Source organism: Bubalus kerabau, chromosome 14, assembly GCF_029407905.1.
Source record: "Bubalus kerabau isolate K-KA32 ecotype Philippines breed swamp buffalo chromosome 14, PCC_UOA_SB_1v2, whole genome shotgun sequence".
NCBI classification, from domain to species: domain Eukaryota; kingdom Metazoa; phylum Chordata; class Mammalia; order Artiodactyla; family Bovidae; genus Bubalus; species Bubalus kerabau.
Genome location: NC_073637.1, coordinates 3,785,523 through 3,910,586, shown reverse-complemented (window position 1 = coordinate 3,910,586; position 125,064 = coordinate 3,785,523). Strand labels below are relative to the sequence as shown.

The window sequence follows — 125,064 nt, the reverse complement described above, 5'->3', positions numbered from 1 at the left end:
ACTCAGCCTTCCCCCAGGGTGACTGGGACCAGCTCACCAGGCACCCCCATGGCCCTGAGGCCTCCCCGAGAAGCTCAGCCCCAGTGGTGGCCCTCATCCCGCGGGCTCTGGGCAAGGCGGACAGCGCCAAGCAACAGAGCCAGAGAGGGCCGAAAATAGGACTGAAAACTTTCTAGTAATCTCACAAAAAAATAAAGAGATTGATTCATTTTAATTACATTTTATTTAACTCAATATATCCAAAATACTCGATGTGGGGTGTATTCCAGCGTCCAGGCAGGTGCGATTGGGACCACCCCCTGTCAGTGTGCAGAGCTGTGGGGGGACATGGCTGAGGGTGGATAGGGAGGCACTGCCCTGCCCTGGGGCCCTGGGACGAGACCCCGGCCACTGCCTGGCTCTGCAATCTTCCTCCCAACCCCGCCAGCCCTGAGGCCTGCAGCCCCTCCCCATCACCTGCCCGCTGGCCCAGGGTGCGGGGCGCAGGGAGGCAGGCCGCCCCCACCGCCGGCTCCCCTCTCCCACCCACGCAGCATCGGGACTCCAGGCACGAGCTCCCAGGTGGGGGGAGGCTGCATGACAGGTGGGGCTGCTGTCAGCGCTGCAGGCCTCCCCCCACCCCCGCCAAGCCGGTGCCTCCCGCCTCGCCATCCTGGCTGGGAGCCCCTCCCCCTCACTTCCCTGGCATCCAGAGTCAGCCTGGAGGGCTTCGGCAATTTGACAAAGTTCCCGCCCCGCCCCCACCCCCAGGGCTGCCATGGGACGCCAGGAGGGAGGAGGGGAGCCAAGGGGCCCCGGGGCACAGGTCCTGAGTGCGTCCATGAGGAACCAGGCCAGCGTCCCAGCACTGGGCACTGAACCTGACCGTGACCATGGCCTGCAGCTGCAGTCACCTCATGTACTGCAGGGAACACAGGGCCAGGACCATCGCAAAGCCAGGAAAGGGAAAGGGCTGAATCAGCCAGCACCACCCACCCCAAGGCCCAAGGTGAGGTGTGCGGGGAGGGACCTCTGCAAGGGCGTGGGCGCAGGGCGAGGGCTGCCGTGGCCTTCCCAGACAGTGAGGGCCAGGCTGACGTCACCCGGGACCAGGGCAGTGACATCCAGAAGGGGATTGCGGGGAAAGGGAGAGTGGCAGCGACAGCGGGGTGCCCTTGGTGGGGACACTGGAAAAGTCAGAAGGTGGTTTCTAATAACCCCTCCCCGTCCCTGGACTTCCCATCCTGATCTTGAAATCCCAGGGGCCTCTCTCAAGCCTCACCCACCATATCTCACACACACACACACAGGTGCCCCTGAAACCCATCCATCAAGGATGCTGTGGGTACCACAGCCTGGTTCCCATAGCAACACATAGATGGTGAGGGAGGGGAGAGAGTGGCAATGCAGAGAAACACTCGATCAAGAACAACAACTTACAAAAATGAGCATTCAGGGAGAAATAACCTTGAAGGGCAGCCCAGCCCTGGGCTGAAGACACTGCTGCCCATCCCTCACACAAATGCACTGGCCAGTGCTGGCCGCAGAATGGCTCTGCCAGCAGAGGACAGGCCCACGCAGCATCCCTGAGTCTGTCATGAGGGTGGCCAGGCCCGGTGTGTGGGAGGAGTGTCCTGGGGGAGGGGAATTCTGCTGTCCAGCGGAGGGCCAGGACTGGAACAGGGCTGAGGTGTGGGTGGCTCGTCTGGGGTGACTTGAGCTCTAGCACCCCTGGATGGGAGTGAGGATTGGGAGGAGGCTGCCCAGGAGGCAGCCTGCAGAGGAGGGAGGATCGGGTCTGCGGGGAGCAGCTGTAAGAGGTGGTGGCCAGGCGGAGGGCGAGGCAGCATGTCAGCCTCCAGTGTGGGCTGCAGGGGTCGGGGGTGTGGAGGGGCACCCAAAGGGCCTTGAAGACCTGCCAAGGGAGCCAAGGAGGGTGCCAGGGGCGCCAGACAACCTCAGGAGTCAGATCAGGGGGTCATGAACTGGAGTCCCAGGTGCGTCCGGGCCCCAGAGCCCTGGAGGAGTGTCCCCAGCCTCCCCCACACCTACCCGACTAAGAAGCCTCCTTCTGAGACATCTACCTCAAGCCCGAGGAAGGACGTGGACTCCCGGTCCAGCCTGCAGTGCAGGCACCCACGGCCCATCTGTTCTTGGTGGGGAAGCCCACACGGCAAGGGGTTTTCCTGCATGAGCAGAAAGGAGCAAACCCCGGGCAGGGTCCCGGCAGGAACACGGGTTTCCTTCTCACCAGGGACGGGACTCCAGGAGGCATAGCTTGCTCCACCAGGGGTCAGAGGATAGCAGTGTTCATGCCCCCGCAAGGCCAGGCGGGGATCCTTGCCGGGTCCAGTGCCCCTCCCTCCCCGGGCTGTTTCTGAGGCCGAGGATGGACCGGGGTCTCATAGTCTGGGATGCCTGGTCCCCTTTACTGGGAGGCGTCAAGACTTCCGGTCAGGCCCCCCTAGCCAACACCTCCCACAGTGGACAGAACGATGTGGCAGAGGGTCTCTGACCACCCGGCCAACGCCCTCCCCAAAGGCAGGTGCTCTCGTCCCCGTTTCTCCTGAGTGCAGAGACACAGACTAACATTTTCCAGCAGAAATGTACTGAGCACCAGGGCAAAACAGAGACAAGATAATTACGGGGATAACAGAGACTAAAAATAGCCTCCTTCACAGCCCAGACTCCCGGCACTGGAGAAGCCAGACGAGCCAGCACAGGAGCCAGACCAGGGCTGCCAAGGCGGTGGACCCCTGGCATGCCCGCAGGCGAGGAGCGGTTGCAGGGCGGCGTGGGGACCTCCGTGCTCAGGCAACGACTGCCAGGGCCAGGAGGGATGGGGAGGAGCCGAGCTGATACCAAGGTGTGGGGGCGGGGGTCTCTGCAAGAGGACGATGAGAGCAGGGCTCTGGAGGGTGAATAAGAGTTTGGCAGAAAGTGACAGCTCCCTGCAGAAGGGATGGAGGTGGGGGCACCGTGGGCTGCCTCACGGCTCCCAGTGGAACGGTCGGAAAGGCGGGCAAGCATGGTGTCAGAGGGGCCTCCAAGGCCATGGGTTGGAGCCGTTTGGTGACCCTCGGGGTGGGGGCTCACTTCCTCCCCAGGAAGCTTCTGCGTTTGGGGAACAGCCTCTAAGCCAGACTCCAGGCCCGTGGGCACTCTGAGCCCGGGCCTGGTGTGCTCCGTGTGGGGTTCCTGTGGGCGCTCCGAGCTGGGCCTGGCATGTTTTTTGTAGAGTTCCCGTGGGCACCCCGAACCTGAGCCGGTGTGCTCCACATGCACCCTTTCCAGCTGAGCCCCAGCTGCCCCCATGCTCCTTCCTCAGGTCAGGGCCAAGCCTGGGGCTCAGCCAGGACATGGGGAAGGCCTCAGTGAAGGGCACCATGCAGCCCTGACCCTCTCTGGGGCTGAGCTGAGGAGGCTGTGCTTGGAGGTGCCTGAGGCACGGCCGAGCCCAAGGTCCCAGGCTCCTGCAAGGACAGCGGGTCAGCGGGAGGATGCACCCTGCTGCAGAGCCAGGTGGGAGGAAACAGCTAATGAGAGCCGGGCGGCAGGCGGGGGCCTCGGGGAGGGAAGGTGGAGGAGGTCCGCTTCTCAGGGATTCTGGAAGGACCGAGCCCAGCAGGGTGGGGAGGGGCCAGAGGGCTGGAGGGAGCGCAGCAGAGGCTGAGGGGCGGGCAGAGAGGAGTGGACACGGAGGTTGGGAGCATCTGTGAAAACGGGGCTGGGAAGTGGGCGTCACCTTCCACTGCGGGGCCCTGGAGGCTGGCCTGGAATAGGGGCTTCACCCAGAAGCTGCGGAGACGCTTAGAGATCAGGGCTCAGGGCCTTCCCGGTAGTGATTTTATTCTTTCCAGACCATTTTACTCAGGGAGGGGGTTCCAGAACAAAGCAAACCAAATGCAAACACAGGCCCCAGCGTCTCATACAGCAGCACCCCCGGGGGAAAGCATGTATGTGGTGATGGTAATCGGAATGAGAGAAGCTATTTGAAATTCCAGGAAGAAGCAAAACAAGTAGGAGGAGGAAAATTAGCCTTCTAGCCTGGAGGACGCCTGGTCAGGCTAACTGAGCGTGCAACACGAAGTTAGCGGGGAAGGCACGCTGGCCTCCCGGGGAGTGGTGGGGGCTGCCGCTCAGGGACGGGTCATCCAGGACGCCGGAAGCCGGCGGGACGACTCGTTCTCTATGGAGGAGACATGGAGCCCCAGCCAGCTTGCCCAGGAGAGCTGCCGTGGGTGGGCAGGGCCCGGTGTGGTCCAGGCCTCTCCTGGGGTCCCCGCGGAGACAGGGTGGTGCAAGGCCCAGGCTGGGGACAGAGACTCAGCTCCAGGTGGACACGTGGGTGCAGAGAGAAGAGCAAGACTGGCCAGCCAGGGTTGGGGGCTGGGAGAGGGCACCCCTGCCCTGCCCACGGCTTCCCACTTTCAGAAATCCCGCCCTGCCGGCTACTGCACAGCCCTGGGGTCTGGCTCCACCTAGCCCACATTGCTCTCCTGGGGCCCCTGAGGTGGCCTGGGGGCAGCCCTGGGGCTCTGGGATCCTCTGCAGGGGTCCGGAGTGGCGAAGACAGGATGGCTAGTGGACGGACAGTGTGATGCCGGTTCAGGGTGACAGAGCAGGGGGACCCAGCGGAGGGGCCCAGAGCAGCAGGATCAGGGCTGCCTGATCCGGGCTGGCAGAGATGCAGAGGAGGCCGTAGGGAGAAACTGCCAACCCCCGCTTCTACTGGGCCTCAGTTTCCCCACCTGTGGAGAGGCCGTCCCAGAGAGGAGTGGGGGTGGAAGGCCAGAGAGGCCCCCGCAGCTGCTGCCCCCTGGCGCGGAGGGCTGGGTGCTGGGCTGCCCGGCCTCCTTCCTGGAGGAAACAAGCGGATGTATTCCTCCCGTCCCAGCTGCTGTGGAAGGGACGCCAGCTGGGTGCTCGGCAGGCAGCGTGGGAGAGCCCCTAGGCCGTCTGGCAGGTCTGAGGGGGCCCCTTGCAGGGGGGAAACCAGAAAAGGGGAAGAGGCATGAGAGGAGTCTCATAATTTGGGCCAGTGGGCAGCCAGGGCCGGGGGGCGATGACTGGTCAGAAGCAGGGGTCATGAGTGGCCAAGGCGAGGGGACAGGGGGGCCAGAAAGCACACTGTCCTCCGTGGACAGTCCTCTGACCCCCAGCAGGAAGAGGAGCAGGCTTATAGCAGCAGCCCCAGTGGCCGAACCAGCTTGGATCTCGAGCTCAGAAGCATCCCTTCAAGAAAGTCATGACTTTGAGCATCTTCCAGGAGGTAGGCCTGGAAGACAGGAAGTCCAGGGTGGGTCCCTGCACCCCCGAGCCTCGGATCAGGGCAGGCCTGGAGCGCACTTCACGCCTTGGACCCAGAGTCACTGTCCCCCCGCCCCCTGCAGTTAGGTGTCCCTCTGGAGTTCTCAGGTGGATGAGCTACTGGCTGTGCACCCCCCACCTCAGGGCATGGAGAGTCTGTGACACCCCTGGGCAGCCAGTGAAGTCACAGGCAACAAGACCTATCCTGCCGGCCCATGAAAGCCCACTGGGGGCACAGGCTTGGCTGGGCCTGGGGGCAGCCGCACCCAACGTGCTGAGCCTACCCTGGCCGGCACCCTGCCCTCACATCCTCACATCAGTTCTGCAGGTAGACTTGATTTTATAGAAAGAGAGGCCCTGGGACTTGAGCCCCAGCCCACCCGGCTCAGAAGCCCCCCACCAAGCTGGGTGTGCAGGGTGGGCCCCTGGGGCAGCCCCGCCCCCGGTCCCATCTCTGCCCTCCCAGCTCCAGCTTCCCTGCCAGGGAGGGAGGAGATGAGACCAGGGCCTGAGGGGTCTGGATGGGCAGGACAGCGGGGGTGGGGGCAGGGAGCACCCTGTCCGGGGAGCCTGGGCTGGGGGATTCTCCAGGGTGGCTGGGGGTCCGGCTCCCCCGCCAGGGCCAGCCCACTCCACTCCGCCCTCCCGCCTCTTTTCTTGGGACACAAAGACACAGAGCTGCCTCTCAGATTACTGCGAGTGTTCAGCTTGCCTGTTCTACAATCATCCAATTACAGACAGGAAATTCATATTAAAAGGAAAAAGCGCCCAGAACACCCAGCTTCTGATGAGAGCAGGAGTAGGTCTCCAAGAGAAATGACTGACTCTCAGGCATCACCATGGTGCCCAGCCCCCTGTTCCTGCCGATTTCCTTCCCCATTCTTGTCAGCACTCTGAGCGTTTGAAAGGAATAAAGGAGGAGAACAGGGAAGAGGCGGACTTCACCGAGGGCGTCACACCGGGCGCCCGCTGGGTTCTGCGTGCACGGTGACGGTGTTCCTGGCAGCGGGTGGTTCTCGCTGCTCCCGTGTGCTTCCGGCCTTCCCGGGTGGCCCCTGCGTCCCCGTGGGCGCCGTCCTCTCAGCAGGGGCGGCCGCGCCCGGCCTCCCATCCCACCCAGCAGAGCAGCCCCTTCTGAGGGCAGGGCCGGCCCCGGCAGGCCACAAGGGCCCGCCGATGACCACGGCAGCTGGGAGGCTGGGAGGGGGCTTTTACCACCAGCCTGGCTGGGGTGTACCTGTACACCTGTACCTGAACGCCTGTCCCAGGCGGTCCGTCAGACCCTCACCCCCGAGAGGTCCTGAGGGTCTGCTATGAGTGCGACAGACATTCCGTATCAGACGACTGGAACTAAAGATCAAGGGAGATTATCTGGGTGGGCCGGGGTCTATCAGTTGAAAGACCTGAAGAGCAGAGCTGAGCCTTCACCAGAGGAGACGTCCCATGCCCAAGGAGCCCCCTGCCCTGCAGACTCGGGGCTGGCCCTGCCGTCCCACCAGCTGGTGAGCTGATTCCTCGACACAGACCCCTTCGTGTCCACCTCCCCAGGCCTGCTTCTCATCCCACACTGCCTGGTGGAGGGGTTCGAGCCGCCCCACCCACAGGCCACCTGCCCATCTCCTGTAAGGACCTGGCATCCTCCAAGAAGGCAGGTGTGTTACGGCTTATGTGCACAGTGTGGACCGTCTAAGGTCCACACTGTCTAAGGTCTCAAGCCCATAATGGTTTTAGTGATGGCTTCTCTGTCTGCAGACCAGGAATGTGAGGCTCTTCACTTTCCAGTATTCACTGGAAAGACTGATGCTGAAGCTGAATCTCCAATCCTTTGCCCACCTGATGCGAAGAGCTGACTCATAGGAAAAGATCCTGACACTGGGAAAGATTGAGGGCAGGAGGAGGAGGCGGCAGAGGATGAGATGGCTAGAGAGCATCACCACCTTGGGAGATAGCGAAAGATGGGGGAGACAGGCGTGCTGCAGTCCACAGGGTCGCAGAGTCGGACACACCTGAGTGAGCAACCTGAGGCTCAGAAAGATCAAGCTTAAGACCCTGCAGCCAGGACTCACCAGGGTCTTCTCGCAGCAGGGACCTCTCCCAATTCTCATGGGTCCAGACCCTGAGAATCCCCTCTGGCCCCACAGGCCTCTGGGCAGGCATAGTCCTGGCAGCAGATGCGTGTCTGGCACCCCCGCCAGCCCCCTCCCCCAGCACATCCCACACCTTGTCGTCCACTCAGCATGAACGGCAGTGGCTCTGGTGTTCTAAGATGGTCAGCCGTACCCCTGGGTTCCAGGGTCCTGCCACCCTGAGCGGCCTCCCTCTGCAGGTGCCCTCCGGCCGGCAGAGACACAGCAGCACACACACGCTAGTAAGTTTCAGTGTTTTATTAACAAAGTCTTAGAAAAAGCGTCTGTCTTCAGGTGAGGTGGCAAGGTGGACATGGCCTGGCCTGACATTCGAGGCTTGATCCACGGCGGGCGGGGACTTGACCACACCCCCCTGAGAACCTTGGGGCCTCCCCGTAGCCTGCGCCAGGAGAGCAGGTTATGGCTTATATGCAAAAATAAAATCTGGGGCGGGAGGCGGCGCTGGCAGGACGCAGGACGGAGGGGCTGGCAGAGTTTCCTGCGGGAGCTGGTCTCCTGAGTCTGGGAGCCCCCAACCAGGCCTGCTTGGGCTGCAGACACAGGTGGCCGGCCAGCACCAGGGTGTTGGTGGCTGGGGCAGTGGGGGTCCGGGCCAGGCCGCAGCAGGGCCTGGCAGGGAGCCTGAGTGAGCCCCAGGGGCAAAGGCTTCCGGGCCTCCTGGGGCTGGGCCTGGGGCCACCGGGCAGGGGTGGCCGTGGCGGAAGCTCTGGCGGCAGAGGATGGCCGCGCAACGGGCAGGGGCTCCGGGGTGGGAGCCAGGCCAGGCCCGGGAAGGCGGCGGCCCTGGGGGCAGGCGGGCAGTGGGCAGCCAGCGGGGCGGGCATAGCGGCAGGCCCTGGCCCTCACGCTGGCCCCTCTTCACCACCAGCTCTCTGCTGGGCCCCCTCCTCTGGTCTCAGGCTTCTCCTCTCATGCAGGCAGCTTGTAGGGGGAGAGGAGAAGGGACAGTGCCGGGCACAGCAGCAAAGGCTCCACTGTGTGGGGCCTGGAGACCTGAAAGGAAGGAAGACACAGGTGGTCAGGGACTCAGGGACCACCAGGGCGGGGCGGGGCAGGGCTGACCTCTCAGAGAGCAAGCCCTTGGGCTCCTGGGGGGCTGTTTCTCAGCTAGGCCAGAGGACTGGGGGCCTGGGGCCAGGGGCTGGGGGGAGCTGGGGGCCCCTTGGTGAGGACAGCCAGGGGCGGGGTCCCCTGCGTACCTGTCGTCACTCTCCTGGCTCCGGAGGCCGGCTGCTGCCTCAGCCGGCTGGAGGACTCAGGCCCCAGGGGACCTGCCGCCTGCCATGGGTGAGTCATCGCACGGGGCTCTGTCCCTCTCCAGGCTGGCGTGAATCACTGGTGCTGCGGGGAGAGAAAACACAGGGCCCTGTGAGAGCTGGGTCAGCAACCTCCCCCAGCCCTGCTCCCCACTCCAGCCCCCTCCCTCCCCTCCGCACCACCCCAACCCCATCCCAGCAGCTGATTTATGGGGATGCCAGGGGCTCTGAGCCTCCGTGGGCTCGCCTGGGGTGGGGTGGGCTTCGCCCAGAGCCCTCCCAACCCTATGGTGCCCCCTGCTGGTGGTGCCAAGCGGCAAGGGCTCACCTGAGGGGCCAGGAGGCACCAGATCGCCAGGTCTGCTGCTGCCACTGCGGCGGCGGCTGCTGCTGCTGTGTCTTGAGCTTGGGCTCTCCTCCAGGGGGAGGGAGCCACACTGCCCAAGGCTGGCCAGCTGCCCCGGGAGGCAGCAGGGGTGCCAGCCGGTCACGGCGACTGCCAGAAGTAGCTTCTCTGAAGCCCAGGCTCCGGGGGCACCGGTGGCCCCTGAGCTTCTGCTCTGGGGTGTTCCTTGAGCTGGGTGCGCGCCAGCCCGTGCCATCTGGACACTGGGTTTCTGAGTGCCCAGAGGGCCCAGGCATTGAGCAGGATGAGGAAACTGTCATGGCCTGAGAGTATGGAGGGCGGGGTTGCTGACTCAGGCCAGTCCACCACCGGGGAAGACAGACGCAGGGAGGGTGAGGGCTGGGTCTGCGAGGAAGGGAAGCCCCTTGGCTGTGTGGGGGACACTGCCCGCATCTGGGTCACGCGTGTCTGTTGGAGTCGGGCTAGGAGGCTGAGGTGAGTGTCCGGCTGCACGAGGAGACTAAGGGCTCCCCTGCAGGGGCGGGCCACTCTAAAGTCCCGGCAGGCGAGGGCCACGGGCGGGCAGGCGGGGCCCGGCACCCTCTACTCGGGCTGAGTCCGGTCGCTGGCTACGGACTCGTTGGTGAGGGCGGGCGTGAGGGCCTCGGCCTCTTCCTCAGCGGGCGGGTGGGGGCCAGTGGGCTCGGCCGCCCGCTCCAGGCCATCCTGCACCTCCATGCCCTTCTGGATGAGCTGCTCCAGGGTCTTGGGCAGCGGGGGCCTTAGGAAACGCTTGAGCTTGGGCTGCAGAGTGCCCACCACGTACTGGATGATCTCCTCCTCCTCAGCGTCCACATACAGCGTCTGGTACAGGTCCCGCTTGCGCCACAGGAACTGGTCCAGCGGCTCGCCCTGCTTCTGCGGCAGGTCCAGCTCCCGCTGGATGGCCTCCCGGGACAGCGTGCCCTCGCTGTACTGCAGGAACTCCTTCTTGAACTCCACCCAGTTCTTCACCGAGCCCTGCTTGAACTCCCACCACTTCTTGGCCGGCCCGTTCATGTGGTTCTGGATCTGAGACAGCCAGTACTCCTCGGAGCCACCCACCTGGCGCAGGTAGTCCTCCAGGTGGCTGAGGAACTCCCGCGGGTCCTCGAAGACCTGTGTGTCCACGCCGGGGCTCAGCTGCCCGTCCTCCCCCGGCCCCCAGGGCGGGTACTGCTGGGCTTCCACTTCCTCCTGCCCGGGCAGCTGGCCGGCGGCCGGTGGAGGGGTAATGGCATAGGGGCTGACAGTGTAGTCGTAGTTGTCTGCCTCCTGGCTGTAGCTCTCGGGACCCCCGACGCCCACGGAGACGGTGTGGCGCGCTGGGTCGCTGCCCACCGGGTACTTGCCGCCCCCGGACTCCAGGCGGTCAGCCCACCTCTCCAGCCGGTAGAAGACCTCCCGCCACACGTGCATCTCCCGCTTGACCCAGCGCTCCAGGTTGGCGATGGTCTCCTGGCAGCGGCTCAGGCAGGCCTTGATGGACTTCTTCCAGCGCTGCGAGTCGCTGGTGGGCACGTACCCATCCAGGTTGCTCTCCAGCTTGCCCACGGACCGGTGCAGCCCCTTCAGCTCCCGCTCCACCTGCTTGGACACTTCAGCGAGCAGGTGCCGGTGGGTCCTCCGCACGTGCTCCAGCATCTCCGCCCGGCACTTACCGATCTGCAAGATCACGTTGGGCTTGGCGGCAGGACCGCTGCGGGGCCCGGGGTAGGCGTGGAGGCCGCCGGTCGTCCTGTGGTCCAACTCCATCGGCTCGCAGGTTGCGACGGGGCTCGCTCGGACAGGCGGGAGAGGGAGGCTGCAAAATCCTCTTGGGGACGACGAGGGGCTGCTGGGGGCCGGCTGCGCGGAGCTGCGAGGCGCGGCGGGCGGGTCCCGCGGAGGAGCGGCCGGTCCCGGTTGGTCGCGGCGGCGGCGGTGGCAGCGGCGGAGCGGGAGGACTCAGCGCCCGAGCTCTGCGCTGGGGCTCGGCCGCCGGCTCTTTATGCCGCCAGCGTGGCCCGTGGGCGGCCCCGTCGCCGAGCCTCGGCTCCGATTGGCCCGGGCGCCGGCTCCCCGCCCGCGCCCCCAGCTTGCCGGCCCGCCTTCCCGCGCCCACGCGCGCTCCCGGTGGAGGGAGGACCCACCCCCTGCACACCCGGCGGCCCGGGGTGACTAATGCGCTCGCTCGCGCCGCCCCCTCCCCGACCCATTCAGCCTGCGGGGACCCAGGGATGGAGCTGGGCACGGACCGCGACGCCCCCTCAGCCAGCGCGGGGGCCGGAGGCCAGGTGAGCGCCCCGGGGCCCCCACCCGGAGCTAAGGAGGAAGCCCCTCTCCCGGGCCCCTCCCGGCTGGCTCCTCCTGTGACTGCCACCTCCTGCCTGCGGGGGGCTAGGGGGTGGGGGTGGGAGGAAGTCCTGGGCCACCGGCACAGGCCCTGACCTTGCCCAGCCCGGGTCTGCAAGACATTCAGCCACAGGTGAGACCCAGCCGCCACCACGGCACTCGGACCCTCTTCCCTGATCTGAAGACCTTGAGGCATGTTCGTGCACACACACACTCACAGGTGTCAGGTGTGAGTCCCGACGTGGCCTGATCCCTCTGTCCCTGCCCTGGAGCCCCTGAATCCAGGCCTGGGGCTGGCCCTGCGCCCTGTGTGAGGGGCACACACCCAGGGCTTGGCTCCCCCGGCTCCCCTGGCCATGGAGTGGGTGTGTGTGTGCCTGGCTGGCAGTAGCTGGGCATGACCGCCTGTCACCCCACTCCCAGGTCTTTGCTGAGGCCAGGACTTCTTCACTTGCTGCCTCCAGGGACACCTGGAGGCTGCTTTCAGGGGGCAGGAGGTGGGGGAGACGGAGGGGTCCTGCCTCCCACTGCAGGGTGTGGCCCCTGAACCCTCAGGGCACAACCAGAACTGGTCAGAAGCTCCAAGACTTCTAGGAGGATGGAGGTGGGGGGTTGGGGGAGGGGGGAGGGCGCTGGCAGCCTGATGCGGTTGGAGGCTGAGAAGCAAAGCACCATATAAGGAACGGGGCTCCGGAAGCTGAGATTCCCTCCAGAGGGAGGTCCCTTCTGCCTCCCTGGCAACAGTGTGGGGAAGGGACGTCCCCCTGGATGCCCGAGACAGATGGCTGTGGTCCCAGGTCCTCTGCAGTTCTGCGGGCACAGGTGGCACACACTGCCTGCAGCCACGCACCACTGCCTGTCCAGACGCCTTCCCTGTGGCCAGCGCCCTCACACACACACACTGCACACTCACCCCTCCCCCACATAGACACTCATACCTCCCACCCGCCCATCCTCCCCCCATCCAGTCATCCCTGTCCACACCTACCCCCTCATGCCAGGCTCACCCGCCCCCAGCGTCTTGCTCACACGCGCGAGGGCACACGGGCGCCCACGCTGCAATCCCCCCTCTGGGCCCCCCCGGAGGCCCCTGCTGTCCTGGGAGCACCCCTCAGAGCCAAGCTGCCACCTCCTTTCCCACTCTAAGCTTTCTCCCTTAGCCAGGAGGAATGTCTCCCTGGCAGAAACTCCCCCTGAATCGTGCTCCTGGCATTTCTAATTAAAGGCAAGTGGGTGAGCAGAGAGGGAGCAGGGTGGGGAGTGGGCCAGCCACTGCCAGAACAGGAATCCCGGGGCCGGAGGCAGTAGGATGTCTGTGTGCGTGAGCGGGCCTGGTCACCGCCGCCGGAGTGGGGCCATGAGCACGCGACCACGTCTGAGGGTCCTGGTCAGGAGAAGCCTGCGGCAAGCCAGCCAGGCAGGGACTGCATGTGTGCACCTGTGTGCTCACGTGTGTGTGTGTGTACACCTGCGTGTGGCGGGGGTGCCAGAGCCAGCACCAGCGTGACCAGTGGGGGATGGCTGGTCAGCCTCAGTCTACAGAGGCCCTGTGGCCCCCAAGCCGTGGGGCGGCTGGGGCAGGAGGCTGGAGGTGGGCATCCCCTCTGTGGGCAGGAGAGCGGGTCTCAGGGCAGCCTGGCAGGTGAGCTGGCCTCGACCCCAGCCCTCGGTGGCCCCTCTGCCTGGCCTGCCGTGGGCGCGGGGGGCGTTGCACAGAGGCTGCGCTCACAAGGCCGCTGTGACAGGTGACGGGCCGCAGCCGCTGCTCCAGGAACACTTAATCGCTGCCCAATTATCGCCCCAGAAGCCCTCAGCACACCCCCGCGCTGCAGCCTCAGGCTCCATTCTCCCGCCGCCTCCGGAGAGGAGGCCTGGCCAGCTCTGTGCTTGGGGGGGCTGCCCCGGCATCCCCCGTCCTCCAGGCTGAAGGCCTCCAGCTCCAGCCCACCCAGAGCAGGCCGGCTCAGGCTGAGGAGGGGCGGGTGCAGCGGGCAGTGGGGGTGTGCAAGGACGGAGTGGGGCCCAGCCCCCCACCCCCAGCTCTCAGAGCCCGGCTGGGCGGCTGCTCCTCAGGCCTGGCAGCTCCTGAGGCCTCGCCTGCTCCGGACGGAGGTGGGTGAGCGGGGGAGGCTGGGTCTGCCCAGTGCGAGGGTCCGGGCAGCCCCCATTCCAGCCCCTGCGGGTTCTAACACCCCACCCCCAGGGCTCAGGGCTCCCAGCCCCCAGGGGCTGCTCTCCTGATGCCGAGACCCTTGTTTCAGCCCCGGGTCTCCTCACCCTCTCCAGCCAGCCACCCCCACCTCCCTGAAGCACCTGCCTTTCCAGGACTGCTCCATGATCAGGTTGACCAGGTTCCGTCCCCAGGGTGCACACCTACCTCTGCAGACCCCTCAGAGCTGGGCCCAGGCCCCACAGGCACAGGGGCACTCCTCGGTGGGGCGGGGTGGGACAGGCTGTTGGGCCCGGGCCTCCCTCCTTGCCCCTCTTCCGGGGTCTGGGGTGCGTTCCGGGAGCCAGGCTTGGCCTGCCTCTCCAGCAGGGCCTCAGCCGCCGCCCTGCAGACTCGCAGCCTCTCATCAGCCCGCAGTGTGGGCACAAGCATCTGCAGGCAGAGCTCTCACTGTCATGGACCCCCTGGGCCCAGGTCACTGCCTCCTGCGGCGGGGAGGGGGGCTGTGGAGGGAAAGCCGCGGCGTCCCCGGAGCAGCCGTCAGCCACCCACTCTCACCTGGCCCTTCCTGCCCGGCTTTGGCCTGGAGTCCAGGTGCCCGCCCTCCACGTGTGCCCGCCACCCGTCCTGCCAGCCAGTGGGGCCTCCTCCTGCCTCCTGCGCCTGCCTGCCCGTTCGTTTGGCATTCCCGGCCCAGCTGTCCCGGTGCCCACCCTGGCCAGCGCTGCTGCCGGCCCCTCGCCCTAAACCAGGTCCAAACCCAGGTCTCCCACAGTTGCTGCTTCCCTCTTGCTCAGCTGGGCACTCAGAACCGAGAGCCAGGTGTGACGGGGGCCCCAGAACACTGTCCACACCCTCACAGCTGAGCCACGGAGCCCGAAGCCAGCCTGGCACAGAGCGTGTGTGTGCAATGAGTCGTGGAGCGGGCGAGATAGTGGGCCCTTCTCCCTCCCTTTCTGGTTGGGAGACAGTTGGCGGTTGCCCACGTGAACCTCGACTGTCCGTCTGTAAAGTGGGCTGATGGTGCCAGGGCCTGGGGTCCAGCGAGGCCGAGTGCTGGTCCTCTTGCCTGACCTGGTCCCCACCCGAGGACGCCCCCCTCGAGCCTCCGTTGGAGCGTCACTTCCGGGATCTGGGAGGTGGGAGGTGGCTGGAACCCCTCCCTGTGGCCCCTGGGGGGAGCGCCCATGTCCCCGGGGCAGTGGTGGGGCCAGAACACCTGCCCGGGCTCCAGCAATGAGGCCGAGCAGAGGCCCTGGGGACAGCCGGCTGCACGGCCTGGGGCTCGAGCTCAGGCAGCCAGGAGGGCACAGCTGGTCCAGCCACGGTACCGAGCCCAGCTGCGGGGGGCCGGGCCGCGGAGAGGCCGGGACAGCGGGTGGGGGCCGTGGACACGGGGGCAAAGCTGAGCCCTGGAGGAGCACGTCCACTGGGAAACGGAGGTGCAGAAAAGGGAGAGCCGCTGGGGCTGGTGGTCTCCTGCCTGGGGAGACGATCTCCCTCATCTCATGGAGGCCCTGAGCCGGAAGGCGAACGAACGGCTGGAGTCCCTCTGCTCTGCGTGCCTGCGGGGGCCTGCTGCAGCAGAGCCTCTGGGAGGGCCCAGGAGGCCAGGGCGGGAGCTCCGGGGGCTTGGGCATGGGCTGACCTGAGACAGGACTGACCCTGAGCAGGGGGCTGGGCCCAGCCTGCGGGCCGGGGTAGGCAGCCGCGCTGGACCACGTGGAGACAGGGGAAGGGGGCTGAGCTCCCCGAGCTGTGGGAGCATTTTCTTTCCTGTCCCGCCCCTCCTCCAGGGCTTCCTGTCCTCTCCCAGTTGGCAGGGTGTGTGCTACGTCCTGTCCCCGGAACAGGCAGCCTCACACACCAGACCCTCCTCCCTCCTCGCCAAGGAAAGTTCTGCATTTTCCTGACGATCCCGGCCTGACAGGGCCTCCCTGCATCCTCCAGGCCAGGGCCCGAGCAGGGGCCATGGGCAGGGCGGGGCAGGGCCCGTCCTTAAGGGACACTCTTTCCTTGCCACCCCCAGCCGTTGCACAAGGGAAGGCAAAGCCCCCAGCGAGAGGGTCCAGGGCTGCTCCAGGCCCCTCCGCAGGGAAGCTAGAGCCGGGACAGGCTGGTGAGAGGGCGTGGGGATGGTCTGCTGGCTCCCCAAGGCGCTAGGAACACGGTATGCGTCCTGCATGACCGGGGGTGGGCCCCCTCAGCACCCGCCTCCCGGGCTGAGTTTCCTCACCCACAGAGTGGGTCCAGTCATCGCTGCCCTGCTTGGCTGAGGTGAGTCAGTCAATCAAGTGGCACTTCAGTAGCATGGCTTGGCCGGCACCGAGCAATGTGGGGTGGTGGGGAGGTGCAGGTCACCCATGAAATAGGGCCACTGCCGTGACCCCCGACACAGTCCCCAGAGGACACCGGGCTGGGTGTGGCCTGAGGCATGCTGCCCATGGGGCCACTGCCCTTGGCACTGGGCCGCCAGCTGGCGGCACCTCCGCTCAGAGGGTTAGGCCCTTCAAGGAGCAGCTCTGGCGTCCAGGGTGCCTGGCGGGGAGTCGGACAGGTGGGGCCTGGGGAGCAAGGCTGTGTGGCTTTGCTGTTGGGGGCTGGAGAAGGGGGCCAGGAGGCAGAGGTGTGGGGCAGAAACACCGGCCAGGGCCGAGGACACCCCTGTGCCTGCTGCTCACTGGCCAACCCCCCACACGGCAGCTGGAGCCAAGTGTCCCCTCCGCTGGGCAGGCGCCCTGGCCGGGAGCTGGGCACCCCCTTTCCGCACCCCACCCCCACTACTCCTCAAGGCGTCTCAGGGTGGCGTCCTGCGGATCCCTTGACCCCATTGACCCCGCCATCCTTGGCGCCCTGAGGGGTGGACAGCCGTGGCAGGTGGGGAGGAGAAGGGCACTGGGCTGCTGGGCACGCTGGTCCGCACAAGGCCCCGGCCAGCCAGCTGCCCACCACACCACCTTGTTCAGGTGACGGAGGTCTGCCCAGTGTCAGAAGCTAAGCACGGAAGCTCAGCCAGGCTCACGGGGCGTCTACGTCCCAGCCCGGAGTCACCACCTCCAGGAAGGCTCCCCGGGTTCCCGGTGCATGAGCCTCGTCCACCCCGGGCCCCTGTTGGAGCCCCTGAGCGCAGCATCCTCCCACCTGTGCAGTTTGTAGGTGTGTGTGAGTGAGCGTTAGGGTGTGAGAGTGTGTCAGTGTGTCAGTGCGTGTGCTTCCTGATCTCTTTGGACGAGGCGTGCTCCTGCTGGCCGACGGCCAGGCCCTGAGCTTGCTCTGGACACATGGAGTGGACAAAACGCCCTGCTCGCTGCCCGAAGAGACTCTGCCTGCTCAGCGGTGTGCCCACACCCCAAGCGTGCTGGGGCCAGTAGCCCAGCGGGGTCCTGCGGGGCGGGGACGCCAGAGAGTGAGCAGGGCGACGGGTGCGGGGGAGGTGGGAGGGCCGCTCTGAGAGCTCATTTAGAGGGTCAGGATGAGAGCAGAGCCGGCTCCCAGGCGGGGGGCTGGGGGATTGGAATCGTGCAGCCGCCCCCTCCTCTCTGCCCACTGCGGCACAGCCGGGCTGCACACGGCCCCCACCGCCTCCCTGGACCCCCAGGGGCCCAGCAGAAACCCCGAAGGTGGCTGGGCCCTCAGCCAGGATGCGGGGTGTGCTGCCAACCGGCCCAGGGAGACGTCCCCAGAGCCGGGTGCTTCAGACGCCCGTGCCAGGGAGGGGGTGGTGGCCGCTGCTCTGCCGTGCTCTGCGTTCCCATTTACATCTCTGAGCCAGCGCAGTGCGCCAGCCTCCACCACTCAGTTCCGGGGCCATAAAAGGAGCGGGGCTGAGAATAGCTCGCTGTGACGCGGGGAGCTTCCCCACACAGGTGCAGGCGGCCGCCTGCGGGCGGAAGGCAGGCTCTGTCCCAGCTCCGCCCCCGTGCGCGGGAAACGGTGGCGGCCAGCCCGGCAGAGACCCAGGGTCCTGCCTCCATTCTCCCTGTTGCCTCTCTTTCCCTGCCCCTGGGGCTGGGGCCTGAGCCCCCTGCCCTTGAAGCCACCCGCACCACGCGCGCGACTCGTGCACGCCCCCGGTCCGGCCGAGGCCTCTCCTGAGCTCCTGATCCACAGCGGCACGCCTGGTGCAGCTGCAGGCCCCTTGCCCGACGAGGCTGGCATCGCCCCACTCCCCGCCCTGGGGTGTGGTGCCTCCCTGTCTGCTGCCGGCCTCTCAGATGCCAGTCACGGCCACAATGACCTCTGGCCCCGATCTCCACCCGGCCCATCCACGGCTCAGCCGCGCCTCCCTGGGCCTCTGTCTCCGGGGCACCATCTGTGCCCTCTGGCCCTGTGCCCGGCGTCACTGCCAGGCAGCTCTTACCAATTCTGAATAAAGGGTCTGTGCTTCTGTTCTGCCGCGGACCCCACCCGCTGCACAGCGGTCCACCTGCCAGGGCCCCCATCCTGGTTCGGGGGTCTCTCTGGAAAGAGGGTCAACATGGAAGGCGTTTGGGAGACAGGGCCTCAGTGCGTGCCGAGCATCTCCCTGCGCCTTGGAACACAGCTGGGTGCTCACTGTCACCCATTTTACAGACGGGGAGCTTGAGGTGCAGGGAGGGTAGGGGATGAGCTTGGGGAACCAGCTGGTGAGCACATGACTGAGTCTCCTGGCCCCAAGGCCGATCCCCATCCTGCCATCTGCCACCACTGGCCAGATGCAGGGTCAGGCTACCCGGTCACCCTCTGAGCCTCAGTTTCTTCAGCTGATGGGCAGGTGGCCCCTTGGAGGTTCAGGGTAAGGGGCTGATTGGCAGGACAGCCGATGCACGGCCCGTGTTCCGCGTTCTTGGTCCTGAGTTCTGTGTGCGGATCTGAAGGTGCTCCCCAGGGTGTGGGGACCACAGCAGCGGGAGGCGGGGCACTCGGGAGAGGGGCTGGTGATCCCCGTGACCTGCACACAGCATGCCTGCCTCCTGGCCTGGGGATACCGGTCCAACCCCCACAGGCCAGGGTAGATCCTGGACCCCTCGGCTCTCCCTGCCGCCCTGGCACAGCGCCCCCTCCCCGCTCCCTCCCTCCCTTTCCCGGCTGAGCTCCAGTGGGAGGGTCAGAAATAAACCAACATGGTCGAGGAGTGCACAGCCCAGACCATCACGGGCACCCCCACCCTCCCCCCACTGCATGGGTTCTCCTCAACACACACTTGCCCCTCCCTGGCCACACAGCCTGGGGGTCAGGGCCCTGCTGGGGTTGGGCAGCACGTCAGAGGACGGGCCCCTGAGAGAGGGGCTGGGCCCGGGGCCAGGGCCTGAGGGCGCAGGCCAGGCTGGGCCAGCTGTCCCGGGCTGGGTGCCGCCCGCCCACCGGCTCTGGGAGCAAGCCTGTCCCCACCCACCCGAGTGCTGGCCCCGGCCCATGACCGCCCTGTGGACAGGGTGCTCCCTGAGGGGAGGGAGCCCTAGGACCCCTCAGGTCTCGGGTGGAGGCTCTCCCTGCCCTGCTGGGGCCGCCGCACCTCCCCCCACCCCCGCCTCTGTGTGGCACCCACTGGCCCCAGCCCCCCAGTCCTCCTGCAGACAGTGGTCATTGTTGGCGCATCCTTGTCCACCTCGAAGGAGGCCAGCCCTCCTGGGGGCGCCTGGGCTGGGGCTGGGGAAGAACCCTGGGGGTGCTGGAGAGGAGGGGAGCAGGAGGGCCCAGGTATGGCCTCTGGGGGCAGTTGTCCATTCCCCAACCCAAGGTGAGGATAGGGTCCAGCGCCCTGGGTTGCCCCCACCCTCTCCAGCCTCAGTGCCCCATGTCCACAGATACAGACCATCTGAGCTGAGAAGCGGGGCCTTTCCACAGACCCCCGGCCCCCGCGGCAGGCCTGAGGGCCACTCCTCTAAGGGCCCTGAACAGACCACCTCCTGGCGGGGGTCTGCACCAGCTCCCCACCCTCGGCCCTGACAGTGCCGCCCACCCCAGAACCAGGCTGTCCTGGGGCCCCATGTGCCCCCACAGGGGTGCCTCAGGGGCTTGGCTCCCTCAGGGTTGGGGTAGAGCCTGGGGATCTGGGGAGCCAGACGGCGGCCCCACCCCTGCAGGGTCAGGACCCCCAAGTGTGGCCCTCCTTCCCAGGCCCTGCTCCCCACCCAGCTCAGCCTGGGACCTATCTGAGCCAGCCCATCACCAGAGCGGACTCGTCCGCCCAGGAGCTTAGCACCCACTGCCCGTGTCCACAGGCAGGAGCAGCGTGGGGAGCCGTCCATCTCCAGCCACCCCAGCCCCTGCCAGGGGAGCTGGGTGGAAGCAGGCCCTCCATCTACCATCTAAGCACCGTCTGAGGAGCTGTGCCCCCTGGACTGGGCAGGCAGACTTTCCTAGATAAACATAAAATGCCATGTCAGGAGCCCGCAGCATCTCAGTGTCTCCCCTGGCAATATGAGAGGGAGCCTGGGGAGGCAGGAGGTGGCTTCCTGGAGAGCCATCCCAGACAGGCCTGCAGGCTTACCCACCACGTGTGGTCCCTGGTGCCACCCTCAGCAGGAGGCATTCATTTAAGATGCATGGCCCAGGCTGTCTTTGCTTCTTGTCCCTTGACGTTGCAGTCGCGCGCCCTGCTTGTCACTATGCCCTGCAAAATTGAGGAAATCAAGGACTTCCTGCTCATGGCCTGACGCAAGGACGCCAGGTCTGTCAAGATCAAGAAAAATAAGGATAATGTGAAGCTGAAATTTTGATGCAGCAGATACCTTTACACCTTGGGTCATCACAAACAAAGAGAAGGCAGAGAAGCTGAAGTAGTCCCTGCTCCCAGGTTTGGCAGTGAAGGAGCTGAAATGAACCACGTATGCTGCTTTGAACTGTATTAAAAATTTTTAAATTCTCAAAAAAAAAAAAAAAGATCCACAGCCCACAGTCCAGGCTCTGAATTCCAAGTGTCCCACTTGTAAGTTGTGTACTCACTGTCACTCCACTCTCTCCATGGCCAGCACCACCACCAGCAGCACCATCACCACCACCAGCACCATCATCACCACCATCACTGTCATCACCATCTCTACCACCACCACCACCATCATCATCACCGTCACCACCACCACCATCAGCACCGTCACCACCATCATCACCACCACCACCACTACCATCAGCACCACCACCACCATCACCGTCACCACCACCACCACCATCATCACCGTCACCACCACCACCAGCACCATCACCGTCACCACCACCACCATCATCACCGTCACCACCACCACCACCATCATCACCGTCACCACCACCACCACCATCATCACCGTCACCACCACCACCACCATCATCACCGTCACCACCACCACCATCACCGTCACCACCACCACCAGCACCATCACCGTCACCACCACCACCATCATCACCGTCACCACCACCACCACCATCATCACCGTCACCACCACCACCACCATCATCACCGTCACCACCACCACCACCATCAGCACCGTCACCACCATCACCACCACCATCACCACCACCATCACCACCACCACCACCACCAGTACTATCACCATCACCACCATCACCCTCACCATTCCCAGTGGGAGTCAGTTCAGGTCCCTGTAACAAAACACCACTGACTGGGCAGCTTAAACAACATTTCTTTCTTTCTCGCAGCTCTGGAGGCTGGCAAGTCCAAGATCAGGGTGTCAGTCCATCAGGTTTCTAGTGAGAATTCTCTTGGCTGGTAGATGGCTATCTTCTTGAAGTGTTCTCACAAGGCCCTTTCTTGGTTTGTGAGAAAGGGGAATTGAGAGCCATCATCCTCTTCTGATATAGGCATTAGTCCTATTGGAAAAGGGCCCCACTCTTATGACATTATCTAACTTCAATTACCTCCTGAAAGCCCTATCTCTGAACACTGTCATGCTGGGGGCTTCATCATACGAATGGGGGAGGGACACAGATCAGTTCACATCACCTGCCATCCTCAACATCGCCACCACCGATACAACCACCATCTCGCCAACCACCACACCATTGACACCGTGCATTCCTCGTTGCCCCATGCCCACCACCTTCATCCCCGCCTTCTTCCATCCAGGTGCTCTAACTGCACCACAAACAGGGTGGCTTGCAAGCTGCAGAAATTAATTCCTCACCATTGTGGAAGCTGGAAATCCCAGATCAGGGTGCCGGAGTGGCTGGGTTCTGGTGAAAGCCCTCCTGGCTGAGGACGGCAGACCTTGCTGCATCCTCACATGACCCAAGAGGCGAGGGGCCCTCTGGGGTCTCTCTTTTAAGGGCGTTAATCCAATTCAAGGCTCCACCTGATCACCTCTCAAAGCCCCCGCCTCCCAACACCATCAGCTGGGGGGTTAGAATTTCAGTTAAATTGGGGTGGGGGGGGCGTATGCAAACATCCAGACCACAGCAACCCCATCACCAGCGTCTTCATCCAGCACCACAACCGGTCGTCTCTGCCACAACCACCACTAACCACCATCCTCACCAGCATCACCGTGTCCGGAGCCTCACTGCCAAGTGGCACCACACCTCCTGGCCAGGCCCCCTTCCTGGACGGCGGGGCAGGTCAGACACCTGAGGCCAGTGGACAGCAGCCAGCCAAGGCCTCGTGCCGTCCACTGAGGAGCCTCCCAAGGACAGCTGGACTCCATTTTCCTAATTAGGGAATGTCGGCCAGTGGAGCGGCGGGCTCACTGAGCGCGCCAGTGACATCACTACTCTGCTTTATTAATAAAAGGGGGAGACGGACGCCCACTCACTGGAGACTGCAGCTGAGCCTCCTCTGAGGAGAACCATCGGGCCCACGCTGTTTCCTGAGCTAACAGATGCCTCCTTAGACCCTCTGGCTGCCCCTGGCCCTTTCGCTGCAGGGGGGTGCCTCAGCTCTTGACGAGCTGCTGGCCCGGCTGCAGGGCTGCTGCTCGGAATGGGGGGAGGTGGAGAGTGTGCCTGGGGGCCCGGGGCCAGAACCTGCACCCAGACTCCCTTGCATGTGCTCCAGAGGTCCTGATCTGGAGATAGGGAGCAGGGCCTCCTCCAAGGCTTACTGGGAAGCCACAGAGATGTGGGCAAGTCAACACAGGCTTCCACCCTGCCAGGTTCAGACATAGAACACAGCGTCTCCAACACAGGGAGCCCTGCCTGCCCTCAGTGGTGGCCAGTGTCTCGGCACCTGGAGGCCTGAGCTCACGCTGCAGCCTTGGGGGACAAGGGCACAAAGCCTGCCCTTCGCCTGCTCCCCTGCCCCTTGTTCCTCATGCCTGTCCTCTGGGCCCCACCCTCAAAGTCACGGTACCAGAGCCTGCAGAGGGACCCCCATGGGTGAGTCCCATGCTGCCCTGGGCACCATGGTCCCCCTCCTCCAGGACGCCAGCCTTTTGCTCTCCAGGTCCCTTCTGTCCTCCCAGCGCCCCACTCTGGGAAGCTCCCCCAGGCCCTGGGCTGCAGGCTGTCTGGACAGGGCTGGCTGGCTGCAGGCCCCGGAGCGAGCACAGGGTCAGGTTGGACAGGGAAGTCTCCGGTCTTGAAGGATGCCTCCAGCAGGCTCTCTGGGCTCCTCCCACTCCAGGACCTACAGCCTCCTGACTCCTGCAGCCAGAGATGACTGGCCTCAGCTGGACTGGGAAGAGCCCAGGACCCCAGCAAGGGATGGGCAGAGGCAGGACAGGCCGCTGCCGGAGGACGGGGCTGCTCTGGAGGGGCCCTGACCCTGGCTCGGGTGTGTGCCTGCCAATGCGGGACACAGAGGGGCCTGGCACAGCCCTGAGGCGCCCCCAGGAGCTGCCTGAATGCACGGGGGTCTGCCCTGGGGGAAGCCCAGCTCTGACATTCACACCTCTCCCACCTGCCATGAGTCAGCCACACAGTCACTCTCCACCCCCGGGACCACTGTCAGCAGGGCCTGGAGCCAGGGCAGAGGCGGGGGTGAGGGGGTGGGGGTGGGGGCGTGTGTGGTCACAGAGAGTGCCATGTCACACGTTGGGGAGGAGGGGCGAGGTCACAAAGCTCTCACCTTCCCCCTGGGCACGAGTGAGTCCCACACATGGTTCCAGGCTCCCTGGTCTTGCCCTCCTTGGAAGCTGAGAGAGCACACGAGCCAGAGTGGGGGCTCAGCCTGCAACCAGGGTCAGGACGCAGGAGTGGGGCCAAGGACTGGGGCTCAGTGAGGGACCAGTGTCAGGGTTCACCCAGGCCATGCACAGCAAACCCCTGGCTGCTCAGGAACCCTCCAGCTCCTTCAAGGTTCTAGGCTGGGGCTGCCTGCACTCCCTCGAGTTCCCCAGAAGGTGCTACACAGCCCCCAGGGACAGACAAAGCAAGCTCCTTGTCTGAAAGGGTCTGTGGGGCTGTTACAACTCCTGGCGGCTTCCACATCCACACACGCCCTGTCCCCAGGCCAGGAGACCATCCCTCAAGAGGGTGTGGCAGAGGGGTGACCACACGTCACAGCCTGGCCTGTGGGAGGGGAGGGGCAGCCAGTGATGCCCAGACTCCAGCCACCACCCGGGGCCCTCTGCTGGGCCTCTGGCCTCTCCTCACTCTGTCCTGCAGGCCAGTTCCAGGTCCAGGCCTTATTGCTGGGCTTGTGCGCCTGCTAACACTGCCAGAACGATGTGGCCACCCTCCACCGAGCCTGGCGTCTCCAGCCCTCCCTCCCGGCACTGCCCAAGGAGGCCCTCCTGCCCCAGGCCCACAGAGGTGGGCACACCGACTGGTAAGCCCGTGGTCGGCAGCGGGCCTCAGGACGCCTCTGTGAAATGGGGCCGTCATTAGGACCGTCCACCCGCCTGGACTGGCCTTCTCCACCCTCAAGGGCTGTGCGCCCAGCAAGCCTGGGTGGGTGGGTGGGAGGCGGCAGGCACTCCAGCCGAGATGGAGGCCCAGGCTGCTGCCCCAGCCAGTCTCCAGGTCCGGGTGGTGAGTGAGACCATCCCACACTGCTCTGAGACCACCCGGGCCCCCAGGCTCACTCTCTACCTCCCCCCATCCCGAGCAGCAGGCCTGCAGCTGGGCCAGCAGCTCCTCAAGAGCCGAGGCCCCTCCTGCAGCGCAAGGGCCTGTTCTTTGGATGGCATCATCTCTCAAGCACTATCAAGATCACGCTTTCTCCCACGAGTTCACATCTACTGCTGGGCCCTCTGGCCAATCTGTCATGTTACAGTACCTTTCAATGCCAGGATTTCCACGTTTTTAAAAACAGCTTTTTATTTATCATCTTTTTACTGATTTTCTCTACTTACTATTTTCCTTTCCCCCATTTCCTTCTTCAATCGTGGTTTCCTCTAGTTCTCTGACTGCATCTGTAATGATCAATTTGAAGTCTTTTGCTGTTAAAGCCCCCCTCTCCGTCACCTGCGTTTTAGGAGCATGGTATGTGGCCGTGTTTCCCTGCTTCTCTGTATGTTCGTAACGTTAGATTGGAAACTGGTCCTTTTAGGTAATGTGTCATACCAGCTCTGGGTACTGGTCACCCCAGACTGGGACTTGCCTTCTCTGCTTTGTGTCTTGCTGGCTGGCTCTTCTTAGGGGCTTCCCGTCCCTGACAGAGGCTCTGATGCTCCTTCCCAGGGGCACGGCCTCAGGAAGGCCCATGATCCCACCCACCCCACTCCATGGCAGTGATTTTGGCAAAGCTCTGGCTGTGTGGTCCCTGCCTGCACCCAGCAGTTAAACTCCACTCACAGCTGGCCAACTGCTGTTTTCAACAATGCCCTGGGCAGAAGCTGCTTCTCAGACCAATCCCATTGCACCTGGCCCCTCTGAAGCAGATACTGAGGTCAGTGCTGGGGATTCCCCTGACCCCAGGGGGCCTGCGGTCCAGTCTCTCTCCATGACGTCCGTCTCTTGCGAGCACGCTGGGGTGGGCCCCGCCGCGCTCTGCAGGAAACACGGTCAGCTCCAGCAGCAGTAGCGGCGCTCCTGCAGGACCAGCCCGCTTCTCCCCGGCGAAGACCTCTGAGCACGCTCGCTGCTGGCGGTGAGTGACGGCTGAGTGCTGCGAGGAGGGGGCAGCGGTCCAGGCCTCCGGGGCCAGCCCCCCAGCGTGGAACCGCCACACGGCTCACCCCGGGCACCTCAGCAGTCTGCCTGCGTCTTTGTGGAGACAGCAGTGGAGAATGTGACTCATGGACAGCGCGGCCCCCCAGAAGCCCTTCTTGGGAGACCTGTGCTCCATGGAAGCAGGTCAGGAGCTGTCTGACCACCCTTGGGCCTCCAGATGAGCTCGATGCCCAGCACACAGCAGGTACTCAGGAACGCTACGCCCTGTGCTGGAAGCACACTTATGCACCAAGGAAACCCACTGCAGCTGGTGTCTGTGCAGCTGCTGGGCAGGCCCTCGGGGGTGGGTCCTGCTTGCCCTGTGCCATGGCCTCCCAGGAACAGAAGCAGCGCGAGTCCCTTCCTCCAACCCCCCTCCTTCCAGAAATATCTGGCTACTATGGCCTCGAGCTGCCTCCAAGGGGCTCTGGCTCCACCCCAGGGAAGCCTGGCTGACAGGTCCAAGCAGGAGCTGCAACCAGCTGCCTTTCTGTCCTGCACCCACCCACCCATCAACCCCCCTGCCCCCATCACCCCGGCCATCAGAGCTGTGGGTGCGCAGGGCAGGGCCTCCTGCTTCCCACCGCCAGCAGGAAATGCAGGTGAGGTGGGCGGTTCACCTCGACCCTGCAGGCCAGATCAGCCTTCTCCATCTGCACAGCCTCCAGGGCCTCCCACACTGAAGGTCTAACCAGACCCCCGAGGCCCAGTGCAACAGGGGAGCAGTGGTTCGAGAAGGAGCACCAAGGACAAGCTCCCTCGGCCAGTGGTGACGGCTGCTTACTGACCGGCCATGACACAGTGGGGACGGGAGCAGGCTGTGTGGGCAGGATGAGAATCCGGCCCGGGGGCTACGTCTGGTGGGGACCAAGCACCCACAGGGGCCTAGGAAGCTGGCCCACCCCCAGAACCGTCCTGCGGCTCCAGGCCGCTGGACTGGGGCTGGCCGTGGGGAGGGAGGGTCTCCGTGTGTCCATCCCTCACGTCCAGGCTGCCGCCCTGACATCTGACCCTGCTACACGCCCACAGCACAGGGGACACCCGAGTCCAGAAGGGGTGCGAGTGCACGCCGCACAGCTGTTGCCCCCACACGTGCGGGAGACCGACGTGACGGCTCAGCAGGAGGCGGTCTGGCCCAAAGAATCGGCAACGCCACTTTGAAAATGACCTCTGCTTGTTTCACAATCTTCACACACGCGCTTTCAGCAGGAAGCACGGCTCACAGAGCGGTGGCAGGCCAGCCGTGACTGTCACCTCAGTGTTTGGAAGGATGCAAGGACCAGAGAAACAACCACAAACCAAACCCTCGCCTCCCCTCGGCTCTTGCAGGAACAAGGGTGTCTCAGTGCGATAAATAACAGGAATGAAAACTGTGTGCTCAATCAGCTGCCCAAGAAGCGGTGAACAGAAGGCAAATGCTGAAGAGCCCAGAAAAGGATGCCCACTTCCGGTTCATTCAAAGAGGGCGGCCAGGCTGCCCAGGGGTGCTCCATCCGGTCATGAGTGACCAGGGGCTCTCTGTCTGGTGATAAGGGACCAGGCTGGCCAGGGGCGCTCTGTCTGGTGACGAGCGATGCAGAACGGAGGCATCAGAAGCGATGCAGGGAGCACAGCGAGTCTCCTGGTACGGGTCTTTACAAGAGCGGCCCCCACAGTCAGCTTTCCCCACATGAATCACTATGGGGCCAATAGCTCAAAATGAGAGTTCCGACGCTGCTAGGCATCTGAGCGGCTCCTTTTACTGTTCTTGTCACATCACCTAAGACTAACTTCTGAACGTCTGGTCCAGGTTTACTAATGCAGAGGCTGTAAATGGGAAGTTCTAGGGACTGAGGGACTGTGGACCACATACAGGACTTGGAGCCAAGATGCTCAAAACACTGGCAGTGACCTGGGGCCCCACACTACGGCAATGGGCTCCCCAGTGGCCCACTCCTGCTGGCTCTAACAACTCTACCATTGCATCCTGGGGCCCGAGGCCCAGGGCAACATGGAAGTGAGGCTCGCTCTGCCAGGACAGCTGACGACTGACGTGGGGACAGGGCCTGCAATGCCACAGGCAGGGGCCACCCGGACTCTCATTCACAATCAAGTCCCACCCTTGGTGACCTGCCTGACCCAGGGCTGGCCCCCAGACCTGCAGACAGCCCCAGGGCGCGAGCAGGGGGCCCTCGGGAAGTGTCAGCCCCATCAAGCAGCAGTGGGGACCGCAGTCAGTTGGCTTCCCTGCTTGGACAGACAGACGTCCCTACCCTTGCACACTGCAAGGCTCAGGCAGCGAATACAAGCTGGGTGGTGGCCCCTGGAGGTTCTGGGACATTTCGGGTCTGGGTGGGCCCTTCAGGAAGACCTCCTCGCACTCAGGTGGCAGGACAGAGCACACGGCAAAACCTCGACGGGGCAGGCTGTTCCAAGAAACGTGACCCTGAGACCACAGGTCAGGCCTCACTGCCTCAGGCCTCGCCGGCCGTGGACGAGCCGGGCAGTGGGGAGCAAGGCTGGGTGCCGCGAGGCCCAGGGCGCTCCCAGGGCGCCTCGAGCTTGACCGTGGCTGCGGGGGCCCTGCGCCGCTGCGCCTGCCACTGCCTGCTGAACACGGAGCGCAGTGCGCGCAGCTGGCCCAGCTCCTGCGCCGAGAAGCAGGGCTGTGCCTCTGCGAAGCGCACCACGGCATCGAAGGACACCGCCGCCTGCTCCCAGGCCACCCTGTCCACCCCCCTAGCCTCTGCTGGCTCCAGGCTCCCCGAGGCCGCACTCCCGAGGCGGGCCGGGGCGCCTGCTGTGAGCCCGGGGGTTTGCGTGAAGGCCTGGTCAGGGGGCTTAGTCCTGAGCCGCTCAGGCTCCTCCTCGGAGGATGAGCCCTCCGTGAGTGCAGCCTCAGGCCACAGCTTCCTCCAGGCCCGGCTGAGGACGGCGCCTGGCACCGCGTCCCAGGCGCAGGCCACGTCGAGCACGGCGTCGTGCACACTGCAGCGGGGGGCCAAGGCCTGCAGCCTGCCGCGGGGCGTGACGAAGTTCCTCATGAAGTCCCTCCGAATGCCCTGGTCCATGGGCTGGAGCAGGGCGGTGACGCTGGCGGGCAGGAAGATGGTGAACACGTTCTCCGAGGCCAACTCAGCCTCGCGCGGGTGCGCCCGGGACCCGTCCAGGAGGAGGATGGCCTTGCTGTCCTCTGGCAGGGCCATAGCTCGGAAGTGCTCCTTCACTGCGGGCACGAAGATGTGATGGAACCAGTCAGCAAAAATCTCCTTGTCCACCCAGGCGCTGCCTTGGGCCTTGTACACAACGGGCAGGTGCTGGAGGCCCTGCACAGCCTTGGGGCTGCCCCATTTCCCGACCACCAAGGGTTTGATCCTGTGGGAGCCCGTGGCATTGGCGCACATGAGGACGGTCAGCCGGTCCTTGCTCTGTGTGGGGCCAGGCGCCGGCCCGCCCTCCGGGCTGGGGCTGGGGGAGCAGCGCCAGAAGAGGCCGGTCTCGTCGGCGTTGTAGACCTGCTCCGGGGACAGGCCGTGCTCGGCGGTTAAGCTCCGGAAGAACCCGCAGAACTGCTCTGCTGCCTGCTGGTCAGCCGCCTGCTTCTCACTGGACGCATCCAGCTTCTTGATGCCGTGTCTGGCCTTAAAGCGCCAGAGCCAGCCGCCAGAAAACACGCAGGGCTCGGTCAGCTGCATCTGCTCGTAGAAGTCCTTGGCCTTTTCGATGAGCATGGGGCCCGAGACGGGCACGCCCTCGGACCGCTTCACCAGGAACCACTCGTACAGCACGCGGTCCAGGTGCTCGAGCTTGGGCGTGTGCAGGGTGCGGCGCTGCGCCAGCGCCTTGTCCGAGTCAGAGCTGGCGAAGAAGCGGAGCAGCTGGGCCTTGTGGGCCCTGATGTCGTACAAGGTGGACATGCCCACGTTGTACTCCTGCATCAGCGCCCGCCTGCTCTCACCCTTCTCCAGGCGCCGGCAGATGTCCATCTTCTCCTTCAGGGTCAGCACCACCCTCTTGCGCTTCTCCCCAGGGCTCCGCCCGGCAGCCGGCTTGGAGGCCATGAGGAGGGGGCTCGTCCCAGCCGAGGGGTCGCGCCTGGGCAGGGGCTGGTGGCCTTCCTGCCTCTTCCTCCCCCACCCTCGCCTGCTGGCGCTGACGAGGGCCAGCACAAGTCAGGGCCCCTTCTTGGCTCCTCTCTCCAGCTCCAGCAGCTTCCCAACCCTCTCTGCAGGGGGACCAGCGTCAGCCACCCTGGGTGTTCCCACGGCTGGACCTCCGGCCTTCTCTGCAGGGATGGTGGCAGCGACTCCCCTCAAACATGGACCGGAGAGTAGAGGGCCCTTGGGAGCTGGTTTCCAGCTAATCGAGGTCTCGCCGCCTGAGCCATGGGGGTCTCTCTCTCGCACATGGTGCTTTATCAGCTGGAAAGCAAAAGGGGGAAGAAAGAGAAACATTACAGGGCACGTGCCTCGGCCTCGCAAGCACGGCCTCGGCACTTTACCTGCGCTGAAGCAGCCACTGGCGGGGTCGGGGGGACAATGAAGAGTGCTGCTGGCGGTGACGCAAGAAGAGGCCAGCTCAGGGGCTACCGGGCTCACTGGCTCTTCTCAGCTTCCACAGTGACCTTGGAGTCGCTCGCTACAGCTCCAAACTAAAAGTGGCTGTCGGGTGCAATCTGATCTCCCAGGAAAACGTGACGGGTGAGGCTACTGAACGAAGCTGGGATATCACCAAGCGCTGGGACCCGAGGGCCACGTCCCACATCCAGACTCAACTTTCCCACCACAATTGCTCACCAGGCCACCTGACATGAGCGCCTTCATAAAACCCTCGTTCCTTCAAGAGCGGCTGAGGCAGGGGCAAAGGAGCTGCAGTGGGCAGGGATTCCTCTAGGAGTCTGGGGCTGCGGAGCCTGCAAGCCTCTTCAGAAACAAGTCCCTCAAGCCCTCTCTTCAAGAGCAGGCCACAAACTCCTTCTAGAAAGATAAGCTCAGTGGGCCTCAGGCTCCTCCCAGAGGCAGGAGGGGCTGCCAGTCTCTCAACTACTGGTCCCCACAGCCTCGGACACCTCTGGTCACACGGTCACATACGAGCGTGCAAACAGCACTCACACCCACTCTGACCTGGGAGTGACTGCCAGCACGTCCCACCGCAGAGAGGCAGGCAGCGCTCACAGCCGCTCTTCCAGCCAGGACCCCCACCTCACCTCCCTCCCAAACCCTCACGTGTGGCCCCACCAACTTCATGCTGTGGGTGAAGCCACAGGACTACTCACATGTTGAATGTACAAAAGCAGCCCTCTGAGACCACAGCTCAACACAAGTGAAGTGTTTTCAGATGTAGCAAGACTCCCAAAGACAAACACTAGGCCTGTCAGCAGCCAGCCCCAGATTCATCCTTTGAGCCCTCTGAGTCAGTCTCCTGGGCTGCAAAGCGGGGGTGCTGGTCCTTCTGGGACCTGTTTTCATCCTAATGGCTGTGTGACAGTGTGACTGTGCATTGCCTGGCCCCATGAGGAGCAGAGGGGATGAAAGGCCAAAATCCATCCTCAAGAACACGTGTAGTGCAAAACCACTGTAAAAACCAGGAGGAAACAGGGGGCCCCAGTCACATCGTTGGGACTGACTCTAAGCACAACAGGAAGGAGGAGGAAGGACCAGAGAAGGGGACTCAGTGCCAGAAACTGCTCACTGGGTGCCTGACACGAGGCATGTGCAGCAGGAGCTAGAACACACCGGTCCTGCTGGCGAGGCAAAAACTTCCATTAAAAGTGACATGCAGGTATATTACTTCTGAAGCAACTTACGCTAAAAGGTACCATAACACGGCAAGAACAATGAAGACCGTTTGCGGCGTCGCTGTGGACATCCTCCTGTGCCATAGGAGAGGGTAGGAGGGGGCAGGGGGCAGAGTGTGGGCAAGAGAGAGAGCAGCGAGGCACCACCTGCATGCGGCCCCTTCCTGCGAGCCGGGAGTGGCTCGTCCTCAGAGAAGGCCTGCGGAATTCAGGGGGAGCATGTGAGAAAGCACCTTTCTTGGGGAGCAGCCAACAGCCTGAGGTCGGGGCAGGGGTGGGGGGTTGACTATCGGGAGAAGTGCTCAAGACACAAGTTCTGGCACGAGGAAGGGCTGGATGGAGTCCTGGGAGGGAAGAGGGGCTGAGCAAGGGTCCGCGCTCAGGCGTGGACGTCGGCACACCCTGCAGGGAAGCGAGGCCGTCGTGGGCGCAGTTGTGGGGCCCAGGCCTGGGGCAGCCTAGGGCAGGGGACCGGCTCGGTTAAGAGACGAGGCCTGTTCTGAGAACGCTCCTATTCTGGGGACCACGTCTGGAGCAGAAGGGCAAAAGCCAAACAGAGAAGAAAGAGGCCAGGGCTCAGGCCGGTTCCTTCCGGGGGAAGGGAACTCGGACGCCGGTCCTGCCTCGGGCCGGAACGCCAGCCCGGCTCGGAGGGAGGCTGCGGAGGGACCAAATCGGTTCCGGGGGACCCAGGGGCGCTCCGCACCAGCAGCCAGGCCCCGAGTTCCGGCGCCCGCCTCACCCGCCACACCGGCCCAGAGCTCGCTCACCTGCGGACGCCTGGCCGCCGCCGCCGGCCGGAAGTGCCCCGCCCCCCGCCGGCTCGCGGCACCCCCCCCCCGCCACTTCCGGGGCGGTCTAGGCGTCTCGGAGGACTCGGCATCTCTGTGGTCTCGCGGGCGGCCGGAGCCTGCGGCTGGCTGCCCAGGCCGGGCGGTGACCGTACCTGTGGGTTCGGTGATGGGTGCATCGCTGGGCGAGGGTGGCAGGAGGCTGCGGATGGGGGAAAGCAGTGCTTGAGCCCCTCCCTTTGCGAAGCCCAAAGGCCAAGGCTGTTTTTCTCCTCCCCAGCCTCCACTAGAGCCTCCCGTGTGTTAGTAGCTCAGTTGTGTCTGACTCTTTGCGACCCCATGGACTGTAGCCCACCAGGTTCCTCTGTCCGTGGGGTTCTCCAGGCAAGGGTACTGGAGTGGGTTGCCATGTCCTTCTCCAGGGGATCTTCCCAACCCAGGGATCAAACCCATGTCTGCGAGCTAGAGCCTCATCCTCCCCTAATTGAGACGATTTGGATGATAAGACTTGAAGCCTTGACGCTGTAATGAGTTGAGATTTGGGGACCTTGGGATGGGGCGAATGTATTTTGCATGAGGGGCAGAGGACGTCCGAGCCCGAATGCCCAGAGCCCTGTGTCACTGGGTCACCTCACTTGTTATAAGTGACTGTGGATGCTACTGAGTTACGATTCTTGAGGTGGGAGATTATTCTGGTTATCCCATGGGCCGGGTGTCATCAGTCACAGGCTCCTCATGAGGAGGAGGAAGGAGGCACAGGGTTGGAGAACCATGGGACCATGGGAGCTGAGCCAGAAAAGGAGATGTGAGGCCAGACTCAGGAGGAAGGGGCCGCGAGTCAAGGAATGCAGAACTTCTAGGACTCAGAAAACAAAAGGAGGCATTCTCACCGGAGCCTGCAGAAGAACCAGCTCTGTGAACACCTTGAGTTCAGCTCTAAGACTCATGTCAGACTTCTGACCTCCAGAACTGCAAGATGATAAATATGTGTTGTTTGAAGCCAAGTTTACAGTCACTTGTTATGTTAGCAGCGGGGAACTTAGATGGATTTTCATAGCTTCTTGCCTTGGCTCACAGGATGCTCCCACCCCTGGTCCTCCTTCCTCACCCTCTCCTGCTGATTGCCACCTGGCCAACTTCACCTCTGGCTTTCTCCTCTCTGTCCACACCCACTCCCGGGGATCTCCTCCTGCCTCACGCTGTGCCTATCAGCAAAGGCAGGCGGCGAAATGTACGCCTCCTGCCAGGACCTCGCCCACAAGCTCTAGCCGCGTGTGCCCTACCCAGCGCCCAGCGTCCCCTCATAGCCTTCTAACGAGCTGTGAACCAGCCATCTCTAAACCCGGGTGCACACCCCTCCCGCCCCGCGAGCTTCAGCTTCACATTCCCCACCGGAGTGAGTGGCAGCTCCACGTCTCCATCGCTCCAGCCAAAAACCCAGCCATCCCCGCCCTCTGCCTCTCACCCCCTTCCCCCAACACGCGCACTCTGGCCTCCACATCCAGGCAGCATCTGGCCTCTGCCAGCCCCTCTCTCTGGTCCGGCCACTCTGTCCCCGGGGGGCACTCTGCTGCCACCTTGTGGGCACAGGATCACTTGCGCCTCCGCGAACCTGCATGGAGCTCCCTTGAAAGCTCCCACCGGCTCACTGGGACCTCAGACCTTGTCTCCAGGACTGAGTCCACTCTGGCAGAGAGGAAGGGGTCTGGAAGAGACAGGAGGAGGAAGACCATCCCCCGGTGCCACATGAAGCCTGACGCGGAGGGCCCCTCCCCTAAGTATCCCCCCAGTGCACAGGGTCTGGCCCCCAACCATGCCAGATGGTCCCCAGCCCGGAAGTCTTGGAAAGGATCTGGCTGAGTGGACGTCCCTGCATCCCGTGCACCCCAGAAAGGTCCTCCTGGGCCACCAGGCCTGGCTGGGTCCAGCTGTCACTGAGAGAGTCAGTTCCTAGGCAGTTTGATAAGTCCAGCGTCCCCAGGGAGGAGATAGGGGTCTGAGGTTCTCGAGAAGGAAAGAACAAACCTTTTTTTTTTTTTCTTTAAGCCCAGAACTGATGATTACACAACAAACAACTCAGTTTGTACTACGGATTATATAAAAACAATGTATCCTGCAGGAGGACACTTTCTCCTTTCTGAAAACCTTCTGACTAATCCTGATATTTTAGAATGTATATTAGGGAATGGGTCTGGTAGGATCTTTCTATTGTTAAATTCTAATCCTGTCATCCTAAAATGTAAGTTGTGGGAGTGGGTCTGGTAAAATTTTTACAACCTTGAGACATTCTTTTGATCTATTGTAATAACTAATTTAAAAAGTATACAGCTCCACTCTCCGTCCCCCTTCCGATGTCTGTGTCAGAAGCTTTGTCTGTCCCTTATTCACTTTAATAAAACTCTGCTACACAAAAGCTCTTGAGTGATCAAACCTGGTCCCTGGTCCCGAAGCTAAATCTTCTTCTTCGGAGATCACAAATCGAACACCGTTCATCCTAAGTGTCAACTACAAATTGGCACTTACCAAGAGCATTGCCAATGACTGAACAACAAAGGCATTTGCCATCTGCCTCTACAGAGATTGAACCCCATGCCCCTATAGCTGCTGACCTTCAACACCCCCCGAGGGAGTTCAGGGTGGAGGGAGACACTCTGTGCTCCAGGGAATCTGGTGGGACGGGTCTTTACTTAGTTTTTAGGAACAGATTTTGTAATCTCAATCCTTGTATCTCCTCTTATCTAGAGAAGCACTAAATCCCTTCCTGGTGACATCAGATCCTCATGACTAACAAAAACCCTTTTGTAAAATGAGTGCTTCATGGTATTGAACCCCCCCTTCCCCAAAACCTTATATATTGACCTTCCCCACTGCCGCTTTGGAGCAGTCTCTCAGAGCTGTCTGAGATGCCGCCCGGGCTGCAGTCCTCATTTTGGCCCAAATAAAACTTACCTCACAGCTCTCAAGTTGTGCATCTGTTTTTAGTTGACAGTTATGGCGACCGATGAAGCAACCCAGAGTGGACTTCCTTCCTGCGACTGGACTCCACGAGGAACCAGAGCCGTTGTTGTACCAGCAGCGGCCTCTCGCACCCATCCGCTTCCTCGGGGAGTGCAGACGGATTTGGGTAAGTCTCTCCTGGTTCTTGAATCTCCTGTATTGGTTGAGAGTCTGAGTTTTATTTGGCGGTGGAGGCGGTTACCTGCCCCCTCCCACCAGGAAAGACACTGGGGTGGGGGGCCCGGGTGAAACATCTGGGGCATACTGCGTGGGGCTCAGTTGAAAGATACCGAGGAATTCCCACCCAGTCAAAAGATGCTGGGTGGGGGGCTGGCTGAAACACGCCAGGAGAATTGCCCACCCACTGGAAAGGTACTGGGTAGGGGGGCTCGATTGGGAAAAAAATCAAGGAATACCCAGGGCTCAGCTGAAAGATGCTGAGGTCGTTCCGTTGTAGGGGACTGAATGGTGTTGGCTGAGTGGTTAAGTAAGAGGCTGATCTGACACTAAATTTGACTGCCATTATAGAATTTGTCAGGGAAAAAGTGAGGAAAATACACGAGAGCTTTGCTCTGAAGAAAAGGGACAAGACTCCTCCGGGCTGGTTTCAGTTTTCTCAGATGACTGAGAAATCTACAGGAGTGGTGGAGGCCTAGTCCTCATATCGTGCAGTGGTCCCATAGGGAAACCCACTCATTAACTAAAATACTTATTCATCTGGGGGCCGCACATAAGAACTGCCATTCAGCGACCTGAGCAGCCACGGTGGTCTTAGATTGCCGGAAGCAGAATCTGAGACACGTAAGATGAGCTAAAGTGACTCTGGGGTAACTCCTGGAGGAGTTATGCTCACAAGCAGCACGTGGGCCCACTACACAAGTTCACTAGTGACTTTTATCCCTGACAAATTCAGCTTAAAATGGGATACAGAATCTCTCAAAAATAGGAGCAAAGGGATGTCAGAAAGCCAGCCTCTGACTAACACTCATGTACAATACACACAGAGCTCATACTCACAAGTACCTAGTTAATTGGAGAAATTATACTAAAAGAGATCTTAACCTAAAATGGCCAAATTGGGGTTCTTTGATATTCTAAAAGTTTTTGCGTGTACAATTAGAAAAGGCCGGCTGTGCTTTGACTGGTATCTAAAAGCTTCTAAAGCAGGAAATGATAGAGTAACTTCTTTGCAGCAAATCAACAAGAAATTGCTTGAAACTATCGGAACTAAAAAGGCTGCTGGCACTCACTTTGCCAGGTCACAGGTCTAGTGGAACTGGGAAGTGACATTTGGCATTTATGCCATTTGACTTTTGATTTGGGGGCATCACTTTATCATCTTTGGGGGGCACTCTTGCCACTTGGCTTTTGATTTCTGGGCATCCCTTTGCCTTTTGTTTCATTTGGATTGTGACTCCTGGCTGGTGAAGTTCTGGTTTGGTTTGTTTTTTTGGTTTGGTTTGAGTGCACAGACATCTGGTACAAACTGTTCGAGGTAATATGTGAATTTCTCACTCTTAAGTTTCCACACCCCACCCGGGAACCCCTTGGGAAAATTTTTTAAATGACTGGCTAATCTATAGTTATGATCCAATGACAAGAAAAGTGGCCTAAAAATATTAGATCTTTATTGACATAGGATAGGAAAATGAACTGAAGTTCCCTTATGTCCAGGACGTCCTCCTGTAATCAACAGCCTGGGGCTGATCAAACGAAGACACCTACTTCCCCAGAGGGACAATCCTTGCTGGGGCCAATCTGCCCTTGTTATCAGGGCCAAGTTGAGTACTAAATTTTGGTCTAGTTAGTCTAAATTTTGGCTATAAAACCATGGTCACCAAAAAAATTACAATTTTTGACAATGTGGTCACAATATTCTTTAGACTCCAGAGGAAACTTGAAGAAAAATTTATCTCTTTAAGAATTCTTGCCCTGAGGACATAACTCCTCATTTAACTTCTATGCAGAGTACATCATGAGAAACGCTGGACTGGAAGAAACACAAGCTGGAATCCAGATTGCCGGGAGAAATATCAATAACCTCAGATATGCAGATGACACCACCCTTATGGCAGAAAGTGAAGAGGAACGCAAAAGCCTCTTGATGAAAGTGAAAGTGGAGAGTGAAAAAGTTGGCTTAAAGCTCAACATTCAGAAAACGAAGATCATGGCATCCGGTCCCACCACTTCATGGGAAATAGATGGGGAAACAGTGGAAACAGTGTCAGACTTTATTTTTTGAGGCTCCAAAATCACTGCAGATGGTGACTGCAGCCATGAAATTAAAAGACGCTTACTCCTTGGAAGGAAAGTTATGTCCAACCTAGATAGCATGTTCAAAAGCAGAGACATTATTTTGCCAACAAAGGTCCGTCTAGTCAAGGCTATGGTTTTTCCTGTGGTCATGTATGGATGTGAGAGTTGGACTGTGAAGAAGGCTGAGCGCTGAAGAATGGATGCTTTTGAACTGTGGTGTTGGAGAAGACTCTTGAGAGTCCCTTGGACTGCAAGGAGATGCAACCAGTCCATTCTGAAGGAGATCAGCCCTGGGATTTCTTTGGAAGGAATGATGCTAAAGCTGAAACTCCAGTACTTTGGCCACCTCATGTGAAGAGTTGACTTTGGAAAAGACTCTGATGCTGGGAGGGATTGGGGGCAGGAGGAGAAGGGGACGACAGAGGATGAGATGGCTGGATGGCATCACGGACTCGATAGATGTGAGTCTGAGTGAACTCCGGGAGTTGGTGATGGACAGGGAGGCCTGGTGTTCCGCAATTCATGGGGTTGCAAAGAGTCGGACACGACTGAGCGACTGAACTGAACTGATAATATTTTCTTGATTCCTTGGACCTATGCCTATCAGCCACATGTTTTCTATCATGGACATCTTCGCATCCATTAAAAGGAAAACTCCCACAGTTATGGGGAAGATCTACATGGTTAACACCAGGCTATGGTCATTTAGGTTTAAAGGCTCCTCTATGTTGGAACGGTTAAATCATACTAAAAATGATCGACCTGCTAATTATGAGACATAGCTGGGTGCTTTATGAACTATGCCTATTATTACCCATCGAGAGAGTGATTGGTATGGAACTCAGGGGATTTGTGGCACTAATTTATGGACTTCACATCTACAGGGATGGATACGAAGGTGTAGCCTGGGATTCCCATGAATTTAAGCTCATACATGTTAACAAATTAGAGGTAACCCTAACCAATCTTACATTGGTATGATCCCAGTGCGTCAAAGATCTGTATTCTACTGGTATGACCACTTAGCAGCTTGTGTGTATGTGTGTGTGTGCCTTCAATGGTGTTGGAGGATGTAATCGACCATATCTAAGCCTTAACAACTTCCATAAGCTTGAAATGGTAGTAACTGGGCTATTAGCCTATTGAATTCTGTCTCTATGATGAGAAAGGCAGTGCTAGGCAACTGCAAGGCCCTTGACACCTTACAGCATCTCAGGGAGATATCTGTGCTATAATTCAAATCGAATACTATATTTTCGTACCTGATAAATCCTTTAATGTAACACATTTGAACCACGTGAAAAATCAGATTTCTGCTCTAAGTAATTCATTCCCTAGTCTTGGTGATCTTTAAAAAAAACTGGTGTGGGAGCCTCATGGCTAAAATATTTACTTTTAATTCCACTAACGTTATTAATATGCTATTTGTATTTTACTTGTTTCACAAGATTATTATTTCTTGTATTACCAAGTATATGACTGAGCCTCCAGTGGAAATGATGACTAGACTTGAAGCAGTTGATCAAATGAATAGCTCGATATATGATCAATGACTGTAGTGTAACTCTAGGTATGAAAAGATGCAACAAAGGAAGTACTTTCCTGGACCATAACTAGAAGACAGGTGTCCAGAGATCTTTGACTGTTAAAACCTAGTCCAGTAATAGCACATTGAGTGTTTTAGGACAAAAACCTTCAGAACTGGGAACGAGCCTTCCCAGCAACGCGGGACAAAATGGTCATGAAATGCAACCCCCCCAAGTATGGTCGAATGTATGACCACAAGGGGGCGGTGTCAACTACAAATTGGCACCTACCAAGAGCATTGCCAACGACTGAACAACAAAGGCATTTGCCATCTGCCTCTACAGAGATTGAACCCCATGCCACTATAGCTGCTGATCTTCAACACCCCCGAGGGAGTTCAGGGTGGAGGGAGGCACTCTATGCTCCAGGGAATCTGGTGGGATGGGTCTTTACCTAGTTGGATGTTTTTAGGAACAGATTTTGTAATCTCAATCCTTGTTTCTCCTCTTATCTAGAGAGGCACTAAATCCCTTCCTGGTGACATCAGATCCTCATGACTAACAAAAACCCTTTTGTAAGATGAGTGCTTCATGGTATTGAACCTCCCCCTTCCCCAAAACCTTATATATTGACCTTCCCCACTGCCGCTTTGGAGCAGTCTCTCAGAGCTGTCTGAGATGCCGCCCGGGCTGCAGTCTTCATTTTGGCCCAAATAAAACTTACCTCACAGCTCTCAAGTTGTGCATCTGTTTTTAGTCGACATAAGCTATCATCACCATCCTCCGAGTCCATGGGACTCCTGAGTGCTGGGATCCTTGGTCCTCGGCCGGGGCTACACTGGGCACAGTGGAGCCGCTTCCCCAGGTTCTGGACCCTCGAGTGAGGAGACCAGAGCCAGGGCAAGGGTCTTTCACGGCAGAGGGGACTTTACCTGGGGGGTGGGGGTGCGGCTGCGGCTCCTGGGCTCCCCGGCTTCACTCTGCAGGGATGTGCCGGGGAGCACCTCCTCTGCCACCAGGACCCTTCGGGACAGAGACCCCCAAACCCAGGATGGACATGTCCAGGTGCTGGCCAGGTGGATAGGGTCTCAGTGCCCCCCACACACACTCACTCCACACGACCCACACACACTGCTCACACAGGCACAGACGTTCACAGACTCAGAGCTACAAGACACAGCCTTAGTTTTGAGAAGCTACAGTGGGAGCCTGCTCCGTGGCCCCTCTCCCCAGTCGGTCAGTGATGTGGCAATGAATGAATTACCCTCCTGCTTATACGTGCATTTTTCTAAGGAAAATGTCTACAAAGGTGGAAGAGAACTTAGATGTGGTTTTGCAATAATATCCCATCTTTAATTCTGCTAAAGTAATGAATTAATCCGAAAACGGTATCCATTAATGCGGAGGGCCATGTGGCAGCCCCAGGAGGGGGCGGTGGTCTGTTGGCAAGGGCCCTTGTGAGGTGGGGTCTGCCCCGCAGCCGGTCCTGCCAGCCCCCGTGTCACCCTGGGAAGACCCGGGAGACCTTTGAGCCATGTGAACAGGCAGGATCTCCAGGGAACTGGGTTGGCCCATGGGCGGGTAGGTGGAGGGCCAACAAACAACAGGAAAATCTAGAGTCCCAGGAGGAGGCTACAGAGGAGAGGGGGCTCAGGGGACATCACAGCGAAGGCGCTCACTGACCCTCTCCACCCCAGGAGGGGCTGCATGAAGCTGGGCAGGCCTCCCAGGAAGTTGGACCACCAAAGGGTCCAGGTTCAGTGGACGCCTGAGTGGCAGCGTCAGAGCTCAGATTTTGACCCCAGTGAGAGCTCAGTTTAGGGTCAAGATCAGAGCTCAAACTGTGATCAAGGAGTGGAGTTTAATAACGGTCTTCAGGGCGTCAGGGCCAAGGTCTTCACAATCGGAGCTGCGGCTGTTAGTCATCTATCTCAGTCAGCTATGCTAAGTCGCTTCAGTTGTGTCCGACTCTGTGCGACCCCAAAGACGGCAGCCCACCAGGCTCCCCCATCCCTGGGATTCTCCAGGCAAGAACACTGGAGTGGGCTGCCATTTCCTTCTCCAATGCATGAAAGTGAAAAGTGAAAGTGAAGTCGCTCAGTCGTGTCCGACTCTTAGCGACCCCATGGATTGCAGCCTAACAGGCTCCTCCGTCCATGGGATTTTCCAGGCAAGAGTACTGGAGTGGGGTGCCATTGCCTTCTCCGTCAGTCAGCTACGGCCGCCATAAAGAATGCCACAGGCTGGGTGGCAGAAACAAGGCAATCTACTGCTGTCCAGTCCCAGAGGCCGGCAGTCTGAGGTCAGCGCTCCTCGCAGGCAGGTGCTAGTGGGGCCTCTTCCTGGTGTGCAGGCGGCCCCCTTGCCCTGTACCCTCACTTGGTAGAGACAGGGCGGGTGCCCAACCTCCTGACGCATCCAGCCCTCGTCTCTGAGAACCATCATGTCATGGCTTAGGGCTTCAGCATATGAATTTGGGGAGGACACTGTCCAGCCCCTGGCCCCTCAAAATTCACATCCTTCTCACATGCACGGTGCACTCACGTGATCCCGACAGCCTCAGAAGCCCTAACTCATCACAGCGCCAACGCGAACGCCTAGAGCCCAAAGTCTCCTGTGATCTCTCATCGCACGTGGCCGAGTCCGGGTAGGATTCATCCTGGCAGATTCCTCTCCAGCTACGAATCTGTGAAGCCAGACGAGTTAATATAGCAGTGGGATAGATTGAGAACAGACATTCCCACTGCAAAGGGGGAAACTGGAAGGAAGGGCGGCGGGTTCCAACCCCAGCAAAGCCGGTCCTGCCCGGTGTCAGCCGACGACTCTGCTGTGACTGCAGGCGTCAGGCAGCGCTCTTGACCTGCGCCCCTGGACACCAGGAGACCCCCATTAGGGCAACCGAGAATGTCTCCAGGCCCTGCCAAAGGTCCCCTGGGCCGCAGAAATAACGCCCCCATCTGAGAACCACTGCCTCACAATGACCACTTTGTATCAAATCACATCAACAAACACAGAGGCAATGGTCAATGTTTGAAAAATGAGTTTTCCAGGCTGGTGCTCGGTGCTGGGTGCCTTGAACACAAAGACAGATAAGAAAGGTCCCAGCCCAAGGCACCCTGGCCCTGGTGAAATGGAGTGAGGGTGGGGTGCACACAGGTGGCCCCAGTGGGGACAGCAAAGGAACAAGCATTTTGCTTTCCATGTGAGGCAGTTGAGCCAGGGGGGTGAAGGCCTGGGGGGTGATGGCCTAGCGGGGGCAATGGCCTGGGGATTGGCAGGGGGGCATGGGGTTCAGAAAGTTCCAGGTAGGCAGCCCGGGCAGGAAGGTGTGCCATCTGGTGCCACACTCACCCCACTCAAGGTCAGGTTCCTCCCTGTCTCCGGGCCCCAGGCTCGTTTGGACAGAGCCCAGCCTGTGGAAGCCGGGGGCTGGGGGGTGGGGGAGACCCAGGGGTGCTGAGCCACGGGAAGGCCGGGTCTCAGGTCACTCCTGCCATCTGGGACTGCCCCCTAATGAGGCACCCACCTAGCTCTCAGCCTCCCCACAGCCCAGGGAGCCCCTCCAGTGCTCACCCTCCAGCAGTGTCCTCTCCACCCGTGACATGCCCTGGCCCTTTTCCAGGGTAAATCAAGCAGGGGAGTAAGATCTGCTCCCTGAGGCCATCTGGGGGTCAGGAAGATTTGAGGAAACGAAAGGCACTCTCCCCCGCAGGGAGGGGCTTGCTGCCCCCAGACTCACGCCGGGGCCAGCAGGCACTTGGTGCGGCCTGGGCCGTCAGCCCCTGCCGACACTCCAAGGGGTCCCGGGAAGACTGCTCACAAAGGTCAGATAAAGGACAGCAGGGATCACTCCTGGCCCCCAGGTCAACAGTGGTCAGGAGCCACCGTTCCCACCCTCCACCGCTGGGTTTGGAGGAATGCGGGAAGGGCCACATTAGGGAAATTAAAATGGAAGAAGTCTTGTTCAGGCTTCAGAAGCAGGAGATCAGACCTCTGGCCTGCTTCTGCCCTGCCTGGTCACTGCGTGGATTCTGTGCCTGCCCACACGCACAGAGTCAGGTGACACTTTAGATCAGAAAAGGAGTGGATCTTGGAATTCTTGAGCCCCTGAAGGGGTTGGTCTGGCCAACCTCCCAGGTCTAACTCACAACGTGAAGCAATCAGCATTGTAAAACTTTTAAAAAACAGAGCTGCATTTTTGCTGATGATGGTATCAGTTTGCAGCCTGGGCTTATAAGCAGGAGCCCCCAAAATTGCAATCTGAACTCTCACCCATGGGGTGGACGCACCGCTGGGGACCCTTTCCCAATTAGGACTCCAGATTGCTGGAGGGTCTTCCCAGAGCTTTTAAGTCTGGATAAGTAGTTGGCCCAAGCTGGTGATGTTTAATAAGCTGTTAACTTCTCTCTGTTCTATTTCTTTCTTTGCTTTTTTTTTTAATGACTGTATATTAGAATTAAGTCAAACAGTCCTCTGTTAAATATTGAAATTGTTTATTTGTGTGTAAGAAGTGGTTTCTTTCGTTAACAAATCCGTCAAACCTAAAACAATTTTCAGCAATACAGGTGGGTTCCCAGAGGCTGGCCGGAGCCGCTGATGGGAGAAGGCTGGGAAAGGGGCACAGTCACTGCCACTGTGGCCCTGGCATCCCAGTGTGGCCAAAGAGCTGGCCTGCTGATGAATCTCCCACCCCCAGGTCTTAACTGGTGGAAGCCTTTCTAGGCTCTTTATGGAACTGCCCTCTCTGAGTAGGTGGAGAAGCTGCCTGCGGGCCTCCTCCTGGGGTGGCTGAGAAATGGGCCCCTGTCCCCGGCAGGCTCTGCCTTCTGGAAACATAGAGAAGGCCAGGGAGGGTGCAGCCTGTCAGGCACTGCGGATCTGCCCCGCCCTGGGGCCCAGACCATCAATGTTGACTGTGGGCAGCTGCCCCCACCCTGCCAGCAGAGCTCTTAAAGCCGCCCAGGCTCTGCTCACCTGAGCCTGCCACCATGAAGGCTCTCCTCCTCCCCCTGCTCGCTGCTAACTTGGCCTTGCAGCCGGGTGAGGCTTGGGTGGGCCCAGGGCAGAGCTGGGGGAGCAGGGCCATGGGGGTGGGATGATGAGGGAGGCAAGAGGGGCCGAGAGGGAGGAGGTGGCTGGGAGGAGGCAAGCAGGAGAAGAGCTTGAGGCGCCGGTGGAGCCTGCGTGCAGGCGGGCTGGGAGGAGGCAGGCAGGAGAAGGGGCTCTAGGCGCTGGTGGAGCCTGCGTGCAGGCGGGCTGCTGGCGGCCTGTTGGCGCTTCACTGTGTGGACCTCAGCTTCGACCTGTCCCGCCGGAGGAGACGAATCACCAGGAGCTGGAGCCTCGCCACAGGGACAGAGCTGGCCTGGCCAGGGATGCACCCACCGCTCGTCGCTCCGGGGACGGGGCCACTGAGAGGCACCTTGCCTGGTGATGCAGGCCATTTGGGAAGGGTCCGGTCCACCCTGCCCTCCCCTGCCTGGTGCCCCTCCCTCTCAGGAGCGTGGCATCCTGACAGGGCCTTCGGGAGGTTGGGCAGGGGCCCCCTGCCCCTAGTCTGTGGCTCTTGTGCACCGGACGGTGCCCCCCACTCCATGCAGGAGAGGAGGAAACAAGGTTCCTGTCCCCCAGCACTGAAGAGAGGGGCAACCCATCACCCCACCCCTCATTCCCCCACAGGCACCGCCCTCCATTGTTACTCCTGCCAGGACCAGGGCAACAACGAGGGCTGCCAGCGTGTGCAGAACTGCAGAACCAGTGCTGGACCGAGCGTGTCAGTGAATGGCCGATGTATCCCTGGCCTCTCTGCGTCCTGCCCTGCCCCCCGCGCTGTCCCCTGGACGCCACCCCCCAGCCCCGCACCCTCCCCCAGATGCCCCCCCCGACCCCGCCCCGCGCCCTCCCCCGGACGCCCCGCCCCCCGCATCATCCCCCGGACTCCTGCAGGCGCTCCAAGGGCCCGTGATTGGGTCTCCGCACTGGACTGTTCATCCTTTGGACCACCCGCCCACCGGCCCCCTTGTTCTCCCGTCCTGGCACAGATATGGACGCTCCGTTTCCCATCTGTCCACCCTCGCCCTACCCCTTATCCACCCATCCGTCTGTCCCCTCACCCATAACCCGTCCCTTTCACCGCTCACCCTCCACGCACCCGTTGGCCCTCTTCCCTCCACCCTGCATCCACTCATTCACTGAGCATCTCCAGTGCCGGCAGAGGGTCTGGATGCCCGGGCATGTGGACATGGATGAGACCAGGCCCCTGCCCTCACAGGGCTTGTCGTCTTGGGGTCGACCCAAGCTCTGGAGTTTCAGTCAAGAGTCAGGACAGGAGGCAGGCCGCAGGAGCTGGGCCAGGGCAGGTGGATGACTGCCCAAGGCCCAGCCCTGCCCAGCATCTCCACCTCCCCTCCCCCCACAGAAGGCATCGGTATGACCGTCATCAGCAAAGGCTGCAGCTTGCACTGTGTGGAGGACTCAGGGAATTCCTTCGGGAGCAAGAAAAACGTCGCGTGCTGCTCCACCGACCTGTGCAACGCCAGCGGGGCCCAGGCCCTGCAGCCGGCCGGCGTCACCCGGGTGCTGCTCGGTGCTCCTAGCCGTCTGCTGCTCTGGGGCTGGGCCCAGCTGTAGGATCCAGGAGGACCCTGCTGTGCCCCGTGCCAGGCAGTGGTGTCCAGGGCCCGGGCCACTCCTGACACACCTGGCCCTCCGAGACCCTCACTCAGGTTGGGCGATGCCCCCCGCCCTTCCCAGAGCTCTGTGGCTCCCTCGAGGACTCCTGCCCAGCTCCCACCGCCCAGCAAGCTGGGCTTCATGATGTGAAACAGCCGGCAGACAGCCCACCAGACCCCTGCTCAATATTCCGACCCACCCTTATCCCTTGCTCAAGCACGTCTTCCTCCAGGAAGCCTTCCCTGCCTGCCCCTCCACGAGCTGAGCCAGGTTCTGCGTGCAGCATCCTCCACACCCAGCACGGAGCAGGCTCTCGGGAGGGCCCTGCAAAGGCTGAGAGGAAGTGTTCCGAGTAGGCCTGGAGTCAGCAGTGTGAGGTCCTGAGAGCCCCAAGAGAGAAAGCTCAGAGGGGCGGGCTTGTTCATGGGGGACGGGGGGCAGCAACGCCATACACACAGTAGGCCCTTAACAAAGGCCTGTGGGCTTGGCGGCAGAAAGCCTCTGTCCTTCTTGCCCCCAGGCGGAGGTCAGGGTCAGGGTATGGGGCTGTGTGGGTATAAACATGGAAACGTGGAGCACGTTTAGAGCTCATAGAAAGAAAAAAAGCAAAGGACAAGGATCCCCAGCGCTGGCGCCCGGAAGGCCTCTGCAGGACCCAAGGTCCAGAGGGAAGGACTGTGGTGCTGAAAGCAGCCACGTCCACTGAGCAGGGCTCCAGGCCACGGTGCTCGCATGTCAGCCCCTCCCTGTGGGGGGTGCTCCGCCCTGGGCCGAGGCTCAGGAGGGGAGGTGTTCCAGGCCCCCACACCCCACTCTGGACTCCACGGGCGAGCATGAGAGGGGAGAGGCGGCTGGCCCCCGGAGGTGGGAGCCCTGGCTGTGCCCTCCATGCCCTGTGACCCAGGTCCTGCCCCACCTCCTGCCGTCCCTGAGGCCTCGCAGCCTTAAGCCTCCACAACAGCTCGGCTCCCGGCCCAGCTCCCCGGGCAGAGGTCTCCCCTCCTGCGGGGTGTGTGGATGTGTGCATATGTATGTGTGTGTGTACATGTGTGTGGGCTCACGTGTGTGCGCCCGCATGTCGTGTGTGCATGTGCATATGTGTGTGAGCATGTGTATGCACGTGTGTGTGTACATGTGTGTGCTGGGTGATGTGCACAGCAGAAGCTCAGAAGGACCCAGGAGCGGGGGCTGTGAGGAGGGCGGGGCTGCCTGAGCCTCGCCCACCAAGCTGCACTGTGGTCTCTAGAACTAGCTCTCTAGCTACAGGGTCCTCCCCTGGGGGGATGGGACAAGGTGGGTGACAAGGCGGCTGCGTTCTGAGGGGCAGCCAAGGGGGCCTCGAAGGGCATGGCATTCCATTGGCCCTGAGAAGCTAGCCCACCCCTGGACAGATGGCTCAGAGCCCAGCCAGGGCAGGGACAGCGTTACAGCAACAAGTGTGAGCATGTGTGGAAGGGTCTTCTTACTGCCAGGGTTTCCTACGGCGGGTGGACCTGCCCTGACAGGAAATGAGCCCCCTGTTCCTGGAAGTATCCAAGCAGATCCAGGGACCCAGCACAACGCTGGCCCTACTCCGCCCAGCTGCTGGTCCCAGAAGCAAAGCCAGAAAAGCAAACCACTCAGCCTCTGCCCGACACTGACCCCAGCAAGGAGGCCACCTAGCACCCAGCTCCATGGACTGTGGACCACGCCTGCCCCAGGAGCTCCTTCTTCCCGGCCTGTAAGAACCCTGCAGCCCAAGCCCGCTGGGTGTGGACTGGATGGACAGGCAGCTTCCTCAGTCCAGCTGCTGCCAGATGTCTTCTCAGAGCCACTGGACCGCAGCAATCACTCAGCAAACCCACCGTCCCGGGACTCTAATACGGACCTGAACAGGCGGCCTCGGGGGTCATTGGCAGATGTGGTCGTTGGAGAGGCCTGGAGGTTGGTCAGGCGAACTGGCCTGCCTTCTCTGGGCCTTCGCGCCAAGCCCTGCAGAGAAAAGGGACAGGACAGCGACTCAGTGCAGCAGCGCGTCAGGCCAGGCGTCCAGGTGCCTAGTTCAAGTTACCGTTGAATCCACTGCTGAGTCATTTCAGTTACTAACTCCTCCCTCTCTACCCTGATGTTCTTTGCTCCCGTTTCTAAAAAGGGTAAAGGGTAGGAATGGTTGGAAATGAGGTTGCGGTTGTCAGGATCTTGCGGGGCAGAGGTGAGTGCGGCGGGGTTAATGAGGTCACAGGCTGAGACTGAACAGGTGTACTGGGGCCAGACTGAGACACTCCTTGAATCCGCCCGCACGTGGGGCTGTCGTCCTGCGAAAGCGGGGAGCCCCTGGAGGTTTGGGAGCAGAGGAGGATCGGTTTCCAGTCGTCTCCAAGTAACGCCGCTGGGGACCGGGCTATTTTCCGTTTCTCCCGCAAAATTCCACAGCCTAGGCCAGGGAAGTGCTGGAGGCTCTCCCAAATTAGAGGTGGAATCTCCGGGGTCAGTCCGAGTCTTCAAGCGCCAGGGAAGGCGCGAGGGGCTCGCGCTCCCAGAGGGGGCGGGGGCGACACTGCGGGAGACCCGGGGGCGCTCCTGCGTCCGTAGCACCGGGAGTGACCGCCAGGTGCCGCTGCGATCCCTGGGCTCGCCGCCCTGTGCCCCGCCCGCCGCGGAGAAAGCGAAAGCCGCACGCGCCCCGGAGTGGGACGAACCATTGAGAGCGTGGAGGGGGGGGACCGCGGCGAGAGGCGGTACTTCGGCCCGCGGAGCCAGGCGCGTCGCCCCCTCAGCCGGCCTCGCGAGATGGTTCGCTCCGCCCGCGCAAAGATTAATGGTTCCCAGGCGGGCCGGCCGAGCCGTGAAACCAGCGCCGCCGGCTGCAACGCTGCGCGCGGAACCGGCACCCGCGCTGACGGCTCTCCCGCGCCCGGAGCCCGCTACGGCCGCCGCCACGATGCTGGAACTGCTCGTAGCGCTGCTTGCCCTGGCCCTCGCCTACTTCGCATTGCTGGACGGCTGGTATCTCGTTCGCGTGCCGTGCGCTGTTCTGCGCGCGCGCCTGCTGCAGCCGCGCGTCCGCGACCTGCTGGCTGAGCAGAGCTATGCGGGCCGCGTCCTGCCCTCGGACTTGGACCTGCTGCTGCACATGAACAACGCGCGCTACCTGCGCGAGGCCGACGTGGCACGCATCGCGCACCTGACCCGCTGTGGTGTGCTCGAGGCGCTGCGCGCGCTCGGGGCGCGCGCAGTGCTGGCCGCTTCTTGCGCGCGCTATCGCCGCTCTCTGCGTCTGTTCGAGCCGTTCGAGGTGCGCACGCGCCTACTGGGCTGGGACGACCGAGCCTTCTACGTGGAGGCGCGCTTCATCAGCCTGCGCGACGGCTTCGTGTGCGCGCTGCTGCGCTCCCGCCAGCACGTGCTGGGCACCTCGCCAGAGCGAGTTGTTCAGCATCTGTGCAAGCGCAGGGTGAGCGTCCCCCGTCCCCCGCACGTCTCCCCTGGCCCCTGAGGAGCCCTGGCCTCCTGGCCCCACACTGCCGCTTCCCGTCTGCGGGATGCTCTCCTCCTGCCCGGTACCGCTCCCGCCCTTCCCTTTGGTCCCAGGCCAGGGCCTTCTTCACTGATGCCTTTCTTCGTGGGACCCCTCAGGGTTCCCTGATCATCTCTTTGTAGCAGGACTCAGCATGCCCCCCTCCCGCCGCTTCTTAGGAACCTAGCTCCTCAAGGCTCCCGGCCGCACCTTCCACATTTTCCAGAACAGGGAAGACCCCTCTCCTCAGTCCAAGTGTGGCTGAGAGTGCTGAGCCCGTCTCACGGGTCCTCGGATCTGGACGAAGGATGGCGTTGGGGTGGGGGTGGTGTCGGTGACAGGAGATTAGTGGGCGTTCTCAAGGTCCTGAGACCCCCTTCACCCAGATTAGAGCTGAGGGGCTGGGTCACCATCCCCTGGGTTCGGGTGAGAATTGAGCTCTCTAGAGCTGCAGGACCTGTGTCATTTCCAGATGGAGAAAGGAGGGCCGCAGCACCTGCCTGGGGCTCAAGGCCCCTCCCCCAGGCCTGCTCTTCCCGGCACAGTCGGGCCTGCAGCTGCGGCATGGCAACGGGGCCCTGGGGACGTTGCTGCGGTGCTGGTTGCCAGGGCAGGCTCCTGCTGCAGACAGGTGCCTAATGCTTGGGCACCTGCATGCCAAAGCCAGGGCCTGCTGGACAGCTTGGTGCCCTCAGGCAGGGCGCTGCCCTCTCTGGCCCTGGACAGGCTCAGAAGAGGTAGACAGCCTCACCTTGGTCATGGTGAGGGCATGCATGATATATTTCTATTATATCAGAGGTGGGGAAACAGGCTCAGAGAGGCGATGCAAACTGCTTTAGGCTACACAGCAGGCCAGAGGCCCAGCCTTCTGCTTTTCTGTCTCTTTGAGTCAGGGACACCCCCAGAGACCCTGGATCCCACCCACCTCACAGCCACAGAGATGCTGTGTGTGTCCCTGCATTGTCAGGAGACCGGGAGGGGAGAGCCATCGAGGCTTTAAATCCGTGGACTCAGCTGCGACCAAAGTTTGGAGGAGAGGGAGCCAAGGGCACTTTCCTGCAGGGGAGGGTGCCATGAGGTCAGGCGTGGGCTGAAGGGTGATGCCCATGCTGAGTGAGGCGGCCCTCACCCAGCCTGGCAGGGATACCCCGTGGACGTCCGGTCCCAGTTGGGGCGGAGGGCCCTGGGTCCAGTGTCAGGTTTACCGTGGGGCAGGCTGAGCCCAGTGCCCGGGATCTGCCTGCTGAAAGGCTGGTGTGGGGCGGCCCGGCCTCATGGGGAGGGCTGGGCTCCAGGCAAGTCTGGATCTGGTCTCACTCCCCCCTCCCTCTGCAGGTGGAGCCCCCGGAGCTGCCGGCCGACCTGCAGCACTGGATCGCCTACAATGAGGCCAGCAGCCAGCTGCTCCGGGCCGAGAGTGGGCTCCACGACATTCTCAAGGAGCAGTGACCGCCACGGCCTGCCCACCCTGCCCACCAGCCTTGACCTGGAGGCAGCATGGGCCGGCTGGAGTGGCCTTGTGACCCACCCAGCCCCCTCACATGCTCAAGGCCCTCCCCCACCCCCAATTGATGCCCCTCCGTACCCCATCCCACACCGAGCACGGGGTGGGGATGACGCAGGCACCCAGGCCAGCTCTGCCCTCGGGGTGATGACGATGGGCAAACTGGGAGGCCCAGGGCCCTTGGCATGCAGGCAGCAGGGGGTCGGGGTGGGCCGCCTTACAGGTGAAGCCAGGCTTCCGTGCTCTGAGTGGGCAGGGTGCCTGAGGCAGGGAACGGGCTGGGGTTGCGCTGAGCGCCAGAGCTTGGAGTCTGAGGCTGCCATTGAGGGTGGGGCCAGAGCAGTCCTGGAGGTAGGGCCGGGGGCAGGGCAGGGAGCTGGCCAAGGCCTGGGCCCTGATGTGGGCCCCGAGGAGCTGGAAGGATCAGAGCAGCATTTCAAGGCAGATCCCTCTGCTGCACGTGAGGGCGGGGCAGAGTGTGGCCGGCCAGGGGCCAGGCCGACCGGCCCAGGGTACTCAGGAGAGAGGCCTGGTCACCGGGCGCTGGGGCGGCGGCAGGGCCTGCAGCAGGGGCTTGGGGCTTTGGAGGGTACGGTGGGCCCAGCACAGCTCAGATGTGCAGAGACTCCGGTGGAGGCGGTGAGCTGCCATAGCTGGGGGTGGGGGTGGAGAGTCCTAGTCGGAACCTGCTGCTGAGGAGGGATTGGGGAGAGGCCTGGGGTCCTGCCTGGGTGCCCTCCCGCTGGGGCTGTCCTTGCCTGACTTGACGTCCTGCCCGGCTGTTGATCTGTTAGTTTCTTCCTGCACTGAGAGCTGCTTGCGCAGTGGGCTGGGGCCACACAGGGTCTTCCTGGCTTTGCTCGAGCAGCTCTGTCCTGGCATTACCAGCCTGCTGAGGTGCCGGCTGGGGCCTGCCTGCTCTCCTGCCTTGCAGCTGGGGCGATGGCCGCCTGGGGAGAAGCAGGCACTGGCCCGGGGCCTCAGAGAGTGCGAGGGCAGTGCAGATGGGCCTCGTCCCTGGCTGGGACAGTCAGGGATCTGGGGGTGGGTTCTGCCCTGGGCAGGGTGCCCAGTCACCTGTGCCCCTGCAGTGGCCCCCGGGGCAGCCCAGAGGGGCCCAGGACTGCTCCTTGGCCACCCTGTCCACCCCCCGCCAGCAGAGTCAGGAGCACGGCCACAGCCCTTTTCCTCCCCTGCCCCCACGGCGTTGTCTGCCTCAGCCACTGGAAACATCGCGGTGTTTCTGTTTTATCTAAGGAAAGCCCAAGAGTAAAGGGCCTTCAATGTGAGCGTGCTGGGGAGTCTTCATTTCCGAAGCCCTTTCTGATGGGGCGGGGGTCGCTGTTGGGATTGTTGGGTGAGCTTGGGGTCCACGCTGGCAGGACAGGACCTGTGCCCGTTCTGCGGATCACGGGGTCGCGGCCTGAAAGGAGCTGCCCCAAGTCCCTCACAGACAGCCCTTTCCTTCTCTGTGGTTGTCCACAGAGGCTTGGGAGGTCCCACCCCAGACTCTGGGTCTGGGCCCCCAGGCTCCTGGGCTCACTGGGCAGGGTGAGGGCTGGCAGGTGGGGCAGAGGTCAGTGGGCTTTACTGGGTGTGGTGGGTGGGGGCAGGGTGAGCAGAAGGACCATTGTACAGGCCCTCCCAGGAGGGCAGGGATGGGACCCCTGGGACAGAAGGCAGGTGAGTGGTGGTGGGGGGGTGGTGTCCGTGCTCTGACCACCTGCCCCAGGAGGGAGGGGCCAGCACTGTGGCCTGGGAGAGAAAGGCCGTTGGAAGTGGCTGGGTGTGCAGCAGGCATTCAGCGATGGGGTGGTGGGGCTGGAGAGGCTTGGAGCAGGGCGGTGCTGTGCTGCCAGGGAGGCTGGCTGGAGCCGCAGCCCTCTTTACCTTCCACCTTCCCCGAGGGCCCTGGGGCCTGCCAGGCGGGGCCTCATGCCTGTCCTGAGCCAATGGCCACGTGAGGGTCACATGGGCTCCCTCCCAGAAGGTCTGTTTCTCTTCACATGACACATGTTTGCATAGGTCCTGTAGGGAGGGGCGGTGGGGTTTGGGGGATCGTGGCTGGTGACTGAGCTGACCGTTGCCAGACAGGACAAGTTCCTGGTGGGACCACAGACAGGAAACAGTGCACTCAGCCAGTGGCCCCTAGTGACTGGCTGGGAGCATGTGGGACCAGTGGCTGGGGAGATGGCATGGAGGTGCCTAGGCATGGTCTGCCTCGCTTGGCACGGTGGGGGTGGGGTTCAGGATGGTCATGGGCATCTAGGCTGCATGTGGCTGCCCCAGGGGCATGGGGACTTCTGTGTCCACTTCAGGGAGATGCAGCCCAGCTGGGTGGGGGGTAGGAGAGGCTCTGGGTCCGCACATGGGGGACAGGCCCACAGCAGACGGGAGAAGGGTACCTGCTGACTAAGGGGCCTGGCTTCAGGACTGGGCCATTGGGAGTGTATCTGCAGCCTAGTTCTCGCAAGACCCACTGATCCCATGCAGTGGCCACTTATGTTGAGAAGTTCAAGTGACTGTCAGCCCGTATGTGGCCTGGGCACTGGTTCTTCCTAGACCATGCTCCCCCTCCCACAAGCCAGTGGGTACAGGACCGATCACCCCAGGCTTCCGCCCCCTGTGGTCCGTGCGGCGTCTGGCTCCCCAGGTGACCGCTCCCCCCCACCCCCGCCACCTGCCTGCGGGACGTCCGGGAGGCAGAGCTCCTGGGGGCAGTGGTGGCGTTCCTCGTCATCTCTCATGATGGAAGAGGGGCCCTTCTTTCTCTGGCCAGTGAGTGGGGAGGGGGGAGCATTGAGCATCTCCGCACCGCAGCTCTTTGTGACCCACCCGCTTCCCTGTGATGGGACGTGGGAGTGTGCGATCAGCACCCACTTGCCTCAAGGCCCCACACCCCCGCAGACGGTGTGGGCAGCTGCCGTCCACCCTGCAGCCACCTGCTGGCCACTCTTGAGGCCCCCAGCCATGGCCTCCCCAGCTCCCAAAGGGGTGCAGACCAGCGGGCGTGCCCAGGGCCAGGGCTGGGGCTTGGCGGGCCCCCGTGAGCTCAGGCCACCCTCCATGGCTCCCGGTGGAGGTGCAGCCAGGGAGGACCGGTGACCCTGGCGCCAGGCGAGGAGCCCGAGGGGCGCACGCCCTCTGCTGGCCACGTGAAGGCCCCACAGGTGCCTGCCACCTGCCTTCCGTGGGAGTGGTCAGCTGCCATGCCTCTCCCAGCTGCACACCTGCTCTGCACCCCTGAAGCGCCCAAAGGTGCCCCCCTGTTGCTCTGCTGGCGAAGCTGAAGGGGGCAGTGATGTGCCTTCACTGTGCCCCAAGGTGAGTGGTGGCCCTGGCCTCCAAGTGCAGGGTCACATCAGGGGTGGTCTGGAAGTCTGGCTGTGATGCAGAATGTGGAGAATCTCCAGCCCAGAGGCCCGACAGCAAGGTGACGCTGATAGGCGGGGGTCAGTCCAGCTCCTGCTTCCCACTCCCTGCAGTGGGCTTGAGCAAGGGACCGCCAGGGGTGCCAGGGACAGCTGGCAGGGTTTCCTGGAGCCGAAGGATCCTGGGCTCCAGAGGAGTGGTCAGCCCCCAAGGACACTCTGCAGCCCATCCTTGAGCAGACAGGCTAGACCACACGGGGGGTGGCCCTGAGCCAGCCCTGGGGGTCCAGGGCAAGCCGACACAGCCTTCGTGTCTTGTACACACACCCTCTAATCTCAGCTGTCCCTGGGGCCCAGGGTATAGTAGGCCTGTTGTTGCAGGAGGTGACTGGGGCCTGGGGAGTTGTGTGGGTGCCCGCAGACCCAGGTACACCCTACCCCACACCCTTCGGAAGACCCAGCCTGGGGGGGCAGGCCATCCCCACACGCCCTCTTCCCCAGGTCCCTCCTTGCTGCCGCGGCAGACCTGGGCCCCACAGACCCACCCATGCACGGAGAACACTGGATTCCAGCCTGTTTCCTCCCCATCCTGGGGAGGGGGCATGGGGTGGGGGGGATGCCTCCAGAACCCCAGGAAATATTCTGGAAGCAGGGTCAGATTTTCCTTGGGCTGAGCAACGAGTCCTGGTCAGACTGCAGGAAGGCATTTGTTCCCTGAAGCCTCTGCCGGCCTGTCTGAAGCTGCTCAGAATGGCCATGGTGGGCACAAGGCTCGCGTGCCAGAATGCACCTGGTCCCACCCAGCTCCCCGAAGGCGGCCCCGTGGGCTCTCTGTGTCCAGAAGGAAGAGATGGTCTCCAGCCTCGGTCTATTTATGTATTCCATAGGTTTGGGGGAGGAGGGCAGAGCGCACCCCGAAACGATTCTCCCCTGGGGTCCCACGAGTAGCCTGGTGCCTGCTGAGCTTGGGCCGTGGGCACGTGCCAACAGAGTGGCCAGCTGGCAGCGTCAGGCGCCTCAGGGAAGGAGGTGGCTGAGGACCACGGCCCCCAGGGGGGCCAGGGCCCCAGCACTGAGCCTGGCAACGCCCACGGAGTTGCAGAGGTCGTGGAAGCAGCAGAAGATGGGGTGGGCAGCCCCGATGCTGTCTGGGTCGGTGGCCTCGCAGGAGCTGGCACAGGTGCTGGTCACCACGGGGCTCTCGTTGAAGGGGAACTCTGGAGGGAGGGCAGGTGTCAGAGCGCAGTCACCCCCCCGCCCCCACCAGCCTTCCCTGGCCATCCCAGTCTGTGCCCTTCACCTTGCGCTTTCTGCCTCCTCCCAGGACACCCTAACTGACCGATGGCATGGAAGTCACCCGGGCCCCTGCTGGGGTCTGCAGTATGGCCCTGAGGTGGGAGCTGGGAACCCCAGGCCCCCTCCTCACCTGCCTCCACTGTCACCAGCGTGGTCTTGCAGGCTATTTCATTCGGCTTGCAGTAGGTAATGTTCTTGCACAGAGGAAGGGCCGTGGGCTGCTCACAGGTGATGCAACTTAAGGCCTCACCTGGGGGAGGGGCGGGGGCAGGCCCTCATCACCCGGCCCTGAGACCCACCCTGGGGGTCACAGGAAGGGCAGGAGAAGAGGCTAGGGGTGGTCCAGCCCCGGGCCCTTCCCCACAGGTCCGCCTGGAACGTGTGTCGGAGTCCCTCCCTGGAGGACCGCCTTGCCCTGCTGAGCCCCTTCAGGCCCAGCCTCCCGGCTTAGACGTGATCCCTGCACCACCCACCCCTCCCACCCGAGCCTCGGTCTCCCTGCCTGGAGAGCAGGCCGTGACTCCTGCCCCGGGTGGAGCCGGGCTCAGGACCAGAGGGTCAGGGCGACCAGCCAAATTGGTGACCTCCCCCCCCCAACCCAGCCTCGGAGGTGGGCTGGGCGAGGACCAGCGCCAGGCACCCCGCTGGCCAGCCGCACCGCCCCTCTCACCCAGGTGCACGACCGAGGCTGCGGTGAGCAGCAGGGCCAGCAGGGCCCTGGGGACAGCCATCCCTCTAGTTGAGCCGAGCGGCCACGGTCTCCGCCGGCCGCCCATGGGGATTTATACCCAGCCCTTGGGTCCCCACTCTGGGTGGCGGCAGGAGCCGCCAGTGAGTCAGCAGGGTGGAAGCTGGGCAGGCAGCTGGCAGAGGACGCTTAGGTGCTGGCCCTCGGGGCGGGAGCCCCAGATGCTGGAGCTGGCCAGGCCGGCCCCTCCCCTGGCCACCACACGGGAGCCACGGGCCCCTTTCCACTGCTGAGTGTGATGCCCCAGGCCCACATCTCCAATGGTGCCCTCATCACCACCAACCCCTTCCTCACAAATGGCCTTTAGACCAGGCCTGAGCTTCCTGTTCCCGGCCCCAGGCAGCAGGGCTCCCTGACCCGCCATGCGGCCCACCTCCCACTGCACACTGCCCCATGTCCACCCCTGTGCTCTGCCACTCACTAACCCCGTCCGTCTCCCCTGTGCCAGAGGCCTGGGTCCCGTCTGCTGTCCCAGCCTCTGATTTCTCTGTCCTCTGAGGGCGCAGTGGGTGAATAGGTGGGTGTATGGATGGACAGGCGGATGGATGATGGATGGTTGAAAAGACAGATGGCTGGGTGATGCTTGAGTGAGTGGCTGGGTGGAGGGAGGAATGAATGGATGGACGCTGCATGGGTGGCGGGCGGGCTGGCTGGAAAGGGAGGGGGCACATTCCGGCACTTGAGCCTCGTGCCCACTTCTTCTTTCACCACTTATAAAAGAGTAAGAGAGGTGGTGGATGAAGGGGTATGTGCTGCGTGGAGGGTGGGGGTGGGCCCTGCCGTGGGGCAGGGAGTTACACCCCAGTCTCAGGGCCGGGTGACGTGCTGGGAGGAGCTTAGGGCTGGCGCTCAGGAGGCCTGGGTTTGAGCCTTGGCTGTGCTGCCGTCTCCGTGTGTGACCTTGGGGTGACTCTCCTTCCTCCAGACTGGATTTCTGTTTCGGTGATGAAACTAGGGACCCAGGGCAGTTGGAGAGCAGAAGTGACCTGGCCTCGTGGATGGGGAGGTGGTTGCAAGGAAACAAAGGGAATTGTTTGCCAAGGGAGGACCGTGGTTAATGCAGGTCAAACGATGCAGTCACACACGGTGGGCGTGGCCTAGCACACAGCGGACGGCCCTTCCCTGGGGCCTGGGCCGCCAAGCCACGAGGGCTGTGCAAGTGGAGCCAGGCAGGGTCTGGTCTGAGCCTCAGAGATGGCGGGTCCTGGCACCCCCAGGCTTCTGTGCGACCAGGTCTGCTCATGAGCCACCCTGACCCCCTTCTTTTAGATGTAAAGCAGGCAGAGGACCATCAACCCGGGGGGCAGCTGTGAAAACTAGCCTGCGAAGGTTGCGGTGGTGATGGACGTGGAGCGGCGGCCAGGTGGGCTGGTCTGGGCTCCAGGCCAGGAGACCCCGTGGGCCGTTGGGGCAGGCCACCTGGAAAGCAGCCTTGAAGGGGCCGGAAGACCTTGGAGGTGGAGATGGCAGGGAGGGTGCTGAGGGCAGTGGGGTAGTGACCAGGATGGACACACAGCCTTCCCGGGTTTGCCTGTAGGGCTAGGTGTGTGTGTGTGTGTTTACCGAGTCACACCTGGGCGCATAGTCGCTTCAGTCGTGTCTGACTCCTCGCGGCCCTGTTGACTGTAGCCCTCCAGGCTCCTCCTCCATGGGATTCCCCAGGCAAGAATACTGCAGTGGGTTGCTATGCCCTTCTCCAAGGTAGCTACCTGACCCAGGGATCGAACCAGGGTCTTCTGCATTGCAGGCAGATTCTTTACCAGCTGAGCTACCAGGGGAGCCCTTACTGAGTCTCAATCCAGGGTTTAAGGCTTAAGTGACCCACGGCCGCCCTTGTTTTTGTGAGAGGCGGGAAGAGCCAGGTGGGAGGGCTGGTGGATAGCTGAGGGCAGGGTCTCCTCCTTGACAGGGTTAGCACCCAGAAACGCGGCCCCGGGGGTGGTGTCTGAGACTGTGTGAACGTTCCTGGCCTCCTGGCCCCCACTGTTCCGGGTGGTTTGTCCAAGGTGCTCTCCCAGCAGCAGGTCTGCAAGGGTCCTGCCCCTGAGAGCTGGCTGGGAATGCGAGTCTTGCAAGAGGAGGTGTGGCGTTCCCAGGGTCCGAGGGACAGGAGGCCTCCGAGGCTGCCCACCTCCTGTCCCGCAGGCGTGGGGCGCCCTCAGTGGGACCCGACTGTGCGTCCAGGGGCTGCTTCCCTCCATCCAGGGGCAGGAAACCCTTAAAGGGGGTGACGGACAGTGGGGGCTTTCCAGACTCAGGGCTGTGGGCTAGGAGGGGGCACCTTGTGGTGCAGAAGGAAAGCCATGCAGCCCCGTCTCGATGTGGCTGGAGACTCTGGGTGCTGTGTGCATCCAGGGCCTCAGAGCAGCCTCTGGAGTGGGGCGGGGCAGAGACTGGGGGTGCGTCCCAGGGTACCCGGGGTCCATCTCCTGCCCTCCATCCGTCAAGTGCCCAGGCCTCCGCTCATAGGGCCCGGGGGGAGGGGCGGGGGCAGGAAGTGGGTATGAGAGGCCTGTGGGGCGGGGGCTCCCTGGGGAGGCAGCCTGGAGGCTTTGGGCTGGCCCAAGGCCCAGGGGAGATGGAGCTCCCTTCTGTGCTGGAGCTTGGGCTGCCTGGGCACCAGGGGGTGGGGCTTGTGAGGGCGGGGCTGGGGGCTTTCTGGGGGGCTTTCCGGGGGACTTTCTGGGGTGGGCCTGGAGAAGGCCTGGAACTCCCTCACTCTGCCCCCTCCGCCCTGACCCAGGGTAAGGCCTTGTTCAGGGGCCAGGCCGGTGAGCCTTGGGGGGCTTCATGGAGTAATCCCAGGTCCTGGGCCACTCTTGGCCCCCCTTGCCTACCTTCCGCCTGGCCTGGCCTGCCATCCTGTACCCAGCCAATGTCTCTGTCATTCAAGGGTGGTCCTAATGCCCCCTCCTCCAAGAAGCCACCCCTGATCCAGCCCTGGTGGACGTGGTGTGCCTGTGGGCCCCACTTCCTGTCCTGCCACAGCCAGGCTCCCAGAGCTAGGACTAGTGGGTGTCCCAGGACTAGAGGGTGTCTCAGGACTAGTGGGTGTGCAGGTCTAGTGGGTGTGCAGGTCTAGTGGGTGTGCAGGTCTAGTGGGTGTCCCAAGACTAGTGGGTGTCCCAGGACTAGTGGGTGTGCAGGACTAGAGGGTGTCTCAGGACTAGTGGGTGTGCAGGACTAGTTGGTGTGCAGGACTAGTGGGTGTGCAGAACTAGAGGGTGTGCAGGACTAGAGGGTGTGCAGGACTAGTGGGTGTGCAGGTCTAGTGGGTGTCCCAGGACTAGTGGGTGTGCAGGACTAGTGGGTGTCCAGGTCTAGTGACCATCCCCCCTTACCCCGTCACAGGGAGATGGAGGGCCCACAGATGGGGCAGCGGCGTGGCCGAGAGAGAGCCTGGGCCAGGCAGAGAGGGTGGGGAGATGGAGGGGCTAGAACGGCCAAGGGGGACACGGCCTAGGCTGAGGAGCCAGAGCTGCAGCGGGCAGCCCTCCCCCCCCATCCAGCGGGCAGGTCTGCTCCCAGAAAACAGATTCAGGAGGCCTGGTGCAGGTGTGGGCCGTGATTCTTCAGAGGCGCTGGGGGCTGGGCTACATGGGGCTGCGGGTCAGGGTCTAGAGATGGAGGCTCAAGAGTGGGGCGAGCAGGAGGAGGGCACCGGCCAGGCTGCGGGGGCCGCCCAGGGTGGGCGCCCCGTCCACGTTGCACAGGTCAGTGTTGCAGCAGGACACAGGCCGGGTCCAGCCGATGCCGTCCACGTCCGAGGGCACGCACTTGCTGGCACAGGACTTGGTCACTGTGGAGTCCCCCAGGAAGGGGTACACTGGGGGCACAGGGGCACCGGCGTCAGGCTGGCCCCCAAGCCCCAGCCCAGCCTCCTCCCACAGCACCCACTCTGGCTCAGCCCCTCTGTGACCTGGCCCCTCCCTCCTTCCACCACCATTGTGCCAGGGGCCCGCAGTGACTTGTTTAGGATGCCTCGAGGGGTGAGGCCACTCCGTGACTCTCCAGCAAGGCTGCAAGAGCCTCCCATCCCAGGAAGGAGGGTGAGGAAAGAGGGAGGGAGCCTGGCTGCTTGGACCAAAAGCTCTTTCTGGAAATGTCCAAGGTGGTGGCTGCTCTCCGCACACAGGGCCTGGGCTGGAGGCAGCTCCGACCCCGGGACCTGCTCACCCCGCCCCACTGACCTGTCTCCAGGGAGTAGAGTGTGGTCTTGCACATGGTCTCGTTGACATTGCAGGTGGTGATGGTGACGCAGTTGGACACGTCGATGGGCTCAGGACACGTGTAGCATTGAAGGGTGACCACTGGGGAAGGGGCGGCCAGGGCTGGTCAGGCAGGCCTGTCCCTCCCAAGCCTTGGGACCTGAGAGCCCAGGTTTGAGGGGAACAATGCCACCAATCCTCCAGTCGCCAACCAACCAAAACCCCAGGAAGATTCAAGAGCCGTGAGCTGGGTCCCTGAGTCCTGAGGCAGAGTATGCCCCTGGCGGTCGGGCTCAGCCTGCTGGCCAAAGCTGAGATGAAGCTGTGTTGGGGGTGCTGGGGAGGCACACGGAGGTGGGGCTGCACCCACACCTCTGCAGTAAAGGCCCCAGCAGGGGCCCAGAGGGCCTCACTGCAGCAGGTTACCCCCCACACACCCCCGGCATCCTCATCAGCAACATGCAGGACCCCAAGTGCTGCAGGGGGATCGGGGATCGGGCAGGGAGGTGTATGGTGTGCAGGGTGGGCTGAGCCGGGCCTGCTGTGCCCGCTGGTGGAAGCTTAACAAGGGAGAGGAGGAGAGCTCAGGCCCAGAGGGACCCAGGTGGGTCAGGGTGCGGGCTGGTGGGCTGACCCCTTCCTTCCAGCACCAGTGCCCCAGCCGGATCCCTGCAGCCTGGCCCTCCGCCCCTACTGCTGTTACTGTGTCTCCCAGACACTTCCGTTTCCTCCTGGACAGAACAGCCTGGCTGGGGCCCACCCCACCAGCTCCTCCTCAAGTTGGGAGTGGGGCCGGTGAGGGTCTGGGTGTCTGAGACCCAAGTCCCCCAGGATGTCCGGTCTGCTTCCCTCTTCTCTACCTACTGCCGCCCCCACCCCAGTGCCTCCCTGGGGTCGCCACGGCATCTCCTGAGTCCTGTCCCAGGAACCATGGCCCCGGCATCTGGGAATGTGGCTCTGACCTTGCCTGCCTGCCCCAGCAGAGAGCCCGTCCCTGGTGCCCATGCCCCTGATGAAGGGCCACTCCCCACAGTGGGCACCCAGGGCCTTGGCAGCCAACCACCCTGCCAGTCCCAGCCCTGGACAGCGCCTCCCACTGTCCCCGTCCTCATCCTCCCTGGGCCCCAGGCACTCCTCTGCCGGTGCCCCTCTGTGCCTGCCCCCCACGCCCTCCTCACTTTCTTTCTGCCTCTCCCTGGCCCCTGCTGCTCCCTCCGGCCGCCGGGCACCCCTCACCGAGCTCACAGCAGGCGGCCAGCACCAGCGCTGGCAGTGCCAGCCGTGTCCCCCACATGGTCTGGTTCCTGCAGCACGTCAGTCCTGGGCCTACCCCTCGGAGGGGGTGGGAGCACCGTGCAGCCACCGGACCCGTCAGCCGTGCAGATTAGGTGGATTGGTTTCCCGGGTGGTGGAGGTACGGAGGCCCGCCCCCTACCCGGGGGCCCCACCCACTTCTACCTGGACCTGCTGCTCCTCGGTGGCTCTCCTCCGCCCCTCCCTGCCCCTTCCTCATTCCTCCGCCTCCTGTGGTCTGGGCCCCTCCCCGCACCCTTGTGACCCCCTCATGACCCTTCTCTCATGGTTGGGGGTCCTCGCCTGCCTCTGTAACTCCCTCAGGGGTGCTCTGACTTCTCCCCACCAGACAGTACTGCCCCTCAGGATGGTCTCAGCCTGCCTGGGAGTGGCAGAGGGGGGCTCCCCTGCACCCTGACTCCTGCCTCTGTCAGGGGCCTTGGATGCCCACTCCTGTCTGCAGTGTTGAGTCCTAGTCTAGTGGTTCTGGGTTCGAGTCCTCCCAGGGTGCCCAGGCCCCAGTGCACGGCTTCTTTGAGGTGGTCACGTGGGGCATCCTGATGGGGAAATGGTCGCCTGGACAACCAGCCAAAATGTGCTCAGAGGCTTAAGGGCACAAAGACAGCAAAACTGTTGGGTCAACAGAAAGATCCTGGATGGTGGCGGGGGAGGGGTGGGGTTGCAGGGGGACACGAATCCTGGTGTCCCCTGCAGGGTCCGGCACGCCTTGATCGGAGCCCCTGGCCCTGCTGCAGGTCAACGAGTTGACAGGATGGGCCTGGCCCCAGACTCAGAAGGGGGAGAAACGGATCCGGTCCTAGGTTCAAGCAGCTCTAGGCACTGCTCCCTAGCCTGCCCACACCCCCCTGCACCTCGGCCTCTCCAGTGTCTGCCCTGTCTGTGACCCTGACTCGCCCCTCTGGGCCCCACGCTGCCCGAGCCAGCACGGGTAGGTGTGGGACAGGGCTGTTGACAGGTCTGGTTGGCCGGGCTGGGCCCAACTCACCCGGCTCCACCACGGCCCTGCTGGGCTCCTCCCTCCTCTCCCACCGGGTCCAGATCTCACTCCCCTCCAGCTCTACCCCTGCCTTCCTGCTCCAGGGTGTCCTTCCCTCCTCTCATCCTGCGGCTGAAATTCTGCCTGGGAGCCCCCCACCCCACCCGATGGCCCCCAGTGGCCTTTTCTAGTCCGGGGGCAGCAGCTCCATGTGGGCTGTGGTCTTTGATCCCGAGACTGGGAGGGCTGTGGCTCCCTGGGCACCAGGGTGGGGAGGCACCCAGCCTTCCCTAAACACCAAGAAGGTGTCAGACCCTGGACCTGGTTCCTGACACCACAGCGAGGGGCGGTGCCAGAGCTTCAGATGCGGGATGAGAGGCTGTCGCAGCACGGTGACAGGCTGGTCACTTCAAAGGGAGGTCTGGATGACAGCCAAGATGGCAGCCGGGCCTGTCTGATTCTGCCGCTCCCCAGGCCGCCGGGGTGATGCTGGGCGCGGCTAATAGGAGCAGACAGCACCTCGCACACCCGAGCTTCCTCCTGAGCCATTCTCCCGGCAGCTGGCCCAGCCCAATGCCTTCCGTACTTAGACCCAGAGACCTCACCTGTCCTCTTCTTCTGGAACAAGTCTGGCCTCTGGGCATTAGCTCCTCCTAGAGAGCCTTTCTGAAGTTACGGCTGTGCACAGGGTGAGGAGCAATGTGCCCCAGCCAGGGTCTGGGTGCTCTGCTGGGAAGCCTCCCTGCTAAGAGGTCTATGCCCTTCCCTGTTCCTCGAGAGGCCTTGGGGTCAGTGAGCACAGTGTGACCAGGGTCAGAGGTCAGAGTGTGAGAGAGCAGTGTGACCAGGGTCAGGGGTCAGACTGTGACCAGGATCAGAGTGTGGCCAGAGTCAGGCTCAGTGTGTGACTGGGGTCAGGGGTCAGATGTCACCATCACTTCGTCTGGGAAGCTCTTGTGTCCTTAGAAAGAACAAACTAGACAAGTAGGTTAAAAAGGCAGGGAGCAGAGGTCAGTAAAAGAATTACTGTAACCAGCAGTCCAAGCAGGAGTAAGAACCAGTAGCAACTTTGATCTTGGTCCAGGTAGAGTCAACACTTGGGTTACCCTCTTCACAGGAATGGAGCCATTTGGAGTGGTCATATATATATTTTTATGTATTTTAACCTAGTTAAAGTAGTTGAAGGACTGACAACCTGAACGTTGGCAGACAAAATAAATTTTTTTTTTCCCCCAGGAGAATGAGCCTGAAAGCCAATCTGGACCTGGTGCTTTGCCAGGTAGCCAGTTGTCTACGTTTGTCTGAGTAGGTTCTAGCCTTTTAATGTGGTATTAACATATAAGCCAAAGTAGTTGTCTCCAGTAACAATTTTAGTGTTTTTCTAGGTATGAGAAGATGTAAGAATTTGGGCTCAAGAAAATGCTTACATGAAGATATCTAGCTATCTGAAGGCCTGTTTTGTCCATTTTCCCAGAGCACAAACTGACTGCCTGATTTCTGCTCTCCGCCCTGAATTCCTTCAGGGGGTGTGAAGGACAGCAGGGGTAGTGGCGTGATTTGACCTTCGCAGAGGCAGCAGCGAGTGCCAGTTTTCAGTGGGCAGGGCCCCTTCACAGCCACAGGTTGGCCACAGGCTGGCCACGGTTTGGGGGCATTTCGTGACCATTTTGTCCCTCAGTGCCAGGAATGCTTACTCCCAGGTCTGTCAAAGACTTCACTCATGGGCCACTCAGTCTGCTGATTCTGGACCAGGCCCCATGAGTAGCCAAAGTCTCTGAACCATACCTACCTTACCAGCCTCTTGGTCCAGGGAAATAGTCCCTTTTGTTGCTTCTTCTTATATCTGCAGTCACACTATTACAATCATTGATCTCGTATGGAACTGTAGCCCATCATTTTATCAGGGGCTCAGTCACACATTTGGTAATGTAAGAAACAACACTTTTTGAAACGGGCAATATAGAAAACTATAATAAATAATATATCAAATATATTATATTTATAATTTATATTAAATATATTAAATTCTGTTAATAAAAAAATTTGTTTACCTAGTTAATTTTAATTTAATCTTAGAAAGCCCCCTCCCTTTTTAAACAAATCTTGAAGAGGTAATATTTTTGCACAGGCGTCAGAATGAAACCACAGCCCTCTGTGATGACAGGCTTAAGAAGCACGTTTAAAATCTCATTGCAATTCAATAGGCAAAGCAGCTTCGTTGCCGCTGTGACATATAGCATTTAAGAGTAACTAGAACCATGACTAATGACATTTACCAGGGCATGTCAGGTCTTTATGAATTCCATTTAATTGTTAGAACACCTGCATTAGCAACACCTACCACAGAATAGTTACAGGGTAACAAGTTATTCACTTAGCAAAAATAACAATGAAAGATTTCAAAGGCAGTTCAATATCTTAAGAAAACTTGTACCATGTACAAAACTCTTTTATCAGGTTTCCAAAAGCCCCCCTTTTTACTTTGTGTATCCAAAGTAAAACTTATCCCACACAGAAACAGTCACCTGTGAGCCAGACCTACTTCCTTTTCCCTTAATAAAATGCAATTTCATTCCTCATCTCGTGTTTACCAAAAACACACATCTTCCTCTCTTTAAGGAACCAAGAACTGATTTTTATCTTAGCATTCCATAGATGGGAGAGCATAAATACCAGTGATAATTTCTAAAAGCCTTTGCTTTCTTATAGAAAACATCTCAGGATGGCACCAACCATTCTTCATTAATAGTCCAAAATGTCTTTAGTTTTTCTGTAAGAGGAAATTAGTTTCCAGTTATCAGTGTTTCAGAATCTTATTTTATTTAGAAATGACATAGCTAGTCAATAAGCCTTTTCATCACTTAGTTTAGCATAACCCTAGAAATTCAGGTTACCCAAATCTGGACAGACTGTTTTAGACAAAGGTCTGTCTAGTCAAGGCTATAGTTTTTCCTGTGGTCATGTATGGATGTGAGAGTAGGACTGTGAAGAAGGCTGAGCGCTGAAGAATTGATGCTTTTGAACTGTGATGTTGGAGAAGACTCTTGAGAGTCCCTTGGACTGCAAGGAGGTCCAACCAGTCAATCCTAAAGGAGATCAGCCCTGGGTGTTCTTTGGAAGGAATGATGCTGAAGCTGAAACTCCAGTACTTTGGCCACCTCATGTGAAGAGTTGACTCATTGGAAAAGACTCTGATGCTGGGAGGGATTGAGGGCAGGAGGAGAAGGGGACGACAGTGGATGAGATGGCCGGATGGCATCACGGACTGGATGGATGTGAGTCTGAGTGAACTCAGGGAGTTGATGATGGAGAGAAAGGCCTGGCGTGCTGCGATTCATGGGGTCACAAAGAGTCGGACACGACTGAGTGACTGAACTGAACTGAACTGAAAGAATAATTATTCTTAACAGAGTTTATCTAAAAGCTCCAATCTAATTTGCATTCTTTCCTTAAAAATTTCTTCACTGGAGTTACTTTCCTTGCTGACAAAACTTGTAACAGATATAACAAAATTTTATTTAACTTAAATTAAATGTAGTCACAATGAAAATATTATGCTTAATGTTAATGACTCTTAGACATGTCTATATTAGATCAATAAGCATTAATACCAGCTGTTAATTTAATACTAAATACTTCACAGTTTACATGAACCTGAAATTTATTTAGCTTAATTTTTCTTAGAATTAAGTGCATTTGTACTTAGAATTACAAGTTTCATTTGTAAATGCTTCAGTTCAGTTCAGTTCAGTTTGGTCACTCAGACGTGTCCGACTCTTTGCGACCCCATGAATCACAGCACGCCAGGCCTCCCTGTCCATCACCAACTCCCTGAGTTCACTCAGACTCACATCCATTGAGTCAGTGATGCCATCCAGCCATCTCATCCTCTGTTGTCCCCTTCTCCTGTCCCCAATCCCTCCCAGCATCAGAGTCTTTTCCAATGAGTCAACTCTTCGCATGAGGTGGCCAAAGTACTGGAGTTTCAGCTTTAGCGTCATTCTTTCCAAAGAAATCCCGGGGCTGATCTCCTTTAGAATGGACTGGTTGTAAGTGCTTACTTTTCTTTAAACCAATTGAATAGAGTTCATTTACAAATTAAACTCAGCAATATTATCTAAAGACAAAGACACATATTGAGACACACATATATACCTGAACAGACAGAGATGTCATAGTTTCTGATTGAGATTTAAAATGTCTCTTAGCCCCTCTTTTTTCCCCTTGGCTTGAAATTCTATTAAAAATTACCTCAAGGCTAAAGTTTCAGGCAAGGTGGGCTGTGTATCTCAAGGACATGATAAGAGTTAACTTCAAGTTTTCTCTAGGTATATATTTTTTAACAAGCTTTGTGACTGTTGCTCAATTGTGTGTGACTCTCTGTGACCCCATGGACTGTGTAGTCCATGGAATTTTCCAGGCCAGAGTACTAGAGTGGGTAGCCTTTCCCTTCCCTAGGGGATCTTCCCAACCCAGGGATTGAATCCAGGCCTCCTGCATTGCAGGCAGATTCTTTACCAGCTGAGCCACCAGGGAAGCTCAAGAATACTGGAGTGGGTAGCCTATCCCTTCTCCAGATCTTCCTGACCCAGGAATCGAACCGGGGTCTCCTGCACTGCAGATGGATTCTTTACCAACTGAACTATCAGGGAAGCCCAAGCTTTTAACAAGCCAGTTTTTAACTGCATATGCAAAAAGAACTGATTTTGCAATTTCAAAAGAAATTTTGTTTCAGCCCATTTTCTCCAGAGTCTAAAGAATATTGTGGCCACACTCTTTTTTTCTTTCTGTGATCATGGTCTCCTAATTAAATTTAAATCAGAGAGTGCTCAAATTGACTCTGAGAACAGGGGCAGGCTGACTGATAAAATCTTGTCCCGGCAGAGTCTGTCTCTCTGGGGAGGTGAGGCCTTTGTCCTGTCAGAAGAATCTGAAGGAGTAAGGGAAATTAGGGTAACCCTAATCCTAACCCTGCCTGCGAGATAGGAGAAATTAAAAGGGAATTTTTTAGAATGTTAGGAGAATTTTTCTGATTCCTTAGGCTTTTGATTATAGGAGAAAGTCCTAGACGTAAGGGACCCTCAGTCCATTTTCCCATCCTGTGGCAATAAAGATAAGAGACCCGTTTTCAGGTCATTTTTTTAATCCCCAACTTAAAGGCCAGGCTCTGCTGCAGTAAGACTTAATTATTTCCTTTCTTAGCACATCTGTGTTTCTTCTGGCTTAGAAAGGGATCCACCCACATTGAATAGCCTGCAACCAAGAACATAGAGCTTGTAGCAAAGTAATCCAGTATACCAGTATACAATCCATTTAGGAGGACCTGAGCATCCCCTGAATTCCGTTCGATCTTATTGTCTGATGAGGTTTTGAGTCATGAATCAACTGAATCATGGCCAGATGTCTCTGGCCCCACTTTGATACCCTGCACAGGGCGTCCAACTCAGCATGGCCAGAGAAGGGCTTTTAGACCATTGCCAGCATGTTGCCAGGGCTCTCCTTGAGAGAGGTCTGTTGTAGCATCACAGTCTGGACTAAGTGGCCAAGCTGACAGGCTGGCTGTTACAGTGCACGGGCTGTCAAGTCCTGGAGTGAAGGGGAACTCCTAGAGGGACAGAGGTGGCCACAGTGGGAAACGCCACCAGGGTCAGGATCTGAGGGTTGAGAGGTGGAAGCATTTCCACAGAGGATTTCTGGACACAGAGTAAGTTGGGAGATTAAGGAGAAGAAGAACCCCAAGTCTATCACTCCACTTGTGTGGAGTCTAAGGTAAATCTTGTTTCCCAAGTTAGAGTAGGTAAGAGAAAAAGTAAAGAGCTGGGAGCAGGCTGGTGAGCAACGTGGGGGGAAAAGATGCTGGAAGGCAGGGAGGGAGGCTTTCTGGAATCCTCCCCCTAGAAGGGGGAGGTAATTTTTGTACCCTAGGAAATAAAGCGCGTCAGGTAGCAGGGAGCAGTTGTTGGAGGCAGGGGCAGGTGCCGAGCTCCAGCTCCCAGCGCTTTACTCCCAACGTTGATGAAGACACAGCCCTTGGGCATGGGGGGTGCTGGGGGTTGTAGTCTAGGCAAAGTGAGAGAAAGCGGGAGATAGGAAAGAGAAGAGAGCCTGGGCTCCTTCACCGAGCTGATGAAGCCTTGCAGGTCTTGGGAAGGGAACAATGCAGAGGGAATGTGAGCGCAAGCCAGTTCCCATGGAGGTGAGACAGAGAGCAAAAGTCAGAAGTCTCCAGCCAGCAGTGTGGGCAAGACCTACAGCTTACCTAATTCCCAGGTTGCAGCCCCCTCCCTGCCACCCCTGGGGTTTCGGCACCATTTAATCTCAGCGAGGCAGCAGTGAGCAGTGGCATGAGGCAAGATCTTAATTCCCTGCCCAGGAATTGAACCGAAGGAGCCTGAATGAAAACCAGGGATTCTAGCCACCAAACCAGCAAGGGTTAGAGGCTAGAAGCTGTTTTCTCCTGGATCTTTGCCCCTTGTGAAAAATGCATTTATCACGTGGGCAGAAACTGTAAACGCAGGTACAAAGTTTATTATTAGAGACATTGTGCAGCAGCAAGTGGGAGGACCATAGAGAAATGGTTTAGCTGAGATAGAAGCAAGGCAGAGATGCACACCCAGAGAGGAAGGCTGTGGGCAACCCCCCTGCTGAGGAGGAGCCCTGTAAAGAGGCTGTTCAGTCATTTCTATTGGTCAGTTCTTCTGGGTCTTTCTCTTTCTTCGGGCTAGTTATCTGGTTTCTTTCTCCACACCTGACTTACCCTGGGACCCTCCCCTGGGATGTGCACACACCCCTCAGCCAAGATGGATCTGTAAGTGAAGGCTTCTGAGAGGAGCAAGACTCATTATGGTCTGGAGTTACCCCTTGATTTTTGACCCACAAAAGAGCCTTTCTGTGCATATGTAGTGTCTCCCTTATTCCAAAAGGGGGGAAGTGGAGATCCCTTCATCCTTTACTCAAACAGGATTTTGCACTTCTCTGTCCTTGCCTTGACTATTGCCTTAAGGCATTCACAAGAGAAAAACACTGACTATTTACTCTGTTTCTGTTGTTACTTTCCTGTCGGAGGGCAAAAAAGAGGCTGACTGTAAACACCTTAACTGGGAACTACCTGTCTTTTGCCTCAGGAGATGCAAACAGGAGGCCAGATGTGAATGTCTAACCGGGAGCCCACGTTATCTCCTACATCAAGGCCTGCGAGCCCACTCCTGTCCCTAAGCTTGCAAATGAATCTCAAAGCCTCAAAAGCGGAAGCTTCACCAGCACACCAGCCTGCAGTGAGTAGGTGGACCAGTTGTCCTCCAGAAAGCCAGAGCAACAGTCCTCAGTTTTCCCATCTGTCAAGTGGGCCTCCCTCCAGAAGCGGTGGCTTGAGAGGCCTGCACCCCAGGAAGTGATGATGGTCATGATCTTGACTGTTTGCTTGGGCCTGTGGGTGTCTGCCCAGTGCTGGGGAGGAGTGGGGTGGCGAGGAGCAGAAAGGCCGTTGCTCTTAAGAGAGGCCCCGTGATGGGTGCCAGCCCGGAAGAGTGATCCTGAGAGCAGGAGCCAAACCTCCTGGGAGTGACGTGCCAGGCAAGCCATTCTGCTAAAACGGGTGATGCGCTGTGGGGGCAGCAGAGGTGACCATCTGCAGGGGCCAGTCCTGCCGGCCCAGGGGCCCTTGTGTGTCCACTCTGGCAGCCGGAGAGTGGCTTTTGTCCATCCCTCTACCTGGTGGGCTCCTCTGAGATGGTCGGTCTCAGACCCCGCCCCCCAGCAGAGGAAGAACTAGCTAGCGTCAGGAGTAGAAAGCTGGGTGCTGGGTGGGTTCCTGGGGTCCTGCCTCCTCTCCAGCCCCGTCAGCCTTTCCCAGGGGCCAGCTGGGTGAGCTGGTAGGTCGGTCTCGCTCCCTGGGAACCAGAACCAGGGCTGGTCCTAGCGAGCCCCGGGGCTTCTCCTGCCTTTCCTGCTTGGCTCCCCTCCCCTGGGTCATCATCTGCCCTGGTCCAGGGCTGGCTCCAGGGCCAAGCCTGGGAGAACCAGGGTGGGTGGGAGTCTAGGAGGGACAGAGCCAGCAGGACCAGCCAGACCAGACCACCGGGGTTGAGTGCAACTGGGTGGCTGGTGAGGACCGAAAGAAAGCAGGTACACATATTCATTCATTTATTCACCGGCTTGAGGAGGTACAAATGACTTCTCTGGTGTACACAGAGGGGGGCCATAGCCTGAAGGCTATTCCATGCCCCATAGTGGCAAGGCTTGGGGCATGGGCCTGGGAAGTGCCTGGACCTCAGCAAGTGGACTGAAGGGGAAGGGCACCATCCGTTCATCTGTCCGTCCATTCATTCCCCTGGGGCCTCTGGTGTGCCGGGCCTGGGATGGGCACTTAAGCCACAGCCTCCCTCACTCGCACCAGGCCCCAGTTTGGTGGGCACTATCGTCCTCATTTTAACCACAGAACAACTGAGGCTCGGAGATGTGAAGAAGCAGCTCCAGGTCAGCCTGAGCGGCAGGACCCAACGAACTTGGCGGGGGGCGGGGGGGGCTGGGATAGAAAGGAAAGAGGTCTTTCAGTTTCTTTCCACCTTTCTCAGAGGGTTAGAATCATGAAGAGACATATTTCATTACCACAAATCACACGCCACAAAGGGAAAAGGAGAAGCAGCTGTCCGACCTCCCCTCTGGAGCGTCGTCCACAGCCGGGCACCAGCCACAGGGGCACCCACGCCCTCCTTACGTGATGGCGCCAGAACCAGTCCGGTTTCTGGGTCAGAGCTCTGGCACTGGCTTCTCAGCCGGACTCCAGATGGACGGATGGCGCAGGAGCCCAGGGAGGGCAGTCCACAGAGGGCCTCACCTGCTCAGGCAGCCGCTACTGGGACGCACAGGCTGCTTCCGGACTTGAGATGCCGCCAAGAGCTGCAAGGATGAGCTCACCCACCGCCCGCCCTGCGAGGCTCTCGTTTCTGTTGGGGCCCCACGGCCCTGACACAGGTGGGGAAGGGGTCTGGGCCAGGCAAGCCTGCGGTGCTGGGCGCCCCTCTGCCCTCCTCTTTGCTTTCCACCCCGGTCCAGTGCCCACACACTGGGCTGAACCCCTTGACTGTGGCATTTATGGCTTCTCACACCTAGTTCCAATGTTTTTCTTCTAAGCCTTCCTGACCTGAAGCTGTTGTAATTACTTTACATGCTAAAATCCTCTTAAACTTATTAACCAGCTTCCCCTTTCTCTCCCAGCTGATGGGAGAAGCAAGGGCATGGTGGGGCGGGGTGCGTGTTGGTGAAGGTGGGGCGGGGTGCAGTGGGGTTGGGTTGGGGGTGCGGTGGAGCGGGGCAAGAAGTCCAGCCCGCCTTGGGCAGCCACTTCATCTCTCTGTCTCAGTCTGTGAAAAGGGGCATTGGCGGCTCCTACACGCAGGGCTGTGCTGGTGCTTAGAGCCACAACCGCAGGGAAACTGGCAGCTGTTCGTTACTAACCTTCTGGACAGTCAGTCCTGGCAAGTTTACCTGTTTGGTGTCCAAGGGCCCTGCTGGTGCTCCTGCCTTTGCAAAGCCACACACTTCCCACCAGGGGGCCGGGCCTGGGCAGGAGGGGAACATCTTCCCGCAGCTCTGTGCTGGGCTTCTCCCCCAGCCAGGCAGAACCATCTGTGCGCGTGGTGTGGGCAGACTGGTCCCTGGCGCTGGGGCAGTGCCATGGGCGTTGGCAGGGGCCCAGGTCAGCGTGGACAGATGGATGCAGGAGGCAGGAGTAAGATGCTCCCTCCGGCCCCCAATACAGCACTCTCAGCTGCCACTGGAGGCAGGGCTCCACTACATCCTCGCTGGGACTGGGCTGGGGGAGGGATGACCCGGTCTAGCTGAGGAGCCACTAGACCCGGGACAAAGCGCTTGCACAAGCTGTCAGTGACCCAGCTTCCCAGGCCTCTCATGCTGAGTCAGCAGAGTGGTCTGCCCGTGGCTGCCCCCGCTATCAGCCTGCACGTGCAGCGGGGGGTTTGGTCTCCTCCCTGAAGTGGCCCACTCCTGGGGGGCTGTGGGAAGAGGAGCTGGGGGTGGGGTAGTCAGGCTTCCTCCAAGCCTCCTCCAGGAAGGGGCTCACAAAGACTGGGCGGGACACCGGTCGCTCCCTGGGCTGAGCACTCCTTTGGGCGTGGTCCTTCTGCTTCGTGGCCCTCTGCGAAGTCCAACCCAGCCCCAGCTAAGGACTTCCTGCACCGGCTTCCCCAGAGCATCCAGGTCCCTGACGTCTGGGGGTCTCAGAGGGAAGCTTTCAGGAAAGAATTTCCAGCACAGGTCCCCCTGACAGGGGCCACGCTTAGCGGCCAAAGCTTCTGAGTTCCAGGGACAACCCCCACGGGTTGTGGGTTGTGGGCTGTGCCGGCTGGAAGGTGCTCCTGCCCCTCGGCCTCTCGGTGGACAGACCTGGGCTTGCGCAACCTGGAGGGGTGGGGCTCACCTGGGTGGGTGGGTACCCTTTAAATGATAAGCTTTCTTGGGTCCCTGGGCTTTCCTGGTAGCTCAAAAGGTAAAGAGTCTGCCTGCAATGCGGGAGACCCAGGTTCCATCCCTGGGTCAGGAGGATCCCCTGGAGAAGGACATGGCAACCCACTCCAGTATTCTTGGTCTGGAGAATCCCAAGGACAGAGGAGCCTGGGGGGCTACAGTCTGTGGGGTCGTAAAGAGTCGGACACGACTGTCTTCCTGGGCCCCTGGGGGTCTCCAGGCCCAGCGTGATTTGGGGGCAGCTGAGAGCCGCTCCTAGGGATGAGGCAGGAGCGCTCCAGCCGGTGCAGAGCTCTCGCCTCCCCGCGGGCAGGGTCAGAGTCGAGGGGCCGCGAAACCCCCGGGGCAGCTGGCGTGGCCTTCGGGCCCGAGGCCAGCGCGCCACAATCCCCTTCAGTCGGGACCCTGTTGCGATCGCCCGCGGCCAGGGGCGAGGGAACGCCCGCTGCGCGCGGAGGGAGCACGGCCCGATCCTTCTGCTGTGATCCCTCCTCCCGTCCTCTGCCTCTTCGGCCTCCCGAAGTCCGCCTTCACCTCCTCTCCGGCCGGCCCAGCCCCCCCAGTGCGGCCAGACAGTCCGGAGAGGGCGTCGCTCCCGCCCCCGCGTGTCCGACGGGGTTGGGCGAATCCTTTCGGGCACCCCGCAAGAGTTCACTCCGTAAAAGGGCGCCCTCCGCCAGGCCTGCTTAGGGCAGGAGGCCAGGCTTCGGATGGCTGCGGCTCAGCACCCTTCCCTCCTGGCCCCAAAATAGCCCAGGGATCAGCTGTCAAGCTCCACCAAATATAGCCTGATCTATCCAGACCCGAGTCCTGCGCAGGGGCCCAGCGCCGGATCGGGAGGGCCCTCAGGGGCCTCTCCAGGCTGAGCTAGTCCCTCCCCTGCCAGGGCTGCTTGGAAGGAGGGCACAGCCCAGGGGCCCAGGCCTGCCTCCCTCTGCCCTCCAGCCCTCTCCGCCCCAGGCAGCCCTCCTGGAGCCCCGGAGAGCCTACTTCCTGGAACCGGCCCCGACCCCCGGGACCCCGATCGTCCATCCCCCTCCAGCACACCTACAAGGCAGAGGGGCCAAAGGGCCCCTTCAAATCAGTGTTCCTGGGCCAACGGCACACTGTGCCCACGTCCCAATCCTTGGATAAGGAGAGACTTATCTGCCTCGTCAAAGCCAGAAGCCTTGGGAGGTGTAGTCCCACATGAGCCTTTAGGAAACCAGATCACAAACGGGAAGCAGACCTCAGGGTGGCTGGGAGAGGTCGAGTCCTCTTGCAGACAGTCCTGGGTGTGGCTGGGGGGTCCGGGGAGGGCAGAGGGTAGGTGGGGGGGTGCAGGAGGAGAGGGTGGGGCTATGCTGCTCAGCGCTTTGCCCTCCCTGGCTTTAGAGCAGACCCCAGAGGGTGGCCAGGAGTATAAGGGCCAGGGCCAGGGTTGCGGGGGTGGCAAGGCCAGCGCCATTACAGAGGTCATACTGGCAGCAGGAAGTAGTGGATGCGTGCTTGGAGTAGCCGTCGTACACAGTCTCAAAGCAGCTGGGCACACAGGACTTGCTCACCTTCATCCTGGTCGGGGTGTAGTCTGCAGAGGGGAGGAAGGCAGGCCAGGACCCTGAGAGGGGCCAACCCAAGCATGCAGGGCCATTAGGCCAGGATCCCCTCTGCCTGGGGCTCCCAGAAAGGATCCTGGAGTAGGTGGGAGCCTCCCTCCTCAGCCTCCCCCATTCTACCCCCTGCCCCGCCCCAGTGCTCCCCAGAGAGAGCTGGGGCAGCGTCCCAGGAACTCACAAGTACGCGTCGTCATGCAGTAGGAGACCATGGCCGGGCAGCGCATGGGGTTGAAGCAGTTCTCCCCATTGTAGGCGCACACATGGCAGTCCAGAGCTTGAGCTGCGGCCGGGGAGGGGCCGCAGGGAGAGGGGGTCAGAGAACAGGGAGATCAGCCCCCAGGTCCCATCATCTTCCCCAGGAAGAGCTAGAAGGAGAGGTGGTCACTGGGATTTCTGCCACCATCCCCCCAGCTCAGCCTGGCTGACCCCAAACATGGGTCTGTCCATCCCTATGTTCTCCATCCATCTTACCCACAGGGAGGCCCACCAGGGCCACGAGGAACAGGGCGAGCAGGGGCGTCATGGCCGGGGGCCAGAGGGCAGAGTGGGAGCAGGGATGTGGAGAGCAGTTGGTCCTTGATTCAACTCAGGCCAGGGCTGGGGCAGGGCACAGAGAGGGTGGGACAACCCCCTGCCCCCCTGGAGCTCCTGGTCAACTGGAGGTGCTGTATTCCTGCACAGAAGGGAGCAAGGACGGGAGGTCATAGCAGGGCCTGAGGCACCCACGGGGGGCTTGGGCAGAGGGGCCACCCAGCTCAGCCTGGAAGGCTTCCTGGAGAAGGAGACACAAATGAGATGAGAAGGAAGGGGGGGTGGGGTGGGATGCTTCAACAAGAGACACCAGTGCCTGCAAAAGGCCAAGACCCGTGCACACCAGACGAAGAAGTGCCACAGCTAGGGTGGGGTGCCAAGCAAAGGCTGGAGGAGAAAGCTTGAATGCTAGGCCAGAACCCACACCCTCCCTGGGGATGGTTGGGGCAGGGGCCCTGGGGAGCTGGCACCCAGCCCTCCCCCACCCAGGACCCTGAGTACAAGGGCGCCCTTGGGCCCAGGAGCAGGTCTAGCCTCACTACTCCCCTCCCCTGTGCCTCTGGTGTGTCCTTGCACGGACTTTCAGGGCCGAGCGGGGGGGCCCCTCTCCTGGGAGGCCTCTGGAGCCCTCCGTCACCGCAGGGCTCGCGGCATTGGTGGGCTGCAGCTCTGTCCAGTCAGCAGGGGATGCACTCTGAAAGGACTGCAGGGGGGCCCTTGGCAGGACAAGAACTTCCCAGCCGGATCCGCTGTTTGGAGCGGAGATGCCCCCTCTCCAGACAGGCTCTGGGCGAATCCGACAACTTCCCTCCCTGCGCGGGGACAGTCCAGCCCCGCCTCTGCGCCAAGGAGGGCTAAATCCGACTCTCCCCTTCCAGAGAACAACAAACCCATCTTCCATGACCCATTTTCAGGGCGTCCCCCTCGGGGTACCAAAGGTCTGAGTAAGGCCGGGCCTGCAGCGCCAGCTCTTCCCCGCCCCCTCCAGGGGAGCCCCGCCCCAGAGACTGCGGTCCCAAGTTGGGGGATGACCTCAGCCATGACCTTCATTCACCACACCGAGGCCCCGTTGCGCCTGGGACTCACCCGCGGCCGCTCTCCAGCCCCTGCAACTCGGGTCTGACAGCGCGGCCGTCCCTCCGTGCGCCCCGCGGAGACCACGCTGCGTTGTCGTCCCCGCGGCAGAGCCGCCCGTCGCCGGTGACCTCACTGCAGGCCCCGCCCCGCCCCGCCCGGCCCGCCCGCGGGCTCGTCCCTCTTGCGGGGCTGGGACCCCTGGCAACAGTCCATGGTGCCCAGGCGTTTAGGCCCCGCAGGAACACCCACGCGACGCTCAGACGCACGCGCACCGCGGGACACGTCTGGCCCTGCCTCGCTCTCTCTGCTTCCAGCAGCCGCAGCCGCCCACTCACCCCAGGTTACGTAGTCAGCCCCGCACCCCAGCAGCCCGCTGCGCCCCCTCCTTCCTTCCACTCAGTTTAACAGGGAGGGGTGGAGGTGGAGTGGAGCCGACTTCTGGACCGAGCTTCTGCGTCCCCAACCTAGCTCTCCTTTACCTGCAGTGTGACCTCCGCAAGCCACCCCGCATTTCTGGGCCTCCTCCCCACACCTGGTCCCACCCAACACAGGGTTAAAGCAAGTCTTGAAAGGAGTCCACTGTTTCATAATTCCCTTAAACATTAATAATAATGTTTAAGGCAAAATTTAAGATTTTCATGGGCTCTAATTTTTTTTTTCTAATGTGAGAAAAGAATACACTTCCTTTGACCCTAAGTTTTATTTTTCTTTCAAAGAGCTGAGCCATTTTGGGGTCCCTAGGCACTGAGCCTCCAAAGTGAGGTGGGCACTCTCTCTGGAGGGATTGGGATGGTTGGTCACCCTGTTTGCCAAATAGTCACTGAGATGACACAGGTGCCAGGTGTGGGGATAAAACTGACAAACATTCCCAAATATTCTTGACATCATAAAGCTGACAATCTAATGAGGCATAAAATAAATGCAAGGGTGTGGAAACCTGTGTGTGTTGTCGCCTTCATCCTCAGATCATGATGAATTAAGGGCGTTGCCAAACTCAGCCTCTGTTCACTGCTGCCAAATAGAAATGCAGAGACAGAGTTTGGGGTGAAGCAGAAAAGAGGAGCTTTTATTGTTTTGCCAGGCAAAGGGGGCCACAGTGGGCTAGTGCCCTCAAGACAGTCTGGCCCACCCTGGAGGGGGCGGAGTTATAGTGTTCAAGGAGCATGATCAACTCGTGGACAAGTCTTGGATTGGCTGGTGTCAGGGTGGAGTTTCAAGCATCATCAAACTTCTGGTTTCAGCCAGTCTAGGGTCTGTGTCCTTGTGGTCAGCAGTTTTCATCTAGGTGGGGGTGGGGGGGTCTGCTTCCTGTAAAACAAGTTAGGGATGTGTGTCAGGCCTTCGTGCAGCTCTTTCGGGGATCTGGGAGTTTGGTAATTCTGCTATGGGGCAGAATTACAGTCTACATCGTTACCAGTTCCCCAACCCAACAGCTATTCTTTGTTTCTACATTTTCACATTTCCAATTTTTAACTCCCGAGTCAGAATTTTACTTCCAAAGACAAGGATACAGGGTCTTGTAGATGGTTTCAAGTCCCACCTTTTCTTTGGTATTCCTCAATCTTGAGGAGGAACAGATGCAGAACAAGAAAGGGACGCAAGTTCTAGATTGAGAGGTTAATTGTAAACTTGGCAGAGGAACTTAGTTTCTGTTCTGTTTCTATTTCAATTTTCCTCAGGGAAATGAGATAACAACTGCTCTGGTTATGTCCTGCTGAAGTGGGGCGTGCTGCTGCTGCTGCTAAGTCGCTTCAGTCGTGTCCAACTCTGTGCGACCCCAGAGACGGCAGCTCACCAGGCTCCCCCGTCCTTGGGATTCTCATAGTCCTGCCTAATTTGGGGAATGGACACAGAGTTGGAAATAATCTTGAGTTCAAGATTAACATCAATATTTTGTATTACGAAAATATTGTATCTCTTTTATTGCTTTGCTCTAGCACCTGGACAACCATTTGAAAATTATTAGACATAACTGCAATGAAGATAATGGTTAAAACACACCTTTGTAGTCTTTTTCAAAGAAGTCTTCCTGTTTTTTGATGGCAACCAGGAAAAATAAGTTTTGGAGTGTTTGCTCTTTACATATATTCAGTAACCAAGTAGTCTTTTGCTGGGAGGCTATAGGTTGAGTTGTCTCATTTGCTACTGTTTTTGTTGTTCAGTTAGTCATGTGCAACTCTTTGCAACTCCATGGACTGTGGCACGTCAGGCTTGTCTGTCCTTCACCTATCTCCCTGAGTTTGCTCAAACTCATGTCCACTGAGTCAGTGATGCCATTCAACTATCTCATCCTCTGTGGCCCTCTTCTCCTCCTGCCCTCAATCTTTTCCAGCATCAGGGTCTTTTCCAATGAGTCACCTCTTTGCATCAAGTCACCAAAGTATTGGAGCTTCAGCTTCAGCATCAGTCCTTCCAATGAATATTCAGAATTGATTTCCTTTAGGGTTGACTGGTTTGATCTCTTTGCAGTCCAAGGGACTCTCAAGAGTCTTCTCCAGCACCACAGTTCAAAAACTATTGTTTTTAAAGTAGGATAAGGATTTCATAGTTACAAGAAGACCTATACTGTCGGAGAAGGCAATGACACCCCACTCCAGTACTCTTGCCTGGAAAATCCCATGGACAGAGGAGCCTGGTAGGCTGCGGTCCATGGGGTCGCTGGGAGTCGGGCAGGACTGAGCGACTTCATTTTCACTTTTCGTTTTCATGCATTGGAGAAGGAAATGGCAACCCACTCCAGTGTTCTTGCCTGGAGAATCCCAGAGATGGTGGAGCCTGATGGGCTTCCGTCTATGGGGTCACACAGAGTCGGACACGACTGAAGCAACTTAGCAGCAGTAGATACTGTTTTAAAAATGGCTGATGGTGTCCTCAACTCTGATCAAGTTTAGAGAACTCAAGTTTTCAGTAATATAGAAATATGTCTGAACCCATATCCACACTGACAATCTAGTTCCACTTTGGATGTCTGAACCACAGTTATTCCATCCTGATTTTGCAATGTAATTTTTAATAGGTAAAGCAGATGTAGAATGCATGTTTAATAGGCCACAAACAGGCTGTTTTGGTTAGCCTAAAGTTCAGAACAATCATGTATAAGCCAGAATGATTTCCCATACTTGAACATGCAAAAATTTCTTCCATCATTTTCCCCTTTTGATTGCAAATCTTTCCATAAATGGCATTGGCCATCAATATATTTTTCCAGTGTTTCCAGAGTGACAGTTACCTGCTCTGGGTCCATTTACTTCCCTCAGCGCTAGATCTCTTTGTTTACATGTTTGCCTACTTGTCCATGTTGGGGGGAAAACTAATCAGATATCATGAACCGGCTCAGAGATACGTGCATGGGGAAGTGCTTTGTAGGCTATACCGTTTATCATTTATCCCCAGTTGTCACACAAGCACCGTACATGTGCTTTAAGCAGTGCACTTAAAAGACGCAGTGATACGCGTCTGTGACAGCTTCACTAGAGAATTTTCTTTTTTAATCCTGAACATTGGGGTCAAAAGCATGGTTAAAAGTAAAATGATAACTTTCCATTTTGATAGGAAGACAACCATTTGGTATACAGTGCAGTTGGATTAGTTGGATGGTTCTTACAGGTTTGGTCCAGATTTTAAAATCAGCTGTCTTCTACTGTTGTCTTCTTCTCATCTTAATATGGGTGTTATTTGGGGTCAACAGTCTTTTCTATAGACAGGCCAATGCACAGGCCTTTCTCAAGTGGGAAATATGAATTTTCAAGAGTCAGTTCCCTTCAGTATTGTCCCACAGGTACTAGTTAAGAGTGCCTGATATGGGTCCTTTTATTTAGTTTGGAGACAGTCCTTTAAAAGATGCTTTTTCCAGCATCCATAATCTCTTAGTTGTAACTCACAGGGCATCTGATCTTCATCCAAAGGTAGATTATTGTGATTAGCTTCAGAAACAAGCTCCGAATATTCTTCTACTAATTCAATTAAATCTTATAATAGCTTAACAGCGCAACAAAGAGTCATCTTGGACATAGCAAAGCCTCAGTAAATACAAAACTTCAATATCCACAAAGGTATACTATTGAAATAAAGTTTTTCTCTCTAGATTATCCTCATTTTTATTAAATCCAGCCAAATCAAGGCTGATTTTTCCAAATAAGTCTGGTTTCAATAAACATGGCCTGCTTATTCATATAAATGTAATTGCTCATATAGGCTCTTTTAAGCCTTCAGATTTTACTGGTGCTTCTCTGGTGGCTCAGATGATAAAGAATCTGCTTGCAATGCAGGAGAATTGGGTTTGATCCCTTGGTCGGGAAGATCCCCTGGAGAAGGGAATGGCTACCCACTCCAGTATTCTTGCCTGGAGAATTTCATGGACCGAGGAGCCTGAAGGGCTATAGTCCACAGGGTTGTAAAGAGTTGGACACGACTGACCAAATAACACACACATCTCTTCTTTTGGTTCTGACTCATTCGAAAAGACCCTGATGCTGGGAGGGATTGGGGGCAGGAGGAGAAGGGGATGACAGAGGATAAGATGGCTGGATGGCATCACCGACTTGATGGACATGGGTTTGGGTGGACTCTGGGAGTTGGTGATGGACAGGGAGGCCGAGTGTGCTGTGGTTCATGGGGTCGCAAAGAGTCGGACACGACTGAGCGACTGAACTGAACTGAACTGAACATCTAGATTCTTGTATATGTCAAGAGACAGTCTTTTCCAGTCACTTGATAAAGTTGCTTAGACCTCAAGGGCCTCCAATTTTTGAAGCAATCAGGCAGAGAGAAAAGAAAAATATTTTAATTTTATCCACAGGTGTTTATTACCAAATTTTTATAAATCAAAAGTCGTTTGAGGAAAAGGGCTTTTCTATATCTGAAAAACAGATTAGAAGGCATTAGTATGTCAGACAAGTCATAAAAATTATAATCATATTTAGCTGTTCATTGAATTCCATATAGTCCAGTTTTTCCGTTAGTGGCATTGACCCTGCCTAATGATCGAAGATCGTAGTGACAGGGATAATTTCAAGAAGTTTGTGAATTTTTTCTTAAGGTTACTATGATTTGTCCAGTTAAGTGGGTGTCTTGATCACTAGAGATTGTAGAAATTATATTCCAGACGGGAAACATATTTTCTAACCTTTTCTTTTTCATTGTGAGGACATCAGCCCTGAAACCAGGGAAGGCTTTAACCCTTCAGACAGAAAATGCAGTTTGTCAGGGAGCTGGGAAAAAGCCAAGCAGCTGTCTTGGATTTCCCATACCCTTGATTTTTTTTTTAGTTTATAGTTATTGTTTATGCATTTTAAATTCCCTGATTTAGGAGTAGACTGTTGTCGTGTTTTAAGGATATCAGGATAGCAAAAGTCTGACAACAAGGGGTTAATTTTTTGTAGACACAGAATGAGCTTTATCTACGCATGCCATAATCTTCATAGATCATTGTGAAATAATACTCATTTACTTTATCAAAGTAACAGAAGATTTTAAAAACAGATATAAATCACTTGAAGGCAAAGAAATCTGTATAGCCTGTTGTTAAAAGCTGCATTCCAAGAAAACGTTATTCTCTTAACAGAGAAAGCCAGATTCCCGTCTGGTACCAGCTCATTGTTGATAACAAGATTTGTTCATCTAGTTAATTTTAGTTTAATCTTAGAAAGACCCTTCAATAAATCTTGAAGAGGTAGTATCTTTGTAAAGGCATCAGAGTGAAACTATAGCTTTCTATAATGAAAAAAGGCTCAAGAAGGCAGGTATAAAATCCAATTACAATGAAACTGGCAAGGTAACTTTGTTACTGTGACATGTGATGACAGTAACTAGGATTATGACTGATAATATTTTACCAATACTAGTAAATCTTTATGAATTCTATATAATTTCTAGATTATCTCCATTAGTAACATTTACCACACAATATAACCTGAGAAGATTCATTACTTATTTGACAGTATTTCCCATGCACCTTTAACATACCAAATTAACCTAATTAGTTTAATATCTTTCTTTGGGATGCCTCAAAAGTCCTCTGAAGCACCCCAAAGTTAGTCAGAGATCAAAAGAAGTTCATCAGAATTTGCTTTTAGGAAGTTCCATCAAAAAATATTAGAGAGTTTAGAACATTCAGTCAGATCGGATCATCAGTCACTGTGAAAAAATAGTTATTCTTGCAGCCAGAGTAACAATAAAAGAGATTGGGTCAAGATGGCAGAGCAGAAGGACGTTCGATAATCTTCTCTTGAAAGAACCAAAGTCGCAAATAGCTGTTAAACAACCATTGATCAGAGGATGCTGGAACCCATCAGAAAAAGATACCCACATCCAAGCTCAGAGAACAAGCCATAATGAGATGGTAGTGAGTAAGTGAGTCAGTGAAGTCGCTCAGTTGTGTCTGACTCTTTGCGACCCCATGGACTGTAGTATACCAGGCTGCTTTTTCCATGGGATTTTCCAGGCAAGGGTACTGGAGTGGGTTGCCATTTCTTTCTCCAGAGGATCTTCCCCATGCAGCGATCAAACCTGAATCTCCCACATTGCAGCCTGACGCTTTACCGTCTGAGCCACCAGGGAAGCCGTAATGAAATGGTAGGAGGGGCACAATCATGATTAAATTAAATCCCACACCCACCAGATGGGCACCCTACAAATGGGAGAACAGCACCAAAGAAGTTCTTGCACACTTATGAAGGTTCTGAGCCCTGCATCAGACTTCCCATCCCGGGGATCCGGCAAAGGAACTAGCAATCCCCAGGGAATCTGAGCTTGAAGTCCAGCGGGATTGGATTGCAGGATTTCCACAGGACTGGGGAAAACAGAGACTCCACTCTTGCAGGGCACAGGCGAAACCTTGTGTGCACCAGGAACCAGGGGAAAGGAGCAGTGATCCCACAGGAGACTGAGCCAAACCTACCTGTGAGTGTTGGAGAGTCTCCTGAGGAGGTGAGGGTAGGCAGTGGCTTGCCACGGGAACAGGGACACCAGCAGCAGCAGTCCTGGGAGGTGACCCTTGGTGTGAGTCCTCTTGGAGATCGCCATTAGCCCTACTGTAGAGCCTGTAGTCCTCCAGGGCTGAGTCCCCTCAGGCCAACAACTAACATGGAAGGAACCTAGCCCATCAGCGGACAATTGGATTTAAGTTTTACTGAGCATGGTCTGCCACCAGAGGGAGATGCTATTTTCTCCGACACCAGTTCCTCCCATCAGGAAGCTTGCCTTTTCGCCTTATCCACCAGAGGGCAGACAAACTACAAGAAGCAAGCAAGCAAGAACTACAATCCCGCAGCCTCCAGAATGGAAACCCGCAGTCACAGAAAGCTACTCAGAATGAAAAAGTCTTCCAGATGAAAGAACAAGATAAATCCCCAGAGAAAAAGCTAAATGAAGTGGAGATAGGCAATCTTCTGAGAGGGTAACAGGCAGGAAGGCCAGGGGTCTCCAAACGGAGGAAAGAGGCTGCAAGCGTCAGACATTTTTTATCTCTCTCTTAAGCAGCAGGAGGAAACAAACCAGTGTTATATATATTTTTCCCCTTCTCTATACAAATTTAGAAAGAGGTTTCTCTTAAAATTTTGTGTTGCCATAATGACACCTGGTCCCACCTGAACTGAACTTGTCTTAAATCTTGAGCTAACCAATGCATTTTCCTTATGGAAATATTTGTCTTAAGCTATGTTACTGTGCTTTGCATTTACCCTAGACTCTGTCTTCAAGTCGGTTCTGAGCTCTTCAAGTCAGTTCCGCCTAAGGGCTCAGAACCTACTTGACAAACTAGTTCGTTATACTCATACATTGTTCTCCTAATCTATGTTAATGAAACTATATATTTGTATGGAAATCTGCTTTTCTTCAGGATTCATGTCAATCGTTTTATATGCCCGGGATGACTCACTTGGTGCCAATGTTATCTCAATTCATGTTGTGGGTGAGGGGCCTGGCACCATTCTCTGAGTTTTGAGACATTTCCTTTCTCTAATTAGCAGACTGCTAGTAGCTATATAACATCCAGCTGAAGACTAGCAGGGGGGCACTCTTTCTGCTCCCTTCTGACGTCCATGTCAAAAGCTTTCTCTATCTCTTTTATACTTTAATAAAACTTTATGACACAAAAGCTCTGAGCGATCAGGCCTCGTCACTGACCCCGGATTGAATTCTTTTCCTCCAGAGGCCAAGAATCCCGGCGTCTTTTGTGGTTCAGCAACAACCTTTCACTTCCAGAAAAAGAATTCAGAATAACGACAGTGAAGATGATTCAGGAGCTCGGAAAAAGAATGCAGAAGATGCAAGAAATGTTTACCAAAGACCTGGAAGAACTAAAGAAGAAACAACAGAGATGAACAATACCCTAGAAAGAATCAATAGCAGAATAACAAGGGCAGAGGAATGGATAAGTGACCTGGAAGATAGAATGGTGAAAATCATTAAAGCAAAACAGAATATGGAAAAAAGAATAAAAAGAAATGGGAACACTATAAGAGACCTCTGGGACAACATTAAATGCACCAACATTTCACACTATAGGGGTCCTAGAAGGCAATGATACCCCACTCCAGTACCCTTGCCTGGAAAATCCCATGGACGGAGGAGCCTGGTAGGCTGCAGTCCATGAGGTCGCTAAGAGTCAGACACGACTGAGGGACTTCACTTTCACTTTTCACTTTCATGCTTTGGAGAAGGAAATGGCAACACACTCCAGTGTTCTTGCCTGGAGAATCCCAGGGACGGGGGAGCCTGATGGGCTGCCGTCTATGGGGTCGCACAGAGTTGGACACGACTGAAGCAACTTAGCAGCAGCAGCAGCAGCAGCAGAAGACAAAGAAAGAGAAAGGACCTGAGAAAATATCTGAAGAGATAATAGCTGAAAAGGTCCCTAACGTGGGAAAGAAAACAGTCAACCAGGTCCAGGAAGTGCAGAGAGTCCCAGGCAGGATGAACCCAAGGAGGAACACAAGTGTACACAGTAATCAAACTGACGAAAATTAAAGAGAGGTAAAACATTAGGAAGAGTTCCCAGAGCTCACACAAGGTTGGAGGACAAACCTTGTGTCAACTGAAAAGCAAAACAGAACCCGGCACAACCTAAAAGCCAGGCGTTAATGTTTTATCTGGGGACCCTGCTGAGGACTAATGGGGCTTACCTGGCAGCTCAAAGGGTAAAGAATCCGCCTGCAATGCAGGAGACCCAGGTTCAATCCCTGGGTCAGGAAGATTCCCCTGGAAAAGGGAATGGCAACCCATTCCAGTATTCTTGCCTGGAGAATTCCATGGACAGAGGAGCCTGGTAGGCTATGGGATACCAAAGAGTTGGGCACAACTGAGTGACTAACACCTCCACTTTAGCTATCTAGGGCCAGTATCCTGTTTTCCTCCACCCTGAATTCCCCTCAGGGAAATCATCAAACCCATGGAACCCAGAAGTTCAATGAACTTCAAGCACAAGAAATTGAAGAAAACTATACCAAAGCAGAAAGTGAAGAGGAACTAAAAAGCCTCTTGATGAAAGTGAAAGAGGAGAGTTAAAAGTTGACTTAAAGCTCAATGTTCAGAAAACTAAGATCATGGCATCTGGTCCCATCACTTCATGGGAAACAGTGGAAACAGTGTCAGACTTTATTCTGGGGGGCTCCAAAATCACTGCAGATGGTGACTGCAGCCATGAAATTAAAAGACGCTTACTCCTTGGAAGGAAAGTTATGACCAACCTAGATAGCATATTCAAAAGCAGAGACATTACTTTGCCAACAAAGGTCCGTCTAGTCAAGGCTATGGTTTTTCCAGTGGTCATGTATGGATGTGAGAGTTGGACTGTGAAGAAAGCTGAGCACTGAAGAATTGATGCATTTGAACTGTGGTGCTGGAGAAGACTCTTGAGAGTCTCTTGGACTGCAAGGAGATCCAACCAGTCCATTCTAAAGGAGATTGGTTCTGGGTGTTCTTTGGAAGGAATGATACTAAAGCTGAAACTCCAGTACTTTGGCCACCTCATGCGAAGAGTTGACTCATTGGAAAAGACTCTGATGCTGGGAGGCATTGGGGGCAGGAGGAGAAGGGGACAACAGAAGATGAGATGGCTGGATGGCATCACAGACTCGATGGACGTGAGTTTGAGTGAACTCCGGGAGTTGGTGATGGACAGGGAGGCCTGGCGTACTGCGATTCATGGGGTAGCAAAGAATCAGACACGACTGAGCGACTGAACTGAACTGATACCAAAGCACATTGTGTGATGAACTGCTTAAAACCACTGGTAAGGAGAAAACACTAGAAGCAGAGATTATATGATGCACAGAGGATTGAAGATAGGGATGCCAGCAGATTTCTTGTCAGAAACAGTGAAGCCAATGCAGTGAAGCAATGTTTGAAATACCAAAGCACAAAAGCAAGACAAACAACTTGGAGTTACATGCCCAGTGAAAACATCTCTGAAAAGTGAAGGGGAAATACAGTTTTCAGACATGCAAAAGCAGAAAGAATTCCTTTCTAAAATTAAAAAAGAAAAGAAAAGACAGAGGAAGAAAAGAAGAATCAAAGAGCTCTGCTTAATAAAGTAACAAAGGAGATAAAATGGAATCACAAAAGATTAATCTCTTCACGGAAGAGAAGACAAAGAGAGGAAAGGAAAAAAGAACAGATGGACAGAGAACAGGGAAGGCAGGATGAAAGCCTTAAACCCATGCCACCTGCAATTCACACTGAATGGTCCAAATACGAGGTCACTACTTTAGCTGCTGGAGACACAGACACTGGGCAGGCGGCTGCTGTCCAGCAGCTCCAGAAGGCTACCCTGCCCTTCACTGCTGCCCTCACTCGTACACGCTGCTCCCGCCTGGGGGCAATTGGCGCTCCCAGGAATTGGAAGGCACCTCCTACCTCTCAGCTCCTCCTGGGCCATGTGGACTGGGTTGTCCCTTGAGGGATGTCCCCTCTGGGGAGCCCTTCCTGGTGCCACGTGGCGACAACCTCCTCTGTTCGGAACTTCGCCGGCTGCCCCGGGCTTCCAGGTGGGGGGTGGAGGGTGGGGGTCCCCTTCCCTCCAGGTGAAAGTCCCTGTCCCTGCTCCCCACCTCTTGACCCAAAGCCCAGCCACACGGGCAGCCTGCTGTGGGGCCCCCTGAAGGCAAGGCACAGTCCTCGCCTGGCGCGACGCAGTCCCTCTGCCCGACCTCCGTGGCCCGCGTGTCTGACCCGTTCTTTCCACTCCCTGCTGCGGGTTCCGGGGCGCCCAGGGCCCCTAGTGGGCTCAGAGTTAGGGGCGGGGCACCCTCCCTTAGCAGCTCCTCCCAAGGCCCGGCTCCCGCGTGTGGCCACCGGGAGGCGCGCTGGTCCTCAGAATATTCCTGACGCAGCAGGAGCGGCGGCCGGATCGCTGGCCCTGCGAGGGCGGAGAGGGAGAAGCCAGCTGCGGCCGGGCACCGGGACCTTGGACCTCCGACACTGTGGCGCGCTGGATTCCCTGGGCGCGCGCTGCTGCCATGCGTAGGGCTCCCAGGCTCTGGGAGCAGAAGGGTCTTGCTCAAGACCACCTGGTAGGACAAAGTGGACCCTGGGCCGGCAGGGCTTGGATGTGGGCGCTGGGTAAGGGCTGGCAGGGTGGGCGGGGTGTTCCCCCGGGTGGTCTCAGGCAGTCAGGTGGAGAGCTCGGCCTGCCCATCACTGCTGCACCCACGAGCTCCTGCGCCCTGCTTCTCAGGTCTCCCTCAGGAGGGCCTTCCTTGTCTGGGGCTGCAGAGGAGGGGTCTGGGGAGGGCCATGTCCCCTCCAGCAAGGCGGGGTGACGTTGGCACTTCAGGCCTTGTGCATGCTGCCGAAACTGGTTCTGGGTGACAAGCCCTGGGACTTGGGGGCCTGTGTGTGCGGATGACTGCCACCCCACACCCCCTCCACTCTGGAATAGCACCCACACGACCACACTGGTTTTCAGTCATTTATTCCAATGCTGGGCTTTGAATAGAAAAACAAACAGAAACCAAACAGATGAAGATGAAATCAGGAGGGAGCGGAAGGCCTCCTGTCCCCTCCCCCACCCCGCTGCTCTGGGAGGGAGGCGCCTCCTCTTGTGCCAGGGCCGCTCCAAGCCTTCAGCTCTTTCTGCCCCTGGGCCGCCCGCCTGGCCCCAGACCTTCTGCAGAGCCCCCAGCCCCGGGTGTCTGAGCCTCCATCCTGGCCAGGGAGAGGAGGGGGTGGGGCCCTGGTTCTGGGGGTCACAGGCCAGGGGCCCAGAGGAGGGCGAGGAGGCCGCAGGCCAGCGCCAGGCCAAGGTGGGCACTGGTGCGGGCGGGCGCGGCGCTCTGCCAGCTCTGCAGAGCCTCGTTGCACAGGTCGCTGTTGCAGCACAGGGTGGTCTCCTGGCCCTTGCTGACTTGGCCCTGCTGGCTGTTCGTGGGCGTGCACCACACCGAGCAGTTCTTCTCCACCAGGTTCCCAGACAGAGGCTCCACTGGGGATGGGTGGGCGAGGTCAGACCAGGTGGCACCCCATCCCCCAGGGCCTCCCAAGTCCCAGCTTCCATCGTCACCAGGACCAGACCGTCACTGAGATCTCTTCCACCAGCCTCCCCAGGGATGATCCGCAAGCCCCGGGGTGCCCCACAGGGCCTCCTTCCCTCCCCCAGATGGCTCACCCCTGATCACAGTCTTGCAGAAGCTGGAGCTTGCTGAGCAGACCTGCGGTTTCCTGCAGTTGCTGGAGCTGCTGCACACGTGGCAGCGGAGTGCCTGGGCTGGGGAGAGAGCCAGGGCTTCAGCAGGCCCCAGGGAGCCCTCCCAGAGAGGCTGGGGAGACCCCTGCTAGACAGAGCTCTCTGCTGCCCCTGCCCTGGGCCAATCGCTCTGAGGTCCCTGGGCCCCACCGGGGCTCAAGTCTTGCACACAGCCCCGGGAGGCAGGAGGTAACGTCCCCATCGGCTGGGGCCCTGGCGCCTGCCCCTCCCCGGAGGAGCTGTCCAGCACTGGGCGTCTCTAGAGGACTGGCGAGGCGGCCAATATGGCTGCACTGAAGACCCTTCCCCAGGGGCATCAGAGGCTCTGGGGTGCGCTAACAGCAGCTCACAGGACCTGGCTGCTGCCCCCTCCCCGGGGACTGTCTCGCAGTGGGCAGTGAGCAGTGGGCAGCCCACAGTGAGGACCTGAGGCTGAGTCGGCACCCTGGGGACTGTCAGTTTGGCCATGCTGAGCCTGCAGGGGGATGGGCGACCCTGGGAGGGCCCTGGGGCCTGGGAGGGCATTGGGGCTGGCCTCTGGCCTCTGTCTTTCTCGGGGAGAAGCATATCAAGACAACCCCCAGCATTGCTCCCTCTCCGCGTGTCTGATTCTCTAGGTTGACTCTAAGATTCTCTGATTCTGAAATATTGTAAGTCTGTGATCCCACGAAGTTAAGGTGCGGGATTTACTTTGTTCTAGCCCCTGCAAGCCCAGGGTTCTCCGTGCCTAGAGGGAAGCCACTCCAGGCTTCCAGGGTCTGGCTCCCCACTCCCCCAGCCCCCATCCAGCCCTTCACCTGGCCCAGCGGCCGCAGCCAAGGCGACGAGGAACAGCAAGGCTGTCTTCATCTTGGGGAGCCTCTGGGAGCACTGGCGGCCCCCCCTCTCTGGAGGCCTTATAGTTGGGACAGGTGCTGGTGGGAGGGGCGGGAACCTGCCCCACCCTGCCTGGCCCACACCCTCCAGCCCAGCACATCCCTGCCTGCCAGCTGCAGGGCTCTCTGCCCCTCTCCACCTTCCGCCGCCTCCCCCTCTGCAGGCTGTAGACAGAGGTGTCAGCTGGGTCTGCAGCTCACTCTGCTCTCACCCTCTGCCCAGCTCTGGTCGCTGTCTCCAACCCCCACCCTCAGATAGGGTCACAGAATCCCAGGTCTGTGCAGGTGCCCTGGAGGTGCCCAGTGCCATGTTTGGGCTGGGGTGGGAGGAGGCCCTAGATTCTTGGGCTCCAGGGGCTCAGGGTTGCTAGGTCAACCACCACGTCTCCTGAGAAAAAGACTCCAGCGTCAACTTAAAAAACAGTCACAACCTAATAGTTGAGAGCCTGCTGGGCTATAGTCTATGGGGTTGCAAAGAGTTGGACACGACTAAGCAACTAACACACATACACACACATAAACATTTTATTCGGTGGGAATGTTTAGGACTTCAGGCCTGGAGGGCAGCATCTCAAGTGTGAGAGAACTGCTCCAAGGAGCGGGGCAGAGAGGAGTCAGCTTATACAGGAGTTTGTAACACAAGGTGTGTAGTCTGAACATCGGAAGTATTTCTTGTGAGTTAAAGAAAACTGGTTATCTCGAGTTAAGCATTTTCGGGTTTTCCTCTGTATGGGAAGATGCAGCAGTCTGGGCTCGCTGAGGTCATTCCTTTCATATGCATCTCAGCGACCTGGGGATCTTCAGTGCTATCACAGTGTCTTCAGTGCTCACTGCGGGGGAGCGGCTGCAGCCCGGTGGCTGCCGGATGGCAGGTATCCTTCTCCTTCCAGGTTGCCCTGGATGGCTGGAATCGCTCTTGACTGTGATGTCCTTGTTTCTCAACCTGGAAGCAAAGTGTTCACTAAGTTGTCTGGACCTGGGTGGAAGGGGGATGGAGAAGCCCTCGGGGCAGGGCTGTGGATGCTGGATGTGCTTGCAGAGAGGTGGGCACCACAGTTGGGGGGGGGGCATGTGATCCAGTGGGACCTGGAGTGGCAGAGGAGGGGCAAGGGCCAGGCTGCTGGGGAGGGGGCGGTGTGGAGGGAAAACTCAGGCCCTCATTGTGACGGGTGCTCTCTGTGTCTGCTTTGGTCCTGAGAGGCAATGTGCTCTTCCCGGCCAGGCCCAGGGGCCCATCTGGTGTGGGGTTTGCCTGGGGGTGCCGGGCAGATCCCCACCACCATCCCACTCTTGCAGTGTTCACGGGAGGGACTCGGGCCTCTCACGAGAGGTTCCCGCCCCCCTGCTCCTCTCCTCGCAGGTTTCTCTGTCCACTTGCTGGCCTTGAAAGTGCAAGTGAAGTCGCTCCATCATGTCTGACTCTTTTGCAACCCCATGGACTGTAGCCCGCCAGGCTCCTCTGTCCATGAGATTTCCCAGGCAAGAATACTGGAAAGTGAAAGTTCCTCAGACCATGTTGGACTCCTTGCGACCCCATGGACTATAGCCCGCCAGGCTCCTCTGTCCATGGGCTTGTGCAGGCAAAAGTACTGGAATGGGTTGCCGTGCCCTCCTCCAGGGATCTTCCCAAACCAGGGATCGAATTCAGGTCTCCCACATTGCAGGCAGACTCTTTCCCGTCTGAGCCACCAGGGAATCCCTTGCTGGCCTTGGGACCCCACCACTTCTTTGTTGTTCCTGGAGAGCCTGCTGGGTGGTGTGGGTGAGACACACAGAGGCAGGCCGTGAGGACCGCGGGTGGGGCTGGAGCACTGACGACGGTCAGCCCTGGGCCCACGCCAGCGACGAACCTGCCGATGGACCTGCCGATGGACATGCCCCTGAAGGTCTGGGGGCAGGGCCTGCCCAAGGCTCCCTGGGGCACTGGCTCAGGCCTCTCCTCCCCGAAGCCCCCTGCGAGCAGACGGCTGAGCTGGCCTCTGCTCCTCCCTGCCGTGGTAGGGCTGAGTCAGACTGCAGCGGAGTGCGCAGAGCTGGGGGCCCAAGCAGGCACTGCCCGCCTGCACGAGGCCTGCAGGGCCTGCCCAAAGGTGAAGGGGGTGTTCCAGTGCCTTTCGGGACCCCGGGGCACAGGAGGGGGGCACCAGAGCCCATGAGGCAGCCCCACTCAGCCTGCTGAGCCCGAGAAGGCTTCCTGTCCTGAGGGCTGATCCCAGGGCTTGTTTAGGGGTCTGGACTGAGAAGGGGGGCAACGTGGGGCTCTCATGCCCTGATCCAGAGAGAGAAAGTCACCCCGTGCTCTGGGGCCTCCCCACAGGCAGGAGGCAGGAGCGGGAGGGAGGGGGCCCAGGAGGCCTGGGAAGTGGGCGCAGTGACAGGGCAGGGACTGGCAGGGCTGGGGAACGCAGGAGGGGCCGGGTGACTCATGTGGGCCCGGGGGCACGGACACTGCTGGAAAAACAGGTTTAGGGGATTGGATTTCCTGTCAGCCCCGTGCTGCCACACAGTTGCGGCTGGGAGTGGAAGTCTGTGCATGAGGCTGCTGGGCAGTGGGCTCCCCGCACGTGGGGCTGGGGTCCCTGTACCCTGTGCCCACCTCCAGGGCGGTGTCTGTGTGCCCTGGCGGCAGGGCTGCTCACTGGAGCAGAGATGGCGTTGGACCCTGCTCTGTGGGGAGGAGGCCTTTGCCCTGGACAGGGCTCTCGCCTCTCCTGGGGGCCTCCTAGCAGAAACATCAAGGCCAGATACCCTTTACTTGTGGGACAAAGTGGGTGATCCCGATGACAAGAGCTCTCAGAGGACTGGGAGTTACCAGGACAGTGCAGTCAGGGAGGGCTTCCTGTAGGCAGTGACCTGGCCACTACAGTCTTGGAGGCAGGATTCAGGGGAGAGAGGAGCCCTGAAATTGGTCTTCCATCCTCTTTCACTGGTAAAGAAATGAGGGGCCAGAGAGGATGGGTCTGGCACCAGGTCACCTGGGAGTGGGCAGAACTTGGCACTTCTCTCTACCATCAGTAGCCCTTCCTTCCCTTCCTCCTGCTGCTTTCCGGGCCCCAGCCCTCCCGTCAGCCTGGGTCCCTGGTCTGATGGTACCAGCAGGCATGATAGCCAGGAGAGGCCTTGAAGGGGAACCACCCGCCCTGCCCCCCGGCTCTGCTTGTTCCCTGGACTCAGCGGGCCAGGAAGCCAAGACAAGCCCTGCCCCTGCCTGCTCCCTGCCTCCCTGCCCTCCTCCCCAGTCTCAGCCTGGGCACGGGACAGGACTGGGCCCAGACCTCCTGGCGATCAGGACCACAGAGCAGGAGGGTGGCCCAGAGAGGGAAGGGCCCGGCCCAGCGCGGCACAGTGGCCGACCCAGGCCTCCTGGGCTGAGGGTGGGCACCAGGGCGGGCGAGTCAGGCCCAGTCTGGACCCCCTGAAACCCGGTGCCGGGACAGGCTTCTTCAGCTGCAGGCCACTACAGGGGCAGCATCGCCCAGCTGTACCCCTAGACTTCCCTCCACCTCAAGGTGCCCAGTTCACCCTCTCCTTCATTACTTCAACAGAGCTTTAGGACTTGGCACAGGCCAGGCACAGAGGGTGAAGTAGAGACCAAAACAGGAGAGACAGGCCTCTGGGGCCCCCGACTCGCTGGGAAGGTGTGGGGGTGTACCTGCGATGCTCTGTGTGTGCCGCACGTGGGTGTGATGCTGCAGAGGCCAGGGGCCTGGGGAGCTCCCCCGGGGTGGAGTGGGGCAAGGACACGCCGGCAAGGGAGCCAGGGCCTGGCTCAGAGGCCGTGCGCGGCCTGGGGATCGGGCTCCGTTTCTGTCTTCCTTCCTCTGCAGCTGGAGAGCCATGACTTCCCTGTGAGTCAGGCCTCCGATGACACGGCATCTCTGGCCTGCTCTGTTCCTGTAAGTCCCACACCTGCCCACACTTTCGGGCCCCTCAGTGACGCACAGAGGCGTGGGAGCAGAGCGGGCCTGGCCCCCTGGCCGGGGCTCTTCCCCCACCCAGGCACCCCTGCTCCTCCCTCCTAGTCAAGGAGGATCACCTTGTCATCCAAGGCCACGGGCCAGCTACTTCCCAGGGCCTGAGGTGGGCCCCCACCCCCCGTCCTAGCCCGATCCCGGGGCCACCAGCTGCCCTTCTCCAGGGGCACTCCCCCGACTCTGAGTGAGGCTCCCAGATGCCCTTACTGTCCTCGGGCCAGGCTGGGGGATGGGGCTCCAGGCTGGCTCTGCCCCACTGTGCTGGCCTCACCTACCTGCAGGGCCCTTCTTTCCTGCTCTGCTAGATGGGAAATCCAAGGAGCAGCCATATGGGAAGCCCTTCCCTGCCTTGGGGCGCAGCCTGTTGCCAGGAATGGCCAGACAGGAGCCTTAGCTTTCTGAGGGCCAAGAGAGACAAACTCTCCTGGGAGAGCCCCTGCAGGACCCCTGCCCACTCCAGCACCTAGGACCAGCCCTGGGCACCTCTTGTGGAGCCCTGCGTGGGCCCTGACTGTCAGCTCCTCTGGCTGTGTCCCTGAGAGGACACCGGAGCTGGGGGATCTGGGTGATGAGGGCAAAGCCCTCAGGTGTGAGCCGTGTCCTTCTTGAAGGCCTGGGTAGAGGTTCTAGGGTAGTGAACATGGGGCCCTTCTCCCCTTCCTCCCTCACTCCACTGCCATCACTTGCTCCCAACACCTACCACCCGCCCATCCACCCATCACGCATTCATCCATCCATCTATCCATGGATCCACCCACCCATCCATTACCCATCCATCCATCCTCCCCACCATCTATTCACTCATCTGCCTCTCCATCTGTGTAGCCGCCTATCCTTTTATCCAGGCATTCTTCCATCTTCCGTCCATCTATCCATCTATCTGTCAATCCATCCGTCCATGTTTCCATCTCCCCGTCTAACTATGCATTCATCTTTCTTCCACCCATCCATTAATCTGTCTGTCTGTCCATCCATCTACTCATCCAGGACTTCCCTGGTGACGTAGATGGTAAAGAAAGTGCCTGCAGTGCCAAAGACTGGGGTTCGTAGGTTTGGAAGGTCCCCTGGAAAAGGGAATGGCCACCCACTCCAGTATTCTTGCCTGGAGAATTCCATGAACAGAGGCGACTGGTGGCCTACAGTCCATGGGCTTGCAAAGAGTTGGACACGACTGAGTGACTAACACACACACTCTCTCATCCACCACTCCATGTACCCATTTACTCATCCATGCGTCCATCTATCCATCTGTCCATCCATCCACCCAGCCACTCATACCACTCACGTGTGCTCTAGGGATAGTTACAATGATGTCTATGTCCTCAGTCCTCTTCCCTTCCTCATTTATGTACATGTCTAGTCATTCTCAAAGGCCATGGAGTGAGACCTGATGGGGCTCTAAGAGCCTTGGGTCTGTGGGTAGTTGGTGGGCAGCTCTGGGATTTGCAACACATGAAATGCAGATACTCCCTTTTTACTTAAGATTGCTGCAGTCCATGGGGTCGCCAAGTCGGACACAACTGAGCAACTGAACAGAACTGATACATGAAACGGGAGGAGGAGGATTTGGGAGGACATCGTTGACTATAACCCTTAAGACTGTAATAAATATCTAATGAAAATAATGGGCCCTGCTGGTCTGTCCATCTTTGGCACTCGTACCTCTTATCCAGAGCATTGTATAAATTCCTTTCCATGACAACCCTCCACCCTCGTCTCTCTGTCCCTTGCCCCTTGGGAACAAGAAATGGCCCCTTATTTGGAGATGCAATTCTTTAAACCCCAGTGAAACACAGCCAGGACGACCTAGAATTTTCTTACAGGTTCTGTGGAAACAGCTGATGAAACTGTGGAATGGGGACTACTGTTTTCCCAAGCTGTGTTGCGGTGAGAGGGCTTCCGCCTGTCATTGAGACCCAGATTTCACATGTGGACAGCCTCTCTTCAGACCCTGCATTTTAACCACAAGGTTCCTGGGTCCGGGATGATGGGGGACAGCAGCGTGGCCCCTGCGGCAGCTGCGCGGCCTGGAAACTAATGGCACGCTGTCCTCACGTGACCCGGAGCGGAGGAGACCTGGTGTCTGCTGCTGAGCGAGAAATCTGGACCCGCCCAACCCAGCCGCTCTCTGCTTTGCTTGGGGCCTTGGGGGCCCGGTGCTGGCACCAGCCTAGTCCAGGGGTGTGCGTGTTGTTGCAGCCTGCTCTGGGTGTGGGGACAGGCCCTTGGGCAGGGAGGTGGGTCCCCACCTGGGCCTGTCAGGAGTTCAGTCACAAGAGCTTAGCAGATCAAGGGGTTTGTGTCATCTTAACTTGGTGATGTTACGTAAGAGGGGAGCAGGGGCAGCCCCCTGGGGAGTGGGGGAGAACGTGACTTGTGGGGGGGCCCTGGAGCCCCAGGGCTGTGCCCAAGCCAGAGGAGGCAGCTCTGAAAGTAAACCCCAGGGCACAAGCAGGGCGCAGGGCTCAGGGCTCCAGGACTCCCGCTGGCCAGCGGTCTCTCTGAGCTGGTGCCTGCCCTCCCGCCGTAGCCCTCCCTTAGGGACATTAGGAATAATAGGCCGCAGCCCCACCCCCACGCCACCCAAAATGCCGCTCCCTAAGCCAGCAGCAGGAGCAGGGGTTCGAGGGTGAGAACCGGCTCCCCACCCCGCTGCCCAGAGCCTGCCCTGCAGGGGCGTCTGCTGCCCGCCCTTCGGCCTCCTGCCGGGGGTCAGCCCTGCCTCCCTCCAGGTCTTTGCATCTGCCACCCTGCTGCCTTCCCGCAGTCAGGATCGCCACCACAGCCTCGCCTCTGAGCCTTCCAGCCCCAGTGGGAAACCGCGGGCCCAGCTCGGCCTGTCGGTCTGTGGGCCGTGGCTCCCGTGTGTGTTAGTGTGGGGTCCTGCCATGCGGGAGCTCTCTGGGGGTCTGTGGACATGAGACAGGGTGGGGGGCGGGGGCGGGCAGCTGTCGACAGGGTTGGGGAGCACTCAGAGGGGACTCAGGCTTTGGTGCACCACTTCGCCCCCAGGAGCAGGCGTAGGCTGGGATGGGCGGTTGGGGGCGGTCCAGAAAGCTCTGAGATCTGAGGACAAGTAAACAACTTCATCCGGAAACAGTCTCCTCGCCCCACCCCCTCTGCCTAACACAGAGGAGGCGGACACGAGTGGTGGCATGGCGTCCAACGTGGTTTTCCGCTGGGACTTGTAGGGGTGGGGCCTGCCCCAGAGGGAAGGTTGGTCTGACAGGAGAATCAAGGAAGGAAATTTCCACTTTCCTTAAGAAGAGAAACCCCAAGCTTCTCAGGCTGGGGGGAGTGGCCCAGCCCTGAGCTCCAACTTTGCTGCAGGGATGGCCACCCTGCAGGGCCACCTCCTCCTGGGTCTCCAGCCTGGCCTGTGCAGGCAGCTTGCGCCAGAGGCTGGGACGGGCCCCAAGGGAACCCTGACCACCTTGGTTCAAGGCAGGGCGCCCACAGCCTGTCTTGTCCTCCACATGGCCCAAGATGCAGTGGCAGGAGGAAGCCCCATGAGAGGGCAGGCCCCCTACACCCCGCCACTGGCCTGAACCTCTGCTGTCCCGCACATCCTGGGACCGCTGTGACAGAATGGCCACCACCGCCCTGTGACAGGCACAGCGGCCCTGCAGTGGCTGGGCACACAGGCCCTGGGGCCAGAGAAGGGCCTTCCTCCTTTTGGGGCAGGAAGGGGGTTCCCAGAGGCCCTGGGCAGAGGGGCTGGGGAGCAGACCATCGGGAGAACTGGAGACCTTGGGGCCTGGAAGGAGCCCCAGAGCTCTGGGCGCCTGATGGTCCCCAATCAGGGAGGTAGGGTGGGCAGGGGAGAGGGGCGTAGAGCTGACCACCTGCGCTGGGGGAGGCTGAGGCTCAGACAGGCACCCCACGGGCTGCCATGCCAGCCCCCCAACTCGGGGTTTGTTGAGAGTGTGTTTCTGCCACCCCGCTCTTTGAGGAGCAGAAGTGCTTCTTCCCCACCTGAGCATGTGCGCTGAAGTTCCCCCACACTTACAGCGTGTCCACCACCCGCCTTCAAGGCACGGGGTTCTCCAAGACCAAGGACGGGAACTGCCCCCCGCCCCAGACTCAACATCTCAGACTGAGCTGAGAGCAGCCTTGCAGCTTTATTCCTTCTCTCTTGACATCCTGGGGGAAAGCCCCTGGGGAGATAGGTCCATCCCCGCAGTGGTCAGCCAACCTGGCAGGGGCTGGCAGGGGTGCTGATGACGTTCCAGAAACCCCATCCCACCCCTGGACTTCAGCACCCCAAGCCCCAGCGTGAGAGCCCGAGGAGGCAGGCCCACTGGCCCTGAGGATGTCCCCTGGGTCTGTGAGGCGTGGGTGCTCCAGGTGAGCAACGAACAGGTGGGCAGGTGAGCGAGTGTCTGCATGGGGCAGGAGTGGCCAGAGGGGCGCGTGCAAAGCCCTGCTCTCAAGTCTGCCTTCGCCTGCACAGGAACGACCAGAGCGGGGGTCGCCATGGAGCACAGGGGGCCCTGAGAGGCAGGGCCTGAGGGACAGGGGGTCCCCAGGGGGAGCCCCTCAAGTGGGCTGGAGGGGCCTGGGGAGAATCCAGGCGCCCTTCCCACTGCTGGATGGTCAGGGGACCCCCGGAACCCAGGAGAAGGCTGAGTTGAGGGTGTGTCCAAGCTGATGGTTCCCTGTGGTGGGGAGAACTGCTCTTGGGAGGGGGCTGGTGGGGCCTGGGGGAGGCAGGGAGGAGAGACAGGGAGACAAGTGCTGTAGACAGACCCCACACAGGCTGCGAGGGCTCGGGTGAGACTGGGCTCAGCAGGCTGCCCGGAGCAGAGCCCACAGCAGGCTGGCCACGGTGGTGACCCACAGGGTGCCTGGGCCCCCCGGCAGGCCTGTGGCTGCGCTGTTAACGCACTGGCTGTCCCGGCAGCAGGAGACAGAGAGGGCCAGGCCGTCCGAGGTCACGGTGCTGTTGGGGCAGGTCGGGGCGCAGGACTTCATGACCAGGACGCCACTGGGGCTGGCTGTGGAGAGAGGGGCAAGGGCCCGTGGGTGCCTGCTCCGCCACCCAGCCGGCCGTCGAGGGGGGCCTGCCGCTGGGGCCCCAGGCACTGCAGGCACAGCTGGCTCCGGGCTCCAGGCTCTCCAGTGTGAGTGTGCGTGTCTCCCGCTCACACCGCTCCTCCATGACGCCCAGGGCCAGGGACTGACAGTGGCTCCCATGCCCTGCCTGTCTTCCGAGCCCCTCTGACAGACCTGGGGGAGCTTCTCTGCTCTGGGTTTCAGGCTCCAGAGGGAAGGCCAGGCCCTGTGTTCACTGGTCTGTTTGTGGGTCTGGCAAGCCCTAGAAAAGGTGGTTGGGGGCTAGAGGACACGGGGCAGCCTGCACATTTGCCTTCAGAGCTTCACATCCCTCATGCAGGGAGACAGGGTGAGCTGGGGCCCCGGGGAGTGAGCAAGGCATTTTGGCAAGATGCCTTCCTCCATGGACACTGGCTCAGTTTCTGCACCTGCCCTCGGGGGGATGCTGAGCGGGGCTCCTGAGATGATGGTGCTGGCAGCTCAGAGCCCAGTGGTGCTAGGTCAGCGTGAGTCACTTCTCTTAATGCAGAACACGCTGGAAACTGTGAGCCCACCCGAAAGGGACTCCCGTTCACAGTCGGCCCAGAGGCTGGAGATTTCCTCGTCTGGAGAGTGTGGATAATCAGAGAACCAACTGTGCAATTGTTCAGGGCTAGATGGGTTCATCCGTGAGGAGCGCTGAGAGCAAGCTGAGTGAGCGTCGGCTTTCGGCCGGCGTGGCTGGGTGCCATGTTTAGGGTGCTGTCATCAGAGCCACCGGTGCCAGGAAGCCTCTCACTCTCTAAGGCCAAGGCCTTGGCCAAGGAGGACAGAAACGCCTGCTCCCGGAGGGTCAAAGTTGTGCCCTGACCAGGAGGGTCATAGACCAATGTGACCCTCTGAGGGGCCTCGAGCAAAGACCAGCTTGCCCAGGTGGGCAGCTGTCCCTCCGCAGGAAGCCCCTGGATGCGGGGGGCGCCCAGGGCTGCACACTGGATTTCTTTATCTCTTACCCCAGCAGTGGATTCAGTTAGCGCAACGATTAATTGCAGCTCTGCTGAGTTATTTGGGTAAGGAGCTGTGTTTCTGTGGGCAGAACATAACAGGGGCGGTCTTGGTGAAACCAGTAGGAACTTGGGGGTCTCCTGGATACAAGCCCATTGGTGTCCTTGCTTCTTGTTTGGCCCTCCTCAAACTCCAAAGAGCAAACTCGAGCAGCTAATGATGAGGACGACAGAGCCAGGGTGGCTGGCTCCTCTGGAAGGGCCACGGATGACACTCTGATGCTTGTCCCCAGCCAGTGGGGGATGATGACTACATGCTGACCACAAGCACTGGACTCCAGATGGCTTGAAACCAGACGTCAAAATTCCAGAAAATCCTGCAGTTAAAACTTCTCCACCAACCCACGACCACGCACCTTCCACCCTCGTCCCTAATGTTGCCTTTAAAATCGGCCTTCAGGAAGTTTGGGGCTTTTGAGCACGAGCTGTCCATTCTCCTTGCTAGATCCTGTAATAAATGCTAACTTCCCTTCATCACCACCTGGTGTGAGCAGACTGGCTTTGCTGCGTGTCGGTTGAGCGGACCTGAGTTCTGTTTGGTAACTGGCTAACCCATTTCTGAGTTACAACCGAGAAGACACCTCCCAGTGTGGCCACGTCCTCCCCTGAAGGCTCTGAGCTCTAGCTTCCTGGCTTGAGGAATGGTATATTAGGCCGGGGCTGTCAGCAGACTGACTGAGAAGATGACTAATACTCTGGCCTGGCGCCCAGTGGGGGCTGGCTCTTTGCAGCGAGGACTTCTGCAGGGCCACGGTCTCAGGCCCCTCCTCAGCAGATCCACAGCAGTGGAGGCCCAGAAACCACCCCAACTCCCAGGGTTGCCCAGCTACCGTCCTCATGGTCAGATGAGAAGACTGAGGCTCAGGGAGGACTCACAACCTCCTGGAGGCACTCTGGGTGATACAGGGAGCACAGAGCAGTGACCATCCCACCACCGCCCAGGCCTGACCCGGCCAGAGGGTCCTTGTCCCTCCACTTGCTGCTCCAGGCTCCCCTGCACCATCCCCCTCGGGTGGGGTCTCACTGCTCCGTCCCTACTTGTCAGTCTGGGGAACCCCTGACTCAGATTGGGCTAAGTCTGACTGCTGGCCCTGGAAGGGATACTCAGGGAGTGTGGCCTGGCCAGACAGGGGGATGGACACACAGATGGATGGTGAGGGGCAGGTGGGAAGTGGGGTGAAGGCAGAGACAGCAGACGCGGGGCGTCTAAGAGAAGCCCCTGACCCCGGGATGGAACTGTGCACCTTCAGGGTGTCTAGTCCTGTCCAGGGTGAAAGAGCTGAGGTTCTTGGGGCAAAGGGAGCACCAGGGGGCATCCTGGGCCTGCTGGGAAGAAGCAGCGTCCACCCCCCCCTTATTCCTTCTCACTTCAAGGCTCGCTATGTCCTGGCCACCTCTCCCTAGTAAGCCCCTTGAAGCCAGCAATCTTGTGGTCCCTGCCTCAGACCAGGGCCAGAGGCAGGGGCACCTAGTGGGTAGTCAGGGCCACCTGCCAGGTGATTTGGAGGGGGAGTAGCTCGCAGCTGTGGCCCTGGCAGCCGGGGCTCTGCCGGGAGCAGGGCTCGTCCCCTAGTCCCGAGACAGGGACATGTTCATGCCTCTGGGTGAGGTCTTTCTCTGCCTGACAGAAGGGGAGGCTCCAAGAGGCATCAGAGGGGTGACCTGCTCCTGCACGGTGTCTCTGGGCTGAACAGGGCTGATGGCCAGCTGGGTTGGGGGAGATAGACCCCAGCATGGGTCCCAGCCCTGCTGTGCACTCATTGGGGCTCTGGGACAGACCCTATGACCCTGTCATGCGTCCTGGCTGCAAGGGCCTCTGTGTCATTGGGACTGACAAGGGGCAGTGGCCCAGAGGGTGACCCCTGTGAGGCTGCCTGGCTGCCCTGCTTCATGTGGGGAGCCTGGGGGACTCTGCGGGGCCTCTGCAGACATGACCTCAGTGGCAGCAGCTATCTGCAAGGAGGAAATGGCAGCCCACTCCAATATTCCTGCTGGGAGAATCCCATGGACAGACGAGCCTGGCTGGCTGCAGTCCATGGGGTCACAGAGTCGGATATGACTGAGCGACTAAGCACACACTTGCAAGGGGAGAGGGTGCCTCCTTCCCTCCCCAGAATTGGACCCAGATGCCCAGCCCGCATCTCTGGGCCCTCACACAGTGCCCACGTCTGCCCCTGCCCCTCACGTCTCTTCTCTCTGAGGGGCCCCCTTCATTTCAGATCTTTACCCAATCTCTGCCACCCATCCAGGCCAGGCATTCCCACTGAGCAGACTCCTGCCATGTGACCTCCTGGGGCCCCACCTGCACCCTGACCCTGCCTGTCATTGGCACCACCCGGCCCGTGGCAGCTCAGACCCGAGGAGGAATCCCGGGAGGTAGGAGGAAGGCGTGGGCCTGCCCTGGGGAAGGCAGGGTCCCGGTGTGGCTGGGCAGGCAGGCCGGGGGCCCAAGCACAGTGCAGGGTGCCCAGGTCAGGGGTCACGGGTCCTGCAGCCCACGGTGCAAGGCAGGCAGCCCGTGAAAGGCACACTGGCTGAGCTGCCGACCAAGGCCAGGCTGTGCAGACGTCCCCTCCAGCCCCCTGTCCCTGCCTTGGTGAATCCATGGGCTGCCTGCTCCCTCCCTCCCTCCCAAATACTTTACATTGCTGTTGTTGTTGTTCTTAGTCATTCAGTCGTGTCTGACTCTTGGTGACCCCATGGACCTTAGCCCGCCAGGCTCCTCTGTCCATGGGATTCTCCAGGCAAGAATACTGGATTGGGTTGCCATTTCCTTCTGCAGGGGATCTTCCCAAACCAGGGATCAAACTCTGATCTCCCGCCATGCAGGGACTCACTCAAACCGGGAAGCTGGCACTGGGATCTCAGGGTGACAATGTTGTTGGGTTGCTGAAGGAGTTTCTCTTAACCAGCCCTTGCATGGACACATGAAGCCTACAAAGTAGGATGGGTCGTCCCTTCCCCTACAGCCCTGGGTGGGCCCCACTGCTGGGTTCCTGCAGGAGGACATGGTGTCCCTGGGGTCCGGGCTGGGCCGAGAGGCCCACGTGCAGGAGGTGGGGCCGGTGTGGGTACTCACCGGCCCGAGTAATCACACAGTACTTGTCGGGCGGGGCACACTCCACCAGAGGCTCGCACTGCAGGGCCCGGGCTGGGAGGGAAGGAAGCACAGGCCCGTGGTCAGTCTGGGCTGAGGGCTTGGGCAGCCACTGAGGGGGGCGACTCCCTGGGAGCCTGGGGCTGGGCTGGCGCCTCCTCTCCCTCCTCCTGCTCTGGGGGTGTTCCCAGTAAGTCTGGGCCAGGCCTCGGGCAGCCATGGCAGGCAGGGACCCTGGGGGCCTGGGCCTGGGGCTGGGCTGGGCACCTCCTTCTCCTGCTCCTGCTCTGGAGGCGTTCCTGGTCCCCTGAGATGAGCTGAGGGTTCGGGCTCTGCTTCAGGACAGTTGTGCCCCCCAGGCCCCCTGCAAGTGCCAGTCTGGCAGCAGGAGTGTGGGTGGAGATGGTGGGCAGGGCCTGCAGGCGGCCCCCAGGACAGAAGCGATCGGAGTGCTCCTTCTCGGCCCCTGTTCCTCTCGGCCACAGTGTCCTCGCCTGGCCCAGGACTGCTGCCTGGACCGGAGGACCGAGGCTCTGAGATTCTGCACACAGCAGTGCTACGGGTTGCTGACTAACAGGCGGGTGGACGGGGCGTCTGCAGCGAAAGTCCAGTCCCAGCCAGCCCCCGAGTGCTGAGCGCCTGGCTTCAAGTCCCACAGACACGGAGATGGGGACAAGGCTCCCTGCCTGGAGACCCCACAGGCCATGCAAGTGTGGCCGACGAAGGGACAGCATGTAACCCAGAGTGGGCTGGAGTGGGGCATGCACTGGACACGCTGTGGGCACCTGGCCGAGAAGGACTGTGGTCTTCATAGAGGGAGGGGCCGTCTGGGAAGGCTTTCTGGACTGGGTGGCCCCGGAGCTGGGCCCGGACAGATGAACAGATTTTTATTTGTCATCCGGGGAAAGAGCTCTGGGGCAGAAGGTGCAGCATGGCAGAGGCCAGGCTGACGGGGACCAGGCTGGGAGGGCCCAGGAGCTGTGACAGGACAAGTGGGTAGGTGGGACCTCCAGAAGCCCCTTACTGCGGTGTGGGGGCTGTGCTGCAGGAGAGGGCACCTCTCTGCCAGGGTTTTGGGCAGGGGGACCTGTGGGGGTCCTTGGGGGTTTTCTGGGAGGGGTGCCCTATGGGGGTGTCCTTGCACACACGGATCGACTGATGTCAAAACTCTCCCCTCTACATGGAGAGTCGGGGTGCTGGCGTCTGCGCCGTGGGCAAGCAGGAAGGCCAAGCTCAGACCTTCAGAGCCCCAGGCTCGAGGCCATCCTTCTCAGGTTAGTGTTCTGGAACTCCCCAAGAAGAGGCCTCTCTGCCTGAGGGTGAGCCCCAGCCATTCCTAGTCCCCCGTGTGCAACCAAGTCCTGGGTGCTGGTGGGCAGGGGACACTCTGAGGTGCCTCGGTTTCCCCCACAGGGTCCAGGCAGTCCCCATATGCTTGAGCTGTGCTGAGCCTTAATGGGTTAATGCTCCCAGGAAACCCAAGACCAGAGGTCACCCTCCCCTCCTTGATTCCCACCGCTGAACTGGGCCTCCGAGCACTGGCTCTCCATTCCCACTTCCACCTCTGCACCAGGCTCTCTTTTGAGAAGTGAACTTGCACACTGCCTGGGCCACTGAACCAGCCTCACATCCTTGCACAAATGTCCATCTGTCTTTCCAGGCCCCCCAACCTGGGGCTGATCCCCAAGGAGCCCCTGAACCAGCCTCACATCCTTGCACAAATGTCCATCTGTCTTTCCAGGCCCCCCAACCTGGGGCTGATCCCCAAGGAGCCCCCTTCCAACTGCAGCACCCCCTTGCCGCCACCCTCCACACCCGCTCACCCCCTGGCCTTCCCCAGACAGCTCCACCTCCACACCCGCCCCCCAGCCAAGCTGGGGGTGGGGGGAAGTGATGGGGCTAATTACCCCTGGGTGATAATTATTCAGTTAATAATCACACGCTGTATCACCCCTCCCCAGGCCCCATTTCCGGTGACCTCAAAAGCTGCAGGCACTGATGTTCAGTGTCATAAAGCCAGGTCATCAGGTAGGGGCAGAGCTGGGGCTGAAGAGGGGTGACCAGTTTCTTTTCCTGGTTTAGCACTGAAGTCCCACCTCCCAGAAATCCCAGGGAAACAGAACACTTGGTCCCCCTGGCTGGAACCTGGGTCCCCTGCCTGGCCCTGAGCTCTGCAGCCTCAGACCGCTCGCTGTAGTCTTTTGCATCCACAGGAGGCAGATGTTCCAGAAACCATGCCCCAAAGGGTGCCAAGGTCTCCGTGTCTGGCTGGTCAGGGAGCAGCCTCAATGGCCTCTCCCCCCACTCTCTAAAGCCTCGCACCAGGCTGACGCCACAGACCCTCAGACTGGAGCCAGCCCTGCCCAGTGCCGCCCACCCAGGTCAGCGTCCCTTACCCAGGTCAGTGCACAGCGTGGCCAGAAGCAGAAGCACCAGGAGTGGCCTCATTGTGGGGTATCCGCCAGCTGGGACTGGGGAAGAGCCAGCAGCGGGCGCCTTTATATGGCTGGCTTCCCGGCCAGAGCAGACCTAGTAATTTAGCTGGAGATGAGCTTGGGCCAGCCAGGCCAGCCTGACTCATGCCGCCTGGGCTTCCCTTTGCCCTGCCCCCACAGTCCCCAGGGGCTCTCAGAAGGTCCCCTGTGCCTCTGTTCCCCTCTTTCTGTTCGGAACCATCCATCTCCCTGTCTCTGCCATCATCACAAGGCCCAGGTTGAGCTAGGAAGAAAGCAGGAGGTGCAGGCATGGTGTCTGTGGTGACGACCCGCTCTGGGAGTCTTAGGGACAGGGTCCTTTCTGGGGTCTGGGGGACACAGTCCCCCAGAACTCTTCCAAGTAGGCATAGCTATCTCTCCCATGCTTCTCCCCTGAGCCAGGGCAAGCAGGGAGGCCCCAGACTCATTTTAATGGAGAAACTGAGGCATCACAGGCTTCAAGCTGGCTTTGGACCACCTGGAGCTCTACTAAATGCTGCTGTGATTAGGAGACCCGGGTGGAACCTGAGCCCGCATTCCTAGCAAGATCCTTGAGGAGCTAGTGCCGCTGCTCTGGGGGCCAACTAACCAGAGGCAAGCAGAGCCAGGGGGCACCTGACACCCTGTGGGGACCTGTGACACTGCCCACCAGGCTTCCAGGCCAGGCTTGCAGGAAAGTGGTGACCAGGGTGCCCTGGGGGTGCAGCCTGCCCACAGTGGGCAGCCCACGTTTGGTATCTTGTGGAGGGCGCTCACATCTCCTGATGTCTCACTCCACCCGCTCCGGGGGCCACCAGCCTCTCTCTCCTGGCAGCTATGGTCCCCTCCCCAGTGACCACAGCCACCCTTCTGGATGCAGCTCTGACTGGGTCTGTCTGCCCGGAGTCAGCAACGTCTGCTTTGAGTAACTCTGCCCCTGCGTCAGCCCCCAGGGTGGACCCCCACTCACCTCCTGGCCCTCCCTCACCCAGACCTGGCCAGTGCCCATGACCCTCTCCCCAGCTTCCCCTCCCTGGGAGAAGTGTGTTGTCTAGAGCGCCCTCAGACCCCGCTGCCCTGCCTGTGCCCTCAAGGTGCCCACCTGGAACCTGTGGCCTTTCCCAGTCTCCAACCCCCTGCAGAGAATGGGCTGAGCTGCTGAGCACAGGGCAGCTGTCGGTGGGGGTGGGAGGTGGAGATGTCTGGGCTGGGGGCCACACGCACACATGTTGGGCCCCTGCAGGGCAGGATGGGTCAGGTCTCCAGCAGGAGCCAAGCTCTCTCTGCGCAGCCAAGGAATCTGAACCTAAATTCACACTAGACTGTCGTTTCTTTTCTTTCTTTGCACACGTAACCCATGGGATCTTAGTTCCCTGACCAAGGATAGAACCTGTGCCCACTGTGTTGGAAGTGCAGGGTTTTAACCACTGGACCACCAGGGAAGTCCCTGTCCAGTTTGTTTTGATGGTACATTTGTCAATGATATTTTAGCTTTTCTAACGCTTCTTTTGGAGAAGGCAATGGCACCCTACTCCAGTACTCTTGCCTGGAAAATCCCATGGATGGAGGAGCCTGGTAGGCTGCAGTCCATGGGGTCGCTAAGAGTCGGACACGACTGAGCAACTTCACTTTCACTTTTCACTTTCATGCATTGGAGAAGGAAACGGCAACACACTCCAGTGTTCTTGCCTGGAGAATCCCAGGGACGGCGGGGCCTGGTGGGCTGCCGTCTATGGGGTCGCACAGAGTTGGACACGACTGACACGACTTAGCAGCAGCAGCAACGCTTCTTTTAAAACATTCACATTTTTGGCTCTATGGTGTGTGGGCTCCCATTTGTCCCAGGCCCCAAAAGATGAGGGTGGGTAAGGAACCAGAGCTCTCCTCACTTCCCCTAAGACTGTGGGAGACACTGGCTGAGCAATGCTGGCGTCCACTCCAGCCACTCCTCCCACTCCATTTTCCCTCCTAGCTTGGTGACCTCCTGTGGCCACGAGCCATGGCGATGACCAGGCCTTGCGCTGCAGCCCATGGCTTCCCTGACCTGAAGCCCAGTCTTGCCTGGAGCTGTCCTGATAGACAGACTGGACTCTGAGGCCTGGATGCCTTTCCAGATTCTGCCTGAGCACTCAGCCCAAGCCTGAGCAAGTTCTTTGATCTTCTTAGAGGACCATGTGGTTGGGAAGTGCAAGATGGGGCCCAGACTGGAGAGTTCTATTTGGAGCAGTGGGCCAGCCAAAGACCCAGCTGAGGGTCCAGAAGGTGGAGGCCAGACGCGGCCTTGGGTCTGTCCACGCAGCAGAGAAGCTGTGGGAGGCAGACAGCACCTGGAGCTCCAGCCCCACTGCTGCAGGTGGCTAACAGCTACTTGTTCAGGTGTTGCTGACTACTGCTCAGTGCCAGGCTTGGGTCCGGGGGTGCAGGACGAGGGGCTGGGGGTGGGGAACTGGGAGAGCCACATTCAGAGATCAGTCATTCGGGGCACACACAGGGCAGCCGTGTGCATAGCCTGGAACAGATTCCAGGGTGGGCTGCATTTTGAAGTAGGGTGGGGAGGGGGTGCTTTGAGGAGGAGGAGCCAGGGCAGAGCAATAGGCAAGGGAGGTGGACTCCCAAAACCCTCCGACAGGCAAGGTCAGAAGGGTCTCAGCCAGCGGGCACAGCGCTCCTCAAACTGAGGTTGATATTCCTGGGGACCTGTGAGAGCTCCTTTCCCCTAGTAGGTTGGCATGGAAAAGCACAGACTCTCTTCTGCAGCAAAGCCTCTGCAGTCCTGTGGGGTGAGGGTCTGAGAAGGTCAGCTACCTGTAGAGACCTCTTCCAGGGAGGGGGTCCTCTCCTCCCCACAAAGAGAGCAGGAGGGCAGAGGCTGCCTGGCCCGGGTATGGGCAGAGAAGTGTATCCAAGCACCTGTTCACCCAGGGGCTGGGGTAGGGGGACAGTCCACCCAGAAGGCATCTAAAACTCACTCTTTTGCAAGCTGGGTGCTCTCCCATTAAGGCTTAGACTCGCAGCACAGGCCAGTTAACATAAGGCCTCCTCAGGCTGGCACTGCCCTCCTCTCCCCAGAGCGGCTGAGAGGAGGCATGGAGCATCCTGCCCCGCACGCCTGCAGGGCAGGTGAGGAGACTAAGGCGACAGTGAGGCCCGAGGCTGGACACTGCCCAGAGGAGCTTAATCCCACCTCTGGGAAAAGACCTTGGCCCAGTGACAAAACCCAGGACCTCCCCATAAACAGGAGGCTGAGGCCTGCTCCTGCCCCTTCCCCGCTTCCTACCCAACCTCCCACCCTGTGCTGGGCACGGGGCAGTGAGGTCCCAGGTGGGATTCGGAACCCCCACAGTTCAGAGGTTGGGAAGAAGGTGTTCCTATGTCTATTCCAGCAAGGAGTCTCCTGAGCCCTGACCCTGGTCCCACTCTGAATCCTGACCCTGGTCCCACACTCTGAGCCCTGACCCTGGTCCCACACTCTGAGCCCTGACCCTGGTCACACGCTGAGCCTTAGTCCTGGCCACAAAGAATGGAAACTCTTCTCATCTTAGGGCTCATGAGCAGAGTGCTGGGAAAGGAGAGGAAAGCTGGCTTGCTCAGGGGCACCAGGTGCCTCACAAAGGGCTTAAGCAGTCAGTGGAGAGCTCAGGCTGGTGGGACCTGGAGTGTCCTGAGCAGAAAGCCATGTGTCCTGAGTGACTCTGGCACCCACCCTGAGCAGTCTCGCCTCCTCCCTCCCTTCCTTCTCACAGAGCCTGGCCCCTGCTCCCAGCACTGCAGCCTTCTGTTTTCCCGCAGCAAGGACAATTTCAGCTTCTCCATACCGATCCCTAAGGACCCCTGTCTTGGGGCGGGGTTCTCTGAGTGTTCACGTGGACAGGACTGTCCCAGCTGCCTCCTTCCAAGGAGAGACAGAGCGAGCTGCAGAACGAGATCATTCCCTCTGGGTCCCCCCGTTCTGGGTGGGCAGGTGCTCCAGTTCCAGCTGGTCTGGGCAGCAAGGAGCCAGGGTGCCAGGACGCCTGGGCCCCTGAGCGTGGGCAGCTGGTATTTTCCAGGAGCGGGAGGGTGATAAACTGGATAAACAGGGGTGTCCCAGCAGCCAGCATCCTGTGCGGCACACCCAGGACAGCCTGGCACTCCCTCCCTGCAGGTTGGGGCTGAGTCACGGAATGGGGGCCCTGGAGGTGGGCCAGGAAGCTCACCAACCAGAGCAGGGGCCAAGGCCTCCAGGAAGTGGTGCATGAGAGAGGCTCCCTGTCTGAGACTGTGCCCTTGGGTTCTGTTGCAGCAGCACGTCATGGGCACACCCTGGGCAGAGCCTGGCCGGGGAATTTCACTCTCCGTTATCCTGTTAAATGTAACGCCAAGGAACAGCCAAGTCAGAGGCAAGCGTCCAGCTCCTTCCAGCACCCCCTGCTGGCAAAGTGGGAGTGTGGCAGGCAGTGTCGCTGCCAGAAGCTGTGCACCAGTGCGGGTGTGGAGCTGAGCCTGGTTCACCACCAGCAGTGAGAGTAACAAAGGGAAAGTCACTGAATTGGAGGGCCTGGGTCGCGGTGGGGCAGGCAGCTCCTGCAGGAGCACTTGTGCGCGGCACGTCGTCCTCAAGGTCAGCGCAGGTCCTGACAGGAAGACATCTACCTCGCCTCTCTGGCGGGCGGTGACTCAGACCAGAGGAGGAAGGAAGATTTTCTCCCTGCCCGGCAGCAGCACAGCCAATGAAAAGCCACCGCGGTGTGAACGCCCAGTTTCCTCCAGTGGACGTTTGGTCCATAACGGCCCCTCCCCGCTCCCCTTCTCCTCTGCAAAAGCGGTTCGTCTTTGGTTTTCTAGACGAGCAGTGCGTATAGCTCACCAGAGCTGCGTTCTTTGCCAATCCCAAATTGCGATCCTTTGCTGTTCCCGAATAAACCCATTTGGCTGGTAAATAATGGCTGCTTTACTGTTAGCAACCCCTTCCCCTGGCAGAGACCACACGGCCCTCAGGGTTCCATCAAACCTCGGGGAGCGGAGTGGACTGACGCTCCAGTTCAGGACTGGAAATGTTATAGAAACCGTGGCGTCGGAAAGAGACAAGCGGCACTCAAAGATGCAGAACAGCAGGGTTTATTCAGCACCGGTGCCGGCTCTGCAGAGTTACCTCTAAAGGCTGAGTGTCCTGGCTTTGTTCTGGGTGTCTTTTATACACCGGAAACTTCTAGCTCAAAAAGCTCAGATCCCTCCCCTGCAACAAGCAAGATCACAGAAGCGAAAGTGGTGATTGATGAGCAGCAGCTGTTTAAAACAAGATAAGGGAAGAGAAAGCAAAAGGTTGTTACTTTCATTGGGGCCTTTGATCTCTCTCCCGTCTCAGAAGACCCCTCTGAGGGCGTCTTGGGCCTGGCCTGGAGCATACTTCTTGTCAGGCTTCTGGGACTCCAGAGGGTGAGGCCACCTAGGGGCAGGAGCAGGGTGGCTCCAGGGCCACACTCCCCATCCACGTGAGGACACAGGGGATAGCTGAAGCCACGCTTGTCCAGGGAGTGGGCTGTGGGCTGTCTCTGCCAGGTCCAGACCTTCAGCTCGTGCCCCTTCCCAGGTGGGGGAGGGTCTTGAATGGGCACCGACATGGCAGAGTGGGCACAGGGTTGCCACCTGTCTGTCCCCAGCTTGGAGGATGCCAGGAGGAGAACCTTGTGTCTTTAATGCTGCCCTGAGGTTCTTCCTCCCCAGTGTTCAGATGCCCTCTAGGCTGGCAAGGGTCCCGCTCCTAGCTCCACCCCACACAGTTCACGCCACCACTGGACCCCCTCTGCCTTCCTGTGCCTGCTGTGCCCATCTTGGGGCCTGCTACCTGGATGGCCCATGTCACTGTGGGGCAGGCGGCTCCTGCAGGACCGCACCTGGGCCTGGAGAAGCCCGCTGGCCCCCCAAGGGCGGCACCACCTTGCTGGTTCTGCTGCAGAGGTCTAGATGCTGGGCATGCGGGGCCTTGGCACCCCCCGGCCACCAGGACCCTGGCAGCTCTTCTCAGTCTACAGCTGGGAGACAGGTCAGGGAGGACAGGTAAGCTGGAGACAGTGAGGGCCCCTGCACACTGTAGTCATGCATTTATTCACTCATCCCACAAATATCTGTTTATGTGCCTCCTACACCCTGGGCACTGTGCCCAGCCTTGGCCCATGCATCTCTGAACACACTCCGCACAGTCCCAGGGAGCAGAGAAGATCTGGAGAGGGGTCTGCATGTGGCAGGGGCAGCAGCCCAGAGGCCTGACTGCAGCTGTGGGCCCCCAGCAGTGGGGCCTTAAGCAGGCTTCCTGCTTCGCTCTCGTTCTCACCGAGGAGTCCCACCTGGCCAGCCCTGGAAGAGCTGCACCCACAGCAGCACCCACAGCTGTGCCTGAGGTTCCCAGGCCTGGTTGGCACTTCCTGGCCTGGACCGCATCTCCCCTCCTCAGTCTCTGAGGCCCCAACTATGGCCCCTGGGGTTGGGAGCCTGCATCCCCACCCCCTTGCCCAGCTGGGACGATTCTGAGGATCTCGGGCGCCAGGGACAGAGTGTGTGGCTTGCCTGTGGGGGCGGCAGCACAGCTGGATGGCACCCTCCCTCCCCGCCTGCCCTGGAGACGCGCCATCCCCTCCAGAAGAAACCATCAGCCCTCAGCCCTCGTCTCTGGTCTGCTTCTGGGGGGCCTTCGGCACCTGGCCCAGAGCTGACCGGCAGCCTGCAGCCACAGCCCTGAGGCTCATCATTATTCCAGGAATTACGGAGCCACCAGGGAGGCCGCGGGGACCCGGACAGCAGACCAGAGGTCTGTTTGACTGCCCGTAGCCGAGGACTCAGGAAACCGTGGCTGGATCTGCCCTGGGCTGCTGAGTCCGCAGAGCCTCCCCGAGCGGGAGCCTCCCCGAGCGCGTCCCTCAGACTGTTCCCGAGCTGCTGAGACCCCATGAGCAGGGAAAGCCGTGCACTTAACTTGCTATTTAAACTATTAGGACACAATGAATGTCTTTTCTTGGTTCAGTTTAAAAACTGCAACAAACAGCAAGACACAGACACTTAAGATCTGTTAGGATCATGTCCTGACATCTCCTGGTATTTAAACTCAAATTAATTCAAATTAAATAACGTAAAATCAGTTCCTCCATCACAGCAGCAACCCTTCCTGCCCTGGGCACCTGCGGGCGGGTGGAGTGGAAGTGGCCCGGGTTCAGCGTGGTGCTGACCGTCGGACAGCCCCAGCCCTGCTCACCCTCGCTCTCCTCCCACCCCCACCCCCCAGCCACACACAAACCAGCACTCCCGTTGGGTGCACAGTTCTTCTGCTTGCAAACCAACCTTGTCTCTTAAGTTCCACTTGTCCCAGTGGTCCTGTGGGGAGTGACCATGATCCTGACTTCCTCCGTTTGCCATAATAAGCGGACAAAGAGCTGTCCAAAGGAGCTGGCAGTGTGTGAGGAGGCAGCCCTGCCATAGAACTTTCCAGCCCAGCCCTTGGGCTTTCTGTCGCACCTTCTGAAACCCTGAGTATGTTTCTCAAAGATCTGACAAGGTAAGCAGAGCCCAGAGGGAGCCACCAGAGCCCGTGGATCAGTGCTGGTCTAACCACTTCTTTTTCCTGTAAAGTGTCCTGGAGAGGAAGAAGGTTTCTGACTTGGCTTGCTCTGGGGCTTTACCCTTGTGGCAAGCTTACAATATGTGTTCAATATGTGTAGGCTGGAGAAGGTGGGAGTGCCCTTCTCACTGGTGAATCTGTGAGTGGCGAGCTCAGGACAAGAGCCGGCCACATACAACTCACTCATTTATTGATCACCAGCTGCAAAGACTCAGTTGCCTTCTGATCATGGGGATTCGACTGTGAGATTTCCCCATAAGAAGTCCTGGGCTTCTGGATGGTTTGAGAAAGTCTGTATCATTATGCAGACGAATCTCCATAATGAGATTGGCTGAGGGGGAGATGGGTTGCTTTTTTCACCCAGCATCATTCCCTTCAGGTTCATCCATGTTGTTGCCCGTATCACTGGTCTGTTCCTTTTTATTGCTGAGAGGTATTCCATGACGTGGATGGACCACAGTCGACCACTTGCCCATTGAAGGACATCTGGGTTGTTTCCAGTCTGGGGCTGTTTTGAATGGAGCTTTAATAAACATGTATCTACAGGGTCTTCTTGTGAATATGTCTTCAGTGCTCTAGAGTGCAGTGTAGGTCGTCTTGTGGTTGCGTGTTGAGTCCTAGAAAAAGCTGTCAGACTGTCTCCCCGTTTCCCGTTGTGGCGATGCCATGTTACCTTCTCGCCAGCAGTGTATGGATGATCCTGTTTCTATGCATCCTTATCAGCATTTTGTGCAGTCACTAATTTTTACCTTAGCCACTTTGAAATGTGTATGGTGCTATGGCATTGTGACTTTAATTTGCATTTTCATAAAGGATGGTGATGTTGAACATCTTTTCATGTGCTTATTTCCCACCTACATCTGCTTATTGGTGAAATGTCAGTTCATGTGTTCTAGCCCATTTTCAAATTGGATATTTTTTTAATTGTTGAGTTTTGAGAGTTCCTTAGAATTTTGGATGATATTTTGTTGGATATATGGCTTGCAAATATTTTCTCCATCTGTAGTTTGTCTTTTCATCTTCTTAACAGAGACTTTAGCAGAACATGTTTTTAATTTTAATGAAGCCCACCTTATCAATCATTCCTTTTATGGATTGTGCTTTTGGCATCAACTCTAAGAACTCTTTGCCTAGTCCTAGATGGTACCTTTTTCCATATATTTTTAATGTTTATAGGACCTGTAGAAATGTCATCCTTTTTATTCCCTACATTGATAATTTGTGTCTTCTCTTAGTCATAATCATTCTTTCTAGGGGTTTATCAGTTTTATTATTTTTTCAAAGAAATAACTTTTGATTTTATTCTTTTGTGCATTTCTGTTACTAGTCTGTTTCTACTTCTTTGGGGCTTGTTATTCTTTTTCTAATTCCTGAAATATATACCCAGATCTCTGACTTTCAGATTTTCCCCATTAATATATGATTTCAGATCACAAATTTCTCTTTATAAGCATGGCTTTAGCACTATACCACAGATAATACTGTGTCAGATACATTGCAATTTAATATAAATATTTTCTAATTTCTATTATTATTTTTTTTTTAGTCTTAGGCTATTCAAGAATGTATAGCTCAATTTCCAAATATTTGGGAGTATTTTAATTTTTGTTCTTAGTTTCTTATTTAATGTCACTATGGTAAAACACATACATACTCCAGATTTCAATCCATTGAAATTGTTGAGAATTGCTTTACACCCAAGCATATGGACAAATGTTTGGTGACTATTCCGTGTCCCTTGACAACATTGTTTATTTGTTGGATGTAATGATTCACATATGCTATGTGGAATTAAAGAAATCTCAGGAGAAGGCAATGGCAACCCACTCCAGTACTCTTGCCTGGAAAATCCCATGGATGGAGGAGGCTGGTGGGCTGCAGTCCATGGGGTCGCTAAGAGTCGGACACTACTGAGCGACTTCACTTTCACTTTTCACTTCTATGCATTGGAGAAGGAAATGGCAACCCACTCCAGTGTTCTTGCCTGGAGAATCCCAGGGACGGGGGAGCCTGGTGGGCTGCCGTCTATGGGGTTGCACAGAGTCGGACACGACTGAAGCGACTTAGCAGCAGCAGCAGCTAAAGTTGTTGCTGGGACAGACCTGAAGAGGGGAGCTCTCCCCCTACATCCATAATCACTTACTTCAAAGGGAACAGACAAGGGGCCTACATCTCCACAGGAACTAACCTCTGCTTACTCTCCAGCAGAAAAGACACATCTCCGCAGCATGCAACTCAGCCAGTCTGCAGCAGCGGAACCAATGGGAAGCCTCCATCAACCATACGCTTAGTTCCTCCAATGGACTCTTCGGTGATCATCATGGCCCCGCCCATCTCCTCCCTTTTCCTATAAAAGCAAGTTCTCCGTCCTTGTCCTGTGGGTTTGCTTACGGTAGGCACCAGGTTGCTTGCCTGAAGTCGAAATTTCTGTTGCTGTTCCTGAGTAAACTTGCTTTTGCCAGTAAACTATCTGGCTGTTATATTATTGAAGTTGACAGTTACTAGGTCAAGACTGTTAGTCATGATGTGCAAATATTCTATACCTTTATTAATGTCCTGCCTTGTTCTATTGATGCTTTTGAACTGTGATGTTGGAGAAGACTCTTGAGAGTCCTTTGGACAACAAGGAGAGCAAACCAGTCAACCCTAAAGGAAGTCAACCCTGAATATTCATTGGAAGGACTGATGCTGAAGCTGAAGCTCCAATACTTTGGCCTCCTGATGCGAAGAACTGGCTCACTGGAAAAGACCCTGATGCTGGGAAAATTGACGGCAGGAGAAGGGGATGACAGAGGATGAGATGGTTGGATGGAATCACCGACTCCGTGGACATGAGTTTGACAAGCTCCGGGAGATAGTGAAGGACAGGGATGCCTGGCGTGCTGCAGTCCATGGGATCACAGAGTCGGGCACGACTGAATGACTGAACTGATCTTACACAGAGAAAAATGTACTGAAATCTACCAATTTGTCTTTTACTTCTGTTGATGTTTGCTTTAAATTTTGTGGCTATGTTAATAGACGCTTACCCATTTAGAATCATTTCAGCCTCTAGGATTTACCCTTTGGTAATTACGAAAAGCTCTCCACTATAGTAATGCATGTTGTGTTGGAATCACCTTTGTCTGACATTAGATGCTCTACCACCCATCCTTTGTTTACTGTTTGCAGCCTATGCCCGTGACTAGCTTCTGATCCCACATCTGCACCAGCCCAGGACGCTGCCCACCCTCCACCCCTACCCCCAACCGCCAAGTCTGGAGATCACACTGGAGCGTCCTGGTGCCGCCAAGCGGGGCTGGGCCGCTAGGGGCGCCAGAGGGAGCGGTGGGGCTGGTGCCGGGGGAGCACACACTCCTTCCGCGGTAATTCCGGTTGTGTTTGGCCTGTTCCGGGCCGAGAGTGTGTCTGCCGAGTTTGGGGCTTGAGGCCTTTGCGCAGGTTTGAGCGTTTCCGTCCGCAGTTGCTTAACGAGGCCGCGGTTGAGCTGGCCTGGAAAGCCTCGGGCTCCACTCTCCCCGTGGAGGGGGGTCTCGTCAGCTCCGTGAGCTGGCCCGTTCCTTGGCGCTTCTGCGTGTTAGCGGTTTCCTGAGGCCGGGCCGGCCGCTTGGTGTTACAGCACCTGGGAGCTGAGAATGTCTTTCCTACACGTAAACGGAGGGGGCGCGGGGGTGGGGGAGGCGGGGCATCTTTTGTGGAAATCTGTAAAATGCAGATTTCATTGACCAAAAGTAAAGGTGTCTTCGGAACGCAGCGAGGCTCGTCTGTTTTCGTGTTTACCGCCTCTCAGAGCACTGGCCCCCTGTATTGGTTTCGCGCTGACCCCTGTGCCGCTCCTGTCGTAGGCAACTCTTTACACTATTGATATCATTGGGTTAACGATGTATGTAGTTCTTTATATGTAGTGACACCCCAAGACCTCATTATTACTGCTTCAATATTCATTTAGATTGACTCACATTTGCTTCTTTTCTTTCTTTTTTCTCTGCATTTCTGGGTTTATGTTTGAGATCGTTTTTCTAGCTCTTTTGTGTGTGTGTGTGTGTGTGTGTGTGTGTATTTAGTGTGGTCCGCTGGGGATAAGTTCTTTGAAATTTTTTTTTCATTGAATTTGCTGTTAACCTTTGCGGACTTAACAAAAAATATTCACAACCTAAAAGTTGAGAGTTATGTTTTATTCTGTGGGAAGTTTTAGGACTTTAAGCCCAGGAGAGAGCATCTCAAGTAACCCTGAGAGACCGTTGGGAGGGGATGCGGGGAGGAGTCAGGTTATTAGAAGTTTTGCAGCAAAGGGCAGTTAGTCTGAACATCAAAAGATTATTATTAATTAAAATAATTTTTTAAATATCCCAAATTAAGGAGTTTAGTGTTTTATTATGTATGGGAAGATGCAGGAGCCTGGGCTCACTGGAATCATTACTTTCATATGCATCTCAGCTACCTGCGGCAAGTGCCCTGTGTCCACATCTTGCGCTTCCTCAGAGCTCACCAGCTCACCATGCACGGTGGCTGCAGTCCCTGGTGACTGGGGCGTCATTGGTTACTGATATGGCAGGAAATATTTCATTTCTCACCTTTGAATTTTGAACAGTATTTTTGCTTCTAGATTGGTAGCTATTTTTTGCCAGTGTTTTGACGATGCCATTGCATTGTCCCCTTTCATTGCTTACTTTCTGTTTTGGAACTGTTATTAGTTTTGTGGCTATTTTGTCTGGCTGCTCTTCAGATTTTCCTTTTATTCTTGGTGTTCATTAGTTTCACTACGATATATGATATGATATGAAAAGCATAGATATGATTTTTCTTGATCCTACTTCAATTTTGTAAAGAGTTTCTTAAATCTATGGGGTGATATGTAATCAGTTTTGGGAAAGTCTTAGCTCCTGAATCTTGAAATGTTGTGTCTGACCCGTTCTCTTTCTTTTCCACTTAACGGATCCACATTGTCTCAGATGCTGCTGTGTCACCAGAGGCTCCAAAGTTCTCCGAGTTAAAGCACTGGCAGTCTCATCTGTGCATCTGAGGGTAGGCTGGGCCCAGAGGGTAGCTCTGCTTCTCATTCAGAACTGGGCTCAGCTGAGATGATTCAGCCATATGCGTCTCTCATCCTTCCACTACGAGGGTTATAATGAGCAGTTTCTCCTCATGATGGTGCATTTGTGCATACATGCTAAGTTGCTCAGTCGTGTCCGACTTTTTGTGACCCCATGGACTGTAGCCGGCCAGCCTCCTCTGTCCATGGGATTCTCCAGGCAAGAATACTGGAGTGGGGTTGCCATGCCCTCCTCCAAGGAATCTTCCCAACCCAGGGATTGAACCCACATCTCTTGTGTCTCCTGCATTGGCAGGCGGGTTCTTTCCCACTAGTGCCACCTGGGAAGCCCCACTCATGATGGTGATAGAGGCATAAATAAGAAAGTAGGCCCTAACAAGTTAGAAGTTTGAGCCCCAAGTCAAGTCAAAGGAAATAAATCCAGCCTTCGGTTGAAGGGGCTGCAAAGTTACATGGCAAAGTATTGCTTAAGAAATGGAGTCTACATTTACATCTGCATTCAAGTATGTTGGACCCTTCACCATGGCCCAGTTATCAAGCTCTTTCCATTCTTTAAAAGTGGTACAGTGTTCAGTCTGATGTTTTCTACCTACTGCTCTTCTCCATTACTGAAATCCCTGTCTTTGCTTTTATTTCAAATGCTGCTAATTCAGCTCTTGGTCCTTTCTGTCATACTCTAGATTCTTATTTCATTAATTTTTGCCACTTCATTATTGTCTCATTACTATTTTTTAACTTTCAAAATGGAATGAGTAATTCCTTGATTTTCTGATGTTCTTCTATTATAAAAATTTTGGTTTTAAAACGCTTGTCAGTTTTCCCCCTGGAAGATGCTATAGCTTTATCCCAGTGTTTTGTTGTGTGTTGTTTTGTTTTTTGTGGAGACTTTAACTGTCCAGTTTGCAGGACTTGACATTTTTCATTCGGGGTCTTGTTTTTCAGCAGAGCGCCTGCACTGACTGCTGGGTGCAGAGCACAAGGCATGTTAGTTGCGTTGTTCAGTGTTTTTACTAAACTTCTGCCCTCAGGTCTGTCTCTTGTTGGGAGAAGTGTGTCTAAATATTCCACTTTGTTGCTGGTTTTGTCCATTTCTCCTTGTTCTAACACTTTTTACTTTATGTATTTTGGAGCACTTACATTAGATACACATAAATTTTAATTTGTTAAAAACTGTTTTTCTGGTAAGTTGAACATTTTGTCATTTACGTCTGTTAGTGATTTTTGCCTTAAAGTCTATTTGTTTAACATTGATAGTTTAAGTCTACTGTATCTTCTTCTGTCTTTTATGATGAATTTTTCCGTGGTCTTTTGTTTTGAGTATTTTTCTGGATTAAAACAAAAACTTCAATCTGATAGTCTGTCTCTGAGCTGGTGATTTGATTTATTGTGATTGCTAAGGCATACAGATGCATTTCTATCATCTATTATTTAGTACCTTTAAATTTCTTCTATCCATTTTCTCTCAAGTATTGATTTCTTTTTTCTGTTCCTAGGTAGAAGGTAGCAAACTCCATTTCTGTGACACTTTGGCATTGACCCTTTATGCCTATGGCCATCTCTGATTTCTTTGTGAACCACGTAGAAACCAGAGAACATTTCATTGTTAATCATGTCCCTCATGCCTTTTCACACCATTTGTATCCAGTATGGTCTTATTTTCTTTAACCTTCCAAATGAGAAAATATTATTTTGGGGCTATCTTGTTAGTGTTATTTGGCTTTATCCACAATTGGGCTTCCCTGGTGGCTCAGCTGGTAAAGAATCTGCCTGCAATGCAGGAGACCTGGGTTGGAGACCTGGGTTCAATCCCTGGGTTGGGAAGATCCCCTGGAGAAGGGAAAGGCTACCCACCCCATTATTCTGGCTTGGAGAATTCCATGGACTGTATAGTCCCTGGGGTCGCAAAGAGTTAGACAGGACTGAGCGACTTTCACTTTCACATGTCTTAGTCTGCTCCAGCTGCTACAACAAAACATCGTGAACTAGGGGGATTGAAGAGCAGACACTTGTTTCTCAGAGTTGTGTAGGCTGCACATTCAAGATCGAGGTACCGGATGATTCATTTTCTGACAAGAGCCCTCGTCCTGGCTTGCAGATGGTGGCCTTCTTGCCATGTCCTCACGTGGCAGAGAGAGAGAGAGAGAGAGCTCTCTGGAGTCTCATCTTCTAAGGATATTCATTCTTTTGTATCAAGGCCCAGCCATTATGACCTCTTAGCCTTATTTACTTCCTTCCTCCACATACAGTCACACCAGGAATTAGGGCTTCAACACAGGAATTTGTGGGGATACAATGCAGTCCATGGCACCACATATTAACATGTTTTTAAAAAATTGGTTCTTTCGTACATTCCGTCTTGCTGTCTGGGATTGTTTTCACTCCTCTTAATGCTTTTGGGGGAGTTCCTTTAGTAATTACTAGTCAGTGGTAAACCATTTTATTTTTTACTTATTGTAAACAGCCTTTTAGTATTCAAGGCCAAGTTACTTTCTGGCTGTTTTCTTTCAGTGCTCCGAAGTTGCCACTGCCTTGCCCTCTGCCTCCCAGTTTGAGCTGTGGCCTGCGCAGGGTATAACTGCTGTTCGCTTCAAGATGCGTATTTTCTCTCTGGAGGCGTTTGTAATTTTCTCTTGGTTTGCAGTCTGGACGTTTTGCTCTGAGTGTGTCTCGGAGCAGCGGGCCTGTTGTGATTGCTTGACCTGAATGTTGTTGCATCGCTTTTGGAAAATCGCCCATTGCTCTTTGCTTGAACACTGCCTGTGCTCTGCTTTCTCTGTCCTCTTCTGGAATCCTGCTTGTTTTCTGTATTAGCTTCTCTCTTATTCTTCATGTCTTCTAGTTTCGTCTCTGTATTTCCCATCTCTTTTAACCTCTTGGTTGCAGTGGAATCATTTGTTCATCTCAAATTCCAGTGTGTTGTCATCTCGTCATCTATGTGTGATCTACTGTTTAATTTCTCCCTTGAGTTTTTATAAGGTTACAGAGGTTACATCACTCACTCCCAGCAGTTTCCTGATTTTTTGCCTAATATTTTTGACGGTCTGCCGTTCTTTTCCTCATCTTTTCTATGCTCTTTTATTTCTAAAAGCAAATTTATTTTATATTACAGACCTGTGATTTCCAATGTTTGAAACTTTTGGTGATCCACTTCAGCTTACTTGTTGTTTCTTGTGTTCTTGTGTCTTTTGTGAATTTTGATTTTTAGCAGATATTTATTGAGATAATACCTCTGGGACTCTATGACTTCTGAGCTGAGTGAGTATTCCTTCAGAGAGGATTTTCCTTTGCTTTTGTAGGTATCACAGGGTGAAACTCATCCATTACCACTTAACATTTATCTTGTGGCTTAGGTTTATTGGAATAAACCAGTAGTGGAAATACAAGCCCCAAGTGATAATGAGAGTATCTAATTCTCAGGAAAAACTTCTCTTCATACGTTTTTCTCCATGTGGAGCCAATGCTGACGTAGACAAGGTTCCTTGTGCAGAGAGAGTCTTTTCCCCTAGTTTAGTATTTAATTTAGAGCACATCCCCTCTGAAGTGCCTCATTTATGTCTTTTGCTTTCACTTCCCCTCTCATGGAAACCCAGTGCCTTGTCCACTGCCCAACTGGAGGCTCAAGGTGATAGAAAAAGAGCAAATATGCTGAAGCAGCTGCCAGCTTCACTCCTTGCTCACTGTATATTGTAAAGATTATTTTCTTTCCTTTCCTTCCCCCTTTCTTTCCTTTCTTCCTCTTCTGAAATGTTCACATTAGGTTGGTGTACAGTTAAAAAGTATTCAGATTTTTTTTTCATGCGACATTTTTAACTGGTCTGTAATAGGAGGGATTTTAGCTGACAGGGTTGTTGCTGAGAAGAGGCGTTTTTGCAGTCCTTCCTTCGTGATGTGCCTGAGCCCCCACTGTCGAGGCTGACCATGTCTGACTAGCTGGGACGGTGCGTGGGCTTGTCACATCCTTGGATTATGTGAGAGCATTTGAATGCTTCGCCACAAAGTATGGTGTTTGTTTGAGGTTTCTGGTGGGTAACTTTTATTAAATTATTGACTTTTCCTGTTCCTAGGGGTAACAGCATTTTTAAAAGATCAATTAGTGAATGTTAATGATGCTGTGATTATCATCCTTTACTTCTTGTTGGACATCTTTTTCTAAGACGGAGTCATTCTTACACTTCTGGAGCAAATTGTACTTGGTCATAACCTGTTATTATTTTAATACAGCCAGTTAGGCAGTTTTTGGTTTTTGTTCACAAGTATGTTGGCCTCTAATGTTCCTTTCTTGTAGTGTTTTTGTTTTGCTGTAGTTTCAGTTATGTGCTTGGCCTATAAAAGGAGTGAGTTGGAAGGAGTGTTCTATGTGCTTGAGACAGACAACAGATGGGTGTACTCGTTCAGAGACGGAGGCTTTGGAGTGGAACTTGTGAGTCGCTCCGTGTGTCTCAGGAGACAGGTCCTTGGCTGTGTTTGAGGGGCAAGGTTTGAAGGCTGTACTCCCCAGCTCCTCCACGTGTCTTCTTGGGGCCCATCAAGTCCAGCAGTCCAAAGAACTGGCAGCTCATAAAGCTGCCTTCTCCCTAGAAAGCTGATTTCTATTAAAGTGGACCCTCAAATTCTCCATTTTGTTTGTTTTTAAAGCCTACATATGGGTGACAGTTTGGGCTTGCATGTGTATCTTGTCACTTTGCACGTGCTCTGCGCTGCCGCAGCGCTCACCAGGTGGAGCTTGCTCCCCCACAACACACAGCTCTGGGCTGCTGAGCACTGCGCTTTGTTTACACGAACAAGAAAGAAACACTTGCTGCTTTTGCTGAGACCCCCTTGTTCGCAGTTTTCTGTCACTTGCATCATACTTGCTCTTAAAGAGCACAGTGGCCACCCTAGCAATGCCACTTAGAGCAACACGTTTCCTCCCCCTCACGTGAGCTCTCCCTCTCTCCGAATGAAGCTTTGAGGTCTCCAGGCCACTGTAAGCCTCTTCCTTTCAGGCCCTTCTGTCAGCTCTGGCCAACATTCTGCTGTCTACCTCCATGTAGCCATCCAGGCCTGGCCTGGCCCTGCTCACCTTGGTTTGCCCTCCTCTGTCCAGCTAAGTTTTGACAGATCGTTTGTTCCTCAGTTGCTCTCTTGAAACCAAGTGTAGTTCCCTCTTGCCCTTGTGACCTTGGATTGGTGAACACCCAGACCTCATAGAAAATGTTCATCACTCAGTTGTATCTGACTCCTTGTGACCCCATGGATGGCAGCCCACCAGTCTCCTCTGTCCTTGAAATTTTCTAGGCAAGAATAGTGGAGTGGGTTGCCATTTCCTTCTCCAGGGCATCTTCTGGACCCAGGGATTGAACCCGGGTCTCCCACACTGCAGGCAGGCTCTTTTAACAACTGAGCCACTAGAGGCCCTGCCATTTCAGCTCCTATTCTGGGACTGCTCCTGGGTCCTCTTGCCAGCAAGCTTTTCTGGGTCTCTGCATGGTCTCAGCCATGACCTTCTCTCTCTCTTGCCTTCAGGGCCTATTCCAAGCTGACATCATGCCCACCTCGCCTGTGCACTCACTCTTTAGCAGACACCCCTGTCTTCAGCTTCACAGAGAATATGTGACTGTTTGGGAGTGAATTCTTTCATTTTCCTGGCTCCTTCCAACATGTGAGCTTTCTGTGCACTCCTGCTTGTCCCTCTACTCGCTCACAGAAGTGTGTGCTCTCCTGCCGGGGTTGCAGCCTTTGCTTTGGATCCTGTTCCATTCTGTCTGCACCAGCTGGGCCCCCGTTGCCTGTCCTTCACTCAACTGGCTCCCTGCTCTTCACAGATCAAGATTCCCAAGTCTTTACATTCTTGGTGTGGCATCGATGTTGACCCATGATCTGTTTTTTCTAAACACTATCCTCTTAAAACTTCTTCCTTCCATAGGACTTCTAGAAAGTGTATCTATCTGGTGACAGCATTTTCCCCAATTCACTTGAACTCCTCATCCTGCAATAATCTGATATCTCTCATCATCTAATCATTGAAAGTACTCTTCATCAGATCACCAAAGACCCACCAGATCCAAACCTAGGGAATTCTCCCTGTTCATGGGTCTTGACGTCCCAGTCATCTTACACTGCGCTAACCATCCTCCTGGTGAAGAGATGCCAGTGTCCAGTTGCCATGGCAACTTTTAAATAGTTGACCTCTTGCATCTCTTGCCTGCCTTAACAAAAGGGATTCTACTTAAAGTCTTGTCCTAGGCTGAGAGTGGGGAGTCCTCGGAATGCCACTTCCGGACGGGGCATGAGCAGGAAGGCGGAAGTGCGATGCCTATGCTAAAGGGACATGCACATAGCAGGAGCCTAACAGAAACTGGAAATTGTCAGCTGTGGAGTCGCTGGCCAACACTCGGGGGCCCTTCTGGTTCAGAGGCTGTAGATGTGACAGAGACAGCCCTGCTCCCTGCCTGCCCCACAGTACCCCCTTCTGGGGCCATTGAGACTCTCTGGAAGGTTCCCAGGATGCCCCAAACAGCATTCCCTAAGTCAGACTAGGTGAGGCGGGCCAGAGTATGGGAGGGAGGGGGAAGCAGGAGAGCTGCAGATGGGGCTGCACCCACCCTAGCAGCCAGTCGGGGCCACAGGGGAGAGAGCATTTGTTTTGTGCAGAACTGTGGCTCAACTCTCTGGCTGTCTGTGCACGGCTACATCTCAAACAGAGACTGGAAAAAGGCTGGAGCGTCAGCAGCACCGCTGCTGTGTGCCTGCCTAAGCTTCAGATGCTGCACAAACGCACGTGGAAGAATCTGCGAGTCCACACACCTATGCTGGTTGGTGGGTGAAATCCATGCTTACTCAACAGAATTTCTTCTCTTCTGTTTCTTGGAGTCTGGAAGCAAGAGCTGAAGGAGAGAAGCCAAGGGGCCTCCCCTGTCAGAAGAGGGCTGTAATCAGGAGGGGGTCCTACTACCCCACACTGAGCAGTATTTCTTTCACTCCAGAGATACCTTATGCCCAAATCATTCTGTCTCCCCCACTGACCCTGGGCCCCCCCAAAGGTCAGAAGTGTCTGAGGTC

The 125,064-nt window shown here is 57.9% G+C and overlaps 8 protein-coding genes and 1 pseudogene across 15 annotated transcripts; 3 read left to right on the top strand and 6 right to left on the bottom strand.

Annotated features, from left to right (window-relative positions):
• Positions 1-9,641: 9,641 nt before the first annotated feature.
• Positions 9,642-11,023, bottom strand: ARC (activity regulated cytoskeleton associated protein). Its single transcript, XM_055545699.1, has one exon. The coding sequence runs from the start codon at positions 10,830-10,832 to the stop codon at positions 9,642-9,644; it is 1,191 nt and encodes a 396-aa protein (XP_055401674.1). The 5' UTR covers positions 10,833-11,023.
• A 9,148-nt stretch (positions 11,024-20,171) lies between these two features.
• Positions 20,172-20,385, top strand: LOC129626544 (60S ribosomal protein L38-like; annotated as a pseudogene).
• A 3,287-nt stretch (positions 20,386-23,672) lies between these two features.
• JRK (Jrk helix-turn-helix protein) lies at positions 23,673-48,359 on the bottom strand. 7 transcript variants are annotated; one of them, XM_055545696.1, is made up of 8 exons: positions 48,281-48,359; positions 47,470-47,573; positions 39,655-41,616; positions 35,101-35,302; positions 33,617-33,856; positions 33,042-33,120; positions 31,370-32,353; positions 23,673-30,539 (listed from the first exon to the last, which is right to left on the bottom strand). In XM_055545696.1, the coding sequence occupies exon 8, from the start codon at positions 29,622-29,624 to the stop codon at positions 28,038-28,040; it is 1,587 nt and encodes a 528-aa protein (XP_055401671.1). In that variant the 5' UTR covers positions 29,625-30,539; positions 31,370-32,353; positions 33,042-33,120; positions 33,617-33,856; positions 35,101-35,302; positions 39,655-41,616; positions 47,470-47,573; positions 48,281-48,359; the 3' UTR covers positions 23,673-28,037. The 7 variants fall into 7 exon arrangements, with proteins under 7 accessions (XP_055401671.1, XP_055401668.1, XP_055401667.1 ...); XM_055545693.1 differs by lacking the exon at positions 48,281-48,359 and having other exon boundaries at positions 23,673-29,984; positions 30,360-30,539; positions 47,470-47,746; XM_055545692.1 differs by lacking the exon at positions 48,281-48,359 and having other exon boundaries at positions 39,655-39,953; positions 41,475-41,616; positions 47,470-47,746.
• Positions 43,737-45,560, top strand: PSCA (prostate stem cell antigen). Its single transcript, XM_055546880.1, is given in 4 exon segments — positions 43,737-43,970; positions 44,610-44,678; positions 44,681-44,707; positions 45,349-45,560. Coding segments are annotated over 4 exon segments (360 nt in total). The 5' UTR covers positions 43,737-43,918.
• Positions 47,758-52,216, top strand: THEM6 (thioesterase superfamily member 6). 2 transcript variants are annotated; one of them, XM_055545690.1, is made up of 2 exons: positions 47,758-49,035; positions 50,434-52,216. In XM_055545690.1, the coding sequence occupies exons 1-2, from the start codon at positions 47,758-47,760 to the stop codon at positions 50,545-50,547; spliced, it is 1,392 nt and encodes a 463-aa protein (XP_055401665.1). In that variant the 3' UTR covers positions 50,548-52,216. The 2 variants fall into 2 exon arrangements, with proteins under 2 accessions (XP_055401665.1, XP_055401664.1); XM_055545689.1 differs by lacking the exon at positions 50,434-52,216 and adding an exon at positions 49,571-50,361.
• A 2,774-nt stretch (positions 52,217-54,990) lies between these two features.
• Positions 54,991-56,000, bottom strand: SLURP1 (secreted LY6/PLAUR domain containing 1). Its single transcript, XM_055546879.1, has 3 exons — positions 55,940-56,000; positions 55,400-55,519; positions 54,991-55,190 (listed from the first exon to the last, which is right to left on the bottom strand). Exons 1-3 carry the CDS (start codon positions 55,998-56,000, stop codon positions 54,991-54,993), a joined length of 381 nt encoding a protein of 126 aa, XP_055402854.1.
• A 3,634-nt stretch (positions 56,001-59,634) lies between these two features.
• On the bottom strand, positions 59,635-61,557 carry LYPD2 (LY6/PLAUR domain containing 2). The gene is made up of 3 exons (XM_055546878.1): positions 61,462-61,557; positions 60,208-60,327; positions 59,635-59,843 (listed from the first exon to the last, which is right to left on the bottom strand). Exons 1-3 carry the CDS (start codon positions 61,517-61,519, stop codon positions 59,635-59,637), a joined length of 387 nt encoding a protein of 128 aa, XP_055402853.1. The 5' UTR covers positions 61,520-61,557.
• Positions 61,558-67,993: 6,436 nt separating this feature from the next.
• Positions 67,994-77,117, bottom strand: LYNX1 (Ly6/neurotoxin 1). Its single transcript, XM_055545708.1, has 4 exons — positions 76,213-77,117; positions 75,067-75,268; positions 74,774-74,875; positions 67,994-74,567 (listed from the first exon to the last, which is right to left on the bottom strand). Exons 2-4 carry the CDS (start codon positions 75,116-75,118, stop codon positions 74,371-74,373), a joined length of 351 nt encoding a protein of 116 aa, XP_055401683.1. The 5' UTR covers positions 75,119-75,268; positions 76,213-77,117; the 3' UTR covers positions 67,994-74,370.
• An 11,271-nt stretch (positions 77,118-88,388) lies between these two features.
• Positions 88,389-89,734, bottom strand: LY6D (lymphocyte antigen 6 family member D). The gene is made up of 3 exons (XM_055545709.1): positions 89,683-89,734; positions 88,808-88,906; positions 88,389-88,624 (listed from the first exon to the last, which is right to left on the bottom strand). The coding sequence occupies exons 1-3, from the start codon at positions 89,732-89,734 to the stop codon at positions 88,389-88,391; spliced, it is 387 nt and encodes a 128-aa protein (XP_055401684.1).
• Positions 89,735-125,064: the final 35,330 nt, after the last annotated feature.

Coding starts and splice junctions, on each gene's coding strand:
- LYPD2 (XM_055546878.1), bottom strand. CDS start 61,519: ATGTGGGGGACACGGCTGGCACTGCCAGCGCTGGTGCTGGCCGCCTGC. Junction 60,328..61,461: donor GGCCGCCTGCTGTGAGCTCG/GTGAGGGGTGCC, acceptor CCCCTTCCCCAG/TGGTCACCCTTCAATGCTAC. Junction 59,844..60,207: donor ACTCTACTCCCTGGAGACAG/GTCAGTGGGGCG, acceptor CTGTGCCCCCAG/TGTACCCCTTCCTGGGGGAC.
- THEM6 (XM_055545689.1), top strand. CDS start 47,758: ATGAGGTTGCGGTTGTCAGGATCTTGCGGGGCAGAGGTGAGTGCGGCG. Junction 49,036..49,570: donor AGCATCTGTGCAAGCGCAGG/GTGAGCGTCCCC, acceptor TGTCATTTCCAG/ATGGAGAAAGGAGGGCCGCA.
- LYNX1 (XM_055545708.1), bottom strand. CDS start 75,118: ATGACGCCCCTGCTCGCCCTGTTCCTCGTGGCCCTGGTGGGCCTCCCT. Junction 74,876..75,066: donor CCTGGTGGGCCTCCCTGTGG/GTAAGATGGATG, acceptor CCCCGGCCGCAG/CTCAAGCTCTGGACTGCCAT. Junction 74,568..74,773: donor CTGCATGACGACGCGTACTT/GTGAGTTCCTGG, acceptor TCCCCTCTGCAG/ACTACACCCCGACCAGGATG.
- LY6D (XM_055545709.1), bottom strand. CDS start 89,734: ATGAAGACAGCCTTGCTGTTCCTCGTCGCCTTGGCTGCGGCCGCTGGG. Junction 88,907..89,682: donor GGCTGCGGCCGCTGGGCCAG/GTGAAGGGCTGG, acceptor CTCTCTCCCCAG/CCCAGGCACTCCGCTGCCAC. Junction 88,625..88,807: donor CTGCAAGACTGTGATCAGGG/GTGAGCCATCTG, acceptor ACCCATCCCCAG/TGGAGCCTCTGTCTGGGAAC.
- SLURP1 (XM_055546879.1), bottom strand. CDS start 56,000: ATGGCTGTCCCCAGGGCCCTGCTGGCCCTGCTGCTCACCGCAGCCTCG. Junction 55,520..55,939: donor AGCCTCGGTCGTGCACCTGG/GTGAGAGGGGCG, acceptor CCCCTCCCCCAG/GTGAGGCCTTAAGTTGCATC. Junction 55,191..55,399: donor GCTGGTGACAGTGGAGGCAG/GTGAGGAGGGGG, acceptor CCCTCCCTCCAG/AGTTCCCCTTCAACGAGAGC.
- ARC (XM_055545699.1), bottom strand. CDS start 10,832: ATGGAGTTGGACCACAGGACGACCGGCGGCCTCCACGCCTACCCCGGG.
- JRK (XM_055545696.1), bottom strand. CDS start 29,624: ATGGCCTCCAAGCCGGCTGCCGGGCGGAGCCCTGGGGAGAAGCGCAAG.